Source organism: Alnus glutinosa, chromosome 10 (genome assembly GCF_958979055.1).
Source record: "Alnus glutinosa chromosome 10, dhAlnGlut1.1, whole genome shotgun sequence".
NCBI classification, from domain to species: domain Eukaryota; kingdom Viridiplantae; phylum Streptophyta; class Magnoliopsida; order Fagales; family Betulaceae; genus Alnus; species Alnus glutinosa.
Window position 1 is genome coordinate 23977976 of NC_084895.1, and position 117235 is coordinate 24095210.

Sequence of the window (117235 nt, forward strand, 5' to 3'; positions counted from 1 at the left end):
AAAGTTTCACCTCCGATTCAAAAGCCTCCCATTTAATTACTCTCTCTTTCTTTTCTTTTTTTCTTTTTCTTTTTTTTATAGATTAAGATTCTTTTAAATTATTTGTCCGAATTTAAGATAATTCAAGTACTTAATTTACGAAGATCCTCATCTCTTCTTTATAAAGATGGGAGTCCTGTCTATAAAAGTATATCCAAAAGCCAACCAGTACGTGAATAAAAGAAATCCATCTCATTTTTCAGCACAGTTGTCTCAATTCTCTGCCCGGCGCGCGCCTCCACTCCTCTACTCATCTGCAAACCTCCGCACCACCGTTGAGCTCCTATCCCGCCACCTCTCTCATCGTTGTCACGCTAGTTAGGGTCACGAGAAGCCCCCCAAAAAAAGTTGAATCTATTGTTTTTTGATTAATTACACCCAGATCTCTAAAACGACCACTTATGGTGGATGGTTGGACAAATGCTACTGCTTAACTTTTTACACATACATTGCCCTCATAGTATAAAATGAGAGCACATGAAAGGTTTTTGAATTGATGGCAATTAATTAAGGTGCTCCCAGTCCCACGAACAAATGTGAATTGTTAGAATATAAATTAAATAATTAAATTTATTTCTTAATTCTTCTAAATTAAGTTTTTGAGTCAAGTAGCGATTTAACGTAATATCAAAACATAGATATTGAGTTTGAATCATATTTTTATCGTTTACCTCACATTTTAATTAAATATTTCACGCGTGAAAGAATATTCTTATAAGCTTTTGAGTCGAGTGATCATTTAACATGTATTATACGCTCAGAGCAAGTTGTCATGCATATATACATCAATAACTACATCAATTGCATGCATGTATTCTCTTTCATATATATATAGCCAAAGGAAATCCAAAAGAAAATATTGTCAAACAATTATATTTCATTCAACAGTACTGCAATATTAATTGTTTAAACTAGAAGCACACCCCAAAATCTACAACATTTTTATATGATCTACTTTGCCAAATTCAATCCCAGCAGCATATCGATCGAGGTCTCAGCACACCAACCAATAAGTACTCTAAACTCTATCTCCAGCTTCCATGAGAAACCTCCAACTGATGAATCTGAAACTCTATATATATATATACCATATTAAAAGTCTGCAACAATCACATGAAAAATTATGTTTTTCTGCACAAACCACAAGCAAGAAAATTTCTCCATATGTGTGTGTGTGTGTATATATATATATATATATATATATGTTTCAGAAAACGATCCTATGTATTGATTATATGCCAATTTTTTTGAGAACCTTAATTTATTGCTAAAATTAACTAAAATGAGAAATTTATTGCTCCAACTGAAATGAAATTACTTTAGTTGGTTATTATTTTTTTTTTTTCCTTTTTTATGGACTTGGCTCACGTATGTGCTGTAAAAAATAAAAAATAAATAAATAAATAAAAATCAATCTACATCACATGATTCACATCTCTTGTAATTTTTTCAACGGTTCAAATTTAATTTTACTTTTTTTTTTCTTTCTTATGAAAAGTTTAAAATTAAATCTGGATTGTTGAAAAAAATATATAAAAGATATGTCGTAGTTAATTTCCAAATCCATTTTTTACAATATATATACATATTTCAATCACAAATTATAAAATTGATCAGGTATATATATATATATATATATATATATAGAAATACCTTCTTAAATGCTCCATAAACTAGAAAACATTTATGAATATGTATCAACTCTGAGTATATATTGTATACGTTAAGATTCTCTGAGAGTAGATATTTTGTCCTGAATGAATGCAACTAAACAAGTGATCATATATCATCAACCTAGCTTCTATTGCTTCCAAGATCCTCTCCATTATTTCATGGTCTAGAATCTAGATTTTGATAAAAGAATTAATTAATCTAAAAATTTGAGAAGTCTTATTTTTACTATATAAAACAATATTGCACGTGGATACATAGACGTAATATTGCACATGAGTTGAATCAAAATCGGAATAACTTCACTTATAACCTCCGATTTTTCATTACTTTTGAATATTTAAGGTACCTAAAATTTAAAAAGTGTTAATTAATTAGGATATACATCTTTCAATTTTTTTTCAATTTCAACCATCCGTTAAAATTTTCCGTTAAATTCTGTCAAAATTCTCAAAATACCCCTACTTTTCTTAAGGAAAAAAAAATGGCAAAGATTTAGATGTTGGTCAAAATTTAACGGAATTTGCAAAAATACTCATGCATGAATGTTTGAAAAAAAAAATATTGTAATTTAAAAAAAAAAACAAAACAAAACAAAATACATGAGCATTTTGAAAATTTTGATAGGATTTAACGAAAAATTCTAACGGAATGTTGAAATTGAAAAAATTGAAAGATAAATACCCTAAATTGATACTTTTTAAAGATTTGGACCTTATTTCAAAAGTGATGAAAGATCAGGGGTTATAAGTGAAGTTAACCCATCAAAATCTAATAGTGATCTATCATAAATCCAATAGTAATTTTAGAAGACGTCAAGTAAACTTTAAAAGGATAAAAAAGTAGTCTCTAACATTAATTACTCGTGGATACGTTGTTCATGCATGATGCATGCATTCTTTCATAAAAGAGGGGGAGAGAGAGAGAGAGAGAGAGAGAGAGAGAGAGAGAGAGGGAGCAACTCTTTACCCAATCCAAAACTAGAGCTGATGGATGGATAAACAATATCTCAGTGCAACTTGATACGCTTTTGAAAACATTCAAATAAACAAATTGGAAAACTGTGGCCTTTTTTCTTTGTTGAAAAAATGTGGCCTTTTTTCTTTGCTGATTTCAAGCAAGAATGTAAGCACATTTCAGCCGCCCGATACGCTTTGTCGGCACGAATAGGCAAACGAGTCATACAACTATCAAAACTTCTAAATATGCATCTTTCAAAACCAAAGTTTGGAGCTATTGGCAGCAATCTCTTCTGTTGCTCTTCACATCTTTCAATTTTTTGGGTAAGGCAATAATAAAATGGTCCAGGAATATTGTTATCCAGTTGTAGTACTTTAGAGGAATGAGGAAGCAGGATTTGAAGTGAAGAGGGATGGAAAGAGGTGGTAGGAGCAAGGTCATGATCATTAGCTTCCACTTCAATGAGAATAAGATCAATAAACAACACGTACTCCATCATCATTATCATCACCACCGTCGATCTTCTTGCAGCCATGCATGGATTAATTTTTCTCCCACTATAAATAAAAATTTCCTATTTTGAAGTTTAATTGATCAAAAATATTATTAGGGCTAAACCCTTTAGTCTTCTAGGCAATTGTATGGTTAATTATATATATATACACTTGCGCGCTTTGAAGGCTATTTACTTTAATTTATGCATTGATTTAGTCTTAAGAGTTTTTTTATTCTACTAAAAGTTGTTTAAGATTGTGACCTTTGAATCAACTATTTCTGCCAAGGGACTTGGTTTAAGTAATATATATATATATATAAGGGTTAGTCAGGTATGAGGGGTTATTTCTCACGACCGGTTTAAATAAATTTTTAAGATATTTGGTTACCTTTACCTTAGATCTAGTCTGCTCGGAGTAGATATACTCTTTAACTATTTTTGTACATGGGTTAACGAAAAATGAAAGTCATAGATAGTACTTTATTATAAAAATTTTGTTTGTTTGTATCTATGACTAGCAATGTAACCTCATAGCATGTGACTATAATTCTGCAGAACTTTATACTTTGTGATGTAAGCTAGAACTACATATTCGTGATTTTTGATCAATGAAATACTTAGATTTTTCGTTAATATATATATATGTGTGTGTGTGTGTGTGTTTGTTTAATTTGTGTGTTTTTAGCAAAAGTTAAGTATACTTGTAAATGAGTAATTAAGTTTATATGAACAAGTGAAAAAGGAAGGATTTAATTGTCGCAATATAATATCAAAGTATATATCGATCCACTCAAAAGGTTTTAAAAGAAAATATTGATACCATCAATTTGTCATAGTAGAATATATATAATTCAAATCATCTGACTAGTCATTTATTTAAAAAGACAAAATAAATCGAAACAATTTTAAAATATGTATGAAGGTAATCTTTTAAGATTTTAAAAATTTTAAAAATATTATTTTATTTGTTTGCACTTAAGTGATGGTAGAGTCGACATTCCCCGGCCAATATTTTTAACTGACAAGAATGTCCATCCCATAAAAACATATTTGATTTAAATAATTAGGAAAATAAAATATTGGATTTAAAATAAAATATTTTACGGTGGAGAATAATTATTTTTGAATATTGAAAAACCGTTACTAATATTTAAAGAATGTATTGGACAATTCAACCCTTCATTAGAGTTTTTCGTTAAATCTTATCAAAATTTCTAAAATACCTCTGTGTTTATTTAATAATATATATATATATATATATATATATATATATATATATATATATATATAAATTTCAAAGATTCAGGCATGGGTATTTTTGTAAATTCTGTTAAATTCTTACCAACACTTAAATCCTAGAAATTTGTTTCTTTTTTTTTTTTTCTTAAAAAAAATGATGGGTATTTTGGAAATTTTGACAAGATTTGACTGAAAATTCTAACGGAGTGTTGAAATTGAAAAAAAAAATAAATAAATAAAAAAAATTGAAAGATTGATACTCTAAATTGACACTTTTTAAAGTTTTAGTACCTCTTTGCAAAAGTGATGAAAGATCAAGAGTTATAAGTGAAATTTTCCCAAAAAATTTAGATGGATTCAATATATTTATCCATCACTTGGACACTTTGTGATCCATGAACTGCTTCTTCGCGTCTGTTAGGTTTTAAGTTGGCCAATTATGTGCCCAAATCCCTTAATTGGAAAAATCTTGAAGAACAAAGCATTTTGAGAAGTCCATAAACCTTCGTTCAATGCAGCCATTCAGAAGCGTTCAAATATGTTGATTAAATGGTGATCTAATGTGGCTCGTTTGTAAAGCTTGTTTGGTATACATCTAGACAAGCTTAGTAAATCAAATTCAAAAGTTTGGCAGTAGCACCCGTTGCGAGCAACCTTGGTTAGAAGTGTAAGATATTATTCCCTTATGTGGCCTTTATATCACATTTACGGTGTTTGCTATGTTTATTATTTTTTTAATAAACATATACGATATTATGATTATTTCTATTAATTTAGATTACCGTAAATATGGAATCGGTATTATGGTTATTTCTATTAATTTAGATTACCGTAAATATAGAATCGGTTAATTGATTTTAAAAATCAATTAATAATATTGTCTCATTGATGGAAGGAAACAATACGGTATTTACCATATTTGAGGGTCCCTGACCTAGCCTATAAATAAATAGCCTGTGTACACCATCAGTACGGCAATTCGGTAATAGGCATAGGTTAGAAGATCCCTCAAATAATCTTTCTTGTTCTTCAGATGGATCGTGTAGACGCTTGAGCAAATATGGCTATAGGTATGCCTAAAACTGTTCTATTTAATTTTCCGCTACGCATGTTAGGTTAAAGAAATAATTGTTATTTAATTATTTCTAACATGTGGTATTAGAGCCATCCTCTGTGCTATTTTGCTTAACATATAATTTTACTATGCGTTATCAATATTGAATCAAGTATTTTTATTGGTTATCAATATTGAATCAAGTATATTCTATTTGGTATTGTTCACTTCTGTTTGTCAATATTGTTTGAGCAATATTTCGTCTTTTGTGACATGATAGAAACGCATTAGCGATTATTTTGTGAATATTTGTTGTTCACGTACTGTTTGTGAAAACCCATAAATTTGATATAACTATTTTTTGTTTTATCACTATTCTGTGTATTGTGATATACTGCCTAATTTTGAGTTGTTGTAATCTTGATATGGGTATTTTCATAAAGGGGTGGTGGCTAGGGTTCCATTTTTAGGGTTTTCAACCCATCTGGAACATTACGGGTCGGGTTGGTTGGTGACTGGGTAGGGTTTCGACCCATTAAAGTTTTTGGGTTGGATATATTTTTCGGGTAGGGTTTTATAAAACCCATGCGGTTTTGGGTCATTTAAGTGGGCTGACCTAGTTTGGGCCAGCACTATACATAGACCCAGAGGCCTGACCCGATTAAGTGGGTTGACCCAATTGCCCAAATACAGTAGCCCATTTGGAGTCTTGTGACCCAGAAGCCCAACTCAATATAGTAGCCTATTACAGTAGCATTTAAATAAAATAAAAGATTTGGCTCATATGGGGTTCGAACTTGGGACCTTCATGTCCATAAAGTGACAAGCTTTAAACCATTGAGCTAAGCCTGGTTTTATGCTTTCACATTAAGGTTTTATTCCTTTTATTATTTACAGTACTGTGTATTAAAATTATTGTTTATTTAATACATGAATTGAGGAATATATTTTTAACTGTTGAATTTATATTGTTTAAATATAAATTGCTTGATGTCTAGACCTAAGAATAATTAACAATACCATATATACTGGTGTGTTTACAGTAATATCTAAGAATGCAATGTCGGGGAAAGTTCTGGCAAGGAAAGTCTTGGGATTTAAGTGTGTCCGGTGTGACCCCCCTCACTTTCCTGGGAGCTCATCTGCTTGCACCTTGGAAAATGCTGTTTACCCCATTTAAGTATTGGTTTGTTATATTCCTGGGGCTATTAAGGGGGCATCTATAAAGTTGTTAGATGTTAATGAAGTAACAATTATCATGATAATTTTGGGAGAGCCACAGCATCCCAATTTTGAATGACAATTGCATCAAGATTACACACACGCAATTATCATAATAATTATGGGAGAGCCAAAGCATCCCATTTTTATATGATAATTACATCAGGATCACACGCATGAACCTCATAAAGATTTATTAGATGTTCATGAATTACAGCATGATTATTATGATTTTGGGAGAGTCAAAGCATCCTAATTTTGTAATAATTGCATAAGGATCGTACACATGAACTTCATATAGAAAAAATTAACATCGTATTGTAATTAACTCATAAATTTAATTACCTATCCCCAAAGGGAAGTTTTTATTTTTATGACTTAATTAGAATGAGATAACAAATTTAGTATTAAAAGTAAAATTTCTTTCGGTTGCCCAAAGGTACGAAGAATTTTATTTATTAATATTTAAATTTATTAGTCTTATCAATAAAGAGTAAATTTCATGCGTGATGCAACATTTGCCCAAAGGTAGGTTGAAATTTACTATTTAAATTGGCATTGGCTAATTTAAAATAAAGTTATTTCATAGCATTAAAGTATTTTTTATTTTTTATATTCTTGGTCATTGCAGCTATTCGTATTACTCTACTTTTGGTAGTTTTATATTCCAATACTTTAAGGTAATATTTTTTCTGACTTAAAAATATTAATATGCTTTTTTATTTAGGGTGTTAAAAATTTTGGTGCTCCGTGTGGACAAACCACCTACTCCCGCAGAATTAAGTACGCCACGTGAGATTATTAAGCGTTAACGGTGGGAGTGATTTAATCACTTAAGTTAAATGTTCATGAAATCTCATGTCACTAAAGTCATCAGGGATTTATTCCTGAATGTTTTAGAGTTAAAGTTTTATAAAGGTTGTTTATGAACATTTAGTAAGTTCAAACAAAACTTGGCCAGAACCCTAATAGAAAAAAGCTTTAAAGACAAACCTTTTACAGTTTCTAAAGTGTTTATAATCTCATTATAGGAATAAAGGAAATTATAGCTTAGCCTAAGTCTATAAAGATTGAGATTTTTTTGAGTCATTATTGGTCTATTTCATTTTTGAATTCTCTCTTCTAAGTGTAGAATTTTATCTTTTACTACACATAAGGATAAATGGTTAGTAAGTGAACTTCTAACCATGTGTGTTCAAGAGAATCTATAAAGTGTTCACATGATTACTCATGTTAAGGGAAAGACAGATAAATGCAATCATGCCCAACACTTAAAGTATGAGAATAAGGTGCCAATAAAGTATTATGGCAATCAAGATACCTATTTCTCATGCAATAAGGAAAATTAAGAGCATATAAAGAAAGATTGCGTGAAGTATGAGAAATGACTTAAAATAAAGATAATCTCATATATCTAGTATGTCGTGAATCTCTTTTAGTGACTCATTCAAATATGTTATGGATTGATTATGGTTTAACAATCCACGTTGTCAACACAAATGCAAAGTCTTTTTAAAAGTGAATAACACGTGTTTATAATTTGAGGTTGTTGGGATCTATAGGTTAATTTTGAGATTCAGTTATATTTTTTACCTAAAAAATTATTTATATTCCATAATCTTTTAGAAATTTATTTTTTAGTTTGGTTTGTTAAAAATTTCAATTTTATTTTTGAAAATTTTCTTATTTAGGTGGAATATTGGTTGGGGTTTATTTAAAGTCTATTTAAAATTGACCTACATCCCAATTTTTGAAACAAAATTATTTGTTTGTTTCTGCATACTGATGTTGACATAAAGTAGAGTCTTTGAGAATTTAAAAATGCTCTTGTTATGGCTTTGGAGATTGAAATATATCTTTATACAAAAAATAAAAGTCTGTAATTTACTGACTTTAGTACTTGTGTGGACTACATAAGGGAAAGTATACCAACAAGACCATTAGAGGTGCCAAAGAGAGCCTTTTAAAATTCTTGAGATCATGTACATTGAAATGTGTTAACCTTTCCATACCCATTGCCTAAATGGTCAGAGATATTTTTATCTCTTTTAGTTATGACCATATAAAGTTTATGTATCTCTATCTTCTAAATATTAAAGCTGGAGTATTGAATGTTTTTAATACCTATAAGGAAGAAGAGGAGAAACAATTTGAAGATCATAAGATCTAATATAGGCATAGAGTATTAAGGTAGGTACACACAAAGGGAAATGATTAGTAATACTAATCTGCTATTACCCTTATAGAGTAAAGCTTTGAAGACCGTTGTGTATATGTTAAACAGGATTCCATCTAAGGTTGCCCTTAAGACACCTTTTAAAGTATGAAATAGATGAAAGCTTAGTTTAAATTATTTACACATATGGGGTTGCCTTGCTAAAGAGAGGATTTATAATCCTCGCCTTAGGAAATTAGATTCAAGGACAACCAGCGGATCTTTTATAAGCTATCTAGTAAACTTTAAAGGGTTTTATTGTTTTATTATCCTTCATATAATCCTAGAGTTGTTGATTGTAAAATTTCTAAAGGATGCTGAACCTAGTGGGGGGTGCTCATTCACATAAATTGAAATTTGAGGAAGCACTAGAGTTGGCCAAAGCTCCTCCTTATAGAGGATGATTGATTGTATTCATGGAAAATCATATTGATTATCCTGAGCCACAATCACTTCTAGAATAACCAACTCATACATAACTGGTTCAAAATCTATTCTCCCATTGCAAAATGCAGAGGAAGTAGAATTAAGAAAAATCCTATAGAATAAGGAGATCAACAATTCTTAGTGATCATGTTGTATATCTCCCAGAGTCTGATGTTGACATTGGACATAAAGATGATCCAAAATTGTTTTCACATGCTATGAGTGGAGAAAACTCCACATAGTAATTCAATGCCATGAAGTAAGAGATAAATCTATGGCTCAAAAGTCAAGCTAGACTCGTAGCCAATGGTTTTCTCATAAGAAAGGCATTGATTATCGTGAAACATTCTCTCCAGTGTCTAAGGATGGTTCATCAAGATGATCATAGCATTAGTAGCTTATTTTTGATCTAGAGCTACATCAAGTGGATGCGAAAACAACTTTTCTGAATAGGGATCTTAAAGACGAGGTTTACATGAAACAATCAAAAGGTTTTATAAATAACAGTCAGAAAGCTTGCAAATTAAAGAATTCTATTTATGGGCTGTGATAGATCTCTCATCGGTAATATACTTTTTACAAGGTTAATGTTTTATTGTTTATTGAAAACCTTGTTAATTAGTATATATACTTTAAGGTCAGTGAGAGTACAGTAATCTTTCTAGTCCTATATGTAGATACTATTTTTTGCAAGTAGTGATTTAGGTTTGCTACATAAAGTTCATTTCACAAAACTTTGACATGAAGGATTTGGGTGAAACCTCTTTTGTCTTTTGACATAGAGATTCACAGAGACATAAAGAATATTAACATTGTCTCGGAAGGCCTACATTGAAAAAGTTTTGGGAAGATTTAGAATGAAGGATTATGCACCTTCAGTAGCAATTAAGAGGGACCAATTAAATGCAGATTAGTGTCCCAAGAGGTATTGGAATAAGGACAGATGCAAAGTTTTAAGCATCTGAATTATACATAACCATATGACTGACAATAAGTATATTGGGTCAATAAAGTGCTGCAAATAAAGTCTTGCGGTATATGCAAGGAACCAAGAAGTACAACTTAACCTAAGGATACCTTTCCATTTGAAGGTGGTTAGTTGTTCAGATTTGAGTTTTGCTGATTGTGTAGATAGTAGAAAGTCTATTTAGGGTATATATATTTTTTATTGAGAGATATATCTTAAAGATGCAGTATGCAGACTATGGTTGCTACGTCTACCAAGAAAGCTAAAATTCTAGCGTGCTATGAATTTAGTACACAGGCATGATGGTTGAGACATTTTGTTGAAAGTCTCAATATTGTCGATTTTACAGTTAGACCATAAAGATACTCTGCGGTAATTCTACTATAATCTTCTTTTATAAGAATAAAGAGTAGAAGCAGAAGTAAATCGACATCAAGTATCTCAGTACGAGAGATAACATTAAGAGACATAAAGGGTCTATTGAGCATATAAGTACTAAATTAATGATTGCGGATCCCATGACTTAAAGTTTACCGGTAAAGAAAGAATAAAGTCATGCGGAATATATGAGACTCATTAATTCATTTTCGCTTGGTTTGTCTCTTTTTTGGTCTATAGACATAAAGTTATGATAATAAAGATTTTGTGCACATTTGTTATTTTATCCATAAGGATAAATAAAGTTGGACCCGAATGACTTATAGGAAGTTCATTCATAAAGCTTGATTATCCATAAGGTACTCATGTAAGGAGTGTTTTACATTGTGATACATGGAAGGGACGACCTAATTTTATAATGGTTTTACCGCCATGATTCGTGTGAAACATTTCTTATCTGAGTGGGAGGATTCCATAAGTGATTGGCCAAACTAAAGAACCTAATACCATAAGGTCATGTGTCATAAAGGCCAAGTGGGAGAATGTAAGATATTATTCCCTTATGTGGCCTTTATATCACATTTACGGTGTTTGCTATGTTTATTATTTTTTTTTAATAAACATATACGGTATTATAATTATTTCTATTAATTTAGATTACCGTAAATATGAAATCTGTATTATGGTTATTTCTATTAATTTAGATTACCGTAAATATGGAATCGGTTAATTGATTTTAAAAATCAATTAACAATATTATCTCCTTGATGGAAGGAAACAATACGGTATTTACCATATTTGAGGGTCCCTGACCTAGCCTATAAATAAACAGCCTGTATACACCATCAGTACGGCAATTCGGTAATAGGCATAGGTTAGAAGATCCCTCAAATAATCTTTCTTGTTCTTCAGATAGATCGTGGAGACGCTTGAGCAAATATGGCTAGAGGTATGCCTAAAACTGTTCTATTTAATTTTCCGTTACGCATGTTAGGTTAAATAAATAATTGTTATTTAATTATTTCTAACAAGAAGTACAATGTAGCGATATTAGTCTTGAATTTAATACCATATTCCCTTCTAAAATTTTCAAGTTCAATACTCCACAAAATCCTTTCATATCAAGACTCTATCTTCCTTATACACTTATTCCGTCATATGCTCTCGTAGATCATCACCTAACACCTAACAGATTAGTTCTTATAGTCCGCAAAGTTGATTACTCTATCATATGTAACACCTCCAAAATTTAATTAACTGAAAATTACTTGCAGTGTCATCATAACCTCATCAAGCATATTTAATAAGTAAATAACCTAAAGAAACTACCTTAGTTCCTCAAGATGAGAATACAAAGCAACGGAAATATAAGACTTTTCTTTTATTCTATCACCATTAATCATTACAACGTAACAAGAACATTTACTAAGAACCATCACATTAATTGAAAACATTATGCAATATCTATTATCACCACAAAGTAGATCTAACCTAGCTACATCAAATCAGCCTAAACTATAAGTCCACAACCTCACTCAAAGGAAATAATATTGCTAGCAGCCTATGAAATCCAATAATAAGTCCTTAAGCAGTAACCATATCAATATTATTACGCCAAGCGGCCGCATTTGCCTCAAAGTCCTTCTTACACAAGTGAAACACAATTATGCAATGTGCCCAATAATTTTGAGACATAAGAGTGAAATCACACATGTAACAGTGTCTCTCAGTATGGTAACACAGAAAATCATGTGTGTGTGTGTATGTGTCGCCTCACTATGGTCTACTTGTGTCATTTTCCCTCCATGTCAAGGTTTACGTGTCCTGGAGGACATTTGGTACAACCCTGGTTCCTCGGGCGAGGTGCATAACCATCCACCGCTAGCCACCCAACTGAGTCCTACCCCGAGTGATCCACACAACTAGTAATATCGCAGGGTGTGACCACCATTCTTGGATGGCTGCACCGGTCCTAATAACCTTCGGATCCAAGGTAGAAACTAACACACAACAACTAGGCCATAGGGTTAGTTTGCATAATCTATTATGCACATGCCACAAATTTCTTTCACAATAAATTTCACATTATTTAACAAAGATGGTCATGTCGTACGATTACATTATCATTTCATCTCCATGCATGCAAAATAACATTGAGAGTCACAATCATTCATTTTGCAAATAATTTCTTTTTCCAAAAATGTAGATTTCACAACATTAATAACAAAGCATTTTATGACTATATAAAATATGCAAGTTTGATATCTAGATAGGCATACTTAAAAGTGTTAGTAAATAGTTTCTACGAGAGTTTTACTCACCTTGGTGGTACAAGTCCTCTTGGTAAACTTCCTCGAACTCACCAACTCTGTCGTTAATTTGCAAAATACCCTATTTGGCTAAAAACTTAACCTTAGTCCTCAAATTGCTATAACACACTTTCTAGTTTCTAGTCCTGGGGTGATTGATCACCCATGAAGGGATGATCGATCATTGCTCGAGCAGTAATGGATAAGCATTGCTTGGTGCTAATCCTTGCTCGAAAAGTGATGAACATTGATCCATGAAGACATTGTTCATCACATTAAAGCTCTGAAAGAACTCATTTTTAGCCGTCATGAAGCCTATAATAAAGGCAGTAAGATTCAAAAAGATTACTCCTTTAATTCATTGAACACCTTTAAACACCTAAAGTCATAATCGTTATACATTAAAACTACAAAGTTAAGAAACTTATAAACTTTCCATTAACAACCCCTCAAGAGCTCGAGTGCACAGTCCTTATCCACCTCCCACAAAGCCTACACTTGGATTAAAACCTAAGTAGTCTGATTAAAACAATAAACAACCTAAAGCTAGGGTTTTTCTTTAAAAAGCTTAAACATTTCTTCTTTAACCATGCTTAAAACATTTAAAATGAAATGAACACACCCACAACCAACTGCGGGAAACACTATGAATAACAAGATATTAAAATACTAGAACAATGATTCTCACCTCGTGGGACCTTGTTCTCCTAAAATATACCTTTAAGGTACCTTCATTCTCTCTCTCTCTCTCTCTCTCTCTCTCTCTCTCTCTCTCTCTCTCTCTCTCTCTCTCTCTCTCTCTCTCTCTCTCTCTCTCTCCTAAGCATTCTGGAAGCCCTAGCAAACCAAATGGTCACTAGGATTAACCTAAGGGTGAATATGTAGCCTAACCACCACGTCTACAAGTCTTGGACTATTCAAATCGCAAACTGGCTTACCCTAATCGATCATAAAGAGAGGGGTGATTGATCACTAAGGTTTATGGAACTTGGTGATCAATCACTGTTGCTGGGGTGATCGATCCCCCTCTGATCTCCCATGCCTAAAACTAGCCAAATGGTCAAATTAAGCTCATTTTCCCTATTTTACAAGCCAAATATGGTTCCTTATAAACCTTTAAGTTCTAATTAAGGATTTCTTAACCCTAGTTTAGACCGAGGTGTTACAGGTAGCCCAACATTTAATGTAATTATTTCCGGGTACATCAATAATCTTATTAAGTTGAGTTAAAAAAAATGTGGTATTGAGTTATGGGCTTGATGTGTTTGATGAAATGTAAAACAAAGCTTATTTCTCAGACTTTAAGTGTCTCGGCTACCATTCAAAATGGTGAGTTTGATATGGGTTTGGAGATTTATTTGGACATGATGAGAAGTGGGTTGAGGCCGAATGAGGTTATTGCATTTTTAGCAGTGTTAGGAAAGCGTGCTCTATTCTGGGAGCTTATGAATTTAATTTCTGTATTCATGGTTTTCCTTTGAAAATTAGGATGGAGAAAAACTCTTTTCTAGGTAGTTCTATGTTAAACATGTATGCTTAGTTGGAAGATATTGAATTGTCTAAGAGAGTTTTAGCGTCTATGGACAATCTCGATTATGTTTGTTGGAATGCTAAGGTTGGAGGGTATGCACAATGTTACTGTAGCTTTGAAGCCTTGAAGATTGTATCTTGAATGTTGTATAAGGATGTTAAATTTCTTAATGATGTCGAATTATTTGAATGAGTTGAATTTCTTAATGATGTTAAAAGATTATGTTAGGTTTTTAGTGTTGACCTATTCGTTGATTAAAACAAGTGTTGAAAGTCATTAAATACTTAGATGTTTTCGTGCATGTAATTTGGAATTGTTATTGTGAGTTTTACACTCGCATTAGCAGTCACGTCCTAATAGGATTGATCCAAAAGAGCCACCGATAGCATCATCAGCAAACATGTCAGCAGCACGTCCTGACGCAGCTCGAGTAAGAAGAGTTACAACTGTGTCTTCAACAAGGCCATCAATAAAGATGTCTTGACATGATGGGTTACAGAATATCCCCCGAGAATGCTGTTAGCTAGGACGTCCATAATAGTAAAAAACCTGTGTTCCTAAGCAATGGGCAAAAGGTGTAAACAACACATTTAGAATTGAACCCTAGTCCTAGCTTGTAGAAAAATTCATTGTTTAAATCATTGCAGAAAAAGGCAAACCATTGACATGATTTCAAATTTGTGCTAATTTTAAGGGGACGTGAGTTGTATATGCGTATCTAAGACCTATTATATATCAGGTTTGGTTATTGGTTTAAAAGGTTTACTTAGTTCACACGTGAGGTTTCATGTCAAGGCCGAACCCCTACAAACTTTAGGTCTTTAACTTGCTTGTGAAGTCTGTCACACATAACACTTTTCATGGTTTAAAAAATTTCAAATTCTATGTGTTTGTCTGTTTTGGAAAATCCATCATGTTGATTAACTTGTGCATTTGGTACACATTGTGAACAAAAGTTTTGCATTCAATATTCATGATTGTCATACGTGTTTTTGAGTCCCTTTAAAAATTGCATTTTGATATGGGAGAGAAAAGTTTGTTTCAGGGATTTTTTTTTAAATGGGCGTCAAGGACAGTCTTCTGGCAACATCCTGATCATGGATACCTTTAAATAGGTATCCTTGATCCCATGTCACGTGAGGATTGTTTACTCAATAAGTCTTAATATTGAAGTTTTCAGTTCCAATCCTAGAAACCCCCAAGGTAATTTCCCGTTCCCTTGGATTTTCATTATGATTTTCGCATCATTCACGGGTTTAGGGTTTTGGGATTTGAATTTGAGGATTTTCAAGTCGTGTTGTTCTAAAGAAGATTAATTAAGTTGAGATTTCTCTAATGTTTAGGCATATCATTTTGTTTTTCATGCTATTTGAATGTAATTGAGCTTTTAAGGACAGCATTCATCAAAGTGCTTTTTGTCGTGGTCTTCATGTGTTCGACAAAATGTCCAAAGACATTTTTCTCAAACATGGTTGTTGTGTGTGTGATGTTCTGCATACATATTATATATTTCATGTGACTTATACTTCTTAAATGATTCAATTCACATAGTTTACATCCTATGCAATGCTCCAAAAACTAATTAACTAGTAATTAACTCGATGCGCCTCACAAGACCTATTTACCAAATAAATAAGTTATAATGGATCTCTCAACCCTCCAAGCTATGGGCCAATAAGGGAAAGTAAATTAATACTTAATAATATCACAAGATAGATAATTCTAATTAACCATAATATAGTAAATATTCATAGCAAAGTACTAGTCTTCCAACATAACTTAAATAACAAAGAAATAAACCATTAAGCATCTAAATCCAAAACCAAATCTCAGGAGAATATCTCAAAACAATACAACAGAAATAAATGTCTCCAAAACTTATAAATATATCTAGTCTAATAGTCTGATTCATTGAGGCTTGCAGATAACCAATTCAACATGTCCGTACGACAATGGATATATTACACCAAAAACAAAACCTTTATGAACTCATTAAGCCTTTAAACTCAAACCATATGTAATGCCACAAGTTAGGATCTAACTCCTCAAATACCAGCCTGGCTAGGTCCTCCACAATCATCAACTTCTTCATAAATTCCATCGTCTTACAGTTGAGCAACTATAAAACAAACATGTTTTAGATGTGGAAACAAAGTGAGCATAATTTCACGATTTAGTGAGTAAAGTACACATGGAATGGAAGGCAATTACCTCAGTGCTGCTTGATATGCTTTCTATAGCAATCCAATAAACAAGCTATATGCTTGCGTCTCATTATATTTGTTGTTTGCTGGCAGGTATGTAAGCACCATGCAGTGGCACGATAAGCTGGGTCATCAAAAATAGGAAAATTGATCATGCAGGCTTCAAAACTCTCAAGTATGCAAATTTCATAATCAAGGTTTCGAAATATTCGTAGCCACCATCTTCTCAGATGAAAATGATCACAATTTTCAATTCTTCTGGTAATGCAATAATAATTGATATTCGGAATATATATGGCATCCAGTGCTTTAGAGGAATGATGGAAAGACTCATCATCAGCTTGCACTTCAATGGGAATAAGAAAAACCAACCCCATCATGATCACCCCCATAAATTTCTCAGCCATGGATTTTCTCCTCTTCAATTCTAAAACTTCTCTATTTTGAAGTATTGTGATTCACAAGGATACACAATTAAGGTTAAACCCTTAAAGTATTTATTTTGATAAGACATATTAATTACTTTAAGAATTGATTTACTCTTAAAGTATTTTTATTCTGATAAGTAATGTTTTTTTGGCAGGATCACGAGAAAGAGAGAGAGAGAGAGAGATGAGTAATTAATTTTTAATGAACAAGCCAAAAAGTAATGATCATCGATGTAATAATCACAATATAATATCAAAGTATCCACTCAAAAGGTTTTAAAAGAAAATATTGATGCGATAAATTTGTCATATAAGAATATATATATATAGAATTTAAATCATCTAAGAAGTCATTTATAAAAAGACAAAAATTAAAAAAAAAAAAAAATATATATATATATATATATATATATATATATAAAAAAAATTAATAGTCAAAATCTTGTGTTTACTGAAAGCTTACACTTATATATATATATATATATATATTTAAAAAAAAAAAAAAGAATTTTTTGCAAATTAATTATGAAGAGAAATTTGAAGCCATGACTGAAAAATCAACTTGGTCAAGTTAAGATGTATGAATTTGTATATAGATAAATGGATTGATTCAATTCTTAAACAATTTAAACAAAAACAATTTAAAATTCCTTTTGATATGAGATTTTCTGAAAGATAGTTTTATTCCAATATGTAGAGACCTCCTTCAAAACAATATATAACTTTTGAGAGAGTACGTAAGATAAATTATAAGTTTTCTTATTTCTTATTTCTTTTTTTCTTTTATGTAATGTCCCTTAGTTAAGGATAGGAGCTTCCATTAAAGTTATTGTTTAAGTAAAAGTAATGCCCCGTACTAAAAATGTGAAGAGTTCACATCCAAAAGTTTCAATATTATTAAATGATGATGGTACAGTAAAGAACATATTGGTGATCACATAAGAAGAGAAATGGTAGACATCCCATAAGAAATAATAATATTAATGTATATAATGCAACTTGCGCTATATATATAAATGTATTAAAAGACACAAATGGTCAAAGTTATATATATATATATATATATAAGTGAGTGTTAAAAGATTGAATATATACAAGTGAAAACTATATATATATATATATATAAGGCTAAACCCTTAAAGTATTTATTCTGTGAAGACAGGTTACTTCAAGAATTGATTTACTCTTAAAGTGTTTTTATTCTGATAAGTAATGGTTTTTTGGCAGGATCACAAGAGAGAGAGAAAGAGAGAGAGAGAGAGAGAGAGGAGTAATTAATTTTTAATGAACAAGCCAAAAAGAGATGAAGAGACATTTGAAGCCATCTGTACCAAGCCTTTGTTGGTGTCTTTACTTGCAATAATAGTCATTATTCAACTTGATTAAAAATAAGTTGTTTATATGGGTATTTATAGGATACAAATGACCCTTCTAACTTCTTCACATTAATTTACTTCATTCATTTACATCTCATATAACTCTCATGTAACTCCTATGTAAAATAACTTTTGAAAATCCAAAAGACATACAACCTCTTCAAGTCACTTAATAACTTACAAGAATAATAAAAGACTCAAATAAATGTTATTTTAAGTTTATTATTCAACATCTTTAACCTCACTACAAAAAAAAAAAAAAAAAAGCCACTTCCAGGCGTAAAATAAACGTCTTGAAAGGGCCAATAAACGCTAGGAAACATGTTCCTGGCATTTGATTCTTGGCACTTAAAAATTACCACTAATGCAGCATCTAGAAATATATGCGCCAGGAAGGGAAGTTTCCTAGCCCTAAATGATATGCCAGGAAATTATTTTTAAAACAAATACATTGATAAGCCTAATGAATTTCCTAAAACCAATTTCTTCCAACAAAATCCCATGGTCTGATCCAACGGTGAAAGTCGAATCTAGGTTTTTAGACCTCTATGCGGATAAGGAAAAAGTCTGCCTATTCTGGAAGTTTTCAGCAAAAGAGCAAATATTAATTAAACAAATTGGAAAACTGTGGCCTTTTTTCTTTGCTGATTTCAAGCAAGAATGTAAGCACATTTCAGCCGCCCGATACGCTTTGTTGGCACGAATAAGCAAAATTAAATGAGTCATACAGCTTTCAAAGCTTCTAACTATGCATCTTTCAAAACCAAAGTTTGGAGCTATTGGCAGCAATCTCTTTTGTAGCTCTTCACATCTTTCAATTTTTTGTTAAGGCAATAATAAAATGGTCCAAGAACATTATTATCCAAATTGTAGTACTTTAGAGGAATGAGGAAGCAGGATTTGAAGTGAAGAGGTATGGAAAGAGGTGGTAGGAGCAAGGTCATGATCATTAGCTTCCACTTCAATGAGAATAAGAATAAACAACACTATTAGTTTATTGGCTACATTACGTTGACAAAATCACTACCATATTAGTGTGATGCTATGACAGGGATGCCGTAATTATTCAGAGTCTTCAGAATATTCAGAGATTATTTCCCTAACATGGAAAGCCTTAATATGACAAGTTCAATGTCACAAATATCTAAAAAGGCAATTTCCGAAAATCAAGGAAAGTTCTGACGCACTTACAACTCAACAAAGTCGATTCCCTTGCTACCATCCGGATGGCTCAGAGGAAGCGTCCGGACACCCATCAGTGTTCGAAGAAGAGTCCGAACACCTCAGCCAAGGCCAACCATAGGGAACTCATGTTCACACAGATGTCCGAACAGCCCAGCGGACACCAACTCCCGAGAGCACTTGTTTGGACACGTGTCCGAACAGCAAACTGAAGGTTGCGAACAGTGAAGACAGCATGCAACTGTCCGGACTCTAGGGTGAAGCCATTCGGACTCGATGACTAAAGATTAATGAAGAAAACGAGTGAACGGAAGTCAGTTGCTGCTTGCCGTCTGGACGCCCAAAGTCTAGGTCCGGACATCGCCTAGAGAACTTTGAATCAGATTTGTATTAAGTCTTCTAAAGCCTATATATAGAGGTCTCTAGGCATGTATTATTTCAATAATTCGATATTGAATTCCATTGTGCTAAGGGATGCTAGCTCTCTTAAAGTTTATTTGTGTGATTTGATCAACCCATTGAAGTCTAACTTAGGGAGGAGCTCTAAGCTAAATGAGTTCATTGAAGACCTCTTCAGGTAGGAGACCTGGTTAGGAAGCGTTCACGTATAGGTACGTGTTAGAGTTAAAGGTATGACTACTGCATCAAAGATATGTGAGTACGAGTGCTTTGTAACTAGCTGTATTTTCTGAATAATGGATTTTCTAGGTTTGGCTGCCCTGAAGCGGTATATCTCTTGATAAGAGTTTTCACTTCGCCAACAAAATATTTGTCTTTTTTAAATTCCGCATTTAAATATTTTGTTGCACAATTGATCACACACACGCGTTAAATTAGGAGTCTTTATTTTTCAAACATGTACTCCATCATCATCATCACCACTGTCGATTTACATGCAGCCATGCATGGATTATTTTTCTCCCACTATAAATAAAATTTTAAATTCTAAAGTTTAATTGATCAAAAATATTATTAGGGCTAAACCCTTAATTTAGTCTTCTAGGCAATTGTATGGTTAATTACACACACACATTTTCTCCCACTATAAATAAAATTTTAAATTCTAAAGTTTAATTGATCAAAAATATTATTAGGGCTAAACCCTTAATTTAGTCTTCTAGGCAATTGTATGGTTAATTACACACACACACACACACACACATATATACTTGCTTTGAAGAATATTTACTTTATGAATTGATTTAGTCTTAAAAGTTTTTTTATTCTACTAAAAGTTGTTTAAGATTGTGACCTTTGAATCAGCTATTTCTACCAAGGGACTTGGTTTAAGTAATTTACTTTTATTATTATTTTTTTGGCAGGATGACAAGGTGTCATAATAATGTGTGTATTTGTCCCCAAGGGGTAGCTCAATCGGCTGTGAACCACGCTTCATGAAGCGGAGGTCACTAGTTCGAATCCCCCCTCCCCCCTCTTGTGTGGACATGCCAAAAAAATAAAAATAAAATAATGTGTGTATATATATAAATGAGTAATTAAATTTAAATGAACAAGTGAAAAAGAGATGAAGTAATTATTGCAATATAATATCAAAGTATATATCAATTTGTCGAGTAATACTATTTGATCAAAATCATCATTTGATCAATCACATGCCCAATAGTGATTTTAAAAGCCACCTCATTTTTTTTTATGGATACTTATTGTACTAATAAAATTACTCCAATTTGTCATAGTAGAATATATAGAATTCAAATCATCTGACTAGTCATTTATAAAAAGACAAAATATATGGAAATTATGAAAAGACATTTGAAAAGAACACTTAAATTTATATATATATATATATATATATATATATATATATATATATATATATATATATATATATATATATATATATATATATATAGTTTTTTTCTTGCAAATTATGACGAGACATTTGAAGCGAACTAAAAAATTTACTTATATATCTTGAGGGATCAGATCCCTTATAATTTTTTTAAAAAAAAAAATAAAAAATAAAAAATTGTAGATTCTTAAATTACATAATTTAGGCCGTTGTTAAGTATCGAAACACTTGTAAAAGACTACCTATTAAAAATGTAGCATGTTATCGAGGCAGCCAGAAATAATTTTCCTCGCAAAAGCCTTCATTTTCAATTTTGCAAAGATGTTTCTTCTTCATAAGATCAAAATATAATTTTTTGCTCAAAACTTTTTTTACAACATAAAGAACTCTTACTTGATGAAAATATACTAATTTCACAACTATAACATGCTACATTTTTAATAAGTGACATTTTCCAAGCATTTTGATGCCTAGAAAAGTCTAAAATTACATAATTTGAGAATTTAGAATTTCTTTGAAATTGTAGAGATATGTACGAAGTTTGATAGGAATAAATGCAATGATTTAATTCTTAAGGAAGGTAAAATTCTATGACATTTTCTTAAAGAAAGTTTTATTTCAATGGAGAGCCATTTCAAAACAATTACTTTTGAGTTATATGCTTTTTTAAGTAATCTCCTCAATTTAGGTTATGAGCTTTAATTAAAGTTATTATGTAATTAATGGACCGTTTGAATGAAGGTAATCTTTTAAGATTTTTAAAAAATTTAAAATATTATTTTATTTGATTGCACTTAAGTGAAGGTAGAGTCTACATTCCCTTGGCTGGGGAATGTGGTATTTTTAAATGACAAGAATGTCCTTCCTATATATACAAACATATTTGATTTAAAATAATTAGAAACAAAAAAAAATATATTAGATTTAAAACAAAATATTGTAATATGGAGAATAATTATGTTTGAATATTGAAAAACCACTACTAATATCTAAAGAAGGTATTGGACAATTTCAACCCTTTGTTAGAATTTTCAGTTAAATCCTATCAAAATTTCTAAAATACCTATGTGTTCATATTTTAAAAAAATTATAAAAATTTCAAAGATTCAAGTATTTTTAAAAATTCTATTAAATTATGACCAATACCTAAATTCTGCCAATTTGTTTTAATTTTTTCCATAAAATAAAATAAAAAATAAAAAAAAAAAAAAAAAAAAAAATTAGAAGTATTTTGAGAATTTGGATAGGATTTGACTAAAAATTCTAACGGAGAGTTGAAATTGAAAGATGGATACCCTAAATTGACACTTTTTTAAAGTTTTGATACATTTTTACAAAAGTAGTGAAATATCGGGGGTTATAAGTGAAGTTTTTCCAAAAAAAAATTAGATGGATTCAATATATTTATCCATCACTTGGACACTCTGTGATCATGAACTACTTCTTCGCGTCTGTTAGGTTTTAAGCTAGCCAATTATGTGTCCAAATCCCTTAATTGGAAAAATCTTGAAGAACAAAGCATTTTGAGAAGTCCATAAGCCGTCATTCGATGTAGCCATTTGGAAGCGTTTAGACATGTTGATTAAATGGTGATCTAATGTGGCTCATTTGTAAAGCTTGTTTGGTATACATCTAGACACTTTCTAGTTTCTAGTCCAGGGGTGATTGATCACCCATGAAGGGATGATCGATCACTACTCGAGCAGTAATGGATAAGCATAGCTCGGTGCTAATCCTTGCTTGAATAATGATGAACATTGATCCATCAAGACACTGCTCATCACATTTAACAGCTGGAAAAACTCATTTTTAGCTGTCATGAGGCCTATAAAGGCAGTAAGATTCAAAAAGATCACTCCTCTAACTCATCGAACACCTTTAAACACCTAAAGTCGTAACCTTTACACATTAAAACTACGAAGTTAAGAAACTTATAAAGTTTCCATTAACAACCCCTCAAGGGCTTGAGTGCACAGTCCTTATCCACCTCTCACAAAGCCTACACTTGGATTAAAACCTAAATAGTCTGATTAAAACAATAAAAACCTAAAGCTAGGGTTTTTCTTTAAAAAGCTTAAACATTTTTTCTTAAACCATGCTTAAAACATTTAAAATGAAATTAACATACCCACAACCAACTACGGGAAAGACCATGAAAAACAAGATGTTAAAAGACTATAACTAGGATTTTCACCTCGTGGGTCCTTGTTCTCCTAAAATATACCTTCAAGTTACCTTCATTCTCTCTTTCTATCTCTCTCTCTCTCTCTCTCCTAAGTATTCTGGAAGCCCTAGCCAACCAAATGGTCGCTAGGGTTAGCCTAAGGGTGAATTTATAGCCTAACCACCATGTCTACAAGTCTTGGACATATTCAAATCGCAAATCTGCTAACCCTGATTGATCATTAAGAGAGGGGTGATTGATCATAAAGGTTTATGGAACTTGGGGGTCAATTAGTGCTGCTGGGGTGATCGATCTCCGTCTAATCTGCCAGGCCCAAAACTAGCCAAAGTGTCAAATTAAGCTAATTTTCCTTGTTTTACAAGCCAAATCTGGTTTCTTATAAACCCTTAACTTCTAATTAAGGATTTCTTAACCCTAGTTTAGACCAAGGTGTTACAGGTAGCCCAACATTTAATGTAATTATTTTCGGGTACATCAATAATCTTATTAAGATGTGTACAAAAAAAAAAAAAAAAAAAAAAAAATTGGGGTATTGAGTTATGGGCTTAATGTGTTTGATTATGTTTCTTGGAATGCTATGGTTGGAGGGTATGCACAATGTTACTGTAGCTTTGAAGCCTTGAAGATTGTATCTTGAATGTTGTATAGGGATGTTAAATTTCTTAATGATGTCGAATTATTTGAATGAGTAGAATTTCTTAATGATGTTAAAAGATTATTTTAGGTTTTTAGTGTTGACCTATTCGTTGATCAAAATAAGTGTTGAAAGTCATTAAATACTTAGATGTTTTTGTGGATGCAATTTGGAATTGTTATTGTGAGTTTTACACTGGCATTAGCAGTCACGTCCTGACGGGATTGATCCAAAAGAGCCACTGAAAGCATCATCAGCAAACACATCAGCAGCACGTCATGACGCAACTCGAGTAAGAAGAGTTACAACTGTGTCTTCAGCAAGGCCATCAATAAAGATGTCCTCACGTGATGGGTTACAAAATATCTACCGAGAGTGCTGTCAGCTAGGACGTGCTTAACAGTAAAAACCCGTGTTCCTGAGCAATGGGCAAAAGGTGTAAACTGCACATTTAGAATTGAAACCTAGTCCTTGTAGAAAAAAATCATTGTTTAAATCATTGCAGAAAAAGGTAAACAATGGACATGATTTCAAATTTGTGCTAATTTTAAAGGGAAGTGAGTTGTATAAATATTGTATCTAGGACCTAGTATATATCAGGTTTGATTATTAGTTTAAAGGGTTTGCCTAGTTCACACGTGAGGTTTCATGTTAAGGCATGACCCCTACAAACTTTAGGTCTTAAACTCGCTTGTGAAGTTTGTCACACACAACACTTTTCATGGTTTAAAAAATTTCAAATTCTATGCGCACTTAGTGTGTGTTTTGAAAAATCCATCTTGTTGATTAACTTATGCATTTGGTACACATTGTGAACAAAAGTTTTGCATTCAATATTCATGATTGTCACACGTGTTTTTTAGTCTCTTTAAAAATTGCATTTTGATTTGGGAGAGAAAAGTTTGTTTCAGGGATTTTTTTAAATGGGCGTCAGGGATACCTTTAAATAGGAATCCTTGATCTCGTGTCACATGAGGACTGTTTACTCAACATGTCCTGATGCGACTTGAAGGGATGTGCCTCTTGTGCTTTTAAAATTTATGTTACAAACAATGTTTTTAATTAAAACTCAAAACACGCCATTCTCCCTCTGAAATCAACACTTCTCTCTCCAAAAGATTGAATTTGGAGCATCAATATTGAAGTTTTTTGTTCAAATCCTAGAAACCCCCGACGTAATTTCTCGTTCCCTTGGATTTTCATTATGATTTTCGCATCATTCATGGGTTTAGGGTTTTGGGATTTGAATTTGGGGACTTTCCAGTCGTATTTTTAAGAAGATTAAGTTGAGATTTCTCTAATGTTTAGGCATATCATTTTGTTTTTCATGCTATTTGAATGTCATTGAGCTTTTGAGGACAGCACTCATCAAAGTACTTTTTGTCGTGGTCTTCATGTGTTCAATGTCCCAAAGACATTTTTCTCAAATACGGTTGTTGTGTGTGTGACGTTTTGCATACATATTACATATTCCATGTGACTTAAACTTCTTAAATGATTCATTTCACCTAGTTTACATCCGGCCTATGTAATGCCCTCGAAACTAATTAATTAGTAATTAACTTGATGCGCCTCACAAGACCTATTTACCAAGTAAATAAGTCCAAATGGATCTCTCAATCCTCCAAGCTATAGGCCAATAACAGGAAGTAAATACTTACTAATATCACAAGATAGCTAATTCTAATTAACCATAATATAATAAATATTTAGAGCGAAATACTAGTCTTCCAACATAACTTAAATAACAAAGAAATAAACCATCAGGCATCTAAATCCAAAACTAAATCTCGAGAGAATATCTCAAAACAATACAACAGAAATAAATGTCTCCAAAACTTACAAACATATCAAGTTTAATAGTCTGATTCATTGAGGCTTGCAGATAACCAATCCAACATGTTCATACGACAATGGAAATAGTAAACTAAAAACAAAACCTTTATGAACTCATTAAGATGTCCCTTAAACTCAAACCACATGTAATGCCACAAGTTAAGGTCTAACTCCTCAAATACTAACCTAGCTAGGTCCTCCACAGTCATCAACTTCCTCATAAGTTCCATCATCTAACAATTGAGCAACCATAAAACAAACATGTTTTATAGGTGGAAACAAAGTTAGCGTAATTCCACGACTTAGTGAATAAAGTACACATGAAAGGCAATTATCATTGCAATGAACTCATAATTTGAATAAAAAAATTTCAAAATAAAATCAATATCATGTAAGGTAGTTCTTGGTAGAATATCAATGCAAAGAATGAAATGCTTTATCATATAATACATGATATAGCATAAATGTAAATTTATAGTTCAACTCCATATGATCTATTCGTACCCTAAACCCCTTCACGGAAGAGTTTACGAGTCCCAAGCGACCTTTGGTACAAAATCGGTGTCCCAATGAAGTACAATAGTAGCCACCATGTTTTCCTTTAATTTTTATAGGCTAGGCTTATGTTTTTTTCAATAAAAAAGCATTTTAGTTCTCTAAATTTAAGAAAAATATAAGGAAAGCTAATTGTTGCTAGAGCTCTTAGAAACTTTTTACCTCATCTAGAGCTAGAACTCATGGATTCCGCGTATAAACGATATCTCAATGCTGCTTGATATGCTTTCTATAGCAATCCAATAAACAAGTTATATGCTTGCGTCTCTTTGTATTTGTTGTTTGCTGGCAGGTATGTAAGCACCATGCAGCGGCATGACATGCTGGGTCATCAAAAATAAGAAAATTGCTCATGCAGGTTACAAAATTCTCAAGTATGCACATTTCATAATCAAGGTTTCGAAATATTCGCAGCCACCATCTTCTCAAATAAATATCACAACTTTCAATTCTTCTGGTAATGCAAGAAAAACATGCTCCCGGAATAGCATCCAATGCTTTAGAGGAATGATGGAAAGACTCGTCATGATCAGCTTGCACTTCAATGAGAATAAGAAAAATCAACCCCATCATGATCACCCTCATAAATTTTCCAGCCATGGATTTTCTCCCCTTCTAAAACTTCCCTATTTTGAAGTACTGTGATTCACAATGATAATTAAGGCTAAACCCTTAAAGTATTCATTCTGATAAGACAGATTACTTTAAGAATTGATTTACTCTTAAAGTGTTTTTATTCTGATAAGTAATTTTTTTTGGCAGGATCACGAGAGAGATGAGTAATTAATTTTTAATGAACAAGCCAAAAAGAGATGATCGATGTAATAGTCACAATATATATAATATTAAATATCAACTCAAAAGGTTTTAAGAGAAAATATTAATGCGATAAATTTGTCATATAAGAATATATATATATGACTAGTCATGCATTTATAAAAAGACAAAATAAAAAAAATATATATAATATAATACTCAAAATCTTGTGTTTACTTAAAAGAACTACACTTATATTTATTTTTTATTTTTTATGTTATTAAATAAATAAATAATGGTTGTGTCTTTAAGAATTGATTTACTCATAAAGTGTTTTCATTCTGATAAGTAATTTTTTTTGGCAGGATCGAGAGAGAGAGAGAGAGAGAGAGAGAGAGAGATGAGTAATTAATTGTTAATGAACAAGCCAAAAAAGAGATGAAGGGACATTTGAAGCCATATGAATCAAACCTCTCTTAATTCTTGAAGTCTTTACTTGCAATAATAGTCATTATAAAATAACTTTCTTATATAGGTATAAAATATAAATGACCTTTTTAACTTCTTCACGTTAACTTCATTCATTTTTTTTATTTTTTTGAAAAAGATTAACTTCATCCATTTACATTTCATATAACTCATTTTAATATAACTCTTAAAAACCCATAAGACAATAAGACATAACCTCTTCAAGTCACTTAGTAACTTACAAAAATAACAAAATACTCAAATAAATGTTATTAAAATTAAGTTTATTATTCAACATCTTTTACCTCACCAAAAAAAAAAGGCCACTTCCATTCATAAAATAAACGTTTAGAAGGGGCCAATAAACCCTAGGAAACATGTTCCTAGCACTTAAAAATTACCACTAATGCAATGTCTAGAAATGTATGAACCAAGAAGGGAAGTTTCCTAACCCTAAAAGATATGCCAAGAAATTATTTTTAAAACAAATACATTGATAAGCCTAATGGATATCTTCAAACCAGTTTCTTCCGGCCAAGAAAATCACATGGCCAGATCCAACGGTAAAAGTCAAATCTAGGTTTTTAGACCTCTACACAGATAAGGACGAAGCCTGCCTATTCTGCAAGTTTTCAGCAATAGAGCAAATATTATTAAACAAGGTGAACATGTTGCTCAACAAGTACGCAGTTGGAGAACTAAGCCAATTACCATCATGGGGCATCGTTTAGGGGTGGCGTTTGTGCTTCTAAGCGTGTATGATATCGTGGAGACGGGCTTGAACGTGTTAACGAGAGAGAGAGAGAGAGAGATGAGTAATTAATTTTTAATGAACAAGCCAAAAAGAGATGATCGATGTAATAGTCATTATATATAAGTCACTATAATATCAAAGTATCCACTCAACAGGTTTTAAAAGAAAATATTGATGCGATCGATAAATTTGTCAAATAACAATATATATATATAGAATTTAAATCATCTGACTTGTCATTTATAAAAATAAAAAATAAAAAATAAAATTTAATACTCAAAATCTTATGTTTACTGAAAAGTACTACACTTTTTTTTTTTAAAAAAAAAAAAAAAAGAAAAAGAAAAAGTAGAAGAAGAATTTTTGCAAATTAATTATGAAGAGACATTTCAAGCCATGACTGAAAAATCAACTTGCAAGTTAAGATGTATGAATTTGTACATAGATAAATGCATTGATTCAATTCTTAAACAATTTAAAATTTCATCTGATATGAGATTTTCCTAAAGATAATTTTATTTCAATATATAAAGATCGACCTACCTTCAAAACAATAACTTTTGAGAGAGTACGTAAGATAAATCATAATTTTTTTTTTTTTTTTTTCTTCTTCTATGTAATGTCCCTTAGTTAAGGTTATGAGCTTCCATTAAAGTTATTATTCAATTAAAATTAATGCCCCGTACTAAAAATGTGAAGAATTCACATCCAAAAGTTTCAATATTATTAAATGATGATGGTATAGCAAAGAACGTATTGGTGATCACATAAGAAATAATAATATTGGTGTATATTGTATACAATGCAACTTGCGCCTAGGGGTGTGCAAAACCCACAAAACCGGCCCCGCCCTGCGCCCGCAAAACATCTGATTTTTAGTTTTTTTTTTGCGGTTTAGGGTCCAAAAATAATATATCCATGCGGGGAGGGGCGGGGCGGGTTGCGGGTTTAGAGTTTTAAACAATTCGGGTCCCTGCCCCGCATCAATGGAAATAAAAATAAAATAAAAAATTACAAAAAAAAAAAAGAAAACCCTAGTCCCTGACTCCCTAAGTCCCCCATTTACTCAGTTATCCTGCCCTAGCGCCGCACGCACACTACCCCTACGGCCTTCACTTCAGTTTTCTTTCTTCCGTCTTCGAGTTCGAGCGCCGCACTTCACTGTTCTTCTCTCTGCATCTTCACCTCTTCATCAACCTTCTTCAATCTTCACCTCTTCATCTTCTTTGGGTTTGCATTTGCAGGTATTAGCAAAGAACGTATTGGGGATCACATAAGAAATAATAATATTGGTGTATATTGTATACAATGCAACTTGCGCCTAGGGGTGTGCAAAACCCACAAAACCCGCCCCGCCCCCGCAAAACATCTTATTTTTAGTTTTTTTTTTGCGGTTTAGGGTCCAAAAATAATATATCCTTGCGGGGCGGGTTGCGGGTTTAGAGTTTTAAAAAATTCGGGTCCCCGCCCCGCATCATGGAAATAAAAATAAAATTAAAAATTACAAAAAAAAATGAAAAAAAAAAAAAAAAGAAAACCCTAGTCCTTGACTCCCTAAGTCCCCCATTTACTCAGTTATCCAGCCCTAGCGCCACACGCACACCACCCCTACGGCCTTCACTTCAGTTTTCTTTCTTCCGTCTTCGAGTTCAAGTGCCACACTTCACTGTTCTTCTCTCTGCATCTTCACCTCTTCATCAACCTTCTTCAATCTTCACATCTTCATCTTCTTTGGGTTTGCATTTGCAGGCATTATGTGCTCAATCTATTTCCTGTGCAATATTTGTATGTATGTATAGTTTATATTGAATCTTTATCTACATATATTGAATCTCCATTTGAAGTTGGTCTTTTGATCTATTGCTTGTAGCAGTCTACGGCCACGCCCCCACCTCTGTCTCGGTGCTGGAGACCCGGAAATGGCGTCGCCATTTCAGTCTTTCTTTCAAATTTCAGATTCAGGGTTTGGAAAACCTAGCAGTTCTCTCCGAATTAGCTGGATTTTTTGTGTCTCTTTTTCCCTCTACTGCAAATGCTCTCTCTCTCTCTCTCCCTCTTTGGTTCTTCGTTGTGTGTTCTTCAACGAGAACAGGGAGACGACAAAAGTGAGAGATAACTTTTCATTGTTGTGTGTATACTTGCCCCGCCTCGCGAAACTCGCAATCTCCGCCCTGCACGGATTGCCTCTTTTTTGTGCGGTTTGCGGATTGAAAATTGTCAACCCGCAGGGGTGCGGAGCGGGGGCAAAAAGGGTGGAAATCTATCCCGCCCCGCTCCGTGCACACCCCTACTTGCGCCATATATATAAATGTATTAAAAGACCTGAATGGTCTAATTAAAGTTATATATATAAAAGTGACTGTTAAAAGATTGAAAACTATATATACATAGAAGAATATTGTTAGATTCTAATAAATAAGGAAGAGAAAATTGATTTCCATATATATATATATATATAAACAAACCCACTTACATTGATTATTTCACTGCCTAATATAATATATGAAAAACAAAAATAAGAACCCATGCACGTTATGAAAATCTGTTGGTGCATGAAAAAATAGATAAAGTTTAATTAGGCTAAAGTTTATTTTTGGTGCTCAAATTTGGCATAGCTTCATTTTTCATTATTAAATTAAAAAATTAATTTAGTCTCTGAAAAATTTAAATGGTAGTAATTGATCAATACATGCATTTATTGGGAATCTATTAATTGTGTTCAGAGGCTTAGAGAGAGGGAAAAAGAAAAAAAGCATATTGTAGAGTACGATCAAAGTTGTTGACAACACACACAAGAAACAATAAGAAATGGGGAAGGCAACTGATTATGAATGGACACGTCATTTCCTTTGGAATTTCTCTTTTAGAGGCTGCTGGAAGAACTCAAGAGTAAAAGACTAGTGCATTTGGTGTTGTCCATCGGCATCGTCGGCCACTCGACGTCGGTCTTGATTTGTGCTTTTGGTTTAAGGTGTTTTATTTTTTAAATATTTTTTTTCACAATTTTTTGTGATGCTGAAAAGTCACTCTAGATTTGCTCTCTTCTATTGTGAGTTGTGCTGTAAATGTAAAGAGTGGTTCATTGTTGTTTCTGTAACGATTTTGTATTGTTCAAGTTACTGTATCAAATCAGATTTATCTAGCTTAGGGTATTAGGGGTCTTGAACCTCTTGTTTTGTCCTTACCGTGAGACTTTATTCCGTAATATATATGATGGCATATGCCATTTGTTAAAAAAAAGAAGGTAGGCTTGGATGCTCCTTTGGCGTTTTTGCTTTCCTCCAAAAATGTACACCTTTCTTTTCCAAATGGAAACCCAAGAAAAATTTTGATTTTTCAAGTGCTACACCCCAATTTGACGGTCCATTTCTTTGGCTAAACACACATACCAAAAAAAAAAAAAAAAAAATTTCCATTGCCACTCTAATGTCTCCCTGATCCTTGGAGACTTTGTGCAGCCCTTGGAGATTTTGTGATCATCATGAGTCATCATGACCTGCTTCTTCGAGTCTTTTAGTTTCAAGGCCGAGACAACGTACCGTGGGGACAAGGCCGGTGATATGATGAAACCCACGTCAATTCTAACATATATTAACCAAATCTTTATTTAATCTGATGGATGCAACCAGTAGTTTATTTCTATTAAAAAAAATAATGAGTTAAATTAAAAATAAATAAATTCCCAAAAAAAAATCTGAACAATCCAAAACATATTTGGTCCAATTTTGTTAATGAAAATAAAAAATAAAAATAATGAAGGTAGAAACGAAAGTTAATAGTGAATATTTAGCACGTACGTCATGGACAAAGAATTCAAACGTCTTTCATATAATTTAAAAATACATTCGTAAACTTAATATATTTATTAATCTCTCACGAATTAGAGTATAAAATTTAATTATAAGCTTTTAGGAACTAGAACTGGCAAAATATATATCTAATTTCTACAATTAATCAAAGGTTCGATCACCTCTCTATTTCTAGCGAAAAACATTGAGATTGTTAAAGAAAAGCAGCTCAACATGATAATGTAATTTGAAATTACATATCAAAGGTGATATTTTACTGTAAAAAAAATTATTATGGACAGTTTTGAACTTTAAGTAGGATAGTTAGAAGAGCCTTTATCACATTACTTCATGCCTTTCTGTTTTTTTCTTATTTCTGAGTAAATGTCAAATATACATCGATCGGGGGAATAAGTAAGAGTAATTCTAGACGCATATGTACCCATGTCTTTTTTGTATTCCGCTAAAAATGATGTAACTTTTAAAATTACCATGTGATTTATGATAAATTAATATAATTAGATTTTGATCAAATGGTTATTTTAAAAGCCACATTAGTTTTGAAAACACATAAAAAAGACATGAGTATGACGTTTAGAATTACTCGATAAGTAGAGGTGTACATGTGGATACGGTTATTTGCAATATTCGCAGTCGCGCGCATCCACAAAATGGGTATATCACTTTTACGTACATATCCTCATCTGCATCATGTTTTTACTAACTAAATCTATACAGTTATTGAATGAGGTTATTATCCACTATTTGCATATTAGGTAATGAGACTTTTGGGTCTATTTTAGTCTTTTAAGCCTTCTTTGGGTCTCTATTAGGGCCTATTTCAAACGACTTTGAGAATAATTTAAGGCAGTTTTTAATATTTTGGACTTCTTTTAATTCTTTTTTTTTAAGCCCTAATCTTTAGAAAATATATTGACTTTACATTAATTCTGACCTTTTCCCAAAGTATTACACAAGAAAGCAATACAACCAACCAAACTAATATAAACATAACCTATAACTAATTCAAAATGAAGTCATTTTGGTATTAACCATAAAAACGACGTCATTTCGATGAATATATATATATATATATATATATATATATATATATATATATATATATATATATATATATATATATATATATATATATATATATATATATAGCTCCCTCAACTAACAGCCGATTTTAAAATAGCCTCATGAATATCTAAGTGTGATAAAGTGACCAGCCAAACTACCAAGGTGTGCCAAAAAATGTCACTTTTTTCGTTAATACCCTTATTCTCTTAAAAACAAAAATAAAAAATTAATAAAAAAAAACTATTTTTTAAACAAAAATAAATAAATCTAAAAAGTTAAAGAAATTAAAAACTTTAAAAATTAAAATTTTTTAATTAAAAAAAAAAAAGAAAAAAAAAAAGAAAGGGGTGGCTACCGGTTAGGCAACCACCCCTAGATTAGGCTCGCGGCTACCCTCAGCCCATCGGGGTGGCCACAAGCCATCTCCAACCACCTTCAAGGGTGGCGCACAGCCACCCCATGGGCTAGGGGTGACTGCCCAACCAACAGCCAACCCTTTCCTTTTTTTAAAATAATAATAATAATAATAATAATATGTTTAGTTTAATATATTTATATTATTTATTCATAGTGACACATGTCGCAATTTTATCGGTGTTAACGTGGCACCTAACAGAATCTATAAAAAAAAAAAAAAAAAAAAAAAAAAAAAAAAAAAAAAAAAAAAAAAAAAAAAAAAAAAAAAAAAAAAAAAAATTTTAATTAAATGAGCAATTTGTAAATTATGCATCATTTTATTGGCACACTAAAGGAATCCGTCAAGTGTTTTGATGAAATTTGACTAGAGGGAATGATTTGCATTTTTGGCATACCACATGGACCTCTGACTCTATTTTGATACTACATAGAATTAATTATAAATCACGTAAATCACATGCATAAACTAATTTTGCATTTTTCTCCTTTTTTTTTTTACTGAAAGTGACACATGTCATCATCATTTTATTGGTTCTAATATGGACATTAACGAAATTTGTAAAGTGTTTTGACTGTATGGATTAAATTGTTATTTTGGCCTACTCTAATGACCTCTAAATTATTTTTATACAGCTGTGAGCGAGTTGTGATTTAAGCTGATACAGAGACTAATTTTGTATTTATCCGGAATATATATATATAGTTTTTTTATTAATCTTTTATTTTATTTTTAAAGAGAATAAGGGTATTATCGAAAAAAAAAATTGTATTTTTTGCACACATTAGTAGTTTGATGAGTGACTTTAGTGCACTTGAAAATTCATGGGGCTTATATATATATACATACAAAGATATACAGATGCAGTTAATGATTACCGTATTCGCATACCCTAAAACTATTATTCTCATCCACATATGCGAATAACGATTTTGTTGTGAATCCAACTAAATAATTGGTCATAATCAACCTTCTATTGTTGATCAATAGAAATTGAGAGGATTGAAATAGATCAAGAGAATGTATTTCATGGCCTGAAGTTCACTTAAAAAATTAATGTAAAAAGTGAAAAAAGTATTCTTTTGCTATGTATAGGGAAATTGATTGTAAGTCTACTTTTTTTTTTTCTTTTTTTAATAAACGGATCACCCATGCTTACGTTAAGTAAGTTTGACTCGAGATTGACATATTTATTAAATGGGTTAATTTTGTACAACCCAAATTGATCCAAACCCAATTATACAAACAAAACTCTAACCCATTAATTTCATATCGAATTTACAAATTGTATAAAAAATTGTCAGTCTTCATGATAACTTCCGAGACAATAACAATACAAGAAGCAAACCAGTAAAATCCCAATAGCACAACATTGTTATAGGGATGTACTCTGCCAATGAAATTCAATCCCAGCCTATCGAGATCTCAGCACACCAACCAATAACTCTAAAATCTCGTCACTTATGATCATGATCTCCAAATTAACACAACACAACACGCAATGTCAACAATCCCATATGAAATTCAACTCCCAAATAACCTTAGTTTTTGGCCGATCAAGAGTGGTCTGATTAACATAACTTCTTCTTCTTCTTCAACTTTCTTTCTTTCTTTCTTTTTTCTTCTTTCTGATTAACATAACTTCTTCTTTCTTTCTTCTTCAGTTTTTGGCCGATCAAGAGTGGTCTGATTAACATAACTTCTTCTTCTTCTTCAACTTTCTTTCTTTCTTTCTTTTTTCTTCTTTCTGATTAACATAACTTCTTCTTTCTTTCTTCTTCTTCTTCTTCAACTTTCTTTCTTTCTTTGTTCTTTTTTCTTTTCTAATTGATTGAGGAAAGGATTACAAGGCGGATCATTCTCACTTCTGATCCTAAAAGAAGAAAAAGCTAGTGGACAATCCTATTAAAGAAACAGGGATAGGCTCTCGAATAATAGACCGAAACCAAACTAAAACATAACTTAAAAATCAAAGATACAACAATCAATATCAAATTTGGTAATTCTAGAACAAATGTTCTTTTACAACTCAAAACAACATGATTTAAAACAAGATACATCAGAAAAATGTTATCCAGCAAGTCTAGCCCTCGCTGGCCATGAGAAGCCTCCAATTGAATCTGAAACCACACTGGCCATATTAAAAGCACAAAAGACAAGCAATAAAATGTAAATTAAAGTTTTTTTTTTTTTGAAGGAAAGGTCAATCTTTCATTAATCAAGATAAGAGTACATAACAATCTACCACAAACGTGTACATACAACACCACAATAAAGGTGTATACCCCACTTGAGCCAAATTAGACTCAGACTCCAACAAACAGTTGCTAACAAAGAAACCTAGCCAAACAGAATGATGCCTACTGCGTTCAGTGGCGGAGCCAGAATTTTGGTTGAGGGGGGTCAATAAATTTATTTTTTTTTCGATCTGATAAATGAAAAAAATATTTGAAGTTAATCAAAAGACAAATAAAAATATGACTAATGCAATTAATAAATAATTCAACAAAATTTAATTATCGCTAGAAACATATAAATTTAACTTAAAACATAAATAAAAAATCACTTGTCAAACATAAACAAGTATCATGACTCCCATCTAACCTATCCTAATTAAGAAGTCGGCTAAGCTAAAGCCTAAAGGCATAAGGTTTTAAAATTATTATTTGATAAAATTTTAATAATGATCCATCATAAATTAATCTATTATAAAATTAACTGATAATTTTAAAAGTCACATAATAATTTTTAGAGCGACACACAAAGAGTGGATATTACATAAAATTTCTGCTCTTTTACCGTCAGCGGGTTCTCAGTGTCCATTGCTCTACATCAGCCCATTACGAATTTAAACTCATTTTCAATATTTTTGTTTTGTTCTGATTTGATGTTTCATAATTTCATTGATCCAAGTCCAATCCTGTTTTTTTCAACCCATCCCAACTCTCTAATCTATTATCCAGATCCATTTTCAAGACCCGGTTCCTAGTCCACTACAAAAAACTCTGCATTTAGTGGCGTGTCTACAATAATATACTTTTTAACACTTCGCTAATTAGTGGCGTGTCAAAAGTAACACCTCACTAAAATAATTAGTGGCGTGTCAATGCAACACGCCACAAACTTAGTGGCGTGTCTAACTGACATGCCACTAATTAGTGGCGTGGTGAATTCAGCACGCCACTAATTTTTTCGTTTTCCCTCCTTTTTTTTTCCTACTCACCCCCTATTTATTTCTTTTTCCCCCCATTTTCTCCTTCTATCTTCTCTCTTCTCTCCTACACAGGTACTCCTTTCTTCATTTCTTTTTTCTTGTCTTCCTTTCTTCTTTTTTGTCTTCCTATTATATGTGTTTAGAGAGAAACAAATTTTCTATAAACACATAATTTTCACGATAGGGAGCTATATAAGCCTGTGAAAGCTGACGATTGCTTTTGGAGTTTCGAGGATCAGAAATCAATCTCCATTCTTATGAGCAAGAGAGACCGGACAGACTGGTGGAGGTCTTTGTTAAAGGGGGGCCAAGAGATTGATACCCAGAAAGTGGAACCGGAGCCAAGCAAGTTGCCTGACTTGGACTCAGAAACGCGTTATGCTGTGGAGAAGATGATGTTTGGTCAGAGGCAGAAGATGTTTAATTGGCAGATTTATTTCTGATTTTTCTCGTCAAATGGGTGAATGTAACAATGAGGATAATTATATCTCTAAGGAAGAGTCAGAAAAATGTTTTTATTTGAGGAAAAATTTGACTGAATGATGGCTTAGGACGGCTAATGTCAGTTTGAAAGAAGCAAAGCATACGTTGTTTTTGGTTTTCCCAGAACAATTTTGGCTTCAGTGACTCAGTCCAAAGCATATCCACACAATTGTACAAATCCAAATCTTTTGTTTCTCAACACTTTTAACTCATCGATAATAATAATTTTTTTTTTTGCCACCCCACATTAGTGGCATGGCTGTATAACACACACGCCACTAAATAGTGGCGTGTTTTTTTGACACGCCACTAAACATATAGTGGCGTGTTGTTCTGACACGCCACTAATAATTAGTGGCGTGCCAAAACGATACGCCACTAATTAGTAGCGTGCCAACCAGTGACACGCCACTAAATCTGAATTACTGACCCCTTGATTACTGACCTTCTAGAAAGGCCACTAATCAAAGGTCACTATTGTTTAGTGACCTTTCAGACATCTTGAAAGGCCACTAAAACTCTGTCACAAAACTCACGTATTTTTGTAGTGGTCCTACACTAAAACCACGAGAGATGATAGGTTTTTTCTTCCATTTGAAGAGATGACAACGACGTATGACTCGGTATGAGTGTCTGCCAGGGGCATGTAGATTGAAATTGTAACTTTAGACTTGTCTTTCTTTCAAATCTATTAAAGGACAAGTAATAAGACGTGTCATTTCATTACTATTAAAAGACAAGAACACGTCCTTCCCCATTCCTCTTTGGTTTAAATGAACAAACAAAACGGTGCGTTTTTTTAAAAGCAAAAGCATGTCGTCTTCAACCTGTGGTTGCCTGGCTGGTGACTGGTTTTTTAACCTAAAATCTGTGAAAAAATGGCAGAATGTGGTATAACTAATGAAGCTCGATCCTCTTGAAAAATATTTGCCCCTTGATGAGTTTTTGAGAGGGGGCAACTAGGATTTTCGAAAAAAAATATTCCAAGAGTAAGGGAAATTTTTGAGAGGTGAGGAGGGGCACTTGACCCCTCTCGACCCCCCCTCCCTCCGCCCCTGACTGCGTTGACATAAGGTCTAACTCCTTGATCTAGGAGTAGGTCAGCCATTCTGGGCAAAAACAAACGATTAGGTTAATACAAGCACAGAGCAAACAAACGATTTTTGAGAGGTGAGGAGGGGCACTTGACCCCTCTCGACCCCCCCTCCCTCCGCCCCTGACTGCGTTGACATAAGGTCTAACTCCTTGATCTAGGAGTAGGTCAGCCATTCTGGGCAAAAACAAACGATTAGGTTAATACAAGCACAGAGCAAACTATCCAAAGAAACACAAAACAACCCAACAACAGAACACCAACACAGAAAACTGGCATCGGAAGGCGCCATCACCGTCGCCGGCGCGTGGACCACCCGCGCCACCACCAGGGACCTCCCTCTTCGACAGACGACCGTCGGAGACCACCGAAACACTGAACACCACCAACCGCACCTTGGAAATCATGCCGTAGCCCTCATGCGCCAGTAGAGGAAGAGACCTTCCGGGCGCGTGCTGAGCAGGAACACGCGACACGGCCGAAGCTGGGGGCTGCTAAACTGGAAGAGGTCGGTGACCGCCGTGGAAAGGTGCGTGTCTTGAGAAACCTATCCAAAGTGAGTAAATCTGACTCCAAAGAAAACACCAAGGAAGCACGGTCAGACACTTCGACGGAGACACACCAAGAAGCCGCTCCCCAACACCAAAACTCCCGTACAATCTTCTGTCAAGGGACAACAACCACCACCAGAAAACCGAGAGGACAAAAACCCCACAACCCTAATGGCTTGGGAACACCTAACCTACATAACAACAAAACAAAAAAGAAAACTAAAACTCCCTAACCCAAGAAGAGCTGAGAGAGAACCACCACCGGGAGGAAGAAGGCGCGTAGCACCCCCCCCCCCCCCCCCCCCCCCCCCCCCCCCCCGGGGCGGAACAAACTCCTTGAAAACGCTCTCTCTCTAGAAACTAAATTAAAGTTTGTTGTTTGATCAAGAACCTTAATTGCTAAAAGTCACTAAACTGAGAACTTTATTGCTCCATTAATTCAAATGAAATTACTCTATTAGGTGATTTTTTGACAATCTGTACATATTTATAGCATAAAACTAGAACAATCATAAATAAATTATAAAATTTAGGTATATTGAAATCACTTCTTAATCTCCATAAATTAGAAAAGTTTAATTTATGAATATCAACTCTAGCTCTGAGTAAATGTTAAGATTGAGGAAGCCTAAATATTTTGTTGCGAATGCAACCAAATAATAATATATTGATCATAATTAACCTCTATTGCTAAAAAAAAAATGTGAAAAGTTCAAAAGTTTTTTTTTACAAAACGAGAAATGCTACACACACTCTTACTCTCACACTAACAAGTACGCACAGTATTCCTTGACGTGACAGTAAAAATCACCATTGAATCCAAAATTCAATAATGATCCATCGAAAATCTAATGGTAATTTTCACTACCGCGTCAAGAGAGCGTGGGAATGCTTTACCATATACAAGAAAATGGATTAAAAGTCTTTGTTACATGTGGATGAGTTGTTCATGCATATATCATATATGGCTGCCTTCGAGGGAGAAAGAGAAAGAGAAAGAGAAAGAGAGAGAGAGAGAGAGAGAGAGAGAGAGAGAGAGAGAGCAACCTATTTAGGAACTCTTTATACAGAAACTAAAGCTATAGAGCTCATGAAATAGCTAGAAAAATGAAAAGAAAAAAGAAGAAGGCCGTAGAGCTCATGAAGTCATGATCATGGATTTTTCTACGTTTAAATGATACCTCAGTACTGCAGCAGCTTGATACGCTCTTGATAGCATCTTAACAAACAAGGCGCATAATGGCGGCCTTCTTTATCTGTTAACTCGGAGCAATAACGTAAGCACCGTTGCGCGTCAGGATACGCCTGGTCGTGTACAATAGGCAAACGACTCATGCAGCTTGAATAACTACGAATTATGCAAATTTCATTAGCTATGTTTCGAAGCATTGGCAGCCATCTGTTTCGTGGATTTCCACAGCTTTCAATTTTGGTAAGGCAATAGTAAAATGGTCCTGGAATATAATCTCTTCCACGGCCTATTATAAAATGATCATGATGATCATCAGCAGCTTGCACTTCGATGAGAATAAGAATCATCACCAGTACCATGAATTTCCCAGCCATATATGGAGATATAACTATGGCTAAAAACCCTTTAATTAATCTTCTATAGTAATTAGACATGCATGCTTGCTTTAAAGACAAATTAAATTACTTTATGAATTGATTTGTTCTTAATTAAAGTATTTTTACTGTAGTAAGTGTTGTTTAAGAATTGTGTCTTTTGAATCAGCTATTTCTACCATGTGACTTTTTGTTTAAGTAATTTTTTTTTATTATTTAATTAAAAAAAAATTATGTTTGCAAAATATGAAGAGACAATATTTGAAGCCAACTGAAAAATCAACTTGCAGGTCATGTTAAGATGTATGACTTTATATAGAAATAAATGCATTGATTTTCAATTCTTAAACAATTTAAAATTCCACCTCAATTCTTAAAGAAAGTTTTATTCCAATGGAGAGCTATTTCAAAACAATAACTTTTGAGTGAGTTCGTAAGATAAATTATAAGGCTTTTTTTTTTTTTTTTTCATGTGTTAGAATATTTTATATTCTCAATATTATGATTGATTTCGTTTTATTGTTAGGTTTATTACCCTACCTTATAACTTTTATTATTCTAGAGTTATTTCCTTCCTTATATATTCTAGGGTTTAATCTAGGAGTTATTGTCTACTATTCATTCTCTCTCCATAAATAGAGAGTTATATAATCGATCAATTCAATATACTTCAATATAATAAAGATGTAGTTCATACGTCTTTTTACGTTTCTGCTTTTTTTTCTCTTTTTTTTCTTTTTTCTTTTTTCATATATTTCTTCGATCAATATATTTAACATTATGTAATGTCCGGCCTTAGTTAAGGTTATGAGCTTCCATTAAAGTTATTATTTCAGTAAAAGTAATGCCCTAGCCTGTACTAAAAATGTGAAGATCGAGTAGTTCACATCCAGAAATTCCAATATTATTAAATGATGATAGCACCCCATTGGAAAAGGCTTGGCAAAGAACATACTGTACTAAAAGGGTGACATAAGAAATAATAATAATAATAATGATCATACAATGCAAATTACAGTACTATATAAATGTATTAAAAGACACAAAATGGTCAAATTTACATAGTAATCTCAAGGATATATACGCATCTACTCAACTTCTCAAGGGATGGGGATCTCATGCGATGAGATTCTCTATTGCAATATGAGAGGTTGCTGATCAGGTTTCATCTATTTTGGCATGTGTTTGGACAATCCAAATAGATGCATGCATGGGGTTTGAGATGTCTGGACACCTGCATGTTGTTAAGCTATTTGCTCTTGAGATCACTGTCGCCTTGATTAGATAGCCTAACACAGGTAAATCCGAACATCTTTTCACATGAAGCTATCCATTACACATTGCAGTAGATCCTGGTCGAGTATAAGGTTGTTAGGTAAATCTCACGTACAAAAACTCACATGCAAGACTCGTGTATCAACATCCCAATGTTTGAGGCCAATGGGATTCGAACCTACGATTTCAGGCTTTTATACAAGGGGATTAAGCTGTCTATCAATTTGAAAAAAAGTAACAATTATAAGAGCGTTGATATGAGATTTAGGTCCGTTTGAATTTGTAATTTCAAAAAGTGTAATTTAAAATAATGATTTTAAAATGTGCAATTTGAAGAAAAAAAAATGATTTTTAAAAAAAGTACCATCTTACCTGCGATTTGAAAAAGTAGATTTTCTGCGTTTTCAATCACAAATTTTAAAAATGAAGTTCCCAAACGATTTATGTTCTGAGATTTTATTTAAAATCGCACTTATTATCTACAAAATCGCAATCTCAAACGCACCCTTACTTGTCCAAATAAATTTTGAATTGTCCAACCACCTATTGGGACAGGTTGATCCTATATAAGTTTTCTCACAATTGTTGTTTAACTTACATAAATAAGTCTTGGATTGTCCGATCATCTATCCCGAACACCCATATGGGTTCTTTCCAAATTGCGATTTAGTCGATAAATGACTGGAAATATCAATCCCCTCATTTATGCAAGGAAATTGCTTATAAATAGAAGTGGCGGAATCTATGTTACTTTCTACGGTTAACCAACGGTCTTCTCTGCAATCAAATACAAGGAAACGGATTTTAGCGCATGCCTCGAAAACTTGAAGCTCTGTTTCTGTGTGTAACGACTAATGAGAATTCTACGAATTTCTCGTAGTACTTCTAAGCTGAAACAATTTTTTCTGTGTGAAAGTAAATCTTGTCAGTTGCACATAATCTTCCAACGTCAACGCCACCGCTACAGTTCCAAATCCTGCTCTTCATACTCTAATCTCTTGGTGGGGAAAGACCCAACTGCCATTGCCACTGCTCTTTACCTCTCTGAGAATACAAAATCATATTTTCTGGGTACCCAAATACATGGGCATGTCATCAAGTTAGGACTCACTAGTGACGTTTTTTCACAGAATAATCTTGTGAAGATGTACTCAAAATTTGGGGAATTGAATTATGGGCTTAATGTGTTCGATGAAATGTTACAAAGAAATCTTGTTTCTTGGACTTTAATTATCTCGGGTGCCTTTCAAAATGGTGAATTTGATTTGGGTTGGGAGATTTATTTGGACATGATGAGAAGTGGGTTGAGGCCAAACGAGTTCACTTTCGGCAGTGTTATGAAAGCGTGCGCTATCATGGGAGCTTATGAATTTGGTTTGTGTATTCATGGTTTTGCTTTGAAAATTGGGATGGAGAAGAACCCTTTCGTGGGTAGTTCTATGTTAAACATGTACGCTAAGTTGGGGGATATTGAATCGTCTAAGAGAGTATTTGAGTGTATGGACAATCTTGATGTTGCTTGTTGGAATGCTATGGTTGGAGGGTATGCACAATGTGGCTGTAGCTTTGAAGCCTTGAAGATTGTATCTTTGATGCTGTATAGGGGTGTAAAAATCGACCAGTTCACCTTGGTTAATGCTCTTAAGGGGTGCTCGATTATGGGATACTTAGAATATGGTAAACAGCTTCATGGAATAATCATGAGGCGTGAGATTGAATCTAGTGCTTCAGTGACGAACGCTCTCCTGGATATGTATTTCAAGAATGATGGAAAGGACTCAGCTCTGAAAGTTTTCAATAGAATGCAAAATAAAGATGTTATATCATGGAATACTGTATTTGGTGGCTTCCCTCAAGAAGAGGATGCAAGAGAAATAGCAATCTTATTTTATGGTTTCATGCTGACAGGATTAAAGCCCAGCCATATCACTTTCTCAGTCCTGTTTAGAAAATGTGGCGAGCTACTGGATCTCGATCTCGGGCTTCAATTTTTTTCACTTGCCTTACGTCTTGGATTTTTTTATGAAGTTAATGTCACAAGCTCAATAATCAATATGTTCTCTAGATGTGGGGCAGTGGAGATGGCACATTTAGTGTTTGACCACATAAATATCAGAAACATAATTACTTGGAATGAGTTGATTTCTGGGTACAAGGTAATATGTCAATACACGGAAGCTCTTAAGATTTTTTGTAATTTATGGGAGTTGGAAGTTAAACCAGATGAATATACCTTCTCCGGCATTTTGGAGGCTTGTTGTGAATGTGGAAATCAACATATGGGAAGACAAATTCATGGTGCTATTCTTAAGTCCGGTTTTGCTTCTCATGGATATGTCTGCAGTTCATTAATTAAAGCTTATATTACATTTGGTCTCCTAGATGACTCCTTTGAATTTTTTAATGATGTTAATAGATTAGATTTGCCATCCTGGGGGGCAATGATATCTGCGTTGGTGCATCAAGGTTACAATCGTGAAGCTATTAGATCTTTCAACTCTCTAACAGAAGCTGGTGAGAAGCCCGATGAGTTTATTTTGGGGAGCATTTTGAATAGTTGTGCCACTGTTGCATCTTATCACCAAATTAAGTCTATCCATCCACATGTTATAAAAATGGGATTCGACAAACATGTGTTTGTTTCTAGTGCAGTTATAGATGCTTATGCAAAATGCGGAGACCTTGAGAGCTCGAGAATGGCTTTCGAACAGTCATTTATATCAAATGATGTGATCATATATAATACTATGATCGCAGCTTATGCCCATCATGGTCTTGTTATGGAAGCTCTCGAAATCTTTGAGAAAATGAAGTTGGCTAATCTACAGCCCAGCCAAGCCACATTTGTGTCAGTTATATCAGCTTGTAGTCATATGGGTCTTGTTGATCAAGGTCGTCTTTTGTTTGAATCAATGAACTTTAACTATGGGATGGAACCATCTCCGGATAATTATGGTTGCTTAGTTGATATGTTGTCACGAAATGGATACCTTGCTGATGCTAAACACATAATACAAGTGATGCCTTTTCCTCCTTGGCCTGCTATTTGGAGATCCTTGCTTAGTGGTTGTAGGATACATGGGAACAGAGAATTGGGAGAATGGGCAGCTCACAATTTACTTAAGATGGTCCCTGAGAACGATGCAGCTTATGTATTGTTATCGAAGGTTTATTCTGAAGGGGGTAGTTGGGAAGATGCTGCAAAGGTGAGGAGGGGGATGATTGAGAGAGGTGTTTCAAAAGACCCAGGGTATAGTTGGATTGAGATATAGCAAAAAATATATTGCGACGCCTCAAAAAGTTAGTCTCACATTAAATGTGTGGATTATCCATATCGAGCAGGTGGATTATAAAGGAATTTATGAGTGCTATGTGCCACATGGGTTCCCTTACTAGTTGAGACTAGGCTTTACTAGTGATTTTAGAGAGCTCCAATTGCAATTTGACTAGTCCTTTTGGAGTTGTGCAAATGTGGCTAGTTCCTTTCTCAGATCGTTGCAAATAGTATCAAAATAACCTAGTAACACTATGTGGTGTTGAAGCACGATATGATGTAGATCTTAATGAGGACTTCATGGATTTAAGTGGGGGGATTGTAACACCCCATAAAGTTAGTTCCACATTAGATTGGTGGATTGTCCACATTGAGTGTATAGATTACAAATGTGCCTTGGGAGCTAAATTCCACATTGGTTCCTTAATAGGTGAGAATGGCCTTTATAAGTGGTTATAAGGAGCTCCAATTGCAACTTGAGTAAACTTTTGGAGTGGCACAAATGTGACTAGTACTTTTCTTGAGTTGTTTCATTCATCCTCCTTTGCAAAGAAGCTATTAAACGGCTTCCGAAGAGCTTATTGGATGATTACCCTTCAAAAACTTTAGGGAAAGAGATTCAGCTTCCAACAAATGAAGCCTAAGCATGCAAGTTATTCGTTCTACGCAGACAGGTCTACACTTTTCTTTTATTGACTGCAGGGACAGCTAAGCATTTCACCTTTTTCTTCTTGGCTTCTTTGTGATTTGCTTGGAAAAGCCTTTTTACTTTCTCAACCCATTGCAAGAATGTAAGTAAGCTGGCAATGAAATTATGGTTTGTAGTGGGTATGATTGAATTTGAGTCCTTGTCTATATTTGGAAGGCCAAATTCCTAGACATACCAGTCTCTATTTCATCTCACAATAGTGCTAGTTCTTGGGGGGAGAAAAAACATGCTAATATTATGCTCAAATTGACATGCTGTATAATGGAACAGAAGCAATGAAAATATCTATGATTTGAAGAGTCGTGCTAAATTGATGCAGCCATGAATATTGTAGTTCAGTTTTTCTGTGTTTCTACTGCTATATGTGGCAAAAATATCTTTGAGAAGTTGAGAATAGTAAACTTTGGGAAGTCTGGGAGTTGGGGCAGTTTAAATTCTGGGAGAAGTTTAGAATCAGGATGCTATGAGCAAGCATTGCTGCAGTCATCTATTCTTCATTGCTTACTGTTATCCTGAAATTACCATAACAGGTTCAGTCACAACATCATACATATTAAAAGTGAGGATTTCCAAAGGAAATTCGTGGCCGTTTGTTATACTAAAGATTTGAATAGTTCATTGCTGTAGCTTAGATTAAACATCTAGGTTTTTTGAAAATTCTCATTATGCCTTGGCAAGTTTCAATTGTCCCACCCATGCAGAAAAATATAAAAAGCTTCAATTGTTCTTACAAATCTGCATATATTTTCTTCTTATTGTGTTTGTATAGGCTTCATGGCAGGTAGTATCATAGTTAAAAGGACCTTTTATAATTGTCATAAGGCTTCTCCTTTAAGAGCCAACTGCAAGAATTTATCCCAATAATTATCTGATTTGTGTTGTAAAGGGAGTGTATGCATGCCCTAGGGATTAGATATGCCGAAGCAAAGCATCGAATTCTCAAAATATAGATATATATTCATTATTTTCCTTTCAGAAAAGGTTGTTGGCTTACAAATACAGCTTCGTTTGCTTTTGCCTTCTAACTTTAGTTTTTTCTTTTCAAAATAAAAACATTAACAAACAATTCAAACACAAAAATAATTTTCACTTTTAAGTCGCGTCATAACACTTTTTCAAACTAAACTCAGAAAATACCTCTAAAATACATTTAACAACCATAGTCAATTTGTGTGTCTCTATCTTGTGTAGGAACTAATTATTTGTAGAGATTGTTGTATTGTTAATCTGTCACATCCATAGAAGGACCTTTACCAAAAGATAAAAGGGTTTGCTTGACAATGCAGTTTCCGTACAAACTTTTGTTTCTCAATTTGAATTCAGCTTTTTAGTGTTGTCTAACTTGTAGGATCTAAAAACCTAGGTGTGCAGCTACCTAATAAAAAATTGGCTACCCTATTCTTTTTTTTTTTTTTCTTCCGGAGGCATTAACATTTACCTACGTTTATTTCTCTTCTACAAGAATTTTATTTCTCTTCTACAAGAATTTTATGTGCCGTTGTCAACATCTTCTGAAAAGCTATAACAAAGACAATGAAAAGCTGAGTGAAAAGACTTGTACAGGTGAAAGTAAAAGAATAGAAAAACATTAGCTAACACGGGTATATTTTGCTTTTAGCATAAAAGACAAAATATACATCTTCAAAAATAAATTTAAAAAAATAAAATAAAATAAAATAAAATGAAGTAAAATATACACCCAACAAGCGTTGGCCGTTCTCAAACAAACTCTTTGTGCTTGTACAAATATCATGAGAACCTCATGAAAGCTTCTCTAGCTTAAAGTAATTGAGAGAATTTTAAAAATTCATCGAAAAGATTCGAGTAATGATATTTAGGACTAAAAATAAATAAGCTTATAGGACCAAAAACACACATTTCATAAAAATATTACCAATCGAAATACCTTTAAGAAAAAGAGTAATGCTATATGCAAGATTCTTATCCCTTAAAGGTGATGTAGTTTTGAAAATTCAAAGTGATCAATTTCTATTCTAATGATGATTTTAAAAAACCACATCACATTTAAGAGGATAAGAGAAGATAGAAGCCTTACATATAGCATTACTCAAAAATAAAATACAAAACGCAATACTTTTTTCAGAAACATTATGCTCCCTCTTACAGGAATATTTTGTGAAAAAAGAAAAAGAAAAAGAAAAAAAAATATATATGAAGATTGAACCGGAGTGGATTGGTCACCGACTCATACCATGAAGAATGGCATGAATCGGTATAAAATACAATTCCGGTGCAAAATGAGGCAGGGTGTACACCGGACTTGGAGGTATATAATTGTCGGGAGGCCTAACATTGGGAGTACAAAAAAATCTACATGGAAAAGGAGATAGTAAAAGCTACCCAACCTACTTGATCGTTTAATTTCTACCAAATCTCTATCCTAGATCTTATTCCTAGACAAAATTATCTTGAAATTAAATCTATACGTTAAAAAAACTTTGAAATATGCTGTTAACTTTTTACCAGTACCTAAGCCAAATCCATACAAACAAGTGAAAATTCAGTTAATCAAAGAGATTCTCAAGCTTGAAAATGAACTAAAATAGAGAAACACAAGCTCCATTTTATCACTGACCGACGGCGTCTCTCGGTTCATTACAAGTACAACAGAAGAACAAAGTAAAAGAGAGAATTTTGTAAAATTGAAAAGCGATAGAAACCATAAAACTGCTAAATCATCACATAGAAAACATATAAAGAAAAAGCTTCTCTTTCCTCAGTTGGTAAGATCCATTATTGCAGTAACTATGTCGCCATCTGCAACCTTCAATGCTTTCACTGCCTTCGACCTAGAGACTCCTGCCTGTGTCATCACCAACTCAATGTCCTTGGGTTCCACTCCAGTCTCATCTACTTCCTCATCATCTTGAGCCACAGCCGAAGTCTCTGGTTTGGAAATAACATGGCTGAGATCAGGAGCCTTAAACTGCTCTGCAGCCTGAGTCTGCAGTTGAGAGCTCAAATCCTCAATCTTTGCCTCCCCAAAGATTACATACGTGTCCGAAGTCGGACTCTTGAAAACATCCGGCTTTGAGATGACAAACAATATCTGATTTAAGTGACAATATATGTTAGACAAAAAAAAAATACACTAAAGTGGACAAGTATGGAAAGTAAAACCACATGAGTAAGGTGAAAATAAGGTGAAAAGGCACCAACATTCTTGCTCTTTTTAACAGTGACCCGGCTAACACCTGGGATGGGTTTCATGCCAAGCTTCAACATTGCTTTGCGACTTTTCTTTTCACTTCTACTTTGCTTCGACCTACCACTTGCATCTCCATCTTGTAGTCCTGATAATACAAAAACAATGAAAAAAATGAACCAATATTTTCAGAATTAAATAAGTGAAGTTAATATCAGCTACAGTTGCATCCTTATTGCACATGCTAATTAATATATTCAGAAAGGGTTGAAAAACACTAGGAGGAATCACAAACTGCATAACAGTATTCAGTTAATTTAATTAAACAAGAACTTCAATTCATTTTATTGAATAAGCAGCCCATGGTTTTCCATTGAATTAGTTTTCATTACCAGTGGGCATTTCCCACAGATCCATTTGTATCATTCGAGCACACTGGTTTCAAGTAAAATCACAAGCAAGAGGGCCGTTTTGCATTATCCTAGGAAAAACTTCCAAGCATATCTCATGTGAGCGCACATAAGTGAGAAAAAACATGGTAAAAAACTAACACACAGCGATAAGTGTAAAAAGATGAGGATAATTGTGCAATCCAACTTGACAGATACATTCTATTATAACGAATTCTGTAAATCAAAGAATCCAAAAGGAATAGTGATCCAAAGAGAGAATAGCAAAATTCAGGATAGACAAATGATTCCACATCTTAACTCTACAATCTAAATATAAGACAACTGCATCTGTACATTCGAGGACTTCTTAGTACATATTTGGCCACTTGGCCAATCTGGTTGTGACTCCCTCTTCACTCACAAGATATGGCTAGCCCTAAGATATTAACAATCTTCTGGTTCCAAAACTAATAGCCATGTGTTATGTTATGTGAGCTAACCTATATGAGAGAGAGGTGGAACAAGTAGAATCAAGCACTCCCCTGAACCCGAGTTTCCTTCTAAAAGGGATACACAGAACTTATAAAAAAAATTATATGATCTTTGACCAAAAGAAAATAAGAGAAATCCTACATATACTTAGACTTTTACAAAATGAGCCTTACTAATTGATATGGAGCTTACTCATTGGAAATGATCAAAACAATTAATAAAAAAAAATGCTACAGGTACCAATGAATAAGCTTCATATCATCTTAGTAAAACTCCATTTGTAAAAGTTGAAGTACAAGCAGCATTTCTCAAAAAATAAAACTACAAAAATTTTTTGATAACTTGTTACACATCTCCCAACAAGAAGAACCATGACAGTACGATAAGGACCATGTATCTCTCCCATTGAAAGAAAATGAGATTATTACATGGTACACCATATATTACATAATTTTTTTTCTTAAATCATACCAAATCAGTAAAAAGCGTGAGAGTTCATATATATATATGCTTGCATGTGCAACTCAATAGTTCCCAAAACATCAATAGAAACTAATTAGAGAGAGAAACAACAGGAAACATAGACACCACAAAAATATAACAATGAACTTACCCTCGGCATCATCTTCATCCTTGTCATCATCGTCATCCTCATCATCATCCTCATCATCGTCTTCAACCAGGGGCTCATCAGGCTACCCAGATAAAAATAACGATTACAATATTACAACCAGTATTTCATATTGGTAAGAAAATTTTAGAAAGAAAACAGGAGCATATTATAACTACAGTATTATCAACAATTAGTTGCAAAGTATTTACAAGCTTATCAGCACAGAAACTATAACCATTTGAAACCAAAAGTGAAGGGACTTTGGAGTGAAACGATAAATATGGGCCCATGTGATGTGTAAAAAAGTATAGGACATAAACAAAGAGAAAGGGCTAATATTGCAGGAACAAATAAGCCAAAATCATTTAGGTAAACTATGGTGGATGTCATGTATGTCACTTAGTCTTGTTTTGTTTTCTTCCTTGTAGCAATACAAAAAAAGGAGGAGGGGGGGGGGGGGGGGGGGGGGGGGGGGGGGAAGGGGGGAAGGTGAACTACTTTTCTCCGCTGTGGTTTCAACAAAGTGATTCAAGTGAATAAACAAAATCAATCTAACTTCAGGCATGGGGATAGTAAAGGAGTGCGGTCACAATGACTACAATAGGATTAATTGTTGAAATTTTCATAATATGTTGTATTTTTCCCAAATAACTTCGAACAAGAGGCTGCCAATAGTATATAGCCCACTTGAACATAATAAATCATAAATATAAGCACAGTGATTTAGAATATAGAGAAATTCATTACAAATTAAATTTCAAAGAGGCTCCTTATTTCCACTAACAACCCCCTCCCAAACAATGCAAAATTTAACACGTGTACCCAAACCCATTATATATTTTTCTTTATAATCTTTGCATAGCCCCGGAATACCCACCGTGTAACCATTAACATACCCAGTCTGTGCTTTGCTCTGCACACCATTACAGCTAACAATGTTTCTTTTCTTACACACCCTCGAAATATATTCCCAATACAACCATTATTCAAATATATGTATGTAAAGAACCAGCATCACATCTCAATCCTCAAGTACACATCACTGGCGCTTTTCAAGTCATCTACCATCTGAAACTTATTTAGGTTTACTTCTAACCCAATGCCCTACAACAATCAATTGATTTCAACTTTCCCACTTTCTATCAGATTCTTAGCAAGCAAATTCAACTGGGTCAGAATATCATTAAGATCTAACCCACATAGAGTTACCCAAAAACACAAAAACAAAAGAAAAAAAAATCCCATAATTTTCAGTGTCTAAAATGACTCTGAATCATAAAAAGAAACAGATCTAACATATTATGGTAGAGCTTGACCACAGATAAGATCAAACTCATAATTAAAGTAATCAATAACTTTTTTCTAAAACTAATCAAGCACTTGGATACATATATATATAAGCAGAGAGAGATGGAGAGAGATACGTCGATCTTTTGCTGTTCGAGATGGGCAGCGAGGAGCTCTTCCTGGGTTTGAGCAGTCATGGCTGACGTTTGCAGAAAAAGAGAGAAAGTGGGGACTGTGTGTGCGAGAGAGAGAGAGAGAGAGAGAGTTTACGGAAAAACCCTAAAACCCCAAAATTGGATGTCCAAAGAGGCTCTTGATAAATGGGGCTTTTATAGTCACGGCCAGGACAACTTAAATTACGAGACTGACATTGCCCCTCTTCCATGGGTCTCACTTTTGGGCTGCACTTTGGGCTCAGATGGGTCGGTCTTCGCAGAACTCTGTTTGGGCCAAGGCTTAGCAAAAGAAATGCATTACTTTGGTCAGTATTAATATCTCAGGTTGGTGTATCGGGTTCAGATTGTATTCATGTATAAGTATAAGACTGTATATATCAATCATAATCGGACCAATTTTAATAAACAAGCCAGATTCATTAACTCTAACCGACTAATTTCACGTCGAATTTGCAGTTTATGTCAAAAGTTGCTAATCTTAATCTCAATACTGGAGAAAAATAGTTAGATGACTTGTTTTGCTCAGATATGGATTGTTTGTCATTCGCACAATTTAGGCAGCCTTCACAAATAGGGCAAATGCAAGGTTCACTTGCCCTGAGCAGTTCGGAATTTGGGGTCTACTTATCCCGAGCATGTGGATTCTAATTATCTTAGTATTTACCTTTGATACTAAGTTACTATATCACAAACACATTGGTACTAAGTTCCTAGTATTTCATTATTCAAGTAATTTAATATTATCTTTCTTGTAGTTGTTCATCAATTTAGAGGTCCTATTCATGGGGTTGATTTTTTTTATTATTATTATTTAAAAAAAAAAAAGAAAGGTGAAGTTGTTATGGTTTGAGCTATCAAAGAAGTAGTTGAATGTTCAAATTTTTGGGAGAGGATCACATGGCATCGTAGATTAATAAGTGATATCCACATATCCTTGTTAATCTTATAGACTAATACCTATGGAATTGACTACTCTTTAGCACTCATTTTGTCCACTTCAAAGGAAGGCAAATAAGAATAGAGGAAATTCATTAATTGACCAAATCAACAAATTCTCTCTTGGTTTGCCAAATCACAAAATGAGATCTAGTCTCCTAAAGGACTAGTTTTAGGGCACATTCAATTACATGGTTAAAGCTATCCTTCCCCTTGTCCCTTTGTAATTGCTTATAATTTTATTTAAAAAATAAAAAAATAAAAAAATTACATAGTTAAAGTGAAAGATAATATGATAAGTTTTATTACGAGTAATGTTACTTTTACTTCAAATTTTCTTACAAATTGATCTGTCAATTCATAATTAGTAAAATGACAATTCTTACAATGGACTCCTTATATTTAGTTTTTCTCTACATTTTTAACAAAAATCACAAAAAAAAAAAAGAAGTCCAAATAACACTCTTTAGCAAATGTTAAACTTAACATTTGTCAGATTTCTCTTTAAATATAATGAATTGAACGGTGGATTTGTAGAGGGTGGAAGACGTAGATACCCTTAGCCATCATCGATTGAATTAAACTGCTCATTCATTTGGGTAAACTTTTATTTCTCTCTTTTTTATTCTGATCAAGTTTCAAAAACCACCATGGTTGAGGAAGTGAAGCTTTTCGGCGTATGGGCAAGCCCTTTCAATCGCATAATTGAGCTTCCTTTGAAACTAGAAGGAATACAGTATGAATACATGGAAGAAGACGTGAACAAGAAGAGCCCCTTTCTTCTATACTACAACCTAGTTCACAAAAAAGTTTGTGTGCTTATACACAAAGGAAAACCAGTGGCAGAGCCACGTCAGCAGAGTCGTAACCCGATTGTAACGTGATAGGATCCTCTCAACATCCGATTAGTTATAAAATAAGAGGTAAAATTGGTCAAAAACTTGAAATGATAAATTTATCCCTTGTTTTATAACTAACCAATGCTCGGAGATCCGTTTTTTATCGTAGCCGAGTCTACAATTTAGACTTTCTCATATTTAAATTTGAATGAAGAGAACTTAGCCAAAATTTTAAAAACTGCCACCCCTAATTCTAGGGTATTTCGATGGCAAAATCATTTGGGAAGGGGTGCATCCAACTTTTTCAAAATCATGTAATGACAAACTCTAAGTAATGTTAAAAATTATATTTTTTATTTTACAATGTTGAGTATCAACCAACTATGGGATAAATAATTTTTTTAAAAAAAACTATTGAATCAAATATATATATATATATTTTAAAAAAAAGTTCAAAAGTTGTAAAATAATTGTGAGATAAAAACGTGGTATATAATGCAATCTAGAAATGTTAGGGGTATAAAAACTTTTACAAAAAGAACTTTACAAACTGGCATGGAGCCTCATGAGAGGCTCCATGTCAGCTTAGTATTAAAATAAGTTAAAACAATTTTTTTGTACATAGACAAAATACCTCTTCATCTCCTATTGAACACACTTCCCCGGAAACAATCACACCGCCGGAAACTCAGCAAGCTAGCCACCACGACTCTGACCCCGACCACCGAAAACCCAGCACCTCAGACAATCTCGAACTGGACCACGACCTCGACCACACTTCTGGTTGGGGAAAGGCCAAATCCCGGCCAGCCGGCCGAGATCCGTCCGTTCTGGCCGAGGATAGGCTGGATCTCAGGCAGACGGCCGGGGATGGGCCGGATCCCAAACATATGGCCGGGATCCGACAGTTGTGGCCTGGGATGGGCCGAAACCCATACATATGGCTAGGACGACGACGCTATTGAACTATTAGAGTGATCCGTTTGTGGTTGGAATGGTATTTTGCTAAAATGATATTTTAGTCTTTAGGTATAATGCCATGTCAGTTTGTAAAATTCTCTCTGTAAAAGTTTGTGTACCCTACTATTTCTCAATACAATCATACAAATAAGGTTGGCATTTTGCTTTCTCTAACTATTTCACTTACGTGGCGTATAGTGATAGGGCCTTTGCATAATCTACCTGACCCTCGTGCACAGGAGCTAGCGGGCCCCAAGTACACTTTTCTCTCTGGTCAGCGTTTGGTTTTCGAGAAAGTGCGGGTCGAGAAAATTTTCAAAACTTTATTTTCTCGAGAAAAAGAAAAAACCCTAACCTCCCAATGACCCGTCAAAGTAGTGGGAGTCCTCTCTCACAGTCTTGACGCCGTCGCTGCATCTCCCGGCGATCAAATGCAGTCTAAATCGGCGAGAGAATTCCACCACTCCCAAGATCGGAACTTCCACTGTCCGTTGACCCTGGTATCTCTCTCTCTCTCTCTCTCTCTCTCTCTCTCTCTCTCTCTCTCTATATATATATATATATATATATGTCTGTGTGTGTGTGTGTGTGTGGATGTGGACGTATATATATGTATTCATGCATGAAATCTCTTTTTCTGTGTGTGTGTGTGTGTTTGTTTAATTTATTGTAATATGGGTAATATAGCTGGATAATTTGATTAGTGACCATTATGTTGTAGTAGTTGCTTTCTGTATAACTGGGCCATTCTAAGTGGTTTTCATTTAGACTGGTTTTACTGGTTGTTCTCTGTGGGTGTGTGTTATGTTTATTATGTTGGGAATTTTCGAGCATCACTTCTTGGGTATGGTGGGATAATTGCATGAGACGAATTCTTAACAATTGTGTATTTTTAGTTGTGGTTTAGGCTCTAATTTTCCTATGGTATGTTTATGTTATGTTATACTTATCAAAAAAAAAAAATGGTATGTTTATGTTATAGTTTTTTGCTTGGAAACGTTGAAAAACCAAATGGACTGACTAGTTGTTCGCGGAATGACCGTAACTTCTGGAAAACCATTATATGAAGATGTGCTGTGTATGCCTTAGTAGAAAGCCAAGAATTGTGACTTGGCTTAATGGCAAGCACAGCTTTGTGAGATTAGTTCAAATATTACGATAAGCTGTGATGAATTTGCTCTGCCATTTTTCTTGTTTAATTATGGATGAGTTGAAATTTTCCATCATGACTATAAATTGGAAGTTGCAAGTAACACATTCTTTGGACCGTAAGAGGACATCGGAGGAGATCAAGTATTTTTTATTCAAAACTTTGAATTTTTGGACAGTTGCTTTTGTTTCTCCTTTGATGATTAGTTATCATGATTTCCTTGTTTTACTTTCTCCTTCTGACTAAGTGTTTTCTCTTGTATACTTCATATGTACTTGGAGGGTGCCTTAGGGCTCGTTTGGGTGTGCGATTTTTTTGAAAAATATTCAAAATTGCGACTACCAAGAGAATTTGTTTTTTGAAATTATGTTTTGATGATTTAGAAAACCTGAGACAAAATTAGAAAAAGTTGGATAAAATCTTAGTAAAATTTGAATTCTAAAAAACAGTATTTGAAAGACAAAAATATCGAAACATGCCTTTACATTTTTAATGATACTTCGATTACTTATAAAAAAAAAAAAGAAAAAAAAAAGTTTCCTCCATCTTCTTTGAAAATGCGTGGCGTCACCTTTTTTTTTGTTTTTGTTTCGTGAGAGTGTTTTCTTGCTTGTGTTTCTTGTAGCTCCCAAATTACTTGAATTAAGCACACAGGCTATGTCCAGCTCAACATGACATTAGAGTGAAAAATGTTCAATCTCTTAAAAGATGTAAATGGTCAGACATGAATCACATGATAATGTGTTGTCAAAGTTTTGAACATTGGTAAGAATTACTTGTGGACTTCAATGTGTTTGATTCTCAAGGTTACATAATAATTTCCTTTAAACAAATGTTCACGGTGAGTAATCATTTGTTGGTAGGATGAAGTTGATAGTGGATAACTGTACATATGACTTGACTTCCATTGACGCTATATTCTGCAAGTGAAGCCACTTTGATTCAAGAATGCATTATCATTTTTATATGTAGTTAGCTGAATGCCTGGTTCAGATTGAGTTGCAGGTCTGGGTTTATGATTTTGGTGTGATAACGCCTGCAGTATAGTAGTTACATCCATGTCTATGTCTATTGAGGGATAAAAAGTTATTGGCTTATGAATATTCACTTATTTTTCATAAGTCTAGTGTATACAGGGGTGGAACCACCCCTAGCCTTGGGGGGTTCCAGGCCCCTCCAAAATTTAAAAAATGTCAAAAAATTTTGAAAATTTCTTCGAAATTTTAGGTATTTTTATGAAATGGACCCCCTAAAATAATTTTTTTCCCCAAAAATTTTATTTTTTTAGTTTTGTCCCCCCCCCCCCCCTTCCTAAAATTCTAGTTCTGCCCTTATATGTCCAACATTTTTAGTTCCATACAATGAGACTGGATGCATGATATGGAACCTAAAATTGATGTTTTTTTTTTTTTTTTTATTAAAGTAAAAACAATTTATTAAAAAGCACAAAAGACGCAACCGAAGTACACATGAAGTATACAAGAGAAACATCTAATTAGAAGAAGAAAAGGCTCAAGAAAAACATGAAAACTACAAATATTTGAGTCAAAGGCAACTGTCCATAGGTAAAGAGTCTTAAAGAAAAAATCATTTGAGGACGAGGATCCGTCCTTGGCAATTCTGGATGCCATTGAATAGGACTTTCATTGGAAAGTTAAGCTTGCACATCTAAAAATCAAAGGTAAGAGGGAGCTATTGAATCTGAAAAGCTCCATTAACTACGGTGATGCAAAAGCGTCCTCTCGGAGATGGAAATGCAAGACTCACATGATGTAGTGTTGAGTGCTCCATGTGGGTTTCGGATCTGAGGGCTTTAGGTCCTTGCAGGTTTGTTGGGTTTCTTTTTGTAGGCTGGTTTTATTGTTCCTATGTATCCCAGCCAGCTACACACAAACTTCCCTATCTCAAGTGCATCTCCAGGCGGTACAGTACAGAGAACCAACAAAAGAAAAAAATCGCTGAGTCCAAGGTCGGAAGGATTCATTTCATCGGTAAGGAGAGGGTGGTCGTCGATCAGGCTCAACCAACAAGAAAGAGAGGATCTCCTAAGCAAGAGCCTTTTCTCAGGCCAAGCAGAAGCCCATGGTCTTGTGCTGCCTTTGACGTTCAAAATCGCAATGAACAAGACAGACGCATGCCGGGGGTATAGACAGTGAAACATTCTTACTTTTTGTTCGGCAAGCAGCAAGAGTGAAAGTCAAGTTTAGAGAAAAGCACTTCTACTGTTCTGGGTTACCGGTACATAGAACTAGGGTTGGCTTAGAGAAAACGAATTGTGCCAGTACGGGCTTAGTAGCTAGCCAAGTCAGGTAGGCTCTAAGTAGAATATCTCCTTTGCGGTTGGAGATGGTGAACACTAAAGCCCTTTAATAATTAGACAAGGTACAAAATGAGAGAACTTGACTGATGGGATGATGAGTACATCACCTATTTCCTTTCCTAAGGGCCTTTGGCAAATCAAGATCTGATAGAGAGAAAGGAACCACAAGGTTGAGATGGAGGGGATTGATATTTACCTGAAGTCCATGGAGGCTCTTGGTGAGGAACGTTAGGTAAGGAGGACTGATAAAAAGAAAAAGAAAAAAACCATTTGATTCCCCCATTGTTCGTTCACATTCTTCAAAACATCAATCATTTCTATCCCTCCAAAGACATCACATAAGGCACGACGGGACCATCTTCCACATAGTAACATTCCGAAGCCTACCACATTGCTCTTTCCAGCAGGCAAAAAGATCTACTTGACTAGAACCCCAAGGGGTTGGCTCAAGTGGTAAGGATCTTGGTCTTTGTGGTAGTCCCATGAGGTCTAAGGTTCGAATTCTCTTGGGTGCGAACAATTCATTGGGGCCAGCTCACCGGTGAAGCTGGAATATTACCTGATCCATGTGAAGGGGGCGCTTTACACGAATTCGAGGTTTACTTGATAGGGGTGGGTATACGAAGCGACCTTGCCTTGGAGAGATTCCTCATCATAAAAAAAGAAGATCTACTTGACTAGGCATAACCCAAGCCAACTATACAAGGCTGAAAAAGGTATTCCAAAGGGCACTAACCATCTCACAATGGAGTAAAAGGTGGTTCATTGACTCCCCACTCTTCTTACACATACAATATCATTCGACCGCAATGAGATGTCGCTTTCTAAGATTATCTATGGTTAGGATCTTCCCCCAAGGAAGTTGACCAAGCAAAGAATAGCACTCTTAAAGGAGCCTTATTCTACCAAAACTCATCCAAGGGAAAGGAATGTTATCATGGGGAATAAGGACATTGTAGTAAGATCTAACATCAAACAACTCTCTCTTGGAAAGTACCCAACAAAGCTTGTTTTTGCCACCCTGTCTCAATCTAAAGGAGTACAACAAATTAAAGAACGAGGTAAAAAGATCCACCTCCCAATCGTGAGTCACTCTGAGAAAGTTAACATTCCACCGTTGAAAGTCGCTTAAAAGCACCAAATGGTTTGCCATGGAGGCATCCTTACATTGAGCCAAACTGAACAAGTTCGGAAAAGCTGCCTTGAGGGACCACACCATGCCAAAATCAAATCTAGTATGACTATAGAACTCCCCCAGCCCGTCATGATATTCTTCCATATTCCCATCTCATACGACCAATTAACCTCATTAAAACACCACCCACACCACGCGCTACCATATTTAGCATCCGCTACCACCCTCCACAAAGCTTCTCTCTCGTAAACATAACGCCAAAACCGTCCACTCGTCTGATTCTGATTTCCAAAAATTGATGTAGGACAAGAAGCTTTTGTTTTACATTTATGTACCACACAAATGGCTTTAGACTTATTGGACTTAGCATAATATGGATACGAATAAATGTCTTCTCTTATATAATAGATTAAAAAGGCTCATTAAATTAGCAATTTATATCGCTAGATCTAGCAAAGTCTGGCATGAATTGTTAACTAATGCTATTCAATGGATATGGATTTACACTTGATACCTGCAATACAAGTTGTCATTGCTCATACATCAACTATATACTAATACAGGCTACCTTATATTTCACAAATTAATGGCAAAGTTGGTTCATCTTAGAACCTTCTCAACCGATACTGTTAGTGTAGAAGAATTTGGGAAGTGAATAAAATGATGTAGAAGCACAAAATATAATCTGCCTTCCAAATCTGCAAAGAAGATTATGGTCCTAAAATTGGAAGCTAGTGGTAGATTATCTAGGACCCAAGATGCTTAGTTGAAATCTGATATGTTAGTCCAAAGACTTGCAATGTGAAATGCATTGTGAGTTGGATTATTATTGGGAGCTTCTGTATCATGGTTTACAATTTTGCTTAACCGTGGGTTTTTATTAGGCGAAAAAATAAAAGGAAGAATTGCAGTTTAAATGTTTTAAATTATGGAAGAATTTTGGAAATGAATAAAATAAGTTTAAATCACAAATCACAGTATTTTCCTTTTTAATTTTGAATCTAGATATTGGGAGCGGATGATAGATTATCTAGCACCCATGATGATAGCTTGAAAACTTATACATCAGTACAAAGACTTACATTATTGAAACTACTCTACTGGTTTTCGCTTCATATGTTGCTATGATAAATTGTTGCAAAAGTTTAATCTTTGAGTATGATATAAATTATTAAAAGTGCAATTTTCAAGTCAAATAGGCTTAAAAGGCCATCTATCTAATGATCATAATTATATGAAGCAGAAGCTATTTTATATAATGTTGTGAATTATAGAGTTAAAACTTTACCATTATCACCTACTAAAGATATAATTGCCAAATAAATGAACCTATTGTTTTTCTTACAAAAGGGGGAGTGTGTGTGTGTGCGCGCATTGCCATATTGACCATTTTTCCAAGTGTTTATTAATGATGTTCGTGTTCTAATAATCATTTGTTGTATATGTGTGTTTTGTGAGCAATCATCTTTTGTGCTTCATTTGGTGGTTTATGGTCCCAATATCTTTGGGAGAATGATGCGTTTCAGGACTAGCTCAACCAAATGTGTGTATTTGTGTGTGTGTGTGTGTGAAGTTATTGACTTTTCTCAGTTGTTCCAGGGCTTCGAACAAGTTTATGCAGTGAAAAAAAGGAAGAAAAAAAAAGGCTTGCTGAGGAATAATTTCTTAGTCCCTTGAGTGTAGGAATGTGCAGTTGCACACCTAAAATGTTGCATAAACAGGCTAAGTGTACTCTATTTAAATTTTCTAGTGAGTTTGATTCAAATTGCTTAGGACCCAAGATGGAGATTTGAGACTATGGCCCCATTTAGTAATCCCCTTCCCCTCCCCTCCCCTCCCCTTATGGATAATTTTTTTTGTTGAGTAAAAGTTAAAAGTGATTGATGTGATATAAAGTAGAAAGAATTTATATAGAAAAGTAGAAAAACTTTGTATTGTAGTGAGTTTTTTTATTTAAATAATAATAAAAAATTGTTGATGTGATATAAAAAGTAAAAAAGATTAAGAATGTTTTGAGTTGATATTTTTTGGGAAAGGTGGAAATAAGGGGAAGGGAGAGGGGAGGGGGTTATTAAACGGGGCCTATATTTGACTTGAATTTTGTTTTTTTTTTTTTTTTTATAAGTAATGAAATTTTATAAAAAAAACGTAAAACGCCCCTAAGTACACATGAAGTATACACAAGAGCAGCTGAAACAGCCCACAAAAAGAAATAAACCAAATAAACCCTTAAAAACCAAAAGCCCTCAAACCCAAAGCCTTAAGAAGCACACCCTTCTACAGCACGTGAGCCTTGCCTTTCCTATGTCTAGAGGAAGCGCTTGCATCACCATAATTAATGGAGCTTACCAAATTCAAAATCTCCCCCCTCCCTTTGGTCTTAGGCCGCGCAACCTTCTGAAGAGTCCATTGATCATTTGTTCATGCATTGTGTGGTTGCTACAGAGTTGTGGAGTATGATTTTGCAGCTGTTTGGTGTGGTGTGGTGTGGTGTGTTTGGAGGGAACGAAATGCACGCTGTTTTAAAGACTGTGAGACTAGTTTGATTAACTTGAAAAAATTAGTGATACAAACTTTGTTTTTGTGGAGAGTGAGACTACAGTCTATGTCTGAGTGTTCTTATTCTGATTTTTTAGATAAGTGCTCTATTTTCTCTTTAAATTAGGGGTTTCATGTATACATCCTGAAGAAAGTCTTCTTCAAAGGCATCCATAATCGCCAAGGGCGGATCCTTGTCCTCAACACGATCCAACTCCTAATCCAATGCCATGCTTGGAGGAAGAACATCCAAAAGGTAAGGGGAATCTCCATCTTCCCCATCTAAACCTACTGGCCACTTTTGAGATTGGGACAAACCATTCACCCTGGAATCATCACTCTTTCAAACGGTTGGAGTGACACAACCACCCAAGGGGGAGGGAATCCCTACCACCCCAATTCCCTTTACTTCTAGAGTCGATGATAACACGACCGACTCTAAAAGCGAGGTATGATGAGTTAAAGCTTTCACAGCCGGGCTCGGGTTGAGAAACTCCCGTCGAAGGAGGTCTTTCATCGAAGTAGATGGCTTAACAAAATCCTTCACGGAATCTGCCACTCTCGCAGAGTCCATCACTGGAAGCACTGCAACTGCTTCATTGGCTGCCACAAACTCTACAAATAAATTCTCATCCAAATGCCCTAATTTGCCTTCCATTTTGGTAGTACTTCTGGAAAGGCTTAGAAACCGACAACAAAATTGTCAAGGATGTATAGCTTCTTTTTCTTTTGTTATATTGAACCCATCCTCATTTCTGTCTTACTCTACCCTTCTTAAACCAATTCCCAGCCCAAATTGTACTACTCAGTCTTATCAATTGGTTGTAGCCTTAAAATTTGACTTAGGGTATTCTCCTGCATCAGTTGTAATTGTATCCTTTAGCTATAGCTAATTCATGGGTTTAGAGGAAAAAAAAAACATATAGTAAAAGTGAAAGAACAGCTAAATATTCTTATGGAAGATGGGTGCTTTCTGTTGTGCCTTGTACTACATTAAGGGTCCATTGGTGGCAAGCCCAAGCTCAGTGCTTAGGCTGCACAGGTTTTTATCTTTTGCAGCTAGGCGTGCATGTTCTAATTGTAAGGATAGCTAGTCGATGAAAGAAGAGAAATAGATATGTTTGAAAATTCAACCAAGACAGGATTTATGATCATTTTGTGATGCCTTTATTTACTTGTAATTTCAGACGCAGAAACAAATACAGGGTTTAATCTTTGTTAGCTGGGTTTGAGCGTGCTTCTTAATCTATATCAACATTTACCTTCTTTTTTTTGGGGGGGGGGGGGGGGGGGGGGGCGGGCAGTTCTCCTCTTTTTGCCTTCATGGTTGCAGTTTTCAACAAAAAATTTGATCTTGACATTAAACTATGCCATGTAATAATACATGATCCATGTAGAGTATCTTGGATTAGATCACTGCATTCTCTATTAGTAATCACTTGGATGAGGATGCAGTCAATATCTATCAATCTGTATGTTGAATTCTGCTTTATCATACTGTATAAAATATAGTTATATGTCTTTTACTGATTTAGGAATGGAGCAATACGACCTGCATGGACAGAGACGGGATATGAAGCACAAAGGAAGGAACGTAGTATGGTCAATTGCAATGGACAAGTGCCTTATTGAATCCCTTGCTATTCAGGCTAAAAACGGCAACAAAATTGACAAATGTTTTAATGAAAATGCTTACACTGCCGCTTGTATTGCTGTGAACTCCCATTTTAACTTGAACTTGAATAATCAAAAAGTTGTTAATCGACTTAAGACAATTAAGAAGAGGTATAAGATAATAAAGGATATGCTAAGTCAAGACGGATTCAGGTGGAATCCTAACGCAAAGATGATTGAGTGTGACAACGATGATCTTTGGAAGAGATACATTGCAGTAAGTTGTTCTTTTTTCTTTTCTTTTCTTTTTCTTTCTTTTTTTTTTTTTTTAAAAAAAAAGGTTTAATCTCTCTCCTCTTTTTTTTTTTGCCCTTTTAAAATGTGTCAGGCTGTTTTTTACAATATGCTTGTTGGGTTTATCATTTCATTGGATAGGCACACCCTGATGCAAGAGGATTTCGAAGCAAACAGATAGAGATGTATGATGAACTAAAAATTGTTTGTGGAAATTATCAAGCCCCTAGTCGTTGGGCTAAGATGAAGGATGGAGGCCATCCAACAGATTCAAGGAATTGTGATGATGGCTCTGCTTCATGTCTTTCCCCAAGTTCAGAAGACCAAAGCGAGACAGATGGAACAGAGTCATATTCGGGAACACCAGAGTATGCCCAGATGCCAGATGGTACTCAAGATCCTCCCCTGATACCGCCTCTCAGACAGCTCCCTAAACGGCCTCGTGGGTCAGAGGCTCTCCAGGATGCAATGTTGGCAGTGGCATCAAGCATTCGGCGCTTGGCTGATGCGATGGAGCGAAGCAAATGCTCAATTGATGCCCATGAGCTACTAGAGGCTGTAATGGAGATTGATGGCTTGGAAGAGGCTAAACAGATGTATGCTTTTGAGTATTTGAATGCTGACCCTGTCAAAGCCAGAGCCTTCTTGACATACAATGCTCGAATGAGGAAGATATATTTGTTTCGACAGTTCTGGTGGTGGAAGTGAATGCAGGCAGGGCCCTGTCTCACGGCTTTTTCGGGTGTATAGTTATGATATTGTGGGTGTTTTCTGGATATTTGCACATTATTTGAACCATCCTTGTTTGGTGTTTTGTTAGGTGAATGTATAGATATTAGATATTCACAGGGTACATTATTTTAAGGGCAGGGTAGAATTACTCGTGAATATAACTGGCTTGAAGCATGGATTGGGAAGACATTTTCTGGCTTCCTTGATGCCTCTTTTGGAAGTGAAGCGAGCAGTAGGTTTAAGAAGTTTCCTTTTCTTACTTCTACGTCTGGAAGAGTGCTTGTGCTTTTCTAAACTCTAGTGGATTTTTCTATTTCAGCCTTCAATGGGTTTGGGCTGTGCTTTCTTCACATTTGTTATGCTTTTTCGGCTTCTTTATGACCATGTTAAGGGATTTGGATTCAGCAATTTGATGTTCGGATGGCTAGTAATTTGGGTAGTAAACGTGATGCAGTCTTTATGAGGTCTATACGTCCAAATAGGTGAGCGGATAGTTTAAAACTTATTTGGTTAGATGAACTTCATATGAACTCTTTCACATTTATTATCCGAATTACAAATTGTTGGGATCTTTATTCCATGTGAAAGTGCTATTTATGGCAGAAATTGCACAAACGACCAAATGATAAAAGGAAATTCTTTTGGGTTTGTCTTTAATTATTAACATATTGCTGCTGAGAATGCCGTCGGGAGCAATTCTGTCTCTATGATGGTGTTTATGTTGATCATTTTGCAATGTAGACAGAGAAATCACTTTTATGAAAGCACTTTTGAAGTCAAAAGCAAAATTAATTTGGCAGTAGGAAGTTCTGTTTCGTTTGTAATTTCTCTCTCTCGTCCTTTCTTTTCTTTTAGTTGATCCAATCCAATTACAAGTCTTTCCAAAGCAACTTTATCATGAAGCACAAGCAGGTGAATGAGAAGGAGCTGTTGATAAAACTAAAGGAAAAACAAAAACTAAATTTTGATAGAAGGATTTCCATAAGTGAATGGCCGAGGGGAAAAAAAATTATAATAATTTTTTTTTTTAGATGAATCAAAAATTTTATAAAACCAAACTCAACAAAAACAAAAGTCACTCCAGAAAACTGGATCCTCTCTCCACAATCGGGAAAACAACTAATTTGCAACAACAGGACAAAAACTTACACAAGAGCAGGAACTCAAACCAAATAACAAAAGTTTCTAAACAGAATCTTATACACCAACACTCTGACTTCCAAAAAACTTCTAACTAGAGCCAGAGCCAAATTCTCTACTAAGAAGCTTGATTCGAACTTCCCTTTTCACCAGTGTTGCAAGAGCCTCTTCAGACCTTGGAGGATTACCATGCAGCAAGTCATTTCGACGCCTCCAGAGATGGTAAACAGTAGCAGCAAGGCTAAGCTTGCACACAGTTGCAGCAAAACTTTTTCCTTTCCACGCAGAAGAGCTCCAGGCCGAAACATCATCCCAAATCAACTTAGGATCAGAAATCAAGCAAGCCTCCATAACAGCCCTCCATACCCGACGACTAAAACTGCATTCAAAAAAACAGATGATCCCGGCTTTCTAGACTAGCATGACAGAACAAGCACTCCATACTTCCAGCAATACCCCAACTCACCAATTTATCACGAGTAAGCAGGGCATCCCTAAATGTAAGCCACAAACAAAAAGCATGTCGGGGAATAGCTAAATTAAACCACACCACTTTCCACCAAGAAACCATAGGTTTTTTAATTCTTAGACTATCCCAAACATCAGCACAATTATAGGATCCTCTCTTAGAATTCCAGAAAGGAACATCAGGACCCCCCTCAATACTCACCTCAAACAGTTTCATCTGAATGGCAGCAACACTTTCAGATCTAGCACCTGCCCAAAACCAATCCCCATGCTTCATAATAGAAGACACCTTGGCCTCCTTCTTACTAGCAGCATCAAACATAACTCTTGGACCATATTTATCAATTAAACACCCATCCGGATGCCAATGATCATACCAAAGGAAAGCCTTGTTCCCATCACCAATTCTGAATCTGATAAACTGTTTAGCAAGGTCCCTAAAATTATAATAATTGAAATCAATAATAATAGTCTGGTTATCTTATGAAGAATAAAAAAAAAAATCATCTGACATGACATACCTCATTTATGTTGTATGGTTAGACAAACGGCAGCCTATGTCTAGACCCCCTTTTTTTTTTGGTTGTTAAGAGATAGATTTAATCGTTTAATCAATATTTTAACATTTTTCTTCATGTGTGGACTCAATTTTTGTTTTTTAACATATGAGACTCAACATGTAAAATATTTAATTGAAATAGAAGATAAATGACGGAGTAAAAGTTCGTTGAACTCATGATCTTTAGCTTTGATACCATGTTAAATTACATTTTATCTCAAAAAGCTTAAACTCATAAGAAAATGTAAATTTAATCATTTAATCAATATTTTTTAACATTTTAACGTTACGGAACAACCAAACTTCATCCAAGCACCCTTTTATCTGCTTCACAAGACCCTGTTCCTCGTACATCGACCACTTCACCAATAATCTCCGCAGGAGCAGGTTCCATTTTTGAAATGGTGGAACCTATGCATATCACGCACGATGATTTCCCGTCCAGTTACAAGTGAAATGTACTTAGTCGCATTATGGCAATCCCCACAAACTCGAAGGTTTTTTCGGATGTGTATGGTTGTGCCTGGACTGGTGTTTAAGAGTCCAAACGCAATAGCCAGCTTCTCGCTATGGCCATTGAGCAACTGCTCCTTAACGTCATCCTCCACATCGTGAATTGAGTTGGTATCAGGCACATAACCAGCAGCCCTGATCTCTTCTCCCAGTGTGTCAAGAAAAGCATATATTCTTTTGGATTGGGGATGGCTCGTGCTTCCAGAATGGAACGCGTGAACCTCATTTCTCAAGTCCACTAAACTGCAACCAGGAGTTTTCCGAAGCCTGCTCTTCTCCATCATGGTTCTCACTTCCGCCATTTTGTCCCACATTGAAGCTGTGGCATATATATTACAGAGCAGTACATGGTATCCACCTTCATCCGGGTTTAACTCGAACAGTTTTTCTGCTGCCTTCTCCCCCAACTCAACATTTTTATGGATTTTGCAGGCACCCAACATGGCCCCAAATACAGTAATCCCAGGCTCCATAGGCATCTTTTGAATGAAATCCCAGGCTTCATTGAGCTTTCCAGCTCGACCAAGAAGGTCAACCATAGCTCCATAGTGATCCATTGAGGGCGTTAAACCATAATCTTCCTTCATGCTCGAAAAGAAGCTGAGTCCCTCTTCCACCAAACCTGAGTGGCTGCAAGCAGAGATAACACATAGAAAAGTTATGTCATTTGGCTTGACAGTTCCCTTTTGCATATCATAGAACAGTTCTACAGCAGCTTTTCCAAGGCCGTGTGTCCCGTATCCATCTATCATAGCATTCCATGTTGTCACATGCCGCTCTTCCATCTTGTCAAAGAGCTTTCTTGCGATGTGAATAGCTCCGCATTTAGCATACATGTCGACAATAGCAGTCATCACAAAGACATTTTTGTCCAAGCAAGTTCTTATAACGAGTCCATGCATCCACTTTGCTTGACGTGTAACTGACAACTCGGCCAGAGCAGGAATAACACTTACCATGGTAAATGAATCTGGTTTTATACTTTGTGATTTCATCTCACAAAAGTGATTTAAAGCCTCATTTACCCGCCCATTTTGAGCATAACCTAATATCATGGCATTCCATGAGACAAGGGTTTTTCCCTGCAAGTTTTCAAATACTTCAGCAGCAAGATCAACTCTCTTACATTTGGAATACATGGATATCAAAGAGTTCATCACAGAAACATCAGATCCAAGTTTCAATTGATCCAATAACTTATGAACGAATTTTCCCCGCTCAAGATCACCCAAGTCAGCACACGCATGTAAAGTTCCCATAATAGTAACATTGGTCGGTTCAAACCCTTCATCCAGCATCCTCTGGAAAATTGCCATTGCTTCCTCAGGATCTCCACTTTCTACATACCCATCAATCATGGTATTCCACGAAACGGCAGTCTTTTGTTTCATCCTGTCGAAGATTAACCAAGCAATCCCCACCGACCTACATTTTGAATACATGTCTACCAAAGCAGTAGAAATATTTACAAGCGATTCAAACCCAGCTCTCATAACATAGCCATGAATAGACTTTCCAATCCTCAAAGACACAATATGTGCAGCGGCAGGCAAGATAGTGACCAACGTAATCGAATCAGGCTTTTGTCCTTCCTCCTGCATCTGTAAAACCAACTTTAACGCTACTTTTGCCAACCCGTTTTGTGCATATCCAGCAATAATCGTATTCCAAGACACCAAGTCCTTTTCGGGCATTCTATCAAACATCTTATAAGCTTCATCGATCTGCCTACACTTTGCATACAAATTCACCACCCCAGTCATTGCAAACAAATTGGACGAATGCCCACTAGTTATAAGCTGCCCATGAATCTCCTTACCCCTCCTAAGGTCCGAATTATCACCGCAAACTTTCAACAAATAGGTAAAATTATAAACCACGGGCTCAACTTCATCATACTTCATTCGACAAAAAAAAGACACAGCATTGTTCAACGACGAGTTCTTGGCATACCCTTTGAGCATAGTGTGATAAAGCGCGTCGAGTTTATCCTCAATGGGCTCGAAAACACGAGCCGCGTCGCTCACGCTACCGTACTTACAGAACAAACTGACGAGCTTGGTTTGGAACAGATGCTCATCGGAAAGGCCGTTCTTGATGATGAGAGGTAGAATTTGGTGGAGCTCTTTCATGCAAGTGCAGAGCTCAAGGAGAAGGGCTGCAGGGTGCTTATAGACATGAGAAGGAATGTGGGTTCTTGTTGATAGGGTGTGAGAAACAGTAGGCGATGAAGAGGTGCTTGCTTTGGAAGGAATTGCCGGGGCTTTGCTGTTTGTGATGGGCAGGAGGGGCGTGGGGTGGAGGACCTGTGAGCTCATCCTTCTCCCTCTCTACATTTCCTGTGGATTTTTTTGAGGATTAACTTCAAATTTATATTTTCCAAAATGGATAATTGCATCACTGGTCCTTAGAGTTGACCTAAATTACAAATCACTCACTGTAGTACGAAAAGTTCCTGAAAGGTCCTCATGGTAAGCTATAATTACGAATCACTCCCCGAACCCGTTTTCCGGCCACCAAGTTAATAGATTCAGTTAGTTTCTCACGTCATACCTAATAGGAAATTGACACATGGCCACCCCAGGCCTAGGGGAGGCCGTGCGTCACCCCCTAGACGTGGTCGGGCCACCCCCCCAGCAACCACCCCTTTGCTATTTTTTATTTTTTAAAAAAAAATAAAATAATTTTTAAGTTTTATTTATTTATATTTTTTTATTGTAATGAATAAGTGTCGATTTCTTATTGGGTATGACGTGGCAAACTAACAGAATTTGTTAACTTGGTGGACGAAAACAGGTTCAGAGAATGATTCGTAATTCGTAATTATAGTATACCACAATGACCCTCCATGAACTTTTGTACCACATGGAGTGATTTGTAATTGAGGCCAACCCCAGGGATCAATGATGCAATTATCCTTTTTCCAAAACTAAATTTACGCCCTCCACCTAATATTTCAATTTTTTTTTTTTTTTTGTTATAACTGATAATGCAATTCTTAAAAAAACATATATATATATATATATATATATATATTGCAACCCTAATAATATATTAGAAAACATTACAAAAATTAAAAAGTCAGAAGAATATTGCAAATAGAGTGATAATTATAAAAGAGGCTGTGAGAGGAGTTCTCATGCCCGAGCAACTTGCTCGGACACAACTCCTATACAATTTTTTCTGTACCTCAACAAACCTCTATTCTATTGGACTGATGTGACAATGCTCATCAATCTCTAATTCTTTCTTTTTTTTTTACCTATATAAAGGGATTTAATTCTTGTACAGCACCAATACAACAACTGCACAACAACCCCTCACATGAGGGTGGGCCCCAATATGTGGAACCCACCCTCATGTGAAGGATTGTTGTACAGTTATTGTAAATCTAACATTTTCCTTTTAAATTACTCTTAAACTAATCCCTTGCGCGATTGCAATGAGATTATAATACAAACATTTGTATAATTGCTGGCGGTTTTGTTTTCCTGCTGCTTAGGATTATTGGATCATGGACATTACATTATCATTGAATGGTGATATGCACAAGGATTGCTCCGAGTACTCTCCGATGATCACCCCCACCTAATGTATACACTTTGGCGTCGGAGTTTGGAAGAGTCATCGACCGCAGCTTTGAAGTCCGTTAAAGGGGAAAAGTTCGAGTAGAGTTCAAACAATGTTTTCTTCCAAACTGGGTTATACGAGACTTCTCCGATGATCTAGTCTATTAAACTGACGTGTTTAAGATGAAGGTAACCTTCGACCAATCATGAAATGCTTGCAATCTAGTGTAAGAATCCAGTGAGAGAGAATTGAATGGAAGCAAACAAGTTTCTACACAATATAAGCCAATCCTGAGCCTACATCTTTAAGTCTACTTCTTTGATGGTTTTCAGTACAATAATCTGCACCTTTTCAACTGTGACATCCATAAGCATGTAGAGCAACAACTTGAAAGGAACCACTAGGGTTTTGGGCAGAAAATAAAACTTGCTTCCCCAAGTATTAGTCTTTCTTCATACGTACAGACCCAAACCAAGAAGGCACTACCTCCTTAAAGAGTCGCCTATACTAGCATTCTGCAAGGAAGGATCACTGCAAGAATGCTTAAATGTATCAATGACTGTTTCAAACAAAGGATCTCTGCAAGACTGCTTAATGTAACATGACATTGCCACTTTTAGGCTTAACATCAGCCAAAAATTATATATACAGACACTAAAAGAACATAACTATGAAGAGATTCAATGCTGAACTCAACTCAACTAAGCTTTAGTAGTACCACTTAAGAATCAGATTATCACACTATTAAATGACATGGAAAATATCAATTCATAACATTTGAATTCTGCTCATACACTATACCGACCATTGGTGAATGTTACAAAGGATATCGGAGGAAAATAAGTCTTTACTCTTCAAAACTTTGTATCAACTGTTATGTTTCTCCTTTGACGATTAGTTTTAATTTTCTTCTTCTTTTTGCTCCTTCTACTTAGGTGCTTGCTCTTGTATACTTTCTGTCTACCTGGGGGCGCATTACGCTTTTAATGATACATTTTGATTATTATAAAAAAAAAAAAAAAAAATTATTGGATGCAAAAAGATATCAATTCCTACTTATTAAGTGCATACGGTGTTTGAAATTTATAAACTAATACTGCTGTTTGAAACGGTTACTTATCCATCAGATAGACTAGCATGTCAAGAAAATATATATATATATATATATATATATATATATATATAAGTAATTGACAATATCATTAAAGCGTAAGGCGCCCCTAAATTCATAGAGAGTATAAGAAAACACCTAACTAGAAGACAAACACTATAACTAATCGACAAAGGAGTTACATAAGCAATTGTCCACAGATACAAAGTTATGAAGAATAAAGACAAAATATCCTCTATTGTCGTCTCCCGATCTTCAAAACTTTTGTTATTCCTTTCCCTTCACAAACACCATAAAATGCACGTAGGTACCATCTTCCACACTACAGCACTCCGCGAACTGCTAGAGATCCACTAGCAGGCATACAGATCAATAACACATCTAGGCATAATCCACAACAACTCAAACCAACTGAAAAAGGCAATTCAAATGGAATAAGCCATGTCACAATGAAGAAGAAGGTGGTCCACGGACTCTCCATTCCTTTTATACATGCAACATTTGACACAAGCACAATGACTCAAGGAAGATGCATCAACAACCTTTATGCTCTCAACAATAAACTGGAGAACCTAAATGCAACTAACCAAACCACAAAACTGAATACCAACTCACAACAAACCTCCCCTGTACATTCTCTCATTAAAATGCATCAACTCAGCCATCCATTGGATAGAAGAAAGAATAGGGTCATAGAGGAGAAAAAATAAATGAAACGACACGGAACAGAATGAAATGTTATTTGCATTGCAAGAGACCAACCCCTGATCATTTTTTATGACAAGGAACCCCTTCACTTTGTGTACCCACTCCTGTCAGGTAAACCTCAGACCAGTGTAAAGCGTCCTCTCCCAACAAATTGGAGGATCCTGATCATGTGAAGTTCAAGTTCAAATACAAGCACCAAGCTATTCAATTGTTCATAACAAAACGACAGACAAATACATATATAATCATAAAAATGTCTCAGATATTCTCGATGCTTCCTTGATCAAAGATGTCAAATTTTAACCAAATTACACCAGAAAGTACACTTCTTCCTCTGTATGCGAACAAACCAAACCAAAAGAAAATGCATAGATATGGACAATGTGTCAAAAATTTCACCTTAGCCCATCAATTATTCAATCACAACATACACAACAACTCGTATACAAATCATTAACAGACAATCCAAATTCATTAACCATTGACAAATTTTCACAGGAATCTGACCTGACGTTACACTATACGACTTGGTATAACCAATCAATCAAGCTCAAGCTCAAGCTCAAGCTCGAACGCGCAGTTGCTCCGTATCACCGCCAAAATGTGAAATCCTGGAGGCCATATTGGCCACCTGCGCCTGCATCTGAGAGGCACGCACCTTCGCGGCAGTGGCGCGGTGGAAGAACTGCTCGCGCGACAACAATCGCACCGTCCTCAGGTACTGATCGAACGGCATCACACCATCCTGCGCCGCCTTGTCCAGCGAATACACCACATCCTCGATGGCCAAGTCCGCGGCCGCGCACTCGACCATCTGCTTCGACAACGCATCCACGCAATCGAAGGCGTCGTCCACGTCTATCGCGTGGCCACCTAAACCCCTCGCAATCTTGGCTTGGTTGTCTCTCAGCCACGACTCCAAGACGTCGCCGTTCATCAAAACCATCTGCAGCTGCTGCTCCAACGCTTCCTTCTCGTCGATCAGTTCCTTGTGGCCTCTGTTTATCTCTTCTCCGCGGTGTCTGAGCACGGCCTGCGCGTTGAAGAGCGCGTCCATGTCCCCCTCACGGGCCTTCCTGATCCCGGAGATGTCTGCGTGGACTACCTCCACCAGCCTGTTCACCGCGTTCCTCTTGTACACCTCCGCCGGGTCCTCCGTCTGCGCCCCACCATAAGGAGACGGCGGGTACACCCTCGGCGGGCGCGTGTAGCCCACGCTGGAGGCATTTCCATTGGGATGACTGAAACTGGGGCTAGGGCTAGGGCTAGGGCTAGGGCTAGGGTTAGGGTTAGGGCTAGGGTTAGGGGCGGAGCGGCGCTGGGAATAGAGAGGTGGGTCGCGGCCAAAGTGGAGGCTGAGATCGTGGGCCAGGCCGGCGAGATTGGAGCTGGGGTAGATCCAGTTTTGGAGATAAGGGACGGAGACGAGGCCTGAGGGGTTGACGTGGGCGTGGGGGCGCTTGATGACCATGTCGCGCGTGGGGTTGACGTAGACGCAGGGAGGGTGGCGGGGGTAGGACTCCATGAGCCAGATGATGACGGGGATGTTGTAGGTGAGGCCCTGGAAGGACATGGGGACGGTGCCTTCGGCCTGGAGGAGGTTGACGGAACGGCCGTCGTTGTGGGTGAACGTCGCCGTTTTGGGCTCGAGAGAGGGGTAGGCGGAGGAGAGAGCGACGAGGTGCTGGCGGATGAGCCACTTGGTGTCCTCGGAGTAGGGGAGCGCCGAGGGTCCGCGCTGGGAGAGGACGGAGCTCAGGAACTGCTGGGTCTGCTGGGGGTTCGGCGGGGCCTGACCCGCGTGCACCGGCGGTGACACCATCCAAAACTGTTAATTACAAGGAATTTGCTTGGGTTTGTGTGTAGTTACGGTATTCGTGTTGTGATGGGGTTTGATTTGTTTTGGGCAGAGGAGTAAAGGCGTTTGGGGAAATGCTTGGAAACGGGTGGGAAAGCGTTGAGCACGCGCAAGTGCTCTCTCTCTCTCTCTCCCTCCCACGTAATAGAAAGAAAATACTATTTTAGGGTGGAAATTGGAAATTTTACTATGCTATTTAACACACACGCTGGGGAATAAAGATCTTTCATGGTGGATTGAATTTTGTTGTATTTAATAATGCATATAATCATCGTGCCATTTAAAAAATTAAAATAATTATCATATAGTAATATATATATATATATACTATTAAATTTATATAAAATTTAATCTAAACCATGAAAAATAAATTCTCTATTTTACTTGTTTAACACAGTAATGAATTGTCACCCCATAAAATGTTTAGGATGTTGTAGTAGACAGTAGTGGACCGTCACCAAGAGACTGTATTATTTATGAAAATTAGTGGTACGTAGACTATCACGTAACAATTCATACTACTATAACGAAAAGTTAAGTTTGTAAGAAAAATAATAGTAATACCCCTTAAAGAACTCAATTAGTGATTCTTTCAAACGGCTTTGAACAGAGATTGCTAAAAATTAAATGATTTCAATCCAAAAGGCAGAACGATAATAATTTTGAGTTCTGACTTTGTATTTTAGTTTGGTTTATTTCTTTTGTAATTTTTTTTCTTCCTTTTTTTTTTTTTCTTTTTTTTTTGGGGGGGTAGTCTAAGTCTTCGCATTGTCGCTTACGAATAGATCGGCCAACTACTTGAAACGCGTAGAATATCGGCGAGGCAGATTTCGGGATTAAAATTTAACAAAAACTAAACTAAAAAACGACTTAACAAAGAAGAAAAAAGAAAAGCGAGAGAAACCAAATTATAAGGCAGAAACTACTAAATGCATTTTCATTGGCAAACAAGAAACAACCATCAACACAACATTGTCTGTCTATCTTTTCTCCTTTTGCTCCAAAGTCCTAAGGAGATGGAGAAATAACAAATTGCCTGGGCACACTGAAGATGTCCTTGCCTGCAAAGGGGGATGTCCACTCGCGCGAAACGGGTGCGGAAGATGATGATTCTGTAGCCACCCCGCCATCCTGCAACCCTGATATGAAGTTCCCATTTGGATTGCCCAGCCTCATGCCTGAGCCGTTCCTCCAAAAGGAAGAGAGCCCCAGCAACAACCCACTTGATGATTTGGAATCTGATGGGTAATTCACAGCCCAATTTATACTGGTATAGTCACAGTCAGGCATCAACCCACCTGTGTTCCAATCCACATGTGAAGATGAGCCAAATGTTCCTGCCGAACCCTGTGCCGGAAACAGCCCAAGAGAGGATGGAGCTGTAAGTGAATGCGAGGATCCGCCCATTGTGCTCCATGAACCCTGAGGCTCAGAAGGAACCATAAGTGACGGCGAAGATGCACCCCTTGTGCTCCATGAACCTCCCAGACCAGCTGATGTGGGATCCACTGGCCTGAACATGAAAGGAAATTCTTTATAAGGAGCCTGATGGTAGAACTGCTCCGAGCTCTGATTTTCCCGACCAAGGCTGCCTACCGTCTGGTTTTGTATGATCTTCCCATTTGACCTTATGTTTTCAACGGCTGGAACACTACTTATATACCATGGAACTGTTCCTGCAGGTGAAGAACTTACGCTAGAAACATGGTTTTGCTTGGCATTTAAGGTTTGGGGACGCTGCATCACAACTACTGGCTCCCTCACTGCTCCTTGCTGTAATATTCTTCCTTCGTTTCCAACAACACCAAGCCGCGCCTCCACCTTTTCTGATAGAGGTGCTACCTGCATAGGTGGTGCCAAATTCAATGAAGCAGAAGGGTTTGATCCGGTAGCAGCCCACCTCTTCTCTGCCAGTGCCTTCAGTTGATTCGCCTTTAAAAGCTGTAGATTTCTATTTCCAGGTTCTGGAAATGTTGGCACTGCTGCCGTTGTCTTGGGGTAGTTAAAATCCCTTTCATTTCTTCTTTGCTGTATTGTAGCTGAAGCTGCAGGAATTTCTTGTGCCCTCATCAGGTGCTTGGTCCCAGTAGTTTCTTCTGGCTTTGATGGAGTAGAAGGTTGTTCCTGCTTCTGTGCTCTTAACATATCTTCTGCCTTGTCAAGATCACCTTCACAGGCAACAACAGCTCGTTCAACCTCTTGCATGGAGCATTTGTATCTCACCTCCAACGCTGAAATCCGAGCCAGCTCTTCACTAATATCAATTTTCAGATTGGCCCCACTTCCAAGTTCAGTAACATCTTTCTGGTGAGCTTCTTCTTCATTTCCATCAAAAAGCCAGGCAACCGATTCCTCTACCTTGCCCTCATTCATCATCAGCGCCAATGTTGCCCTTTCAAAAGAGAACCCCATTGCCACTAGCTGCTGAGAAAGTACTTCCAGCTTCCTTGACATGAGATAGCCACTGCAACGATCATGCAACTCTTGTGCCCGCTTCTCTCTCTGCCGCTGGTGCTTCCGCTCATTTTTCAGACGAATCTTCTCTCGCCTGTCATTGTCAGAACCAGGTACTACCTCCTGCCGCAGAGTAGAATGAGCTATCTTCTCCTTTGGGTCTTCAGACTCACCAGAGCAACTGCCATTGTTGGAAACTGAGTCATACTCGGATACTGTTCCATGAGGGCTGCTAGAATGCTCATCTGTATCATCTATATTACGGAAACGACCACTGTCATGTAAAGGTGGCAAAGGGGCAACTGATGATGTTTCTAGTGTATGGAATGTTCCAGAGACTGGATTGTAAGCACTTGCTGGACTGCCACCCCCAGTGTTAGCAGAACCGGAAGGCTTGGAAGAAGTCTTCTGTTGTTCCTTTGCAGCCCCTGCAGAGGGCTTGCTCTTGGATTTGGACTTGGATTTTGATGCTGGAGACATCTTTCTGGCTTCAAATTAGATAAAACGTTACTACAACTTGAGGAAAATCAATTTTTGCTTTGCTAGATTTAGTATCTGAAAACAAAATCTATGCAGCCAAACCGTATAAACCTACATAATATATATATATTGATTAAATTCAAAAACAGCGATAATCAGTATTCAAAACCAAGAGATTGTTGAGCCAATAACTTCATAAACGGAAATCCTTCCCCTTGCTATTACTGATTCACACTTCACATTAAATAAAATTAAGAACATGCAATAAATTTACAAGCTGCCCCAAATGATTTGCAGCTAGAGTAAAAAAGTTTTCACAGAATCATACGTAAATAAATGGAGAACTAAAACCTTCCACAATTCTAAGAGCATGCCAAGCCTGCTAGGCAATCTCTTAGAGGCCGGCTTTCATCCAAAATCCTATAGGAACCACAAAGATAGTTTAAGCTTCTTCTTGTATGCATACACTTTGTTCGTGCATTTATGGGTCTCAATATATTATTAACTACACATCACAGATCCACAAAGTTTCCTACTTTTCAGGAAACCATGAGTTAAGAGAGGAGGATATCCCATCCCACAAACCAACTGTAAATCCATAGTTCTTATACAGAAACCTCTTAAAGCACAACTGTCAAGAAACACCTCAGCTCTTATGAAAGGAAATAGAAACCATTAAAAAATTCAGTATTCCACTCACATTCTTTCTCAATCTCTATAAAAATCCAAAGAGTCGGGAGAGGGACAGTTGTTGTCATACCACGAACCAACAAACAATAAAACATTGATCGTTGAACAGTAGAATTGTCTTAAAAATCTGTGTTCCCCTAGTTGGTTTTGCCTTAAACATCTTAGTTCTCATATATGAAAATTTTCACTCAAAATTCCCTATTTTATTCATATTAAATTAGGATTACAAACAATAAAATCAAGTTACATTAAGAGCTAAAAAATAATAATAATAATAATAAAGTAAGGAAGAACATAACATTTATAAGACACATGGAATATCATCAGTATTCAGTAATTTACTCGCATCATTGGGTTACTAGCACTCCCTCAAGTGAGTAAACACTAATCATATAGTTTATATATATATATATAACATACACACAACTCACGCATAACAAACAGGACTAAACCCATGACCTTACCCTCCATCCCTTATAGGGATAGAGCATTTAGTCCAAATATCATTGGCATGATATATGGTGTGGAGATCGTCCTTTGAAGGAATCTTTTTCGGAGTTATTTTGTCTTGCAAGGAATAGGGTGCAATGGTGGCTGACCTTCGAAGTGTTAGCAATGTTACGGTTCGTTGGGACATTAACTTCACCAAGTTGGTGCATGATTGGGAGGTGGACTTCGACTCCTCTTTCTTCAATTGCAGGAGTGGGTCGGGAGGGTGATGATAGACTATGTTGGATGCCCTCAAAAAGAAGATCTTTTGAGGTCAAATCTTTTTACAAGGTTCTTCTTCCTAATGTTGACTCTCGTTTCCCTTGGAATAGCAATTGGAGGACTAAGGCTCATTTGAGGTTGGCTTTCTTTACTTAGTCAGCTTCCCTTGGGAAAATTTCACTTTAGATAAACTCCACAAGCGTCACATCATAGTGATAGATTGGTGTTGTAAGTGTAAAAAGAGTGGAGAAATCCCGGATCATCTTCTTCTTCTTCATTTTTTTTTTATTTGATAGGTAATCGAAGAAATAACATTAAACAGCGTCTGACGCCCCTAAGCATACAGAGAGTATACAAAAAGGACACCAAAATATAAATAAAACAGAAAACAAAAGGAAAAAACCCTAAAAAACCCAAAGACAGAAAAACTCCCAAAAAAACCCCACCATAGAAACCCAACGCCCGCAAAGCTTGGGCTACATTACAACCGCAAGGGCCCTCTTGCCTTTAACCCGGCTATAACCACCTCCCCTAGCATCGAAGTAGATCAAGCATTTAGCACCCTAAAAAACCCAAAGACAGAAAAACTCCCAAAAAACCCCACCATAGAAACCCAACGCCCGCAAAGCTTGGGCTACATTACAACCGCAAGGTCCCTCTTGCCTTTAACCCGGCTAGAACCACCTCCCCTAGCATTGAAGTTGATCGAGCATTCTAAATTCTACTTCTTCATTGTGATGTCTCAAAAGGCTATCATATGTTTGGAGTAGAGTGAGTTATGCCTAAAAGGGCGGTGGATCTTTTAGTGTGTTGGAATAGGAGGGTCGGCCGGAATGACATCATTATTGTTTAAGATGCAATTCCTTGCTTTTTATTGTGGTGCATTTTGGTGAGAAAGGAATGCTCCCAGCTTTGATGACCAAGAGAGAACGAGCTCCGATCTACAGACTTGTTTTCTAAAAGCCTTATTTGAGTGGATCTCTGCTACCGACATGGAGTTTTCCATGTCTCTAGCTAAGAAGATTTCTGTTCTCTTTTTTCTTGTTCTTGATTTGCTGGGTCTTTCTCATGTACAATTTCCATGTACTTAGTTGCGCCGATTGCGCTTTTAATGAATCTCCTTAACTTTCAAAAAAAAAAAAAAAAAATCATAGTTTCCAATGATGAAAGTTAGTCCCCTACCATGAATATATGTACCCCATGAAGCGAATGCCACTAGTTCAAAAATCACCTCGGAGCCAATTACTTATAAAAAAAAATTCCCAAAAATCACAAGCCAGGATAACCAAAAAAACAAACCTAAATTCCAACCGCCCATGCATTTGAAGTCGATATATACATGCAGCACCAACAAATCAAAACACATGGGTCCAAAACCAGAGCGAATGAAAATCAACCGCCGGAATGAATTAATCGAGCCGCCAAGCACGTCCAACCCAAATTCTTAGAAATCATTACTGTATTCAATCCCTAGGCTTATGCGCACATTGAGTTTCAAAATCCACATCCACTGAGACGCAAATGAAAGGAAAATGGAAGACTACCAATTCAAGAACACTTTCACATTCTAACCCAACAAACCAACCAATCTCCTTCACAACGCCACAAAGGAAACCCACAATCTGGATCTTAAAATCCGAAACCCACAACGTAGAGATCTTTCAAAACTGTCATTTCGACCCAACAAAATCACAGATCAAGAAAAGCAATAAAACCCACAACAACATAACAAAGAAAACGAGAAATAAGCATCAAATCCGCAAGTGAAAATCGACTAATCACATTCAGAAATTCCGATCTGTGAAGAGAGAGAGAGAAGAAGAAGAAGAAGAAGAAGAAATGGGATCTGAGAAACTGACCTTGTTAAAGGAGCGGATGCGAGGGATCGACGATGGTAACGAGGTCGTCTTCCTTGTCCTCTTTCTCTTCTCTGTGTTCTTCTTTATCGCTCGCTGTTTTCGTTTTTTCTGTTTTGCTTTTGGTTTGTTTTGTTTGTGGAGTGTAAAATGAATCTGCCCAAAATATAGAAATAATGAAAATGGATGGTTTCTCTTTTATGTATAAATATGTCAGAATTAGCATTCAATTAAATCAAGGGTTTGAAACCCAATACGAAATAAAGATCAGGAATTTCTTTCTAGAATATTTCTATAACAATATTTACAAAATTCTAAATACTATTTTTATCTCCGGTTTGTTTCAACGTAAAATATTTTCGGTCGTAAAATATTTTTCGACGTTTAGCTTGTACGAAAAAAATTACCAACGGCATAAAACGAAATTCAACAGCGGCCTAAATCTGACCGGTACAGCCGGAATTTGGCCAGTTTCACTAGAATCCAACAGAAATTTTCACATACTTGTCAGTTTGGCCGAAATACAGCCAGTCTAGCCGGTGCGGCCAAATTTCAGCAATCAGATATCAAAATTCGAAATCTTTAACTGTAGAGTTGGGCTACCAACAAACTCTAATGCTCGGCCGTGACGGATTCTCACAAACATACGTGCAATAATGAAAAGTTTAAAACCGTAAATTGTTTTCCAAAAATTAAAGAAACTTTTATGGTCAAACTGAAAATAATTTTCGTTAATCATTATTTTTGCCCCTACCAATAACCGAAAAATTTTGAAAATATTTTCTAAACCGAAACAAACAGAACATTAATTGATTTTATTTTATCTCTCCTAAGTATATAAGTTAGAAAGTAATTACAAATCATAAAACATACAATTATATTTAAAAAAAATTCAGAGAATCTTAATTGAGATAATAGCTTCTTCTTATTTTTTTCGATTTTTTTTAGGTTTTGTTTGTCTAAACTCAAAATAAGCATCACGTTTTTCTTTTTTCTTTTTTCTTTTTTCTTTTTTCTTTTTTTTCCCAGTAACTTCCTTTTCTTTTCTTTTTTTCTCTTTTTAACGTGGAAACTAGGCTAACTAGCCACGTACTGAGACTTGAGACCCGGGGGCCGGGACATCCGTACTGCCGCCGATTGAAATTGTCCTTCACTAAAACTTGTCGGTTTCTAACCGGCGTTAAATGCAACCCTTTTATTTCACCTTTATTTTATTTGCATCGATGTCGCAGTGCACGTTAACTTTTAAAATATATATATATATTTCTTTAGAAAAAATTATAATTTACTCTTTAAGCCGTTTTACGGATAATTCTTCGGATTACTGATGTTTGAATTATGTCCCTCAAAATTATCAAAATATTTAAAAATTATTCATTTTAACGAAATATACCTATAATATTTCAGTTGCATTTTATTTCTCAATTAAAAATAAAAAATAAAAACTAAAAAGAAAGTAAAATTTTATTCTATATTTTTTTTAAAAAAATAGAAAGTGGGTGTTCGGGCCACAAGAGGGGGTGGTGGCCTGCTAGCCACCCCAGAGGTGGCCGACGCCAACTCAGGAGCCACCCCTTTAGGGTTAAGGGTGGCTGCACACTACCCCCGAACCCCTGGGACTGGCCGTGCAACCACCCCCGGCCATTAGGGTGACTGCCAAACATCCATTTTCTTTTATTTTTTATTTTTTAGTTTTTTTTTAAAAAAAAATAATAATTAGAAAATGACACATGACAAGGGTATTATAGGCATATTTTGTAAAAATTGGCATTTTGAAAGGCCAGAGCCCAAGCGTTACTAGTTCGGGAGGCTATTCGTAAAACGGCTTGTAGTTTAGGGTGATAAATTGTAGTTTTCCCATTTTTTTAATAAGAATCGATCTAAAGGTCGATAGGCAATAACACGTTAACCCAGCGGGATGACAATGGGATGGGATTGTAATTTTTATGGCTCGTTTGAGTATGCAGTTTTTTGAAAAATTGTGAATATCGAGAGAATTTGTTTTTCAAAATTACATTTGGATGATTTAGAAAATCTGAAACAAAATTAGAAAAAAGTTGAATAAAACTTGAGTAGAATTTGATATTTGAAAAATAGCAAGTCACCCAAACATGCCATTATTTCTCTTACTTTTTACGATGAGTAATGCTGTAAACTACATTTTTATTTTATCATTATTTCACCCTACTAACCTAACAGTGTTAATCTGCCCTTTTTTTGTTTAAAAAAAAAAACAAAAAACAAAAACAAAACAAAACAAGCGTTTATCAAAGATAGGGGTGGGCATCGGTTCGGTAGACGGTTAATTCAGTCGGTTAACCGACTTTTGTCAGAATGTAGTCGGTGACTTTATTTTGGTTAAGTTGGTTAAACGGTTAGTAGGCGGTCAGTTAAGTCGGTTAAGCGGTTAATATGCGGTCGGTTAAGTCGATAAAGCAGTTAATAGGCAGTCGGTTAAATCGGTTAACATGGATAATGAAACGACGTCGTTTTAATTTTTGTAAAGGAAAAAAAAAAAAAAAAAAAAAAAAAAAAAAAAAAAGAAGAAGAAGAAGAAGAAGAAGAAGAAAGAAAAAAATGATCAAACGTAACGTCGTTTCGTTTTATGTCGGTTCGGTTAATCGGTCGAAATAAAAGGCAGTTCGGTTTAGTTCAGTTACCGCTTAAAAGACGATTCGATTCGATTCAGTGGCTTTCTGAACAAAATTTTATACCAACTATCGAATAGAAATTAGTCGGTAGGCGGTCAATGGCGGTTCGGTAAGCAATAGGCAGATAATTTGTCCACCCATAATCAAATAACTTATTAACACTGTCAAATCAGTAAGGTAGAATAGTAGCTGAATAAAAATATAATTATGGCATTACTCTTTATGAATAAATCGCTTGCTCTTCAATGATGGATTTTTAGTTATAAAAATCTTTAGGATATTGCAGATTTTATTATAACAACTTACAAATAATTTAAATGAGCCCGGTGAGATACAAGATGGATAAAAGAAATTTAACAAATAAATTTAATTATTTAGTGAGTTACATTCTTTTGTAAAAAGCTGGTTCCAAAAGTTGTAATACCCTTGGCTCTCATATAGTTAATGTTTTTTCAGTTGCAAGTAACCCTACGAACTATTAACGCTTGGACTTTGTCCCCTAAACTACTAAAACGTTTCAAAAATGTGCATTTTATCAAAATATGCCTATTATATTCCTGCCACATGTCATTTTTCAGAAGGGGATGGCTATGAGCCACCCTAAAGGTGGTGCCGACCACCTCTGGGAGCCACCCCCAAACACTTTTTTTTTTTTTATTTAAAAAAAAAATAGTTTTTTTTAATTGAAAAATGACATGTAGTAGGGGTATTATAGGCATTTTTTTTTTGACAAAATGGGTATTTTTGAAACTTTTTGGTAGTTTTGGGGGCCAGTATCCAAACGTTGGTAGTTTGTAGGGCTATTTGCAAAACGGTTGGCAATTTAGGGGGCTAAATTGTAATTTTTCACAAAAAAAAGGATCCAGCAATTTCATCAAAGTTACTATCTTAATCAAACTAGTTGTTACATACTTACATCTAGCAGGAAACCAAGAATTCAAACTACAATTGAAGATTGTGACCTAACTACACCTGATGACTATCACCTAGTCACAATTGAAGACTGTGAGATAATTATAATTAAAGTCTATCACTTAGTTATAGTTACCTAGTTATAGTTGAAGCCTATTTGTATTATTTAATTCTTCTATTTATAGGAACTTGTAATATTGTAAACATTACTCAAAAAAATAAGAGCAAAATGTAGCCATTTTGGCTTTATTTGTGGACATAAGTCATAGATCAAACCACATAATTCTTTGTGTTTATTTATTTATTATTCTGCATAAATCATAAACCGAATCACATAATTATTTGTATCTATTTATTTATTATTCCGCATTATATTATCTTTCAGCATTATCTTAGCCAAATGACCACAAAAGGAATGAAGAGTACAATTTCTCCTTTGTTATATGAGACGTACTATTTGTACTATTTTCTTTTCTCTTTTTTCTTACATTTTTCATACAACTTTAAATTTATACTTTTTAAAATTTGAGTATTTAATTGCAAAAATAATGAAAGATCAGTAGTTATAAGTGAAGTTTTTCCTTTATTTTTTTTATTAATAAAATATACAGAAATGTACCGAAAATGTAAAAATAGCATTTATCTTCTTATATACTTATATTAATGTGCCATCTCTTTTTTTGAGTGATCATTTGAGAAAAAAAAAAAAAATAGTTACCATTCCGCACCTATTCGCATATGCAAATGCTATTATTAACCGCATCTGCATCCACATTCCATTTATATATAATATGTATTATATACATTTACTTAAATTCACTTAAACGATATCGTTTCACTTAAACGATATCGTTTACAATGTCGTTGGATTTCACTCTTATGAAACTCTTTTGATTTGTTTTGATTTAATTGCCTTATCTGTTCTTCCTTTATTATTATTATTTTTTTCAAATATTTTTTTTTCCTTTCACCAATTATAGATAGATGATACAAGAAGTTAAATAATGTATGAGATAAAATATTAATGGCAAAATGATTAGCAAGTGTGATCTGAATAATAGTGTTCAACGATAATACATTTTTGTATTTACTAGAAGCAGGACTTATAACTTCAAGGCCCAAAATGTCATTGTTAAAGTATTGATTAAATGATAAAATTTACATATTCTTATTACCCATTCTTATCAGCTTAAGCTTTTAGGACAAGTAGTGATATAACATGGTATCAGAGCCAAAGGTCTTGAGTTACCGAGTTTGAACCTTGGCTCAGCCATTTACCCTCATTTCAATTAAATATTCAACGTGTTGTGCCTCACCTATTAAAAAAGAGTTTGAGCTCACACGTAACTCGTGAGGGAGAGTGTTAAAGTATTAATTAAATGATTAAATTTGTCGTTTCATATCAGCTTAAGCTTTTAGGACAAATAGTGATAAACACCTATTCTCTCATATGCGAATAATTAATAATAACCACAATAATTGCATGGATGCAAATAGTAAGCGCGTGATGCAGACGCGGAAACCTAAAAGTGATAACAGCATTATGCAGATGTAAATATTGCTAATAACCGCATCTGCATCGGCATTTTCACTCCTAAATTATATATATATTGCTCTAAATATTTTTTTTAGTGATGCTACACCTACAACTATTTTATAACTCTTTTACAATTTTTGTCATGTGTCAACATGTGATTGAAAACACATCAACCATTAAAAAAAATATAATTTTAAAATCTTCCAATCATATGTCTGACACGTGTCTGGAGTTATAAAATAATTGAAAGTCTAGCATTTTCCTCTTCTTTTTATGAAAGAATCATAAACAGATTTAGAACATTTTTTTCTCCTCCTTATCAAATTTTCAGATTGCAAGTCCTTAGGGGAACTTGTGTGTATGCTAACAACAACAATAATAACAACAAAAAGGGCTTTGTAAACTAATTAACAAATTTTTCTTTCTTGTTTTTTTTTCCCCTTATTTCCTTAATTTTTGGTTGAATTGTATATTTTACAGATGTTGCAAATGGCATCCTTACTCAGAACAACATGCATCAAAACATTCTCCTTCCTCCTATAAGTATTTGAAATCATGCTATTCAGCTCTACCTGGATAAGAACTCTGAAGCCCATTTCAGCTTTCCAGATCACAATGTCGAAGGGTAGTCAGCCTGCATTTGATCATAGATATCGATCCGCAAAAATCTGAGAAAAAACAGATTCCAAATAAATAAAAGGTGAGATGTTAAATTTGTAATGATAACGATGATTGTTAGAATATATGAAAAATATCTTATATTTTCCGTAAATAGAGAATATTTCTTTTTTCTTGTGGAATATACGAAAAATATAATCATATTCTAACAATGAAAATGACAACAATAAAAATGAGAAGACCAACGATGATCATAGTCCCAAATATGTGTCAAAATTCAACATAGCAAAGAAATGATCATGTGTATCAGGCTCCAAACAACACTACAAGTTATTTTCTAGCAAATCAGTTGACAAACTATAAGGGAAAAGAAAAGGCATGATTGCAATAAATGATTACATAGAAACCATTCAGTCAGCAGAGCCATTTTAGAATCAAGAAAATCACATTAAATTATAACCAAAAATTAAGGACTGATCTTTTACCCAGATAGTCCAGTCTGTATCAGTAGGAGTTCCTAGACTATATGCATCTGCACCGTCCAAAATTGTTCTGATGCATTTCTCTGGTATAGGTGATGTGGAGGAAACTGTCGGTTACTTGTGATGTAAGTAGTTTAGGGTACACCTCTTCTTCCTGTATGACATCAAATCAGTCAGGGGTCATATAATTAAATGAAGAACAGCAGCATTATCTAACATATGTGATGTTCCTCAAAAGCACACTTGTGTTTGGCCCCATATGTATGCAATATGTGTAATTGATTGAAATATAAAGCCGCAAAGTTGTCTTCTTTTTTTTTTTTTGGAGAAAGCCGCAAAGTTGTCTGACTCACAACATAGAATAGAAAATCAAATATAGATGAAAAAAATAATTATATCATAGTGATGTCTGAACATCAGTACAAAAGTAAAATATACAGACGGTCATTTCTTTTAATTGTTTTAATTGTTGCATACGTGGGCCATTAATTCTTAGGCACAGTTTTAGATATTCTAAAATGCCCCTTGTCACAATTTTAAGTATCCAAAAATGCCAGACGCCCATTCTCTTAGGTTTTAACATTTTAACACCCTTAAAATGTCAATTGTCAAGATAGTAAGCAATCTAGGGCTTCTTTTCTCAAAGGTTTCTGCTATTATAATATATAATATATAGATATATATGCCAAACAACTGTACATTTTTTTAGGTTCCATCATCACCCTTTACTAATCTATTTATCTCTTTAAGAATAAATAAAAGATAATAGCGTTAGAACCATCAGACAAAGGTTACATGATATAGTTTAGAAAATGCAAAACCAAGTAGTATAAAAAAAACAACAAAAATCTCACTCTGTTCTACGACGGCATCATTGCCCTGCAAAGCTGCCGAACGTGCAAGTTGATATATTTCTTTGAAATTATTCTGACTAATTGCCTCTCTATTAAATATGGCATCTGATAAAACAACGGATGACGCTCCTCTGTTGATATATTCTCTGATTGAATCTGAATCAGAGTAAAAAATAACTGTTAACTCAGAAAAATTAATGCTACAACTCAATGAAGAAAACTTCACACTGCAACCAGAAAATTTTGATAAGTAACACTGCAACCAGAAATAGGAATGTAAAACATACCAACTTAACGGAGATTTCTGACCATTCTGTCTCTTTAAGTTCTCTAAAAATACATTTTCGAACTTCAAATCATAATGCAAGTTTGAATTTAAATCTATGAAAAGGTAAAAATAATTAAGAAAATGATACCTTTTTCATGATTCTATTTTGATGAAAGGCTGATACATGCATTTTTGAAAGAAAATTAAGAACTTAAAAGTTTGAAGGCTGTCCAATAATTGTTTTATGACGAGAACAATTTGGATGGCAGAGGGATATGAATGCAATTCCCATATGAAAATCACCACTCATTCTTGAATAATACGATAGCAGACCAGTAGAGTATCATCTCTCCGTCACTTTTAAGCACTAATAAAAGCAATTGAAGTACTGAGGCCTTAAGAGCTACAGGACAGAGCCAAAGTTAACAACCTATTGTTATGCCCTGAGAAGCAACCATTGAGATGTGATAAAAAGGCCTCTTGAGTGCTGAAATGTACTGACTACCACCTAACGCAGAGACAGGATACACCTGTTCCACCAAATAAAAGAAAAATAAATCCATAAGGTACATCTATAGATGAACTATTTTCTGATATCCAAACAATATGAGATACCAGGATACATTGTGAAAAAACTAGAGAAAAGAAATGTTTTAAAAGAAAGAATCATCTATGGAGTTATACTTCTTCACTAAGTGCAAATCCTATGAAGTTTCTTTAGATTGAGGAAGGAGAATGCATCTGTGAGGCAGTACATTAGGGGCATAAATAACCTACGTAATGCCACGTCTAAAGTGCTAACTAAAGGAATCAGGGACTAAGCAAGATCAATTTACAGGATAGAAAAACTGAAAATCCAAAGACTACAAATTAAGTTTAGATAGGCAAAGTGGACACCAGATGAATCAATTTTCCAAGTTATTTATAGGATAACTGTGACGCACATTCCACTAACAAATCAGTTCACCACAATTTTTATCAAAGTTCCTTTGATATATATATATAATAATGTATTGCCCCCACAAATAGCATCTCCGCGACAGAGAAAGCGTAAGAGATGCTTTTTTAAAAGTTCATAGAAGATTTTTTTTTTTTTGATAAGTAATTGCAATTTTATTAGAAGACAGCGTAAGGCGCCCCTAGTACACACGGAGTATACAAGAAGCAACAGCCTAACAACCGACCCGATAAGGAACAACCCACAAAACAACCCAACCCTAAGCCCCTAAAGCTCACAATCTTCAATCATATCCCATCGCCTATGTTCCTCATCAAGGGCAGAGAGGAAAGCCATAGTTCTATCCCCCTTTTCCCCGAAATACGAAGAGCATGCCATAGACAACTCCAAAGGAGATAGCTTTGGCTTCCTCCCTTTACATAAAGGCTTGGAGGTGGGTTCTTCCAGGGAGGAGGAAGGAAGAATCCTCCCTTCCGGCGAGCCCATCTCAATGGAAACTTGTGAACCCACAGAAGAATTCTCAGACTCACGACCCGCCTCTGAGGAAGCCAAAGAAGAAACCGGAAGAGGAAAATGAGAAGATTCGGTGACAAGATCGGGATCCGGAACCGAAACCAACTCCGAACCCATATCCGATCCCTGACAAATCTTCCCACCAGCTTTCCTACGCCTAGAGGGATAGTTCGCGTCACCATAGTTGATTGAACTCTGCAAATTTAGAAGTTCCCCTTTTCCTTTATACTTCTGGCGCGCAAAAACCTGGAACTCCTCTTCCATGGCTTCCCGAACAGCCAAAGCCCCCTCCCTAAAATCCCCATCCATCGCCCAATCTAAGGGCAAACCATCCCAGTAGTCATCTTCCTCCTCCTCCCACACCACAATCTTAGGGGCATTACTACCACAATTAGAACTCAAGACAGGAAATTTGAATCCACAAAGTGTTTTATTCAATTCAGCAAGCTGAGATTGCGGCTTGTGTAACTTTATATAATTTCACTTAGCAAGATAACTTTTATCTTTTAACCAAAAATAAAAATAAAAATTATATGTATATTCATGTACTGATGATACATACCTCAAAAAATTCAAGGTCAATTGGGGACATTCTACCAGAATTGCGTATGCTAGCAAGTGTAAATGACCAATGAAAACAGAACAATCAAATTAATAATGAGCTTTTACATTAACATCCATTTGTTGGTTTGCAACAACCAGTACATATGGCAGTGGACAATGACTACTATATCTTGATGCCAATCAACTTACATCATAGAACATGCCAAAACTTACCTTGACAATTTTTGCACCAGCATCATATGCAGATAATATCTGTAAATCACAAATTGATGGTTTTAAGTTATCCTTCAGGGGAAAGAAGCTCAAATATTCCAAATCTTAAACAGAATGCTAGAAAACAAATAATGCTGAAAAACAAAATCTTCAAGATTCACCATTATGGGGACACCAGTGGTGGCCACCAAGATAAACATTATAATAATTCAAGATTTTTAAAGAACAATTCTACAAAAAGCATTGAAGGATAGAAATGAAAGAGTGTTTAAGTTGAAAAAAAAAAAAAAACTCTTACTTCTGTTGGAGTCATCACACCAGGTATGTATAAAACTTCACCACACTGGACATCAACCATAATGTCCTGACAGGCAGTAAGCACGTTTGGAATGAACAGAAGAAAAGGTATTAGAGATGTCTCCTAACAGGTTTGCTTAGGATTCAGTTTAAGATGAAAATTCCGATGAAATGATAAGAGTACTAGAAAAGAAAAGAAAAGAAAACAAAACAAAAAGTATAATCCAAGATTGATATCTGCCAGATTCAAGTAGGAAGTAAAAAGCATGTGACTGCAGACTCTAAAATGCATACCTTCACCATAGCAGGACTCATAAGAAATTTGGCTCCTGCATTTATTGCACTCTTGGCATCCTCAACATTTAGCACAGTCCCAACCTGCAGGATATTAGCAGTTTCAGAAAACTCCCGCAAAACAATTCTGATAAATCTATATCTGGAACCTATCCATGACGCTTCTCTTAATTGAAGATGGCACAGTAAAAACATTCCAAGGGTGTTATGAAGATAGTTTTTAGAGACCTCCCAGGAAGCATGATTTGGGGGGGTGCTTCGCTGGAAAAAAGAGGGATTCTAGTTGTAAGATATCTAGGAGAAACACCAGTCTATGGTCTTTCCAAACAAGCACAGAATTTGTGTCGATAGATCATTTACAGAAGCTGGGTCCACAAGTATACACTTCAGCAAGGATTTTTGTCAAACACAACTCAATTTGAACTGAAAATGAACATAATATATGATATGTCAATAAATCCAAAAGGGGTTAGCAATATTACCCCCAAGGCCGTAGTAGGATGCTCCTGCACCAACTGCTGCAAAACCTGTGCAAATGAGAAAGAAAGCACATAAGCGCCCAAACTGAGAGCAACCTGCAGTGAGAAATTGGAAAGAATGCATTTCTAGGCAACCTCAAGTACACCTGGCGTGGACATCACAATCTCCAGCTACATATCAAGAAAGAGAAACAAATTAGAAACATCACTAACAAGCCACAGACTCAAACTAATTGCAGAATGAGAATAAATTACCCGTGTATCTTATTATAAAATGGTTGGTAACATTAGATTTTGACCAGGCAAAAACTTTTTCAACAATCTACCAACTGCAATTCACATGCTAGGGGGTGTGCTATGTGGGTGGGTAAGTTCTTCTACACTATCCAAAACAAATGCAACTGATTCAACTTTTAGGATCATTCTGATAAACTCTGAAGCTTCAGTAGAAGCAAAAATTTATTAGTTCAAAACATAAACTAGAACGTCCATTCCGTTTCATTGAGTAAAATATACCCCACAAGCCTCCTTTTTTCTTTTCCAACAAACAAACAAAATAAGAGTTTGCACCAAAAAATAAGACTCACAACTGTGATGCCGCCACTTAGCGCAGCACGTGCCGCTTTCAGTGCCAGGTCCGCACTATCCATAAGGAAAAAAAAAACTACAGTAAGCCATTGACCATGCCAAGATTGCAAAGCTAACTTACAGATTTCCATATAAACATAGTAAATCATCACTTGTCCAAAAGTTGTTTTAAGTTTTAATCATTTCATTAATATTCTAAAATCCCTCCGTAGGCCAATACTGTAGAATCCGGTTTGAACTCGGCCTAATAGCCATAGAAAATGATGAATTTTAATTATTTAATTAATATTCTAACATTCTGTCCAATCAGGATTTCCAGTCCTGATAAGTAATAACTGATAGGAAAGGTTGCGCTTAATTATTTAATTAATATTCTCGTAGAAACAAAGAAAAGTGTTAATGCCAGTCTGATTCACGTTGAATGTAACTTGTATCGTCCGCAGACACTATTGAAATCTTTTGGTCACTAAGCGAGATGGAATTAAAGCGAAACTTATCTTGGCATCGATCACTTCTACATGCGATCGCTATTCTATAATCATCGAAAAAAGAACTTAAACAACAAATTATATATCAAATTGAGAGAAAAAAAAAGTAGCAGTAGAAGAGCAAAGCATAAATGTTTGAGAGAGAGACCTGTTGGCACGAAGGCAAGCGATGACACCGGAACTGTGAATCTGCGACAAGGTTTTGTCAATCGGAGACAGAGAGAGGAGCGGAGGAGAAGAGGAAGAAACCCTAGGCCGAGGCGGTGATTGAGAGCTCAGAATGCTGAGAGAAGACGAGGAAGCGCAAGCGCAGAGGGCCATATCCACCGCCTCTTTCTATCTACTCCTGCGCGCGATTTTGTTGGCTTGCGCGGGAGCGAGAACCGGGTTTAGTTTATCCGTGGCCGGTTTTGAATAATTCTTATTTAATATTTCTTTCAACTAAATTTTCTTAAATCTGAATTATTGTTATTTGATTAAATAATTAAAATATTATCATTTCAACATTTTTTTTTAATTTAATTAACCTTTACTAATTCAACATTTATCATGTTTTACTTTATTTTAAAAGGACTAATACTGATATGAATAAATTTTAACAATTTTAATTGAAAATAATAATTAAGATTTGAAAAAATTTAATATAACAAAATATGTATTAAATCCTAAAGAATCTTAATTCTTGATAGGGTTGCTTTAATCCGTCAATTTTACCGTCCAAATTGCTCTTAAACGATGGAGATCTCCATCAATTTTATTGTCAATTGCTAACAATTCGAGTACCAAATGAATTAGATTTCCTATAGAGCCCACCTGCCCGAGCAGGTCTTGAGCAGCCCACCGACTTATTAGAACAAGTGAACTCCATAAAAACTCTCATATTTGCTATCTACATTATTATCAATCCAAACAACAAATTATTAAGAATCCAAATCCTTTGCACATGTATCCGAGATCTCCCTATCTTCTTTATCATTGCTACTATGGATTGGCCTATTCTGTATGGTTGATTAAACTTCCCAATAAGCTCAAACGCATTAAAAAAATAAAATAAAATAAAAAAATAAGAAGTGAACCAATTCTGAAAAGATTTAGTTAAGCTGAACACAAAAGGACTAAGCTTGACTTCAGTCAGCTCTTTATAAGCCAGCAGATTATGCCTTCAAACCAAAGTAAATTTCCACGATACTAATCAAGTCAATAATTAATTACATAAATAAAAGAGTAATGCTGCTATTCACCCGACTGATGTGTCGTGTTTTAAGTAATTTTCTTTTTTATTTTTTAAACTGACTGACACGAGAAGTTACTTAAAACAAGCCACGTCAACCGGTGTAAAATGGGTGTGAAGAGTAGCATTACTCTAAATAAAAAGCATTCACAAGCATCACAGGCCATACAAATAGTAAATAATACTCTCAATCCATCATCTCTGCCTCAATGGATATAAACAGGAATCTTGCAAAATGACTCAAGCAGCACTGAGACAGTTCTCCCAAGTACCATATCTTGAGCTGAAGTTCCCTCCACCATTCTGCTGTGCATACTCACAGAGAATTGCACGGGCACAGAAATCCCACATCCTTGCAATCTTCCCAAGAGACAAGGGCTTTTGCAGGCTTAGGAGCGACAAGTTGAGCTTTGATTTTACCTTTACTGAAAGATCCTGGTGGTCCGATCTATCAAAGCAACCAAGAAGAGGGGGGATCACCAAACTTCAAATGAAGGATAATAGAGAGATTAATTTTCATATGCGACAGGAAAAAGACCAAGTGTGAATGCTTGGATGAATTTTCATGCCAATAATAAGCACAAATGAACTCTTTTATAATTCACCGACTCCATGTGGACAATTCATCTTCTTAACGTGAGACTAACTTTTTGAGGTGTCACAATCTCCCCCACTCAAATCCCTAACTCTATTCCCATTAAGCACTTGAGATCTCGGTTTATGATTTCAATGTATGTATGAATGACAAAATATGAAAGAACAAAATTAACTCAAGGAATTTAGAAAAGTTGGCCACTCTTCTGCTGCTCATCGAGAAAAAATTAGTAAATTAGCATTGTGAATGGGCGTTTGTTAGAGTTGATGGCATAGTGTCTATTACTTTTCCAAACATAGTCTGCATATATAAAATGAAAATAACAAGGTGTGTTCTCTCACCTGGCATCCAATAGCTTTTCATCTAGGAGTATGGGAGAAGTATTTGGATAATTTGAGGGAACAAGCAATCTTAATGGCTGAATTGGCAACTGCATACCCATAAAACACAAAGTCAATACAAGGAGTAGAAAGGTAATGCATATAGTTTATGAATAACAGTCGAATGGAATGCTTGGAAACTACCATCTGAGCTGAAACCTGCTGTGACTTAAAGTTTGGACTGATGGCCACAGCACTAAAGGAACACTTGACAATGGTACCTTGACCACCTTCAGTTGCAGCTGCAGTTGGAATGGTATCTTCATCACTAATAACTACCACAGTGTCTATCAGTTGCTGGTTTATTTCCCTAATTTCTTCTAACAAAACATGCTTGGCCTGCAAAATGGGATACATAAATTCTTGCATCGAAATAAAAGAGACTTTATGACTCAATGTTCGAACTGTTCAAAGAAGGAAGCTAATTTTCATATTCATGAGCAAGCCAGCTATTTTTCTAATCATTTCTGACTAACCAATTGAATCTAAGAGCAACTGAACCTGACTATCAAGCTTGCTATTTTTAAGATAATAAAAAGTACTTGCAGAAAATTGATACTGCAACACTGTTCAAAGGCATGTCAAGAAAGTTAGAACTATAAATAAGAATTACTTTGCACAAATAAATAAATATGATTTAATTTATAAATCATATAAAGAAGATCTGCTAATCACCTAGCAAGTGATATGGCTATCATTGGCAGAAGTCAGAACATGATTCATAATTCTACACTACCTCAATCCTAGGCCTTTTGGTACTAGATGTTGTAGATGACTCCAACTCTGGTTTCTCCATGTCAATCCACTGTCTGCAGCCATCATGTATGCTGCCATTTATTGGATAAATATTCGTGGGCATTGCACTTAATAACCGCTTCATTTTTCTTGTTCCAGAAGAATCACTGTGCCTGGGTAAATATCTTGCTTGCAAACAAGACTTAGTCATGGCCACCAAATCCTCACCAATTGAAGCTCTAGATCCATTAACTGGCGGTGAACTTGATATCCAATCAGTCAGACACATTACTGATCCAATGTCAGTAATAGAAGCACTAAATGCTTGGGATGAGATGGAGCTCACCTGATATTTGAACATGATATTAAGACTTCTTCATATGTATTCAGATTTTGTAAGGAAAATGCAAGTAAAAATATTTAACGAGGAACTTAATAGTTTAAACTAACCACATTAATTAAGCGCTGAAGAGGCTGCTCAGCTACACTCAGCTTATCAGAAATGATTGTAGACATTTTAGAATCAATGCCATCCAGAGCACTGGACTCCTCAAGAAATGGTGAGGCTGACATCCCAGAAGTGCAGATGACAAGTGATGTGCCTGGTCCTTGTGAACTGGGCCCATGATGTCCAGCATTTTCAGCATCTGCGAATGATGAAGTATCAGAAGTAAGCTTCTCACAACTCCCCGACATAGAGGATTGAATCAAGGAAGATGAAGGTATGGCAGAGGTAGAGTTTGCAGTATGGAAATGGCTTCTAGTTTCTGTAAGAGGTGCTGGCAGATTCTGCAAATCAATCCAAGTAGAATGCTGAGCTAGTGGAGAACAGGAGACTTTGGGTGAAGAAATTGGAAATGAAGCTCCTGAGTCAGAATGCTGAGAATTATACACTGAGGGCAGGCCACCTGACTGATGTTGCAAAATAAGTCCTGATTTAATACCCATCCCTCGTTTTACTCTTGAGTCATTTACTGCATTTTTCTGATGATGTGGCTCCTTAACAGTCATCCCTAATCCCACTTTCAAATCATTTACGTCATTCAACTGATTCTGTTGTTTTTCCTCAGCCTGCTGCCGCTGCAATATTTGGTAATTCTGATGTACCAATTGGTGCTGCATTTTGTGCTTTTGAAATTCCTGCTTAGGCTTTTGAGTCAGTACATCCAGATGATCTCTTGTTTGTTTAAGATGCATGTTTTGAAGTGTATCAGAGCTCAACTCAAGAGGAGTCACACTTGACTGTGACACATTCATGTGGCTTCTTGACAATAAGGTGTTAAAATTTGCTTGTTGGGGAATGCTTGCAGGACTTCGTAGGGATCCCTTGGCAACCTGTTGCATTACTTCCACTGAATTTTCTTTTTCTGAAATTGTCAAATGATCTATTGAATGCATCATGTTTTGCTGCAAAGTCGCAGGCTCAGATAAATGAGACTTAGAATCATGCTGCAAGCTTGTTAAGTTATTCTGCTGTATTGCTGTTACAGTACTCTCTGATACAGTAGATTGCAGCTGTGGTATCTTTTGATCTTCAAGTCGTTGCACTTGAGATGTCTGAGTTTGTGGCTGTGGCAACTGTTGCACAGACTGCACGTCAGGATAAAGTTTTCCTTGCTGTGTTGAAGAAACAGACTTCTTTCCAGTCGAGTGAAGAACAAAACTTATCTTCTTTTCAAGTGTATCCAACTGCTCACTATGAGCAGGTGTAATCTTGTTTTTGGGCAAATTTAGGAACACTATAATTTGCTTCAACAGAAGCATAAGTTTTTCTATTTTGCCTGTCCTTGGTTGTTGAGGAACAGAACCGTGCTGGAGAAAAGAGGGACAAATATAACAAAAAAATAAAATAAGGAATCATTATAGTGTAAAAAATTTAGAGTAACAACATAGCAAACATATAGTTGATTATGGTAGAAAAATTATAAACATGAGTCTAAGTGATAGCATACCTGCAGGAGTATATTAGTTAATGTCTGCCACAGCCCATTAAGCTGTTTTAAATACCTGATTTTCAAACCTTCAACCTGCAAAGTAAATTTATTGGAAAAAGAATGATTCAAGGCTCCTGCTCTTCAGCTTGTCATAATCTACCAAGAATACTTATATATGTATCCATCAGCGGATAATGATTGTATCATCAGAATAAAAAAAACATATTTATACCAGCTTCTTTACTATTTAATTCTGGCACACAATAGAAAATGTTGCTATATTAACAATTCCAACAGAAACAAAGACACAGACAGACATACACACACTCAGAGAGAAGAACAAGCAATTGTGCTATAATCCTTAAAACATAACAATTGCAAATGAGAAGGTAACTGATGTGAACCAAACAGCAAAAGAACTAAGGGAAAAGGATATGGGCTACTTCGAGGAAGCCGTGACCTCCAAGACACCAAAAGATGTTCTAGATTTTGATAATACTCAAACATGATATTTTATTCATTAAGATTATGCTTAAATAGGAGACGGCTAGGTCATAAGACATAACCATTAGGTCTAGCCGTCATTTACATCATGCAGGAACCCTAGAGGAATAATAGTTATATGTTACAAGGCTAGGTTTAACCATCATTGACTTAGACCCTAATGAGAAAGAATACTCACGAATAGCCTATAACCTTATTTGGAATATCTATTCCATATTAGACTAGACTACAAAATAAATGGAGATTTACTCCTTATTAGTCTCTAACTTAAGTAATAAGAAAATATTACATCATTCCCTTCCCCTAACAATTTCCTTGTCCCCAAGGAAAAATTCTAAAAACTACTCTTGAAATCCCTTAAAACCCTTTTAAAATTATCACTTAACAATTATGAAAATAACAAATATTAAAAACTAAGCCAAGGCTTTGTCGGCTTCAATCAACAACATGGTATGCAGTTTCTCTTTTGACCAACTTCTTCTTTCTTTTTTTTCCTCTTCCTGAACCAACCAAAAACACGTCTCTTCTTTCTTTTATTTCTAAGAGTGTGACGGCTGGGCTGTGATGCAGTAACTATTGCGTGTGGGGTGGCCAACGACGGCGGAAGACTTGACAATGAGAAGCTTTCAGCGGCGTGGTGGTTAACGGCGCATCTAGAAGCCCAGGTTTGGCGATTTCTGGATGTGTGGCTGGGGTGGGCTACTCGGGGTTGACAAGGAAACCATAGCAACTGCTTGATGCGGTGTTTTGCAACGAGTCTGTGAAACGAACAGCGAATATGTGGTGGCCGGTGCATCTGAGATGACGGTGGCTGTTGGTGGACTGAACGACACATATCTACGACTGAGGGTGGTGCTGGTGGGGTAGGTGTTATGGGCAGGGATTGGCTAGCTAGACAGGTGCGTGGTGGAGAAAAACTTTTAATTCTTCTCATGTGGCCCTCCATCTGTTTGCTAGATTTATTTTTCCAGACTAGAAAATCTAATCGCATCTTTTCTAGCCTTGCTTGTTGCTCTGCACCCAAAAAGATTTGGAAAGACATGGTGATGGTGTGGATCGGTGGTTGCTGTAGAAAATAATCAACCTTGCTCTGATACCACTTGATGTGAACCAAACAACACAAGAACTAAGGGAAAAGGATATGGGCTACTTCGAAGAAGTCGTAACCTCCAAAACACCAAAAGATGTTCTAAGTTTTGATAATACTCAAGCATGATATTTTATTCATTAAGATTATGCTTAAATAGGAAACGGCTAGGTCATAAGACATAACCATTAGGTCTAGCCGTCATTTACATCATGCAGGAACCCTAGAGGAATAATAGTTATATGTTACAAGGCTAGGTTTAGCCATCATTGACCCTAATGAGAAAGAATACTCACGAATAGCCTATAACCTTATTTGGAATATCTATTCCATATTAGACTAGACTACAAAATAAATGGAGATTTACCCCTTATTAGTCTCTAACTTAACTAATAATAAAAGATTACATCAGTAACATGAATGTTGTAGCAATCAAGGTTTTGGCAAGGAAAGAAGCTGAAAATTACAGTCTTCCAAGGCAGAATGACCTACATTTGCAGGTACTCTATGTCCTCACAGACGTGTCTAATTTCAAATGAAATGATTACTTAGTTACAATATTGACTTTGGAATCAGAATTAAATTGTGGTAACTGCATTGAGTCTTTTCCAAAAAACTTTATTAGCTTACATGGAAAACTTAGTTTCAGAATGCTTGGCACTTGTCTGTGCGATCAAATTCAATCAAGGTTTTGGCAAGGAAAGAAGCTGAAAATTAGTCTTCCAAGGCAAAATGACTTACATTTTGTAGGTATTCTGTGTCCTCACAGACATGTCTAATTTCGAATGAAATAATTACTTAGTTACAATATTGACTTTGGAATCAGAATTAAATTGAGGTAACTGCATGAGTCTTTTCCAAAAAAATTATTAGCTTACATGGAAAGCTTAGTTTCAGAATGCTTGGCACTTGTTTGTGCGATCAAATTAACTGGAACACATAAATTTTACATATCTAGTGTTCAGCTAGTTGTAAGTTGAGCATAAAACAAAAAGATGGTAATTACTCAAAATCCTCTTGATGACTAATTCTCAACTCAAAAAGCACTACTTCAACCAGAAGAGCAACTTGATTAATAAGAATTAAACCTATCACCTGTACAATCCCATCCCACTCATTTAGCACCTAAGGTAAAGGAGAAGGAATTTTTACCCAAGAAAAAAAATCTCTGCTTAAGTCTATGTATATATTATAAATAATTCAGTTAGAAAAGAGCAAAGGGGTGCAACCTTAGTATATATAAAGTATACAAGAGAAACCTCCTATTAGGGAGAAAAAGGAGAGAAGTCCAAAAACTCAAAAAAGCTATAACATTGCAGACTATTTTTTAGATAAGTATAACATTGCAAACTATTAAACACCATTATCATCTATAGAGGGATTTAAACATAATATTGTTTAGCTCTATCACTGATGTCTCTCAGTCTTCAAAGATCCATGCATTCCTCTCTCTCTCTCTCTCTCTCTCTCTCTCTCTAAATACACCACATTAAACACAAATGAGCCAAGCTCCAAACTTCAAAAATGTTACGACTTCCTACCTGACCTCTCCAACTCACTAGCAACTCTCTTACCCTTCTAAGCATAACCCAAACAACACCAAAAAGATGCAAAAACTAACTCCATAATTCTCTTGCCACTTCAAAGGGAAAAAGAAGGTGATCAATGGACTCCCTACTCTTCTTGCACATACAAAACCAATCCACCACTATAACGTACCTCTTCCCCAGGTTATCCAAAGTCAAGATTCTCCCTAATGCCGTCATCCATACAAAAGAAGCTACTCTCAAAGGGGCCTTAACTCTCCAAATACTCTTCCAAGGAAAAGGGAAACTAACAAGAATGGATAAACATGATAATATGATCTCACGTCAAACTTTCACCTTTTGGAAGGGATCCAACATATATTATCCTCACCTCCTTGCCTTAATCTAATAGAATACAATAGCTCAAAGAAAGAAGAGACCAAATACTTCTCCCAAACATGCACCTACCTGTTAAAAAATCTATTCCATTGAAGATTTCCATTTCGGAACTGCATATGATCCGCCACCCATGCATCCTTACAACGTGCAATACTAAACAAGTCCCGAAAAGAGATCTTCAAGGGTTCCCCACACCATAGATCATGCCAAAACCTAATCTTGGACCCATCTCCCACCTCATATCTAACAAAACTTGAGAAAACTTCCCACCCACTCCAAAAGGCCATGCTACCTCCTTGGAACACCAACCTCTCCTCAAACAGTCATATTAAGTCTATATTATTTTCACCTAACATACAAACATCAACAGGGGAGAATAAGTGCTTTTATAATATGATTATTATCTTTCTTTCTAGTCCCCTTCCCAGACAGGAAGGACTCCGAGTAATATGGTGGTGTATGTTTAAATGGAGGGAATTGTGCTTAACAAGTGCAAAAGACTGATTATGAAATGGATGATGCTAAGTTGTACAACATGTATGTAGATCATTATGTCTCATTCTGCAACACTTTTCATTAGGAAGGAGAATTAAGCTCTTTCGAGGCAGTTGGAAGAGGTCAAACAAGGTGGTCAACTAGTCTTCTCTTTTTAAATATAAATTTGTAGCACAATTCAGCCAAAAGGTCTTTGTTTTTCCACAACATGCATTGCAGGAAAAAAAGTCGGAATTTTATTCTAACATTATTAATTTTTATTTTCTTCTTATTATAAAATATTAAAATGTAATAATTTTCAAAGGCGTTCTAACATTTAAATAGGTTTTAAATCATGTTTCAAAACATGATGCAAGAGACGATTCAAGAGTTAATTGGGTCCACTTAGTTTTATTTAGGTCTTATTAGTTAATTGAGTTATTAGCATTTAATTTTGTATTTTATTTAATTTTCAAGAGTCAATGGCATTGTTTTTGGCAATTCAGTAAATGGGTGTTTCCCTATAGTATTTTTGGTAATTCAATAAATGGGCTTTGATTAGGGTAAGGGTTTAGTCAAGAGTCTATTTAAGTGTGATTTGAACTCCAATAGAGGCAGACTTGATGGAATAAAAAAAATGAAGAATTGATTCGTCTCTCCTCCTTTCTCTCCCCCCTTTAGCTTCTTCGTCTTCTCTTTTGTCCTAATTTCACCGTGTATTTTTGTGATTATTGATTGCCCTGCATCAAAACATTTCGAAGATCTTGCAATACTTCCATTGTTTCTAAAAATGTTCCTAACATGTTTTTCTATCCAAGCAACTGATAAACACTGGAAAAATATTTAAGGCCTTGAATCCATCTGCTTAAGGTCAAAAGATTTGGTCAATCAGGTCTATCCAAAGCTGAGTTATTAAGGTTTAGTTAAGCTTAATTGAGTATGTTATGGGTATATGCAGCTAAGAGTGGTAATCCTGGTATTTGGGTATTATGGTTAGTGATCTGGCGGTATAGAATTCTAGAACCTGCTCTTGGGTGTAATAGGTGTTATGCTTTCCTTTATTTACGCATTTCTGTTGCTATGTGTATGCATGAGAGAGAAGGGAATATCCTGGTTGTTAGAATGTAAGCTGAGGTGTCTATTCTGGAAGTCTATTTAAGGAAGGGTCAGTAGGTACGTAAGGAAGGAAGAAATCTGTTGGCTACTATTGACTAGGAGACGAGCTTCTCGAATGCTCTATGCTAAACGTTCTAAATGTTGCTTTGGCGTGACTAAGATTGAGTATCTGGGCCATTTCATTTCTAGTCATGGAGCACGCGCAGATCCTTCCAAACTCGATTCTATGACCAACTGGCCAATTCCTCGCAACATCAAATCTCTTCGGGGATTCTTGGGACTTACCGGTTACCACCGGAAGTTCATTAGGGGATATGGTTCCCTGGCTACCCCTTTGACGAGAATCCTTAAGAAAAACGCATTCACTTAGACGGATGCTGCCACTGCTGCTTTCAATCGGCTTAAAACGGCTGTTACTACTCCTCTGGTATTACGCCTGCCCGATTTTACTAAAGCTTTCACCATTGAATGCGACGCTAGTGGTACTGGGTTGGGTGCGGTTTTGATGCAAGAAGGCCGTCCCATTGCTTTCTTTAGCCAGGCGTTAAAAGGACAATCCTTGTTACTCTCAACCTATGAGAAGGAACTGTTATCCCTTGTCTCTGCAGTCCAGAAATGGCGTCCCTATTTACTGGGACACCCTTTCACAGTGAAAACTGATCAGCAGTCCTTGAAATACTTGTTGGAACAGCAGGCAGCCACTATTCCTCAACAACGCTGGATTTCTAAATTAATGGGGTATGACTTCTCGATCGAGTACAAACAGGGCAAGGAAAATCGGTTGCAGATGCCTTGTCTCGCCAATTTGAGGCTTCTTCTGATTCAGCTGAATTATCTTTATCCTTGATCTCTTTTCCCACTCCCAATTGGGTGGCTGAGCTTAAGGCCTCTTATGAAACTGACCCTAAAACTCAGTCTCTCCTATTGGCTCTCCAACAGAACCTTCCGGTTTCCCCTGGTTTCTCCCTCCAACAAGGCTTAATTCTGAAAAAGGGTTGCATTTGGGCGGTGCGTCAATCTCATTTTCAACGCCAGCTTTTGGAGTTTATCCACTCCAATCCAATTGCTGGCCATTCGGGGTTCCACAAATGCCTTCATCGTGCCAAGACTGATTTTTTTTGGAAAGGCATGCGCTCGGACATTAAAAAATTCATCCAAAAGTGTTCGGTTTGTCAGGTCAGCAAGCCTGAAACTCTTCATCCTCCGGGTTTGTTGCAACCCCTGCCAGTTCCTAGCAGGGTCTGGTCAGATATTTCGATGGATTTCATCGAAGGCTTACCTGTCTCTCATGGGTTCTCTGTAATTCTTGTGGTGATCGACAGGCTCACCAAATATGGGCACCTTTCTCACCCCTATACCGCTGCCAAGGTTGCTCAGTTTTTTTGGGCTCATGTCTTGAAACTTCATGGTATGCCCAACACCATTGTTTCAGACAAGGACCCAGTTTTCACTTCCTCTTTTTTGCGAGAACTTTTTCGTCTCCAAGGAACTTCTCTGGCGTTTAGTTCCACGTACCATCCCCAATTGGATGGGCAAACGGAGGCTCTTAACAAGTGTGTCGAGATATACCTTAGATGCTACTCTTCCACCAAGCCTCGGGAATGGTCTTCTTGGCTTCCGTTGGCTGAATGGTGGTACAACACCAACCACCATTCATCCACAGGTATCACTCCTTTTGAAGCTATCTATGGATATCCACCTCTAGTCCTCCTTTCTTATGTTCCTGGAACTACTGCTAATCTGGCCGTAGATAATATCCTTCAAGATCAGAATTCCACCATTAACCTCCTTAAAGAACAGCTTCACAAAGCCCAACACCGAATGAAGTCTCAGGCGGATAAGAAGCGTACGGAAAGAGTTTTTCAAGTTGGAGATTGGGTCTATTTACGTCTCCAACCATACCGCCACAAGACTTTGGCTGCCCGAAAAAATTTAAAGCTTTCTCCTCGTTTCTTTGGCCCCTTTCAGGTGCTTCAAAAAATGGGCTCTGTCTCTTATAAGCTTGATTTACCGGCTGCTGCTCGTCTTCACCCCGTGTTCCATGTGTCGTGTCTCAAACCCAAATTGGGCCAGCATGTGATTCATATTCCCACACTTCCTCCTGTGGATGCCCAGGGAGAAATCCAGCCTGAACCTGAGTTGGTAGTGGAGAGTCGCACAACACAACACCGTGGCCGTCCTGTCACTGAACTGCGAGTTCACTGGAAGGGTACTACTTCTGAGGAGGATACTTGGGAGACGGCTTGAAAGCTTCGCGCTCAGTTCCCGCACCTTGTGGGCAAGGTTTTTTGAGGGGGAGGCCTTGTTATGGGTATATGCAGCTAAGAGGGGTAATCCTGGTATTTGGGTATTATGGTTAGTGATCTTCTAGAACCTGCTCTTGGGTGTAATAGGTGTTATGCTTTCCTTTATTTACGCATTTCTGTTGCTACGTGTATGCATGAGAGAGAAGGGAATATCCTGGTTGTTAGAATGTAAGCTGAGGTGTCCATTCTGGAAGTCTATTTAAGGAAGGGTCAGTAGGTACGTAAGGAAGGAAGAAATCTGTTGGCTACTATTGACTAGGAGACGAGCTTCTCGAATGCTCTCATTTTCCCTATAATTCTGCACTTTGTCAGTAATTTCAGTAAAGCTTTCATCATCTTTTCCTTTATTTTCCTTCAAAACTCTAAAAAACCCCTAAAAACCCGTTTCACCCACTACAGAGTATACTAGCATGATGAGTATTTTCCACAACTGAGTTGTCCATTCCCCACAATGAAATTGGCATCGCAAGCTTTTTTCCATCATGTAATAATTTCATTTGAATGTAAATAGAATGTTAATATTTCCACAATTTCTTTGATGCAAATCAGAGCACTATTTTACTTCCAAATGGCCATCATACCACTGGTGAATTCATTGGCTTCCCGTACACTCATTTCATCACTTTGCATGAATGGTAATGAACCTTCTCTTGTACTTTTTGCTTCCTGATAAAAACATAGCGAATGGGGACTCAGTAGATATTAGAGAAGCGGTTTTCTTCTGTCATGGGGATGAGTCAATAACTTCCTTTTGCCATGCTAACCACCTTTCCTTATTCAAAAACAAATGTTCCATAACTATATTCATTATTTAGTGATAAAATGTCTATCTTGCGATCCTGAGTTCCAATTGACATTTGGGTTATCCATGACAGATATTCTCAAGTTTCATACAATGACCACTACAAACTTATGATAACTTATACGGTGCTGGAACCTGACAAAAATCAAGTTACCAATGTTTTGACAAAAATATGTGACCACATGAATTTCTAGATGTAGGAATTGGCAACCCATAATTAACCATTTGTAACGACCCATCCCACGACACAATATTGTCCACTTTTGGTTCCCCCAAACTAGACTTCTGAGGAGATCACTCATCTTGGTACTACTATCAGTCTATCAGAGAAGCACGCTTAACTGCAGAGTTCTGATAAGTTCATGGCCATCACGGCTTTAAAACGCGTTGTGTCAAGAACGGTGCGTTTATACATATAAGCACATCCCCGTTCCCAGGGATTACGTGTTAACATAAAATGCTGCTTAACTGAAAATTACTTGATTACTATTGAAACATATGAAATTTATTCACATCACAACAAATTCTTTTCTTTATTTGCAAAGCCGCAACAAATGCTTACTAATAAAAGGTTCAAGGTGAAAGAAATCCGCTAGTGAAACAAGGTATTTAGAAGACATTACCTTCTGATAAACCTCCTCTTGCCAATCACCAATATTTGCAAACCTTTTTTCAAATTTGGGATTCAGTGCTCCTACAAAAAAAGCATGGAGAAATTCTAATGTACCTATCTATTGAAAGTAAATCTTATAAAACAATTGTGAAAAGAAAAGGTAAAGAATTGCTTTTAAATGGAATTACAATCAGAATGAGATAAAATATCCAAAAGAGAGCAACTTCTCTTCGGACAAACTCTCCATAAGAATCTATCCTATATTAGAATCCAACTTCTACAAAAAATCTAGCAATTTCGAATCAACAAAAGCAACATTTTCTTGGTTTTCATTCGTACATGTAAAAGTATAAGGTTAAAAAATTAAAATCATTTAACACACCCACACTACCCAGAAGCTGGTAAGCTCATTCATGAGGATTTAGTAGTTTGTTGGACAAGCAGTCAAATGTTTTAACTGTGATATGTGAAGAACCATGAGAGAGTAGTGATATATAAGAAAACAAGAATTATGTAAAGATTCAAAATTATATTCAAATTGCCTAAAATGTGCAGAAATTCAAATTATGCTGCAAATGCAGAAAGGAGAACAACCTGACTTAGCCAATGAAGTTGAACAAGAGAGGTACTTATGCTTTGATGTAATGGCCAGGGTCTTTATTTCCAGGAAGAGAAACATTTGAAGCATGGGCAAACTCCTATTTTCCTTTAAATTATGATTTGTAGGACACTCCTATTAAAAAAATTCACATGCTTGACACTACACAACATGAGTCAATTAGGCACTTTGTATCCTTAAATTATCAACTCACTAAGAGACACCTATATTAATTGCTTGGCTGCATCTACCTATAAGGGGTTACCATGTCCAACATCTCTACTCACATTTCCCATACTTTTAGTGAAAAATCAGCATGACATACTAATTTGTGTTTGTTCTAACATTAGGGATTCCTGTTCTCGTCCAGCATCAAAGTAGTTTAAACCTTGTCTCTGGATACCATATTTTACAAAGAAATATTGGAACCAAAATGAATCAGCTCTCCTATTAGATAGAAAACAATCCATATTAAGATGTAACCTAATAACCGGCAGCATCATAGTAAGAGTTTATTTTCCAAATGCCACTCCCGCTTTCTAGTACAAACATGCAACAGCTTCCTAATTCAGTTAGTAATTCAACTATCATCACCACATAACATAAGCAGATCCAACAGTTTGACAATTCAATGATACTGTCATTTGGAACTGCATTGAACTGTTACGACAAGAGAAACAAAAAAGAATACAGAGATACACAAGTTTGGTCAGGACGAATGAGTGGCTGAGCAGCATGCTCCGGAGCATATTGCAGAATTGCACAACTGCACAACTGCAGCATATACTTGATGAAATGTCTGAAAAGGTTTTTTCATTTTCATTGAATTAGAAAAATTTTCTTCCTGCCCAATACATGCTTTAGCATACCTGATCTTTGAAAATTTTCCATTCTATCTTGTTGTGATGGATTTGGCAGCTGTTGTACCTTTTCCGTCTGTGATTGAGATACCAATTGCCTCTCTGGAAGCGGTGGTTGTAATTGTTGCCCTTGAGTTGGCAACAAAGCTGAAGCTGTTTGCTGGGTTTGCCCCTTCATTGCAACATGAGTTTGACACATACTCAAATTATCACATTGTTTCCCAAGCAGCTGCTGTTGCTGCTGTAGTACAGAAAAATTACTTTGTCCAGCCAACTGCTGCTGATGTGTGTTGCTTTTCTGGCCTTGCAAATGCTCCTGCTGCAGGTTTTGAGAGTTATTCTGCAGGCATGGTAACCCTTGCCGCTGCTGCAGCGAGTAAGGGGCACTACTTTGTTGCCCCATTAACCGATTCTGTGTCATAATGGTAGCAGCCATATTTTTCTTCATTAGTTGTGGTTGCTGATGTGAAGGCAATAGTGGCTTGCCCTGCATTGGTGACTCACTTTGATGAGTAACAGAAACCTGTTGTGTTGGTTGCGGTTGTATTAGAACAGTTTGTGGATGTTTCATGAGCAGAGGCTGTAATAACTGTTGACAGGAAGACTGCCGACTCTGCAGATGGTCAGAAACTACAGATGATTGTGAGGGTGCAATATAATCCTGTTTGAACTGATTTAGACGCTGTGGTTGTCGTTGCAGCTGATAAGAATCCTGCAGTAACTTCTGAGGCCGCTGGTGGTTCTGTTGGGTAACCACCTGCAGTGAGTGTTGTCTTCCTTGAACCTGTATCAGGTTATTGGGAGAAAAATCAGAATACATCCCTTGTCCCACTGAATTTCCAACTGAATTCCGTGAAATGCCAGAGGTAGTCTGCAGGTTGGAAACTTCAGTAACAGCATTTGGCATAGCAGTCACAGTTAAATCACTGAGAGGAGGCTGTGCAGATGGTAAGCTGGCATAAATTCCAGAAGATACAATATTATTCTCAGCATTCCGTGATAACTGATGTTGAGAGTGATTGGTGGAATGAGGATTAAGTGATTGCCCATGCTTGTCCACTTGGGACTGGATACCATGAGGTTCTACACAAAACAAACAAAAAAAAAATGAGTAAATGAATCAAAATTCAAGAAAATAAAAGAAATAAACAAGCTATCTATATATTCAAAAGAAGTTTGCGCCACTGACAAAAGCAGGGTTCAAAAACTTGTTTATAGAAAAATTTCCAAATTAGAGTTAGTTGGAGTAATTGTCAACACTACAAGAATCGCATTCGAGTAAAAAGATCGATTCCTTCTCACACATTTTATATAAAATATCTTAACATTGTCAAGAATAATTGTATAGAGTGGCAAAAACTTAAAATCAATTGATCATTAACTATTAATCTATGATAGATTATTTGGAAAAAAAATTAATGGGAAAAGAGAGAAAAAAATATCTAAAATCTGAAGTATGTTTAGCCAGGTTTAAATATTTGGAACAGGGGACAGAAGCTAACGTTACAAGACCAGTATATAACACTCCAGATAAAAGCATGAATGCAGTAAGGGAAGACAAAGTACACACAAACGCATGCCAACAGTGAAGACAGAAGACTAAATATTTTAAGTTGGTGAAGTTGGAAAAGTAACACTGTAGATGAATCAAAGTCATGTTTACCTGGAGTTTCACCAGAACAGGAGGGCCTCGATTGTGAAGAATTAAACAAAACAGTCCGGGATGATATCTCTCTTACATTCATCAACTTCAATGATATCCTCATAATATATTCATTCTGAAAGTGGATATCAAGCAGTATTTATATTTCTCGAACAGGAATGCCTAATACTGAAGTGAAAAACAAGTTTCTTTACATTCTTTTGTATGAAAACAACATAAATCCAAGAAAAGATCATAAAGAAAACAGATGAATTTGCAAGCAAGTAAGAGCTTGCTTTTAGAGAATCTTGGTGTACACATTATGAGATAACTAAAATAAGACTGTTGAGAGATTGAGTGGCAATCCATATTGGGATGATGAGATGAAGTTGGGATCAAGATTCTATATTGGAGATGGATGAAAGAAAATCAACATGCATATTGTCTCTCATCATTCAAGTATGGGTTACAAGAGTTTGAGACTAAGATAAAAGAGTTTTGAGATAAGGCAATGTGCAGTAAGAACCAATGATTGGACCAATTAAAGGTGATATTGCATATTGAAATAGCAAGGATGCGAATCTAACAGGGAAGGTTGACCTGTAATTTAATAGAGAATATGACCACACATATAGCAATTGCCAAATAAGCACCCCTTAAGGAGAACCTAAATAGTTTGGCTAAGGGCCTAAGGCATTCTTGAGTTCAGTTGAGTTGAAATAGATAAAGGATAAAGCAAATGCTGCAAATGTAGATTATGGAATAATATTCCATTCGTGTGATCAACATACCTCATCTTTGGCAGCTGCATAAGTCTTCTCCTCAAAACTCTCAGCAAGTTTCTTAATATCAGGTAAATCATTTCTCTTAGAAGATGGAACACACTCCTTTAATGTTTCAATGCTGCATGTGTAAATATCCAAGTAATAAAAATTAAAAACTAAAATAATAATAATAATAAAAAAAAAAAATTAAAAAATTAAAAAAAAAAAAAAAAAAAAAAAAAAAAAAAAAAAAGGTGGAAGTGGCTAGGGGTGGTTCAGCCACCCCTCATTTTATTTTATTTTTTTTACCATTTGGGGGTGGTGGCCACCCACAGATATAGCTGAAGAGGTTGACCGAACCACCCCTAGCCATTTAGGGGTAAAAAATAAAATAAAATTGAGGGGATTGTTCATTTGGAAGTGGTTTTGGCCACCCCCAAGGCCTTCTGGTGGTTTGACCCCCTCTTCCACCTTTTTAAAAAAGAAAAATAGTTTTTACTTTAAAATTCAAAATTCAAAATTCTTTATTTTTTCTTTTTCTTTATCTTTTTTTTTTTCTTTCTTTCTTTTTTTTCCCGAATTTATAGGGATATTTTTATCTTATTAAAAAAAAAATATAGTCATTTTTGTCTTTTTGCGGAGTGAAAGGGGTACGTTTTTAGTAGTTTGGGAAGGACGTTGATACAATCTTTAGTTCAAGAGGACACTGCAAATTGGGTGTTAGATTGAAGGGGATATGTGTATTTTTCTCATTTTTTTATTTTTCTTTTTTTAGGAGTATCACTACAAAATTGACACACATAATCTAAGTAATTTCAAGCAACCAAATCCATTCAAAAATGATATCATGTAATCTTACTTACATCTTGACCACAATCTTTTTCCGAGACTCTGGTAATACTTTAGCTCTCCAATCACTGGCTTCCATGTTTCGTAAAGCTTGAAAAGAGCTCCAATTGTTGATATCCTCAAAATTCTGACTAAAAAATGCATCATCAAAACTTTCCGAGAGGGACATCATAAAGTTGGACATTGTGCAACAGTGCAATTCAAAGTGCAGAAATAAATTTGTGCAACTAATGAAGAGGATAGGATTACACATTGACGATTTCTTTATTTGTGGTACCTCTGGTTTTTCCTTGGTCAGGTTTTTAGGAAACTCTCAAGTTGGCATAGCAGATTGGGCAGAAACCATATTTGAGAGGTTCAGGACCTATTCCTTTGCAGGGTGCTTCTAGACAAAGCAGAAAGTCAAAGTTTTGAAAGGAGAAGCATTCCAATGCTTCATTTTAAAGCATACTTGCTGCCAGCAGCATATGCTAGCTTATACTACTTTCTCACTGTCTCCTTATGGTTTGCAGTTTAGTGATTCTTTAATTTTGATCTCTCTCTTTTTCCTTTTTGCTGAGGTAGTTTTGTTGACCTCCCTATGATTGATGAAATAGGATCAAAGCAATTAACCAAAGATTCCGCACACAATAAGATTAAGTATAGTGCATCTTTTTCGTATCTTATATATGTATGGCCAACTGCCTAAAATGGCAACCCAATTGCCTGTGAAGGGAAATTCTGCCATGAAAACTCATGATAACAATTTTCTAATCCATAATTACAAAGGAAAAAAAATTCCAAACCCAAACGATCAAAAAAAGATGATCGGGAAACTCCCATTAATTTCTTTGGGCCAAAAAAGATTTAACTATGTTAATCTTTCTTTCTTGGCCGAGATAATTTCTTCAATTTCTTTTTTATGTGTGTGTATAAATAAGACAAATATTCCTAAGAACCAAACAGAGCAGGCAATCATAGACATGATCAAGCATCAAAACCATACACTCTCAGCCACTAAACCCTAACTTCAGTGACAAAAAATCACCGGTTCTAAATTCAATCACAGCCGTAGGCCCGAAAGAGTGAAAAGCAAAAACAAAAATCAAAACTCACTGAGAGATAGAAAGAGAGAGAGAGAGAGAGAGAGAGCGAGAGACAGAGAGAACTGATCAATCGAACGCAAAAGGCGAAGGCGTTTAGGGTTTCTGATGGAATCGGTGGATGCTAACTCGCCAAGGAATCTCGAGATTCTCGGCGACCGACTCACCGACTGTCTTTTGGTTCGGCTGCTTTAAGCGGTGCGGAACTCGGAGAGCAAAGAAAAGAAACAGTCGTCTCTATATATATTCCCGCGAGCATTAAGAGAGGTTTAAAATCGGACCCTGGGCCCACTATATTTGCCTTATCTTTTTGTGGTTGTTTTAGAGTTGGAAAGAGTTTGTTGCATAACTCATTTATACAATACAAGATATATTGGTGGGACTCATATACGTAAATTTTTTCTTGTATGGATCTTATCGATGTGTTTTGGGTTGTGCAAAAATTATTATTCTTTGGAGTTTTATTTTATTTTTATTTTTTTTTTAAATGATTTGATGTAACATGAAGGTAAAAATAATAATAATATTATTCAACTGGATAACGTGACAATAAAAATCAGTCATTGAATTAACATATATAAAAAATCAAAGATTATTTGTTACTGTCATGTCATCTAGTTGTATGACAGTTGTACATAAATCTATTAAATATAAGAGGAATGTTATACCTCATTCTAGTGTCCTTACGGGGGTCCTTCTATGCTGACATGACACCTTGTATTTTTATATTATAAATGTTGAGATACCAAATCTTTTACCAAGAGATAGATACCAAGATAATATGGAGCTTATTCATTGATATCCGTAGCATTTATTTTTATTAATTGCTTTGATCATCTTCAATGAATAAGCTCTACATCATCATCTCTTTGTAACAAATTTAATACCCCAAGCGATTCTCTTTTTTAATAAAAACAGGAGAGATAAATCAAGGTGTAGTTTTTCTTTATTAAAAATATGGTGTCACGTCATATAGAAATACCCCAGAATGACAGTAGAATGAACTAATATGATGTGTTGAGTTTATAGGGTATTTTATTATACTTTTTATTTTAAAAAAAAAAAAATTGGAGTCATTATATGTTTAAATTAGATGGTCTGGATTTTGACACATCAGTAATATTATCACTTTTAAGCTTCCGTGTTTACTAAATTTTGGAAGTGATAAATGTTCATATAATAAAATCTTAATTATGTAATTTGAAAATAATAGTTAATATATGAGAAAAATTACAAAATATAATATACTAATAGAATTTTAGAGAATACTAATCCGAAACTACCCACTAAAGAAATAAAACATTAATGTTTATTTCCACTTAAGAAAATTTCTAATCACATTAATTAATGTCTCAAATTACTTATGAGCTAATTATGTTATATATCAAGTTTGATCACGTGTAGTTGCCTTCAAAGGTTAAGATTTTTCTTTTTCTTTTTCTTTTTCTTTTTTGAAAGATTTTTTTTTTGGTAACTATGAGTAATATAATATATTGTTCTTACTTTGTTCAAGAGCTGACAAATTACAATATATAAGTGCAATAACTTTGTTAGTTGTTACTATATATAAAAGAGATAAGAATAATTAATCTTATAATGGAATAATGCTTTTTCAATAAGGTTGAGTTTGAGCAAAAAATTTGAAAAAACATAGAAATTAATTTCAATGTTCTAGTATTTTAATTCATAGGTATTTCAATCCCACAAATTAAAATTTTCATTGCTTTGATGATTTATGTAAAGAAATTAGTTAAAGAACAAAATAATTATAACAATGATATATAGTAATAATGATGACATATATAATTTAGAGACGGGTGGAAGAGATAATAGTGCTACGGGCGCGCGACGACAATTACTGGTGTCTAGTAATGGTGGTGATAGTAACCGTAATGAATGACGATAATAGTGTCAATAGTGAGAGTTGACAATAACCGTAGTGGATGACGATAATAGTGCCAACGGTGAGGGGTGACAGTAACCGTCGTAGCGATAGTGATAGCATGCAATACAAGTGTCGAGATAGCGATAATGACAATAATGGCAATATGAATATGGAATTTGATAATGACAATAATGGCAATATGAATATGATAATGACAATAATGTTGGTTATAAAACTATGCCGTGTTTCATGCATGGAATTTGAATATGGAACAATGATCGAAATTTTTTGCAATTCAAAATTTCACAAATTATACAAGTAACTCTAACTCTCTTATTAATCCAAATAAGAAAAATCAATATTAAGAATTTTCTAAGTTGTGAAATCTCACCTCAAAATCAATAATATATTAAAAAAGTACATAAATTTATATTGAAAACTTCTAAAGAAGACAAATCATAAGGCAATTCATCATGTTGTTAGACAAAATTTAATATGTTTTCGCATTAGAATCATACCGTCTATAATATTCATTTAAATTACATATATAGTATGAGTAATATTGGAAATTACGCTTCTATTTCATATTTATTCAAATTATCATGACGTATGGCTAATATAAACAAAGCAATCCTAAAAACCACACTTCGAGAGTGCGACATGGAACATGATCCTCTAGTAGATTATAAAATTATATGAATTTACGTCGTTCATTGTATCGAACAGTTTAAAAAATGTTACCTATTAAAAGATAACATGTTACCAAGGCAGTAAAAAAAAATAAAAATCATTCCAAAAAACTTTTTCTTCATTTTTAAAAAGACGTTTATTCTTCAATAAACCAAAATACCATTTTTTGTGCTCAAAAATATGATGAAAATAGATTCAATTATCATTGACAACATGTCCCCTTTTTAATATATAGCATTTGCCACATTGTACGATCCAAGAAGCGACATAATTTCACATAATTTTAAAATCTACAATTTTACAAACTTCTTAAAGCAAGCGCCGATTTACTTTTAACGGCGAACGCGATTACAATATATAAGTGCAATAACTTTGTTAGTTGTTACTATATATAAAAGAGATAAGATTAATAATTAATCTTATCATGGAATAATGCTTTTTTCAATAAGGTAGAGTTTGAGCAAAAAAATTGAAAAAACAAAGAAATTAATAGTGCTACGGGAGCGCAGCGATAATGACCGGTGTCTAGTAATGGTAGTGGTGATGATGGTAGTAGTTAATAACCATAGCGGATGACGATAATAGTGCCAATAGTGAAAGGTGACAGTAACCGTAGTGGATGACGATAATAGCGTCAATGGTGAGGGGTGGCAGTAATCGTAGCAGCGACAGTAATAGCATGCAATACAAGTGTCAAGGACTCAAGATAGTGATAATGACAACAATGGCAATATTAGTTATAATTAATTGTATCAAAAATATAATGTTGGTTATAAAACTATGCCATGTTTCATGCATGGAATTTGAATATGGAACAATGATTGAAATTTGTTGGAATTCAAAATTTCACGAATTATAGAAGTAACTCTAACTCTCTTATTAATCCAAATAAGAAAAATCAATATTAAGAATTTTCTAAATTGTGAATTCTCACCTCAAAATCAATAATATATTCAAAAGGTACATAAATTTATATTGAAAACTTCTTATGAAGACAAATCGTAAGGCAATTTCTCATGTTGTTAGACAAAATTTAATAGGTTTTTGCGTTAGAATCATACCGCCTATAATATTCATTTAAATTACAGAGATAGTACGAGTAATGTTATAAATCACACTTTTATCTCATATTTATGCAAATTATCATGCCGTACGCCTAATATGAACAAAGCAATGCTAAAATCCACCTTTTGTGCATCATGGAACATGATCTACTAATAGATAATAAAATTATATGAATTTACGTCATTCCTTGCATCGAACGGTTTAAGAAATGCTAACTATTAAAAAGATAACATGTTATCAAGGCAGTAAAAAAATAAATTATTCCGAAAAGCTTTTTCTTCATTTTTAGAAAGATGTTTATTCTTTAGTAAACCAAAATACCATTTTTTTTTGCTCAAGAATATGATGAAAATATATTCAATTATCATTGATAATATGCCACCTTTTTAATATGTAGCATTTGTCACGTTGTACGATCCAAGAAGCGACCTAATTTCACATAATTTTAGAATCTACAATTTTACAAACTTCTTAAAGGGTGCGTCGGTTTACTTTTAATGGCAAACGTGATTATCGTCATTAAAAATATTATGATTGGGTCGACTTGGCCAGTTCGTGTGTATCATCCCACACATGGGCCACCAAATCCAATAATAATTTGAAAAAAATAGGAGAATAAGAGAAGGATGAGGGAATAATGTATAGCACTCTCTTACTTGATACAGCATATGATAAGAAGATTTAAGGTGAAGGCTTGTTTTGTAATAATTAAAGTTTAGTAATTTAGATTATTATGGTAGGAGCTTCTTGATTTATATTAAAGTTACAGCTGTAAACGTGTGTGATTAATTAAGTTTTTCTATAGAATAGGAAAAAAAAAAAGTTTTTCTATAGAATTAATCAAGCAAACAACGAGAGCAAGAAAATTTCTAATGTAAATGAGACATGTTATTTAGTACACTCGATCGGGTTCTTCTCTTATTCTTTCATTTTGAAAATTAATCATTCAACAAATTTAGTGATTGATTTTTAAAATAGGAGAATATATATATATATATATATATATATATATATATATATATATATATATATATATATATATATATATATATATATTAACACATTTCTCAATTAACACTCCTTCTCACTTCCTCATCAGATTTATTTCCTTTTCCTTCTATTTATCCATAATTTCCAAATTAATCACGTGGATAATTTTCTAACAAGATCGATCGAAGAAGGAAGCCAGCATGCAGTATTCCCCCAGGCCAACTATATTCATAATGGTTTTTTAAATTTTCCTAGTAACGGATGTGATTAATTAAGTCGAATTAATTTGAAATTCTTAATATATATATATATATATATATATATATATATATATATATATATATATATATATATATATATTAATTACTGTAATCTTTACTAATTACCCCATTTTTCAAAAACCAACAAAAAAAAAAAAAAAGAGGAAAAAAAAAAAGGAAAGCTAATTAAGAAGTCTAATTGGCACCTTCAAAACTATC

General features: G+C 35.3%; 8 protein-coding genes, 2 long non-coding RNA genes and 1 pseudogene across 26 annotated transcripts; 2 read left to right on the forward strand and 9 right to left on the reverse strand.

The window, feature by feature from the left end:
* Positions 1 to 16219: 16219 nt before the first annotated feature.
* Positions 16220 to 17404, reverse strand: LOC133880538 (uncharacterized). Its single transcript, XR_009902321.1, has 2 exons — positions 16718 to 17404; positions 16220 to 16625 (listed from the first exon to the last, which is right to left on the reverse strand). It is a non-coding gene; the product is annotated as an uncharacterized LOC133880538 (long non-coding RNA).
* An 8680-nt stretch (positions 17405 to 26084) lies between these two features.
* LOC133880665 (uncharacterized) lies at positions 26085 to 27469 on the reverse strand. The gene is made up of 2 exons (XR_009902362.1): positions 26882 to 27469; positions 26085 to 26397 (listed from the first exon to the last, which is right to left on the reverse strand). It is a non-coding gene; the product is annotated as an uncharacterized LOC133880665 (long non-coding RNA).
* Positions 27470 to 42806: 15337 nt separating this feature from the next.
* Positions 42807 to 46663, forward strand: LOC133880425 (pentatricopeptide repeat-containing protein At3g09040, mitochondrial-like). Its single transcript, XM_062319373.1, has one exon. It carries the CDS (start codon positions 43023 to 43025, stop codon positions 45438 to 45440), a length of 2418 nt encoding a protein of 805 aa, XP_062175357.1. The 5' UTR covers positions 42807 to 43022; the 3' UTR covers positions 45441 to 46663.
* A 2042-nt stretch (positions 46664 to 48705) lies between these two features.
* On the reverse strand, positions 48706 to 52409 carry LOC133880244 (nascent polypeptide-associated complex subunit alpha-like protein 1). Its single transcript, XM_062319157.1, has 4 exons — positions 52239 to 52409; positions 50815 to 50896; positions 49332 to 49465; positions 48706 to 49221 (listed from the first exon to the last, which is right to left on the reverse strand). Exons 1-4 carry the CDS (start codon positions 52296 to 52298, stop codon positions 48889 to 48891), a joined length of 609 nt encoding a protein of 202 aa, XP_062175141.1. The 5' UTR covers positions 52299 to 52409; the 3' UTR covers positions 48706 to 48888.
* Positions 52410 to 55289: 2880 nt separating this feature from the next.
* On the forward strand, positions 55290 to 65203 carry LOC133880684 (L10-interacting MYB domain-containing protein-like). Its single transcript, XM_062319674.1, has 3 exons — positions 55290 to 55512; positions 63691 to 64046; positions 64205 to 65203. Exons 2-3 carry the CDS (start codon positions 63693 to 63695, stop codon positions 64769 to 64771), a joined length of 921 nt encoding a protein of 306 aa, XP_062175658.1. The 5' UTR covers positions 55290 to 55512; positions 63691 to 63692; the 3' UTR covers positions 64772 to 65203.
* A 636-nt stretch (positions 65204 to 65839) lies between these two features.
* On the reverse strand, positions 65840 to 66858 carry LOC133880385 (uncharacterized; annotated as a pseudogene).
* Positions 66859 to 67211: 353 nt separating this feature from the next.
* Positions 67212 to 70257, reverse strand: LOC133879370 (pentatricopeptide repeat-containing protein At1g11290, chloroplastic). Its single transcript, XM_062317910.1, has one exon. It carries the CDS (start codon positions 69791 to 69793, stop codon positions 67325 to 67327), a length of 2469 nt encoding a protein of 822 aa, XP_062173894.1. The 5' UTR covers positions 69794 to 70257; the 3' UTR covers positions 67212 to 67324.
* Positions 70258 to 70995: 738 nt separating this feature from the next.
* Positions 70996 to 74867, reverse strand: LOC133879640 (protein ELC-like). 4 transcript variants are annotated; one of them, XM_062318276.1, is made up of 2 exons: positions 73372 to 74867; positions 70996 to 71576 (listed from the first exon to the last, which is right to left on the reverse strand). In XM_062318276.1, the coding sequence occupies exon 1, from the start codon at positions 74684 to 74686 to the stop codon at positions 73427 to 73429; it is 1260 nt and encodes a 419-aa protein (XP_062174260.1). In that variant the 5' UTR covers positions 74687 to 74867; the 3' UTR covers positions 70996 to 71576; positions 73372 to 73426. The 4 variants fall into 4 exon arrangements, with proteins under 4 accessions (XP_062174260.1, XP_062174263.1, XP_062174262.1 ...); XM_062318279.1 differs by lacking the exon at positions 70996 to 71576 and adding an exon at positions 72248 to 72495; XM_062318278.1 differs by lacking the exon at positions 70996 to 71576 and adding an exon at positions 72248 to 72567.
* Positions 74868 to 75630: 763 nt separating this feature from the next.
* On the reverse strand, positions 75631 to 81084 carry LOC133879887 (uncharacterized). Of its 2 annotated transcripts, none has more exons than XM_062318690.1 (2): positions 80917 to 81084; positions 75631 to 77660 (listed from the first exon to the last, which is right to left on the reverse strand). In XM_062318690.1, exon 2 carries the CDS (start codon positions 77654 to 77656, stop codon positions 75731 to 75733), a length of 1926 nt encoding a protein of 641 aa, XP_062174674.1. In that variant the 5' UTR covers positions 77657 to 77660; positions 80917 to 81084; the 3' UTR covers positions 75631 to 75730. The 2 variants fall into 2 exon arrangements, with proteins under 2 accessions (XP_062174674.1, XP_062174676.1); XM_062318692.1 differs by having other exon boundaries at positions 75631 to 77664.
* A 5326-nt stretch (positions 81085 to 86410) lies between these two features.
* Positions 86411 to 93014, reverse strand: LOC133880313 (uncharacterized). 3 transcript variants are annotated; one of them, XM_062319262.1, is made up of 11 exons: positions 92778 to 93011; positions 92141 to 92195; positions 91689 to 91724; positions 91557 to 91601; positions 91075 to 91158; positions 90782 to 90847; positions 90484 to 90522; positions 88666 to 88765; positions 87968 to 88123; positions 87117 to 87267; positions 86411 to 86647 (listed from the first exon to the last, which is right to left on the reverse strand). In XM_062319262.1, exons 1-10 carry the CDS (start codon positions 92948 to 92950, stop codon positions 87248 to 87250), a joined length of 774 nt encoding a protein of 257 aa, XP_062175246.1. In that variant the 5' UTR covers positions 92951 to 93011; the 3' UTR covers positions 86411 to 86647; positions 87117 to 87247. The 3 variants fall into 3 exon arrangements, with proteins under 3 accessions (XP_062175246.1, XP_062175247.1, XP_062175245.1); XM_062319261.1 differs by having other exon boundaries at positions 86412 to 86681; positions 92778 to 93010; XM_062319263.1 differs by lacking the exon at positions 88666 to 88765 and having other exon boundaries at positions 86411 to 86681; positions 92778 to 93014.
* A 694-nt stretch (positions 93015 to 93708) lies between these two features.
* On the reverse strand, positions 93709 to 112340 carry LOC133880287 (mediator of RNA polymerase II transcription subunit 15a-like). 11 transcript variants are annotated; one of them, XM_062319213.1, is made up of 12 exons: positions 112140 to 112340; positions 111059 to 111171; positions 110223 to 110334; positions 109453 to 109567; positions 107799 to 108872; positions 106342 to 106412; positions 97523 to 97597; positions 96021 to 97382; positions 95572 to 95916; positions 94980 to 95174; positions 94797 to 94885; positions 93709 to 94344 (listed from the first exon to the last, which is right to left on the reverse strand). In XM_062319213.1, exons 2-12 carry the CDS (start codon positions 111121 to 111123, stop codon positions 94101 to 94103), a joined length of 3747 nt encoding a protein of 1248 aa, XP_062175197.1. In that variant the 5' UTR covers positions 111124 to 111171; positions 112140 to 112340; the 3' UTR covers positions 93709 to 94100. The 11 variants fall into 11 exon arrangements, with proteins under 11 accessions (XP_062175197.1, XP_062175195.1, XP_062175196.1 ...); XM_062319211.1 differs by having other exon boundaries at positions 111059 to 111175; XM_062319212.1 differs by having other exon boundaries at positions 111322 to 112340.
* Between the last annotated feature and the right edge of the window lie 4895 nt (positions 112341 to 117235).

What these genes read in the sequence shown, in the direction of transcription:
- LOC133879370 (XM_062317910.1), bottom strand. Translation starts at nt 69,793, where the DNA reads ATGAGCTCACAGGTCCTCCACCCCACGCCCCTCCTGCCCATCACAAAC.
- LOC133880287 (XM_062319205.1), bottom strand. Translation starts at nt 111,297, where the DNA reads ATGTGTAATCCTATCCTCTTCATTAGTTGCACAAATTTATTTCTGCAC. An exon ending in CTGTTCTGGTGAAACTCCAG is followed by an intron (nt 108,873 to 109,452) that starts GTAAACATGACT and finishes TGTTTTGTGTAG; the next exon opens with AACCTCATGGTATCCAGTCC. An exon ending in GAAAAGCTATTGGATGCCAG is followed by an intron (nt 94,345 to 94,796) that starts GTGAGAGAACAC and finishes CTTCATTTGAAG; the next exon opens with TTTGGTGATCCCCCCTCTTC.
- LOC133879640 (XM_062318276.1), bottom strand. Translation starts at nt 74,686, where the DNA reads ATGGTGTCACCGCCGGTGCACGCGGGTCAGGCCCCGCCGAACCCCCAG.
- LOC133880313 (XM_062319262.1), bottom strand. Translation starts at nt 92,950, where the DNA reads ATGGCCCTCTGCGCTTGCGCTTCCTCGTCTTCTCTCAGCATTCTGAGC. An exon ending in TAAGTGGCGGCATCACAGTT is followed by an intron (nt 91,725 to 92,140) that starts GTGAGTCTTATT and finishes CTTGATATGTAG; the next exon opens with CTGGAGATTGTGATGTCCAC. An exon ending in TTCTCAGGGCATAACAATAG is followed by an intron (nt 88,124 to 88,665) that starts GTTGTTAACTTT and finishes ACTCTGATTCAG; the next exon opens with ATTCAATCAGAGAATATATC.
- LOC133880425 (XM_062319373.1), top strand. Translation starts at nt 43,023, where the DNA reads ATGAGAATTCTACGAATTTCTCGTAGTACTTCTAAGCTGAAACAATTT.
- LOC133879887 (XM_062318690.1), bottom strand. Translation starts at nt 77,656, where the DNA reads ATGTCTCCAGCATCAAAATCCAAGTCCAAATCCAAGAGCAAGCCCTCT.
- LOC133880684 (XM_062319674.1), top strand. Translation starts at nt 63,693, where the DNA reads ATGGAGCAATACGACCTGCATGGACAGAGACGGGATATGAAGCACAAA. An exon ending in TTTGGAAGAGATACATTGCA is followed by an intron (nt 64,047 to 64,204) that starts GTAAGTTGTTCT and finishes TTCATTGGATAG; the next exon opens with GCACACCCTGATGCAAGAGG.
- LOC133880244 (XM_062319157.1), bottom strand. Translation starts at nt 52,298, where the DNA reads ATGACTGCTCAAACCCAGGAAGAGCTCCTCGCTGCCCATCTCGAACAG. An exon ending in TCGAACAGCAAAAGATCGAC is followed by an intron (nt 50,897 to 52,238) that starts GTATCTCTCTCC and finishes TTATCTGGGTAG; the next exon opens with CCTGATGAGCCCCTGGTTGA. An exon ending in GGATGAAGATGATGCCGAGG is followed by an intron (nt 49,466 to 50,814) that starts GTAAGTTCATTG and finishes TTGTATTATCAG; the next exon opens with GACTACAAGATGGAGATGCA.